Source organism: Equus asinus, chromosome 3 (genome assembly GCF_041296235.1).
Source record: "Equus asinus isolate D_3611 breed Donkey chromosome 3, EquAss-T2T_v2, whole genome shotgun sequence".
Lineage (NCBI taxonomy): Eukaryota > Metazoa > Chordata > Mammalia > Perissodactyla > Equidae > Equus > Equus asinus.
In genome coordinates, this window is record NC_091792.1 from 42,651,450 (window position 1) to 42,795,628 (window position 144,179).

The 144,179-nt window shown below is 37.0% G+C and overlaps 3 protein-coding genes across 4 annotated transcripts; 1 reads left to right on the forward strand and 2 right to left on the reverse strand.

Moving 5' to 3' along the window:
* Positions 1-3,059: 3,059 nt before the first annotated feature.
* ASIC5 (acid sensing ion channel subunit family member 5) lies at positions 3,060-36,517 on the reverse strand. Its single transcript, XM_014844180.3, has 10 exons — positions 36,472-36,517; positions 33,462-33,768; positions 21,851-22,088; positions 20,039-20,164; positions 18,105-18,254; positions 17,045-17,192; positions 14,530-14,586; positions 12,084-12,252; positions 5,268-5,359; positions 3,060-3,768 (listed from the first exon to the last, which is right to left on the reverse strand). The coding sequence occupies exons 1-10, from the start codon at positions 36,515-36,517 to the stop codon at positions 3,578-3,580; spliced, it is 1,524 nt and encodes a 507-aa protein (XP_014699666.3). The 3' UTR covers positions 3,060-3,577.
* Positions 36,518-58,545: 22,028 nt separating this feature from the next.
* Positions 58,546-76,230, forward strand: TDO2 (tryptophan 2,3-dioxygenase). The gene is made up of 12 exons (XM_014844039.3): positions 58,546-58,789; positions 59,003-59,108; positions 60,630-60,720; positions 62,661-62,731; positions 63,838-63,965; positions 65,159-65,345; positions 66,842-66,949; positions 70,376-70,487; positions 71,651-71,708; positions 72,909-72,988; positions 73,685-73,775; positions 75,667-76,230. The coding sequence occupies exons 1-12, from the start codon at positions 58,755-58,757 to the stop codon at positions 75,818-75,820; spliced, it is 1,221 nt and encodes a 406-aa protein (XP_014699525.1). The 5' UTR covers positions 58,546-58,754; the 3' UTR covers positions 75,821-76,230.
* Positions 76,231-76,466: 236 nt separating this feature from the next.
* CTSO (cathepsin O) lies at positions 76,467-104,015 on the reverse strand. 2 transcript variants are annotated; one of them, XM_070504952.1, is made up of 9 exons: positions 103,722-104,015; positions 93,847-93,955; positions 93,109-93,248; positions 90,571-90,738; positions 89,223-89,344; positions 83,907-84,070; positions 83,237-83,329; positions 80,809-80,881; positions 76,467-76,602 (listed from the first exon to the last, which is right to left on the reverse strand). In XM_070504952.1, exons 1-8 carry the CDS (start codon positions 103,998-104,000, stop codon positions 80,847-80,849), a joined length of 1,110 nt encoding a protein of 369 aa, XP_070361053.1. In that variant the 5' UTR covers positions 104,001-104,015; the 3' UTR covers positions 76,467-76,602; positions 80,809-80,846. The 2 variants fall into 2 exon arrangements, with proteins under 2 accessions (XP_070361053.1, XP_070361052.1); XM_070504951.1 differs by lacking the exon at positions 76,467-76,602 and having other exon boundaries at positions 77,228-80,881.
* Between the last annotated feature and the right edge of the window lie 40,164 nt (positions 104,016-144,179).

Genomic DNA, 144,179 nt, shown 5'->3' on the forward strand with positions numbered 1-144,179 from the left:
TATTTGATGTCTCAGTGGCAGGATCTGTCCCCACCAGAGCCCAGTAACAATAGATCGACAATTGACTCCTGAAAGAATTATGTGTAGTTGCTGCATCTAGTGACTTACAATTCTAAAGTTCCAGCATTTTATGCTGAGATGCAATATTAGCAGAAACTCTAATTTGCATACACCCATTTGATGATGCATCCAAAATGATTTTTATTTTAATTAAAGTTGATATATTCACTATGGATGGAAATCTGGCAATTCTGAAGGTTTTCATTTAGCATGACAAATTAAAATTGAGCGAAAGGTGAAACTGACGTATTTAATCTAGAATTCAGTAATGGCAAAGCCCTCTATTTTACATAATAAATGCATTCCGATTATGGGCTCGTGTGTAAGTGATGCCACAAGATGTCTTTTTCTTTCTTTCTCTCCAATCTGCAATTCCTTGGTAACTCTAATGCCTTCCACTGCAGTAGCCCTGGGCCCTCCAAGTTGTGCTTTCAGCTTTTGGACACTGCCCTCAACAGCTTCAGGTTCTTTTATGGCTTTGTCCTTTCATAACAGTGCCCTTATATAAGGGCACTAAACCTTTACTAACATCCACCATTATTTGCTTCAGGGTTATATCACTTGAGGCTGGCTCATTACAGGTTATCATCTCATAAACCTGAAGTTGCTGTATCCGCAATATTTCAAATGTTTCAGAAGGACTGTTCCATTTTGCAGTACGTGACAGAGTTGCAACTTTGACTCTCAACGCACAAACCCTCTGTGTTCCCACCTCCATCAATGCCAAAAGAGGTAACATTTGTGCATTTAAAATTCTGGGGAATTGTTTGGACTGAACATGGCAACCAAACAAAGATTAATACTCATCTAGAACAGTCTCCTCCATTCCGTTGTGTTTACAATCGATTATTTGCCGCTTGATCATTTAAGCAAAGAAATGAAGATAGCAAAGATTCATAGGCAACTGATGGTACTTTTCAGCCAAGTGGCCCAACCCCTGACCTGTCTGTTACCATATGGTATTTAGATAGTGCATTTAGTCACAAAGAGTCATAAGGAAATAGCCTCAGGAGGAAACATTCTATCTTTCCAAGTTCCCGGTAGACCTTTGGGCAAACAATGAGGCACTTTTGTTTGTTTGTTTCATACACCAGTCTCATTTTTTCTTGTTTTGTGTTTTATTATCTTTCCCTTCCCTGTCAGTGATTTCACTTTCATAAGACTGATTAGCAGAAACAGGAGTCTCCTATTTCTAGCATCTCCCCCCTCATTCAGCTTCTTGATTTCAATCCACTTCGCCAATGTTTTAGGGGTCAAAGCTGTATCAGCCAAAGTCTATGGCTAAGATTGGTCCCTGGGAATCTGCTTTAGAGCTTTGGCTACTTTAAACCAAGGGTAGGATGACAATTGTTTGGCATCAAAATCTCATAAAATCCTCAATACTCATTTTTTCCCCCAAATGCTTCTGATACATTGATTTGAGGGTCCAAAAGTCATTCCTTGTATTGCTCTGGACTGGCATTACCAGTCTAGGATCTAGGGTGCAGGGTCTTGGGTCTGGATTAAGGGACGTGAAGCTTAAATTCTAAGAATCTCCATTCTTAATTAGCTAGCTCTTTCATTACATCAATCCTTATTTAATCTCTTTTGAAGAAAATATATATATTTGTAATTTTTAGAGCATAGGAAGATAAATTGAGTCATACGAAATATCTCAAATTTCTTGTAATTTGGGATTCATCAAGTCCAAAAAATAGGAAAGTCATCCCAATTACATTCTGCTACTTGCCCATTTCATGTAGGGCATACAACAAAATTAGAAGAGTCCCTTGTCCATGAATCACTCACAATACAAATTGTTGAAAGAATTTTCAATATGGCAATAAAATAGAAAGAATAGTATCTCCTTGGTTTAGCCTAACATATTTGGATAAGCAGAGGAGAAAAGAATTGCTATATAGGAAACAAGAAGCTTCTTTGCACTAAGCCTGAGAATCAGTCATACTAATATTAGCACAACAAATGATTCTTCTCAACTGTCAAGAGAAACATGGCTTTGCAGCCAAATATTTTATTTCATTTTGGGGCCACAGGGCAGAGAAATGAGTTTTCTCTTCGGAGACATGAATTCTCACATTGCACTATCATCGATAGTCTTATATTTCTAGTTTATTCATTTATTCATTTTATTTGTTCCATTTTATCCTGTTTTCCCACTTCCCATTTCCATTTCCACTATAGGCAATCTTTCTAATGTGTTTGTTACGTAAATGTTTAATATTATATTTATATACCTTTTAAATATATGTTCTTTTAAGATGGATGTACTTGTTCTGTGTGCATGCATATTCAATTTACATAAATTATTGTATTATAGCTGTATTGTGTGTGTGGGGTTTCTTAAAACATTTTTTCTACCTATCACATTATTTTTAAGATTTAGCAATATTTTGGGGGCATGGTTAATCCATAGTGTCTCTCTGCTGCTGGTCTTCCATAGCAGGCACTCACACCGCTGACAGTGACTTCCCCATTGATGAATATGTAGAAGATGAACATCTTAGTATGTCATATCTCTGTGGGAGAATTTCTCTGGACTATTTATCTGCGACTGGGATTTCTGGGTCCTGAGATATACATATTCCTAATGTGAGTAAGTACTCTCAGATTGCACTGGCCTCATTCCCATACCACTGGCACACAATTAAACTTGAAAACAACATATTAAGATTTTCAGAAATTGTTCCTGTGTGGCTGGAAAGAAAATGAGACCCAGCAATACTAGACAAAATGAATTTGGGTTTAGAATTCTATGACTTGATGATGATTTGTTGACAGTGCTTGATAAGGCTTCTGGACAATTCAGCATTGATTGAATATTTTGAGAGTCTGAAAGTTGTTGATTGCCTGAGGGGTAATGAGAAAACTACGACTTTTGAATTTCCTCTCTAGATTAAATAAATACATATAGGTTCTTGGAGAAAATTATAAAACACTGTGTACTTCCAATATACTACAGATTTAACTTTATTTTCAAATAGATTTAAACATCTGCTTGTATAGGAAATAGATATATAGCTTTTCACTCCAAAAATCAATTACACAATAGAACACTCCAGGCAAAAGAATATAAAATTATGTTGAATTTTAGTGAAAGTAAAAATTCTCAGAGATTTTATAAAGTACAGATTGCCTATATCATTTCCTAAATGAAGTATCTCATCTCCTCACATACAGGTTGTTTATCAGATCTGATTTACGTATTTAGTCATAAGGAATGTTTTTTCCATTATTCAAATATTCATTCATTAAAACGATATTTATGAAATGCCTACTACACAATGTCTATTGTTCTAGGTGCTGGGAATTCATGTATGCCTGTTTCTTTTTATAAATAAGGAATATACATCCATAAATGCAGACAAAGATAAAGATATGTATAAAGAGATAGATATCTACAATGGATTGTGTTGAGTCCCCAAAACTATAACATAATGTTACATAACAATGAGTTAGTCAGGAATAAATCTGAAGGTATTGTGGAGAGGAAAGCGAAGACTTTTGTCCTCGGGGAGCATCAGCATTCCTCAACACCATTTTCATCCCTCAGCTGATTCTGTGGTGGAGGAGCCCCATGAGTCATTTCAGGTATCTTGAGCAAGAACAAAATGCATATCCAGTAGAAACTGGTGAATAAATAATCAATAATTTCTATAATTGTAATCACACTGGCCCCACAAAAGAGGCCCAGTTGACCACCAACATCTGCTGTAATAAAGCCAATAAAAGAAATTGAATAAATCACGTTTTTTCACAAAAGCAAATTAAACACGACTAGAATTTAAATTATTTGAAGTTAATAAGTTAATCATAAATGTTATTATATAAAGATCAGTTAATTGTATTATTTTCAGTTGGGTTTAAACAAAGGAATAGCAATTAATAATAGCTTGAAATAATATTCATATAAATCATCTCAAAAAGGAGAGAGAAAAAGCAAACATAAAATCTGTTTTCAAAAGTATAACTCAAAGTCTTTGGAGGCTATTAAATCTAGGAAAATTTATTAAACATCCTTAATAACTACAAATTCATTTTCATGTGTTGAATGAAGAACAGAAATGCAGGATTCACACGGCATTATTGGGCGATGATGTTTCCCAGAAACATAAATTTCCAAGCAGTTTGGGCCTTCAAGTGTCCAAACTATTTCTTTTTAAACACTTGTAACATTTCACTAAACTCAAATATATTAACACAGTACTGCCTTCTTCTGAAGAAAATTTTAAAATCGACATATGTCTTTATTGTTTGTGCTTTTTTTATTGTGGTAAAATGTATACAACATAAAATTTACTTAACCATTTGTAAGTGTACAATTCTGTGGCATTAAACACATTTGCATTGTTGTACAATCATCACCACCATCCATCTCGGGAACTTTCTCATATTCCCCAACTGAAACTCTGTGCCCATTAAGCAATAATTCCCCACCGCCCCCTCCCCTTAGCCCCTGGCGTCACCATCCCACTTTTTGACTGTACGAATTTGACTACTCTAGCACTGCCTTGTGAAATAGATTACATTATTAATCTTTTTCTCATTGCCCCGGGCCATTCTTCGGATCACGCTATTTTTGTAAAGTGTGGTAATCAAGCATAGCTTTCCCAAGAACTTTGAGGAATTGGTATATTTCCTCCCTATTCAAGAACTCAGCTGCCAGCGTCTGACTGCTGTCTTTTTGCCTGAAACTGATACCCTCTTCTGTCTCCTACGTGTCTTCCTCTACGTGCAGTAAGATACAGAAAATGAGCAATTAAGTTTATTAAGGACTATAGGATGACAGAGTGTGAGCATACAGTGGTTATACCTTAAATGCCAAATTTTGCTTGCTCAGGATCTTCTCTGCAGCCCACTCTGGGTGCAGTTGTGTGTGAAAGTCTGAGGTGGCTGACATTCCACCCAGATGTGGCATTGCCGAAACACCACACAACAATCACTTGCTGACGGGGGATGTCTGAGGGGAAAGCAAGATGCTGAGTGTGAGTATGGGATGATGAACACCAGCCTTTTCTTTGTGAAAGCCCGTGTGAGGTTCCCTGGAGATGTGCCTTGGGAGTGAAAAAGTGTTAGATTTAAATGGCAGTCTAATGGCAGGCCCTGTTGATTTTTTTTTCTCCGTCGATAAGCTAAATCTTACACATGAAAGGAAAAATAACCTGATAGGCAATTTTTTTAATATTGAGGAACAGAGAAAGAACACTTACCAAGTAATTCAGACACACTCACTGCTTTTTGCTGCTGGGTTATCTTATAGTTTAAGTCACTATAGTTTATTTCAATGTTCACAAGATTCTCCCTGGGGATAAAAACAGAGTTAAGCTAGCTTAAGATTGTCAGCACTATTTTTAATTCCTATTTGACAAAGGACAGTGATATCCTTTTTTGGTTCAGGTGTTTTTTAATGTTGAATTAGATACACCATTGGATTCAATACTAACCACAATAGCTTCATTTGGAGGGCACTGTTGTCATGTTGGTATTTAGAGAAAAGAATGTTTTCTCTGACCCAATAATTTTTTATATCTCATTCCTAAGAAACTGGAGAAAGATGTTAAATGTAAATATCTACAGAGTAGATGCAAACATTTAAGTGTGTGTCTAGTTTTAATTCAAATCTTGGTCTTGTCCTTTGTTACGTATATGAGCCTGGAGAAACCACGCGGTTTTCCTGAATCTTGGTTTCCTCCTCTGTAATCAGCATTTTAGAGTTGGGATTTAAAAGTTGTGAGGAGGAGAAATTAAATAATGTATACAAAGGATTGCCGCAGAACCTGGCATATATTGGGTGTTCAATAAATGGCAGTCATTAACTTTACATCATTAATATATTAGAACAGAGACTCTGTTTTCTTAATGTCTTCTAGAAATCTTTATATGTGACCTGAGCGGCCAAACAGTATTTTAAAATGATAGCTCTTTATATAGTCTTGGACACCCTCACACTCTCTATCTCCAGCCCAGATCTCTACCGTGAACTCCAATAATACATCCAATCGCCTCTTTGTATTTCTACTTGGATATTCAATAGGTATTTCAAACTGATATATTCTAATTCTAACTCTTGATATTTCTCCATTTTTAGTTTTATAACACTGCACAGCCAACCTATCAGGAAATATTTGTTATACCTTCAAAACATATCCAGAATCCAACCTCTCACCCCATTCACTGCTGCCACCTGTGCCTAAGATTCCACCATCTCTCACCTGGATTTTCCCAATGGCTTCCTGACTGGTCTTTCTGCTTCCTACTAAGGTACTTCACTTCAACAGATACACACTCTCTGTTCTTCACACAATCACTAAAATAATACTTCTGCCACTTGCAAATCATATCACTCTTCTGCTAAAACCCCCGCGGTATACTCTAAGTAAAACTCCTCCATGGCCCTATAAGATTTCTGCCACCCACCTCTTCATTTCGACCTTCCTCAACTCGTGACCTGCCATTCTTGGCCATTGATTACTCTTCTTCCTGACACACCAGCCTCCATTCTAGTCTATCCATACACGAGGCACGCTGTTGGCTTAGAATCTTCCTCTGCATTTGATTTTCCCTCCTTCTGGAATGTTCTTCCTACATATACTATGGAGGCTAGTTCTTATATCTCTTTTAGGAAAGCAGTTTACAAAGTGTGGTGATAGACCCCTAGGGGTTCCCCAATATCTTTTTTGGAGGTTCATGAGGTCTAAATTATTTTCATAATAGACTAACATATTATTTGACATTTTCACTATGATTGTTATTTCAAGAAAAGCTGCACCAGCCACTTTTTACATGGAACATGACTTTTACTTGAAAGAATGATTGACAAACTATGATAGTGATATTAATGGTATTTAATTAAAAATTGATACCAAAATGAAATGTATATTGTATAACAAAATATATCAGTATTTGGCGAATCTGCATAATGCAGCAAATTTTTCTAATGACCATCAAATGATGTTCAAAATCATGCATGGGTAAACTATCCACTCAAAGTGCAAGATCAATGGATATTAATATAATTGAGTATAAAAAATTCATTGACATGTTTTTGATATTTCATTGCTGACAGCTTTCAAATGCCACCCTTCCCTCTTCTTGCCCCAAAGAGGTAAACTGATAAGAATGCCTACACACTTCCTCCTTTACACCGGGGAAGTTTAAACCACACAACCTCTGGCCCATATTTGAGATCTCTCATCCAAGTCCCACCGCATAACCACAATGAAAGGCAAAGCTGATTGCCTCTCCTTGTACTCACAAGTCAAGAGGGTATCTGCTCAAGAGCCTGCCCTACTCTCCCCAGACAGTCTCATCATATGAGGAGTAAATTTTCATCGTGCCCTCTTGATGCATCTGTGGCATCTTATATCTCAACATCCAAATCAAATTTGGAGTGAGGAGTTGACCACACTCCCTGCAGGGCAACCACAAGATACATATTACAATCAACATTTCAGGAACTACCACTTGTTGAGATTTGATATGTTATCGAAGAAAAATTCCACAATTATCTATAAAGCCTATTAAAATATGCCTCCCTTTCCAACTGCATATCTGTTTGATGTAAGATTTTCTTTACAGTTTTCAACCAAAAACACATAAAGCAACAGACTAAATGTAAAAATGAGAATCTGTCTTCTTTTAACTCAGACACAAAAGAAAATTTACAAAACTCTAAGACAATATCACTCTTGGTCCTAAATTTTTTTGTTTTGGAAAATAGTTACTGTTTGTAAAAAGCTCTTATTTATGATACCATACAATAAATTTATTATTGCTGTTTTAATTGAATTAACGAATAAAAATTTTCACAGTTTAAATTTCTAATATGGCAAACATTGATACTTACAACTCACAAAAAGAAAAGCTCAATGGACTCCTCAGTAATTTTTAAGAGTGCAAAGGGAACTTGAGACCAAAAAGCTTGAGAAACTCTGCTTTAGGTCTCTACTCAGTTGTTACCTTCTCAGGAATATCTAACCTGGTCACTATCCACAACCCTGAGAACACCTTCCTTGACTCTGGCTTCCCCAGGCCATTTTTCTGCTTTCTTCCCCTCCACAGCACTTCACACCATCTGACATGATGATATGTATTTATTGTCCATCTCCACATCAAGGGAAATAAGTGCAGGAGGCAGGGTTTTTGTTTCTTGCACACTGGGCTCCCTACTGCTTAGTAGCCCCAAATCTTGACTCAGAATAGGTGCTCACTGTATATCTGTAAAATGGACAAATAAGGGAACAAATTAAGATGAAACCAATGAATGAATGATAAATGTTAACCTTTCTGTCTTATAAGCCTAGGTGCAAACCAACCACCTGATGATTTGCAGATGGCAATAATAATTGTCTTTAAGAATGGATTCTTCAAAAAGAGAAGAAAAAACAAGTGTTGGCAGGGATGTGGAGAAAAGGAAACCTCTGTGCATTGTTGGTGGGAAGGTAAACTGGTGACGCCACTACAGAAAATAGTATGGCTTTCCTCAAAAAATTAAAAATAGACCATATGATCCAGCAATTCCACTTTTAGGTACTTATCTGAAGAAAATGAATACACTGACTCAAAAAGATACATGTACCCTCATATCCATTCCAGCATTATTTACAATAGCGAAGATATGGGAACAATCTATGTGTCCATCAACAGATGAATGGATAAAGAAAATACAGTTTATAGATGCACACACACACACACAATGGAATACTACTCAGCCATAAAAAAGAAAAAAAATTCTTTCCATTTGCAACAACATGGATGGACATTGAGGGCATTATGCTAAGTGAAATAAGTCAGACAGAGAAAGATAAACACCACATGATTTCACTTATATGTGGAATCTACAAAACAAAACCAAGCTCACAAATACAGAGAACAGGTTGGTGGTTTGAAATGGGTGAAGAGGTGGGCAAAATGGGTGAAGGGAGTCAAAAGGGACAAACTTCTGGTTATAAAATAAGTCATGGAGATGTAATGTACAGCATAACAATTATAGTTAATAATACTGTATCACAGATTTGAAAGTTGTTAAAATAGTAGATCTTAAAATTTCTCATCACTAGAAAAAAAATTCTGTAACTATGCATGGTGATGGATGTTAACTAGACTTATTGTGGTGATTGTTTCACAATATATACAAATATCAAACCATTATGCTGTATACCTGAAATTAATATAATGTCGTATATCAATTATACATCAATTAGGAAAAAAAAGAATGGCTTCTATTAGCAAAGTTTCTTGGAATTATGTGGTGTTCTTTAATATATCTAAGGAACATGGCTGTAAATCGCTTTCTTTATTTGTTTACAGTTTTAGAAATCAATATTCCCAAATATACTTAATTCAAAATATATCATTAATATATTTACTTAATTTTCATTGGTTTAACCCTGGGTAACAGGAGAATGTATTGTGTTTAAGTAAATAATCAGGGAATAGAGCAATATTTACAAATAATAAAACAGTTGCCAAAGTGAAGGAAATACTAAAGTTGTCTTGGAAGTCCAGAAATTTTAATAATATTGCAATCATTTTATCCTCCATTGTGCATTTAATTTACATGTATGCTGATAATACTGTTTAACTTCCAAAGTACAAAACTCATAACCATTTCCAAGCATTATCCATCTGTTTTTGAGAGAAGATAAATTCATCCTTCACAAAAATACTGTCATATTTACTCAACTTCTCTGAGGCAGGTGACTTGCCCAGTAATTTGAGTCTCACTGAATCTGTGCCTCAGGCTAATAGTGGCCATTGTTTAGGATTTAGGGCCAAGAATATTTGTTTGTATCAGGAGAGGCACGATTATTAAATAAAATCTAGATTTTAATAAGGATAAGGAGATCAAAGAAAAATTGTGTTTATTACATGTACAAAAGACTAAAGAAATGCTTCCAGGTGCTTGAGTATGAGTACTGCATTAGGGGAATGAATTGGTTTTGCCGAAAGCCAATAATTTATCCAACTTTTACTTGAACATTTATTAAATTAAAACAACAATTTAAAAAATTTATTTGTGGGGCTGGCCCCATGGCCAAGTGGTTCAGTTCATGCGCTCCACTTTGGTGGCCTAGGGTTGGCCAGTTCGGATCCTGGGCGTGGACCTACACACTGCTCATCAAGCCATGCTGTGGCAGTGTCCCACACAGAGAAACCAGAAGGACTTACAACTAGAAGATACAACTATGCACTGGGACTTTGGGGAGGGAAAAAAAAAAGAAGGCTGGCAGCAGATGATAGCTCAGGGCCAATCTTCTTCACCAAAAAGCATACCTTAAAAAAAAAATCCACTTGTTTTACTAGTGAAATTGACCTCAATTCAACCACAATTGACCCCTATCTTCACCTCCACACTGCCTGCTTCTAGCAAGCTAAGCTTCTTATCATCTTCATCAGGGGATTCAGCAGCTGCCACATGAGGCCCTGCATTGGTCATAGTCTGGGGTTGGTTTGCACCCCAGGAAGAAACAAATACAAGCTTGATAATTAAGTTAGGGGTTTCTTTGTTTTAAATCTGACTGCTGGCAGGTTTTCACATCTGCTCTCCTGACAAACTGCGTTTGTGTTTTCTGATTGACTTCTCTTTGATTTCTGGCACATGTGCACAAACCAGTTGCTTAATTGTATGTGCGCCTTCTAACCCTCGGCTCTAGCCAGGATTTGGACACCCCTGAGCCCAGCGGCATTCATTCAGCTATTCGCCTTAGTCCTTCTGGTAACGGCCTCTATGATTTACAACCATGTAAAGTCCCTACAAATCGATTACGTGATAAGATTAATTGGAGAGCTATTTATAAAAATATAAGCTTTACCAAAAAACCCAATGTTCTCCACAGTCATCTTATTTTATACATGGGTTTCTTTTCTCATTTGCCAATATGTCTCCAAAATCATGCCTACATTCTCTGCATACTAAATAATTATAAAACTCAGGAGTTCCCTTTTAGTCAAAGTCACACAGAGTGTTCTTCTCAGGCATATTTAAGTATAACAGGAATAATACTATGTTAATCAGCTTCGCATATTAAAATGGAATCCAAATTGATGTCTGCACTGGAGACAGAAGTGTTAACAAAGCTATGATTGCAAATTTTCTAGCTTTCCATTTTTTTATCTGCTAAGTGTTTGAAATCATACCCTAGCAACCCTTTCTGGATGAAAATCCTTTTTCTTCTTGATTTGTAAAGATCATTTTATTATCTAGGCATTTATATGCGGAGAGCATTTTTTTACTTCATTAAAATAAACACCAAGCTAACCCTGGAATCAAAACCTGCTTTCAAAGTTACCTACTTGGTTGTTCCAAAGTAAAACAACTTTTAATTAGTCAAGATATTTATATTATGTACTGCTGTTTCAGATCCTTGGCTTGAAAACATGAATCAAAAACAAAGAGAAATGCTAAGGTTGCTCCCTGATTTCAAAAGAGAGAACTCTTTAGAAGTTTGATTTGTGCAGTATGGTGAAGCAGAAAGAGACCTAATCTAACCCTCAGTCAATCAGAATTGGAATTGTATGTCTCCCTGGTTAACACATGGAGACCAGAGTCATGGGTCTTGGGCATGAGTTCTCTCTGTGCCTCTGACTATGTTCATAGGACAGTTACTTGAAATACAGTGTGCTTCAGTTCCCTCATCTGTAAAATAAGAATAATAACTTGTGCTCGATCTACCTTCTACAGTTGTTAGGACACTCAAACTATATACTGTGCGAGTAAGGAATTGTCATATTTTAAAGCATTAACAGATATTAGTCAGCATTATTGTTCTCCCCAGTTAGGCCAATAAAGGTAAGATCGTGAGCAAATTGTCAAGCAGGCCTCATTCTACTTTTCACACAATTCAATTAAGGGATCGAAAGAGGTGATTTTATCTACTTTTTAAACTCTAGGCTTTCATTGTTAATTCAGTGACGTAAGCCCTTGCTTCCTTTGATCAGAATTTTATTTCCTGAGTCTTCAAAAGTTTTGAGTAAAGACAATATTCACGTTAATTACAAAGAATTTACACGACTAAAAAGATTACCTGATATATTTCGGGCTTCGATTTAGCTTCTTGGAAAGATATTTCAAAGCTTTTAGACTTGGAAAAGTGGAATAGGAAATAGTAGCAGGGTATCCTGTCTCTTCACAGGGAACAGGGCAGCTAGAATTATGTGTCCCCATTGTACACAGTCCCTGAACTTCAATGTGGTCTGGAACGAAAAGCAGGACAGGAGACTCAGACAAGAGGACTATTTCACAGTGGGAAGGATAGAGCTCTTTAAAATTTTATCATTTTGCTTTCAGGGCTAAAAAAAGTGGTTAACAAGTTCTATCACTACTTTCTTAACAAGTGGTGATTATATTTTATTTCTATTTTAGTATAAGTACAGCAAAGGAGACAGAATATAAAACATAGTTGCTATGCTGCATTCATTGAGTCACTGGATTCAGATCTTTGTTGGAAATAAGAAATTCTTTCCAGAGAGTCTCTGGGCCTATTTCGAAAAACTATCAGACATTTGGGCAGAAGAAAGATGCAAAGTTGTTCGTGTGACCTTGTGTCACTTTGAGAGGAACTTTTAAATGTAATCCTGAAAGCCAATGACTCAAGTTTAAACTAAACGTATCCTTGGGGTTATCTCAGTTTATAAAGGTGTGAAACATGCTCCTGGAAGTTTAGAGCGTTTTATTTCCCTGGACCCCAGGGACTTCTAAATCAGCCTCCTAGGTCCTGTCCCCTGTTCTCTCTTGGCCCCTGTAGAGCAACCGGGCTCTCCATGCAAATGCGTCCTGGAGAAGTCCCTGCAGGAGGTGACATGTGCTTCCAGCTTTCCTTTGGACCATCTCCCAGTGTCTGATCTCAGCGCTCCTCACTCTGGGTAGATATTCTGGTTCTTACTTTCCCCACGATTTTGTTCCTGAAACTCTTTGCTCTTGCGACCCTTTGTTCACCAAGACCCACTAATAATGACTAACTTTGGGCTTGTTTTCCAGACTAACTTTGCTACTTCTCAGGGCGTGACTTCAGCACACATCCCTTAGTTCTTTAAGACTACTGGCAATAAACACCACGCTTGCCTTATACTCACACATACGCGTACACCCACAACAAACACCCTTCTGACCCCTTATCCCACAACAGTCCTTGAAGAACTGCATGCATGATTCACTTCCCCAAGCTTCCCCCCCAGCCCCCATCAAGGATAGAAAACCACAAGAAATTCGGCAACATAACTTCAACTCCAATGGTCAGTAATGAGACCTCTGCACAAGGCATACCTCAGAGATATTGTGGGTTTGGTTCCAGACCACTGCAATAAAGAGAGTATCGCAATAAAGCGATTTACGTGAATTTTTTTGGTTTCTCAGTGCACACACGTTTGTTTACAGTATACTGGATGTCTATTAAGTGTGCAATAGCATTATGTCTAAAAAAAACGATGTACATATCTTCATTTAAAAATACTTTACTGCTAAAAAATGCAAACGTTGTTGGAAAGATGGCACTGATAGTCTTGCTTGACTCAAGGTTGCCACAAACCTTCAATTTGTAAAAAATGCAATTTCTGTGAAATGCAATAAAGTGAAGCACAATAAAACAAGGTATGCCTGTATTCAGCTTGTAAGCTATGAAAAAAATATAAGATCTCTTCTACCCATGCCCAGACCATGAAATATTTTACAACCATTATAAAGAAACTGTTAAATCTACTCCTGCTGTCCTGGAGATAGTTCCAGAATGGGTTAGAAAAGCAAGTTTCATAGAAGGGTATATAATGTGATGCCATTTTAATAACAATAGGTGACTTAAAGTCATGACTATGAAGCTATATATGTGGAGAAAATGATTGTAGAATATACTAGATTGCTAACGTTGGTTGGGGGTTAAGACAAGAGATACATAAGCAAAAATAATGCTGTTTAAGAAGTGTCCCCAGTAAATATAGCATGTATGACTGTGATTCTATTTATGTAAAAATTTTATATCTGTATTTATATATAGTATACGTATAATGAAACGAATGAATGAAAGGATGGCCACCTAAATCATGACAGTAACTCTCAAAGTGATGCAACTTCTGCTGACTTTCCAATGATTCTTTTCTATTCTGTGATGTTTGAACTAATCACAAGCATGCTTTATGTATACGAAAAAAACAACAAAGCTATTTTGATTGTAAAAAATGTATAAAAGTTTTTTTTTAAAAACATAAAAATTTCGAAATAAAACCCAGACCTTTCTTGCTGTTACTTTGTCACTGCATATGTTTAATTCAGATGCATCTTGAAATTAAAGGAGTTTTTGTTTTACTGTCTATGTCTATGTAAGCTACTGTTCTTAATTTTAAAAACATTGAAAAACTTCCTCTTATAGTCTCTATTCTGTTTCATTTCTGGACTCTCTATAATATGGTTTAATGTCTTGTATTACTCTGAGCAACTTTCACATAAATCCTGAAAATAAGGAAATAAATTAAGGCACTTACCAAGTGTAGGAGAAACACAGTTGTAAAACTTTTGCAGGTTACACTCTGTCCCATTTCCTTAAAAATAATAAGTGCAGGGGCTGGCCCCGTGGCCGAGTGGTTAAGTTCGCGCGCTCCGCTGCAGGCGGCCCACTGTTTCGTTGGTTCGAATCCTGGGTGCGGACATGGCACTGCTCATCAGACCACGCTGAGGCAGCGTCCCACATGCCACAACTAGAAGGACCCACAACGAAGAATACACAACTATGCACCGGGGGGCTTTGGGGAGAAAAAGGAAAAAATAAAATCTTTAAAAAAAAAAAATAATAATAAGTGCAAATATAGAGATTTTACATGAATGAAATGTGACACACTCACAAAAATACCTTTATTACAATCATCCATCTGCCTGTACATTTATTCTTTTGCAAAAACCGTATGAAAACATGCTATTACCCAATGAAAATATACGTTAGGAGGAAGAATAATAATGTTTTTGTTTATTTATATCTGTCTATATCATTCTAAAATCTTTTAAGTGGTAATAACAATTTTAAAATGTTGATATCTTTTGAAATTTAAAATTACTTTCATATTTATCACCTCATTTGTTCCTACCCTAATCCTGTGATGTGGGAATCATCATTTTACAAATGAAGAAATTGAGGCTCAGAAAGTGGCTTGCTGGAGCAGTTTGGGAGACCTCGGCTCATTCTGTTCACTTTCTATCCTCCTCTCTCTATCCATTGCTTTAAACACATAGATATATTCACACCCTCACACACCTGGTGGGCTGCCCTTTCTAACAGTAGGATGGGGCAGGTAAGCACCAAGATTTGTTAAGCACTCGCTATGGACCTTCAGACAAATTTAGGATCAATATTTAACAGAGCTGGGGTTAATCCCAGGCTGATTCGAAAGCATTAGCCTCTGCACCTTAATACAGTATTGGTCTGTTGCTATAACCCATGGGATCCTGGGATTTGCCTCAATGTTTAGTCAATGGTCCTGAAAATAACCAAAAGAGAATGTCCCTTTACAATTTGTGGAAAAGTTTGGCTAACTAGGAGGGAATGCTCTTTGTGAAGCGACGGAATGAAGCAAAGAAAGAAAAAAAATCCTCCTCCAACGTTAAATGAACAAAAAGCCTCTCTTTTCTAAAGCGTGCCTTACTTGGTGCAATGATATTTTTCCCATTACAAAGAACAATAAAATTTTGGAAAGAGTTCCTATCTGCAAAGCTGATTTGGGGGATTGCCTCTGCAAAATTGTTAGTGGAGGCACTTTAGCTCCTTCCCTTAGTGTCTCCAGATCTCACTTTCCTCACCTCTGAGCAGACTAAGAGGGATATGTGAGTATCAAACCAAATAAGACATGATCCTGAAGGCACTTCCACCCTGAAATTCATGCACGTGTCATGGTTTGTCTTTTATGTTTCATCTTACCTGGTTTCTGGTCCATATTACTTATTCAGTTGTAAGAAGTAATACATTTTTAAATTATAAACATTATTTCCCATCTATCAATTCAGACTTTTTTCCAGCAACTTTGGAAAGATAATGAGGAAGGACAAATCAGAGCCAGAGATAGTAGCTTTACAGAATGGCAGCTTTGGAGGGGCCAGAGACCAATAATCAGAATTCTAGAAAGAAAAAAGTGATGATTCTCAAAATTCCTGAGACGTAGTTTGCCAAGTAGAGAGAGTTGTTCTAAAGGCAGAGGTAGCATTAGTATATCTATGTGTGAAAGTTAGTGTAGTGTTGTGTGCGAGGGACCATAGTGGCAAATTTACACAGCCAAACTGGTTTGCCTTTAATATGCTCTACATTTCTTTATAAATATGCTGGAGAAGAGGGAATGAAGGAAACCTGAATAAAAATATCCAACACTTAGAAAGTATTTTATATATTTTGCCCCAGGTACTTTTTAAACTACTTGCTCCTTTCATCCTGGTGACAACCCCATAAGGTAGTACACTATTCTCCCCGTTCCACAGGAGGTACGGAGAGGTTAAGTCCAAGGCCACATAGACAAGAAATTGTGGAGCTGAGACGAGCAGCCTGGGTCAGCGTCCAGCTTTTACCCACCCTGCTGTGCTGCCTCCTTTCATTTTTGTCTCAGCTACCCCCGGCTCTGGAAATGATTCGAGTTGTGTGGAAAGGGAGCCTGGAGTCTCATTTCTAGCCACAAAGCAAAGAATTTCCCAATAATGAAATCTTCATAGTCAGATTTGTATAGATGGTCTAATTTTTGTTTCAAATTAGAAAACCACGATAAACAGCTTTAGATATTTTACATTTTGAAAATAAGAATTGGGGACTAGCCCTGAGAACACAGTTTTATTTTCCTTTCCAGAAATCTCTGACATGATTCCATGATTTAATATCTATCAGTCGAGGTTGTGTTTGTCAAGTGGTTGACTTTCCTACCGGGAATTTGATAAGAATGGAAAACAATTTTATGATACGCTAATTTCCTATGTTTCAAATTAAGTAAATATAACTAAATGAGGGGAAAGTTGTCATTCTTTATTTACCAGGAAGAAGAAAAGGTAAACATCCACATTGCTTTTCTATGTGCTGTGCTTTGCATTCCTTCAAGCAACCAGACGTGCTGTAGGTACTAAAATTCTGCAGCTTCATGTTGGGGTTGCATTCTCCCCAAGGGTACTCTTGATGAACTGTCTTAAGATAAAATAAACACTGGGTTCAGGAGATTTATCTGAGTCAATCTACCCCCAAAAGAGAGGCTGGTAGATGATTTTACTTTTCTCTGAGAGCTCTTGGATTCTTTTTTTTTTTTTTTTAGTTGACTACACTTGCTTATTTTGCCTACTCTATTGACCTGAAAATCTCTGAAAATCTCTATTATAGTGGTCCTTTAATATATGTCCCAATGCTCTGTACCTGTAGTGAATCAATAAAATCAGACAAATTGCTCTGAAAATTAACTGATCTGAGGAAAAATAATATGATTTATGGAAACGTGTTAGCATATCAATCAGCCCACTCACAAAACAGCAACCAAAATCACCAAAAAAGACTCTTTATTGAGCAACGATTATGTGCCAGGCAATATGATAAGTGCTTTCTTTATATTATTTCACTTAAACGTCATAATAACTGTGAAAAAGAAATATTATCCCTCTCCCTCAGTGCAGAGAGGAGATGGGAATTTAGCAAGCTAACTAAGAAAATTGCAGAGCAAGTGGCTGGCAAATGGAAGTCTGCCAGACACGTCTAATTCCAAGATTCGTACTCTCCCCACTTATTTTTCCCCTTTCTGCAACATCCCGTAGAGAAAACATACAATTGTGTCTCCTCATACTTGTTGACACTTCCCAACTCTAAGGCACTTAAAGTTACCTTGGATTTGCTAGGCTTGCCAACTTTCAGTTACATTGTATGTGTGAATTCACTGTTTTTACTAAATATATGCATCCTAGTAAAGGAGAAGAATCTGAAATGAAACTGCAGAATGCCCGGGATGTTCTAAGGGCATGGGAGAAAGAAGTTTCTAGTGAAAAGTATTATTTACGTATAAATGCATTCACTACCCCACCGAATTCCCTCACTCTACATTTTGCCAATATTTACCTTCACTTGGCGGATTGTTACCCGTGCATGCATTCCCACAGGGGACAACAAGCCTAAACCATCAAACTGTGGCACCTTCTTTGGTGAATGGATGACAAAGATGACCCCAGCATCAACAAAACCAAGGGCTGGGTCATCAGTGAATTTCGCCTGTAACAAAAATCCAATTTTTACCAAAGTACAAATAGATAATTCTGCACGTTTAAGATTTCATTTCATCTCATGACAGCACTTGACTTACTTAAAGTCAAATATTTCATATCAGTATTCAATCCCTTTTTATATAAATGCTGTGAAAATTAAACACCTAAGGCATACTTGCCGCGGTTGAATCACATTTGAAGGCCTTGGCAGTTTTCTGGAGATCACTGCGCCTTACACGAAGGCCGTAGTACGTGTTATGACTGTTAATCAGCCGATTTCCTCTGGCTCTCTCCTTACCTTCTAGTTGCTTCCTCCTTGGCTGTTCTCTTTGCTTCACTTGTTTTAGAAAATCGTTTGGCCCTTTTCTCCTCTTTGCAATTAAAATCTCCAGCCTTATTTAAAATTCAAATTCATTTTCCCAGAACAGTAAAGACTTAAGCACTATTTATTTAACACCAGCGCTCTTCTTCCATAAATCTATGTCAGATGAAGACAGTTAAGACTAAACTTCTGGTGATTTCGTTATTAGTTGTCATTTCAGGCTATAAGGAGAAGGAATGGACTCAGAATATGATGAATTTTCCCGTGAATGGGTCCACTGCATATGTAATTACATTTAATAAACATCCTTAATATTCCACTTGTAACTCAAGACCCTATTTCTCCTGGATTTATTATGACTCTAAGAAATACTTAACTGGTTAGTCTGGAGAAATATTTAAGTGCCATTTACTTATGAAATGTTGCATTGAATTTGAAGGTGTTAATTGTATTCTAAAAATATTTGGGAAATTCTAGGTTGTAAAATTCATAATATAATATTTGAGCTGACCATATGGCTAATACTTGAATGATTTGAAAATATTTATAGAATACATATGCAAGCATGGGGACAAGCAGTGCACTGTGCAGTGCTATATTGGAACACATCTGAAGAGAAATTCTTCGAAATATCCGATGGCCTCAGTCAGCTGGATTGGGAGGTGGAATAGTTTGATAGACTTTGGGGAGAGTAGGTTTATTTCTCAATTTTGCCATTGATTGTGTGGTTTTGGATACTTAATTCATCAGCATTTCAGAATCTTCATTTATAAAACGACAATAATTGAGACGAATCTCTCCAAATGTGTAATATTAGAAACAGTTGTGCAAGACAGACATGAGAATTAACCTCGGGTGGGAGCTATACCAGATACCCTTGAAGGTACAACCCTTGCACTTCTTAGGTGTCTCAACATCTTCCTCCCAGACGTAAATACAGACTTTTTGGACTAGTTACAAATTTACAAAAGCTAGTCTTAGGCAAAGTCTTTTTACACAATGTTCTTTACATAGCACTTATTTTTTTAATCACCTTTTCAGACTATAGAGTCTATGGTTTATCAAATGTGTATGTATGGCTTCTTTCTAAAACATATTGCCTTATTTACATGAAAATCTATCTAAAAATTATTTTTAAAATACATAAAGTCATCTTAAATTAACTATATACATTGTGATTTAGAAACCTCCAGTTTCCTCATTTTGTGGCATGAACATTTCCAAAGTCACAATAATGTTAGTCAGTAGGATAGCTAAAAATATCCAGGTTATGCCTCTAAATTTTGTCTTTTTAATCTCTAAGTCAGTAGTTGCATCCATGAGATTCTAGGCTAAATTGACAAAAACCGAAATAATATCCAATTTGTGGGAACAATTTGACAGGACAAAATATTTTAATCCAATCTTTTGAAAACCCTGCCCATTCTGGTTTGTCTTGAATCCTGTCTAAATTTAAGAAAATTCAATACCTGATTGACATTGAAGAGCAAGTTTAATCCTCTTCCAGAGACACTCACTTTGTTCTTTGCTTGTATATTTTCACCATGATTAAAAGTGAAACAATTTCCATATTCAGTGAAGATATGTGCAAAATCCTCCAGTATGAAAAGGAACCAAATAAAACACAATCAGTTGGGTGTTTTAATCACTTTTGAAGTTCAAATTGCTATAACTTTTTTGTTTTAATCACAGATGTCTAAATGAGAATGCATAAATAGCAGAAAGAATAGAAAATCTGGTGGTTCTGGTTTGTATTCAATGATAGTTTTCATTTTTTTGTAATAAGCATTTGTCAATTTGTATGTGATCATCTAACTGAGACATTTTAAGGTATAAATAAGCATGTTTTTAAAGTATTTTAAAAGTAATTTATTTTATACTTACTAAGGCTTCATGGAAACATATATTTTTACGTATGGGGAACTCTCTCAGCATCCTCTCTTTGAGCAGCCACTCCTTTCCCACCCTGCATGGTCACCGTTGGGCAGCCAGTCACATTACTTTGCTCCTTTATCCCTTCTCTTCCAACCACCCACACTACGGAGGTGCATGTGACATAAACTGGGCCAATCTTAATACCCTACTCCCTCTCCTCAGTGATTGGTTCAGAAATTGATGTGTGTCCCAAGTAGAGCTAATCAGAGTCTTCCATGGGATTTTTAAGTGAATACTGGAGTATTAACCAGTGATAATGAGAGGCTAGGGTTCTCAGCAGCCCTGTTGGCTCCATGTAGGGAAAACTCATACAGAAAGAAGCCAACCTGAGTCATGAGATGGAAAGAGAAACAGAAAATTAATAATGGTATCAGAGTTCCTTGGTTGAGCTTTGGCTCAGGTTGAGCTACTGGCTTCAGAGCCAGTCCTACTCTTAGAGTTCCCCGTTAATTGAACGAATTCATTTCTTTTACTCTTTAGCTTACCAAAGTTGAGTGTCTGTAATTTGCAACTGAAAAATTCATATCTAATACAGAATTTCTTGGTGATGAGTTTAAATATATAGGTCAATAAAAAGTGACATAAAAAATCTTTTCTAAATTAAGAGTTTAGAGTAGGGCTTCGTCTCTGTCACATGTCTCTCAGGCTTTTCTTTTCTGTTTACTGTGCACTAAGAGAGGCTACCAAAATGTTAAGGAATTGTATCCCAGATCTATGAATTTGTGAAGTTTACTTGGAATCCCTAACCACATATGCTCAAAAACTCCTCAGACAAGAAATAGCAGGTCAAGGTGAATACATATTCCTTTACCAATAGATTCAGATATATCCAACACTTTATTTTAAATGTAGATTAATTTTATAAACAATGAAAGCAGGATGTTATGAGTGATGAGAGAAATATATATAATTTTAGTAGTCAAATACTGGGCCCCCTCTTATCCTCTGTAGCCTCTAATGTGATACCACAAGCAAAGAACTAGAATTTTGGCTGCTTAATGATAATAAAAATGCTATCTTGGGATATACTGTTTATTGATGAATGGAAAACATCAAAAAATACACAAAATATCCTGTTGTGTTAAAATAGCTTTTCTTTTGGAAGGATTATCCTGCAAGAAAGATATTCAAAGATTTGTATTTTCTGTCTTTTCTTATATAACTACTTGAAAAGGAAAAATGCCTCATTTCACACCTCTGATATTATAAGGCTGAGCTAATGAAATATAATCTTTGAGCAAATTTAGATTGATTCCTCATGAGAGTAAATTTTATCTCAGTGTGAAACAGTACAATGAAGCAGCTTATTATATTGATGATATTTGAAGAAATATCAAAATCATTACCTGTGGGCCACATGGCTTTCCAAAAAAGTCACAGTCCAACAAAGTGCTGTTGTTGAGATAAAAACCATGTTTCTTGATGAACTCTGTAATGCTAAAGTTTTGGTGACTTGCAAGAAAATCAATAGCCTCTTTAGAACCCGTGGAATTGGCATTGATTTCCTGAAGATGGAGGACTTTGGATACAACATTCCATAAGAAAAAAATAACACCAAATTTGGCTGCAGCCTCTGTTTGGAACCTATTAGTAGGAATAAAAGTAGTTGTAGAATAATAAAAACTTGTCGTTATCCAGAGGTCAGAGACCAAACATCTGGACCCTCTCAGCTTTTCCAGCTCATCTCGTATACTCTCCCTCATTCATAATACATTAAAGCAAAATTGGATTCCTAAGAGGTCTTTGTCACTTCCTGCAATTTACCTTGTAATTATACATAAGTTTCATATATCTAGAATAGCCCCCAGACCTTGCTCTGGATACATCTTAATGGATCTTTAAGACCAAACATAGAGGTGGGAATGCATAGTTATTAAGAATATAGACTTAGGAGCCAGATTTCCTGGGTTCAAATCCCAGCTGTGCCATTGTTGTGGCTTTGTACTGCATCTGCCTGGTTATGCTGGAACTATAATTCCCAACATCTCCTTCCTTGTATGTATCTGATTACAATCCGAAGTTCATTGTAAGGCAAGAGCTATGGTCACTCACATACACTGTGCTTGATTTCTTGACTCAACTTTGTATGGGGCAATAGCCAGGACTATAGCTCCTCCAGCTCCTGTCTAATGTCTTCCTTCATCTCCTTCAAACACTGGGTCAAGTGAGACTGCGACGTGGAGAAGGTCCAACTTACCCTGCAGGTCACCAGCACCATCAAGATTGGTGGAAGTGAAAAAGAGAAACACACATTTCCACTTGTATTTGCTTCCTTCACTTCAAATCCATCTTCCTTTCTGATTGCTGATTTCAGGCCCAGAACCAGAAATAGAGGCAACAGACTTACGAAGACTACTTAAGCAGCCCCTGTAATTTAGTGAGGCTCAATCTTTATAATAAATCCCTTATTCTCTGTCGCTCACAGTGGTTCCATTTCTCCAGTCGAGCCCTGAATGTCATGGCCACTTAATGGTGCCACTTAGCAAACTTCTTCATCTCCCTGTGACTAAAGTTTCCTCACTTGCGAAATTGGTAATGTTAATATAACCTACCTCAAAATGTTATTTTGATGATTAAGTTATTTTTTCTAAAACATTTAGAAGGTTGCCTGGAATATAGTGAGTGTTAGGTAAATATTCATTAAATAAATGCCTCCTTATTGTCAGAATATTTTCCTGGCAATCAAAGCAGGAGTAATCTATTTGCCCTAACTACTGTGAGTACTTTGTAATTCTTGTGTTTTGCTGAGCAATTTCTGCCTTGCATTATGTATGGCTTTTTATGTGCATACCTTACGTTTCTTTCAAAATGTGATTAGTATTTTCATATTTTGGACATTACAAACCTTAAGACTGAACAAACTTTCTCTCTTCAAATGGAATGCTATGAAGCATAGAATGAAATGTGTATCCACTCTTGGTAAGTGTCCAGGGCCATGTGGTACATGGTTTGTACATAACGTCTCTCCTGGACTTCCTTTATGTCCCAGATTTTGTATTTTATTTTCACTTTCCTTTATATTATCATTCATGTACATTTTCTTTCTCATACAAGCCACATTAAACCCATTCTGGGTCAAGGTAGAGCATACACACAACAAAAAATGAGAAAAAAAAAACGAAACCAGCATCATATCCTCTTTCAGAGGTGAGAAACTGTTTTCACGATCAGCTCCTAATATAATACCTTACTTAACCAGTTCTGAGCCTTGCAAGGCCTGTCATCAAACCATTAGCCCAGGTTTTAGAAACATATAAATATCCTCCTTCAACTGCTCCTTTCTTTAGAGACACTATTAAGCTTTTATCATGGTGTATTCTACTAACTATAGCATATCTAACGACCTTCATTTTCTTCGTCAAAAGTGTTTCTAGTGATCTTTAGAGGAGTTAATAGTCTACATTAGCAGCAGATTTGGGGGAGAAGAATGATGCTAGCCTTAAATTGAAGGATGGATCTTTAACTTTCTTCAGCTTCCTAACTCCCTGAATGACTGACAGGGTACCAAGGATCTGCTCCAACACTCTGCAGCTTTGGGACCCCACATAGACTCAGAGTCAGTGCTGCCTCACACCATGCTCGCTCGATTCTTTTCAAAATGATTATGCAGAGAAATGGAAAAATTATCACATGTGTAGGAGGTCTGAATACAATAGATAAAAAGGTTAAAGGGAAGGGCATTTTAAAATATTCTTTTAAAACTTTTATTATTATAAGAATAATAGTTGAGACCATGAAGGTAATTAAGGTAGATAAATTAAATTTAATGAATAGAGTCTAACAATATTTGGAACAAAGGAAGTGACAAATTTTGTGAGACGTATTGTTCAGTATAAAACCAAAGTGTTTTGCTCTGGGTTTATTTTCAACTTTAATTCAAACTTCAAAACGCTTCCAATAACCCTTATTTTTTTTTTCAGAAACTTGCTTGATTAAAGCTTGCCCTACTCTTTTATTTAACATATACTGGTAAGAGACAAGTAAAAGAAGATAATAAAAATATATTGATTTGTTTAAAAAATTTAATAACCAATAACCAGTTATTAAATCTGTCCTCCTTAAGTAGATTAATGGCTCTAACTACACTTTCCCAAATTATATGACCCAAATGAGCAAGTTTCATTTGGTGCCGAAGTTGACACCTGACTCAGCTCTTCATTGAATCCCATCCAAACAGATCTAAGTCTACCATGTATTTACAAGAAAGGTATATTTTACAGACCATTTTATGGAGATGGAAAATGGCACAGAATGTCTGCTCTTTGGATTTTCCTATGAACCAATTTTAATGTCTTACAATTCATTAATTAATAAAATCCTTGACAAATGTTTGTTTTATATTTCTATGAGTCATGATTTTATCTTTTATTTAAAATCCTTTAACATTTCTTTTTTGCATTTAAACAGTAGATTTTGAAAAAACAAAGAAGCACAGTAATTACTTTAAAGATGAAGAAACAGAACTTGAGTTAGTTGCCATAGAACAATGGATCAAATAATATCAGTACTCACTATATCCAGCCGTTATCTCTGATTTTAGTAGAAAAAAACAAATTTCAGAAGTTTTTACCAAATATAATGGAAATTTATGATGAATTTTATGGTTAAGATATTTTAGTGGAAATTTTTGACAGAGATATTTGAAAGTCACTAGGATTGATCCCAAAGAAACAAAGTTATGAAGAGTCCTGCAATTCTCAGAATTTCTTGTGAGACATGATTCTTATAAATCTCTGTCAAGTGTACCCTTATGAGTTTGTCTTCCTTTGAATAGCCATTTCTTCATGTGAAAGAAACTTGTCAAAATTAAAATTAATAAGTATTCTTCAATCAACTGTGAGCGATGCCATCTAGCTGTGCTATGAAACACAAATACATAAAAATTAATTTTGACAAAACCATTGACAAATTTACAAAAGGCTGAAAAATGGAAATGACAGTGCTATTATTCATCATCATAACAGATCCAAATTAAAGTCTTTCCTTTTCATTTCAAAAATACATTAATGTTGAAAAGTATTAATGCATTACTTCTTTCCTATTTTCATTAATATTTATTTTACATTTTAGTGGAACCAAATACTTATAGGGCATTATTATAATTTGTCTAATTTCATACTTGTAACCAGAAATAATTTTGGCCTAAGGAGGAGGGGAATGTTAAAAAATGATCTACTCTACTGTCGTATACACTGGGTAGGTCCTGATACCCACAATACAAAGTAAACCTTTCCTAATAAGCTGAGGTCCCTCAGCAAAGTTCCCTCATCTCGGGTATCCACTCCTGCTGACAAAGTAGTCTAGCAGAAGGAGTATAGGAATTGGGATCTAACAGCAGACCTCTGTTCCAGTTCCTAACTGTATGATTCCAACTACAGGACATTCTGGGAAAGGCAAAACAAGGAAAACAGTAAAAAGATCAGTGGTTGCCGTGGATTAAGGGAGACGGTGGGATGAATAGGCAGTGCACAGAGGACTTTTAAAGGCAGTGAAAATACTCTGATGACACTATCATGATGGATACAAGTCATTACACATTTGCTGAAACCCATAGAATGTACACCACCAAGAGTGAATCCTAATGTAAACTATAGACTTTGGATGATGATGTGTCAATTCAGGTTCATTAATTATAATGAATGTACCACTCTGGTGGGAGACGCTGATGATGGGCGATGCTAAGCACATGTGGGAGCAGGGAGTGTATGGGAAATCTTTGTAACTTCTGCTCAAATTGCTGTAAAATCTAAAACTTTTCTAAAAACAGTGAAGCCTATAAAAAATAGTTGAACCAGCAATTAGTGGAGCCAAACACTTGGATGTGATACCAACAGAAGTAGATGGTCTAACAGGGAGATTAGGAAAGAGACATTCAGATAGACCTGCTAAAACAACTACCATCAAAAGATGACTGTACTTGTGCCCAAGATTCTGCCTTCTGGGTGTGACATCAGAGAATTCACACCACATGGAGTGGGTGGAGGAGACGAACAGAGTTTGCCAGAATAGTCCATCCAAGTCATTAAGAAAATTTAAAAAATCAAAAAACAACAACATTCCAGAGGAGGGGATTAGTATAGTGGTGGAATAGTGTCTCCCCAAATTTCATATCTACTCAGAAACTCAGAGTGACCTTATTTGAAAACAAAGTCATTGCAGATGTAAGTAGTTAAAATGAGATTATACTGCATTAGAGTGAGTCCTAAATCCAATGACTAGTGTCCCTATAAGGAGAGGAGAGGACACACAGAGATACAGAAGGAGAAAGCAGAATTTGGCATTATTCTGCCACAAACTGAGTAATATCTGAGGTTGCTAGAATCTAGGAAAAGCAAGGAAGGCTTCTCCAGAGACTTTGGATGGAGCATAGGCCTGCTGACACCTTGATTTCAGACATCTGGCCTACTGAACTGTGAATGAACAAATTTCTGTTGTTTTAAGACAGTAAGTTTGTGGAAATTTTTTTATGGTAGCCCTAGTAAACTAAAACAATTGGTATCCAGACTTGCTACTGTATATTACATAAAATATGAAATTTTCAACAAAAAAATTAGGATACATAAAGTAAAAAGAAATTATGACTCCAACACAGAAAAAAATAAAGCAGGCAACAGAAACTGCCTAGCACAGATATCAAACTTATCAGACAAAGACACCAAAGCAGCTATTATAAATATGTTCAAGGAACTATGAGAAACCATGTTTAAAGACGTAAAGGAAGCTATGATGACAATGTCCCATCAAATAAAGAACATCAATAAGGACATAAAAATGATAAAAAAAGAACCAAACGGAAATTCTTGTGCTGAAAATACAACAACTAAAATTAAAATTTCACTAGGTCCACTAGAGGTGTTCAACAATAGATTTGAACTGGCTGAAGAAAGAATCAGCAACTTGAAGATAGACTGATAGAGTATGTGATCTGAAGAACCAGACAGTAGATAGCTTGAGTTCTTTCAGGATCTGTCAATAACTTGCTGAACATTGTTGGGTAAGATACTCATGACCTGATATGGAAAGAATCCAGCTGTAAAATTAAACATTGGTAGTTGAAGATGTCTCTAACCCCTACGGTACTAATGATGCCTTAGTTCTTTGTCACCTAAGGAAGAATAATGCTCTTATAATTAAGAATTTCTCTAGCCTACAATTATAGTTTCTAGAATATTGAATCCCCTTTTTCATCTGAGTATTTACTGTATCTAACTGAGCTAGGATACACTATCAGTTGTTCACAATGATACCATCTAGCACAAAAGCCATTGATTTGAGATTTGAGCTATGTAAAAGGAACAAAATTTTCATACTAAAAATTATGAAAGTACTTAAATTATAGAGTATTAAATATTTTCTTTGAGAGCTTTTTTCATTTTTAATACAGGTGTTTACAGCTATAAATTTCCTATAAGCCTTGCTTCAGCTGCATCCCATAAGTTTTGGTATGTTGTGTCTTTATTTTCATTCAGCTCAGAGTATTGTCTAATATCATTTGTGATTTCTTCTTTGACTTGTTGGTTATTTAGGTGAGTGTTGTTTAATAGCCACATATTTGTGAATATCCTGAATTTCTTTCTATTATTAATTTCTAATTTCATTCTATTGTGATTGATGAAAATACCCTGAATGATTTCAAATCTTTTAAATTTATTTAAGCTTATTTTATGGTCTTGCATATGAGCTGTACTCGAAAATGTTCCATGTGCACATGAGAAGAGTGTGCATTCCCCTGTTGTTGGGTAGAGTGGCCTATAGATATATTTTAAGTCTAATTGGTTTATATGGAAGTTCAAGTTTTCTAAATTCAAGTCTACATCTTTGTTTATTCTCTACCCAGTTGTTCTACTGATTTCCAAATGTGGAGTACTGGAGTATCCAACTATAGATGTTGCATTATACCTTCCTGATAGACCACCACTTTTATCATTATAAAATAACCCTCTTTATCTCTAGTGATATATTTTGTTTTAATTTTTTTCTAATATTAGGATATCTACTCCAGCTTAATGATAATTGTTCATTGCATGATATATCTTTTTCCATCCTTTTCCTTTTACCCTGTCTGCATTTTTCAATCTAATATGCGTATTTTTTAAATCCAATCTGGTAACCTCTGCCTTTTTATTTTATTGTTTAATCTACTCAAATTTAATTTTCTTACTAACATGGTTAGATTTACATCTACTATTTCTACTGTTTGTTCTATATATCTCATGTCTTTTGTTCCTATATTCTTTATTTACTGATATTTTTGCATTGTCTTTATTTTCTAGTGTAAAATTTGAATTCCTTTAATAATTTTTCAATATACCATTTTTAAATTATTTTCTTAGTAGTTGTTCTGGAACTTACCATTAACTTAGAATTAATTTCAGATTTATACTAACTCGATTCCAGTGAGATATAGAGACATTATTCCTATACAGTTTTTTCTTCTTCTCACTATTTTTTGCTATTTATGTTATATACATTACATAGATGTGTTAAGTACTATATTTTATCACTATTTTGTATAATTTTTTTTTTTTTTGAGGAAGATTAGCCCTGAACTAACATCTGCTGCCAAGCCTCCTCTTTTTGCTGAGGAAGACTGGCCCTGAGCTAACATCTGTGCCCATCTTCCTCTACTTTATATGTGGGACACCTACCACAGCATGGCTTGCCAAGCAGTGCCATGTCTGCACCCAGGATCCAAACCGGTGAACCCTGGGCCACTGAAGTGGAATGTAGAAACTTAACCACTGCCCCACCGGGCCAGCCCCATGTTTTGTATAATTTTATGTCTTTTAAAGAAGTTGAGAGATGAAAACAAATCAAGTATATATTTATAGACAATGTTATATTAACCTTTTTATTTATCTGGTTCTCTTCATTTGTTCCTGTGGATTTAAGTTACCATCTGGTGTCATTTCATTACTCGAATGCAGCTTTGCTTCCATCTTTTTTGCTGTTTTTAAGTATATTACATTTCTATGCATTTTAAGCCTAAGTAGTATACAATTGCCTTTTAAATCAGGTAAGAGAAGAATAGTAAGAAATATGCATCTATAATGTCTTTTATAATTACAAAATTGTCTTTAGTCACACTCTTTGATTTTTCATGTGGATTTGAATTACTCTCTGAGTTCACTTGCTTTCAGCCTGAAGAACTTCCTTTTAGTATTTCTTGTATGATGGGTCTGCTGGCAATGAATTCTCTCAGTTTTTGTTTCTCTCTGGATGTCTTTATTTTGCTTTCACATTTAAAAGCTTTTGTCAGTAGAGTTAAGATATTTGGTTGGCAGTTATTTTTCTTTCATTGCTTTGAATATGTCATCCCACAGCTTTGTGGCCTCTATTGTTTATAATGAGAAGTTAGATCTTAGTCTTATTGGATTTCTTTATATGTGATGAGTTGATTTTCTTTTGCTACTTTCAAGATTTCTTTTCTTTTTCTTTGGCTCTCAATGTCTTCACTATGATATGTCCAGCTGTTAATTTCTTTGCATTTGTCCTATTTAAAGTTTATTGAAATTTTGAATGTGTAGATTAATGCTTTTCTGCATATTTAGGGAGTTTGGGGCCATTATATTTTTAAAATATTTTTTCTATTTCTTTCTCTCTTCTTTGGGTACTCCCGTTTTCCGTATGTTTTTATGTTTAATAGTATCCCTCATTCCTCTAAGGCTCTGTTCATTTTTCTTCATTCATTTCTCACTGGAAAACTAGCTGACCTACAGTCTAGCTTGTTGTTCTCATGGACCTACTAACCTCTTAATTGCTTACCACAAAATCTATGTTGTTTTGGAGAGCATCCTTAGGCTTGAACTTTACCATACCCTGATACGAGCAAAATTGAAGTTCACCACACTGTTACAAGCAGAGTTACATTTAGGAGAGCTTCAGAATTGTTTGTGCCTATGGCCTGCCTCTCCCAATGGGCAAAATCTTTACGAGCAGAATTCTGGGAAGGGCAGTGGTTTCTGTTCTTCTGATCTTTCTTCTCTCAATATGAAACCTCCATCTTTGAGCAGGCTCGCGTGAGGGCAATTGAGTATCTCAGCTTACCATGCCTGAGGTAGAGCTTCCAGAGGGGGTCACACGGAGGAAGGGAACTGCCAACCTCTTAACTGTTCTCATCTGAAATTTGGTCTCTGCAACATGGAGCTGGATTGGATGAGAAATGTTGGCAGCATGCATCTCCTGGAGTATGCTCTAGCCCTTGACTGGAAACTGCGAGGAGAAGGAGCCTGGTCTTCTTGGTCAAACCCACATAGAGTATAGTTTCTGTCATGCTGAGACAGAAAGGGAGACAGAGAGAGTAGTTTTTGGCTCAAGTTCTACATATTCTTGCTGTTTCTACTAAAACAGTGGATTTTCTTGAATAAATACTTGAATAAGCACTACATTCCCTAGGACAATTTCCAGATACTTTAAATGGTTGCTTTTTAAAATATATTTAAGTACATTTTCTTACACAGTCATGCACTTCGCAATGATATTTTGGTCAATGATGGATGGCATATAAGATGGTGGTCCCATTAGATTAGTACCATATAGCCTAGGTGGGTAGTAGGCTATACCATCTAGGTTTGTGTAAGTACATTCTGTGATGGTCACACAATGACAAAATCACCTAATGATAATTTCTCAGAATATATCTCTATCATTAAGTGGCACATGGCTGTATTCTATTTATTATAGTAGATACAATGATTTTCTGCTAATTTTTAAAAAATATTTTTTATATGGTAAGAAAATATAACATGAGATCTATTCTCTTAACAAATTTAAGTGTACAATACAGTATTGTTGACTGTAGGTACTATGCTATGCAGCAGATCTGTAGAACTTATTCATCTTGCAAAGCTGAAACTTTGTGCCTGTTGATTAGTAACTCCTCATTCCCATTTCTCCCTCCCCGAGCCCCTGGCAACTACCATTCCACTCTTTGATTCTGTAAATTTGACTTTTCAGATACTTCATATAAGTGGAAACATGCAATGGTTGCCTTTCTGTGACTGATTTATTTCACTTAGCATAATATCCTCAAGGTTCATTCACGTTCCTTTATGTTGCAGAATTTGCTTATTTTTTAAGGCTGAGTAATATTCCACTGTAGATTTATAGCACATTTTCTTTATTCATTTGTCTACCCATGGGCATTTATCTTGTTTCCACAGCTAAGCTATTGTGAAGAGTGCTGCAATGAACATGGGAGTGCTAATATCTCTTCAAGATCCTGATTTAAATTCTTTTGGACAAATATTAGGAGTAAGCTTGCTAGATGATATGATAGATCTATTTTTAATTTTTTGAGGAACCTCCATACTGTTTTCCACAGCAGAAGCACCATTTTGCATTCCCATTAACAGTGTACAAGGGTTTCAATTTCTTCACATCCTTACCAATACTTGTTGCCTTTGTTTTGTTTTGTGTTGTTTTGATAATAGCCATCCTGACAGGTGTGAGGTGATATCTAATTGTAGTGTTGATTTACACTTCCCTGATGCTTAGTGACACAGCTTTTTTTTTATATACCTTGACCATTTGTATGTCTTCTTTAAAGAAATGTCTACTCAAGTCCTTAGTATATTTTTTAATTGAGTTATTAGGTTTTTTTGCTATTGAGTGGTAGGAGTTCCATACATATTTTGGAGATTAACCCCTAAATGGGTGAATTCTTAAAATAAATTTTTAGCTGTTATAGTTATTTCTCTGGGGAAAGGGTCTTTGGATCTCCTTATACAGCCATTCTGGAAATGAGATATACGTTTTCTTTTAACAAAGAATGTCTTTAACCAATTTTTGCTTTTGTTAGAACATATACCATTTAAAGTAGTACGAGGCAATAGTATTGAAAATCTTTTGGGAGGGTTATTTGTTTTTATTTTTTTGGACCTTGATGCATATCTAACAGTTGCAGAAACATGCTATAATATATGCTGTATTGTGAGCACCGTCCAAGGAACGCCCCAGGAATGAGACAAATGGTGTATATATTACTTCATCTAATGTAACAGCAAATGTGCGAAGTAGATGATATCTCATCATCTTATACATATAAAAATTGAAGCTACGAATGTTAAGGGGGTTGTCTATGGTCAAATGGCTGATAAGTGGTGGATCGTAAGGAAACCATCCCCAATACTCCCATCCAGGGTGAAAATCCTTTGTGCAATCTTTCACACTTGACAATAGGCAATTACAAGGCTTTGCCTGGAAGGCCTCCTGAGAGAAAGGTGCCATTCCTGTAGTCAACTTGGTGCACAGCCAGTGAATTGCAGTTTTCTGGAGGGATTGGTAGTCAAAGACTCAAGACTGTGACAACAGAGCATTAAACCAAGTGTGAGGCTCTTTTAAGCACAGGGCCCTGTTTGACTGCACACATCATGCATCCACGAAGCTGGCCCTGCCTCTATTACTTTAAATATCTCGTCAGGTACACACCAGGGCATTTCATCTCTCCACACTTTTGCACAGTAGCTTCCTCTTCAAGTTCTTCCATGTCTCCACCTAGAAACTGCCTGGGCATCCTTAATACTCAGATTTCCATGACAACCTTACAGAGACTGTCACTGTGTCTTTTGTGCTTTCAGAGCCTTTGCATATATCTTTGTTGTACTGCACAATCACCATACACATTACATTGTGATTTTTTATGTTTCTCTCTTTTTTGCTAATTAACAAATGTTTTAAGTAAAGAGATCAGGACTTTTACATCCATTTAACCACAGGAATTGACGTGTTGCCTAGCATATGATTGTGGAAGGAAGGAAAAGCAGAAGGAAAACAAATGAAAGAAGAAATCAATGTGCTTCTTTGCTTCCCCAAATTTGTGTTTTTAAGTACAATTTAAGAACTTCGATAGTGTCACATATGTTAACTATCACACAGTAGGACTCTATTTCAGTCATCTGAGGAAGGTTATATGAGCAAAGTTATAAAGACTTATTATTATTAAAGGGTAATTCTTACCTGTTCAGATTACAAAATGTCACAGCCGGGAACTCTATCTTTTCCACATACTGAACTTCTATAGATGTCGTGGTTGGCCACGTGAAGTAGTTGACCAAGCGACTGTAGATCTGCCACACCACGAGTAAGACCGAGCCCAGGACCACCAGCAACCAGATCACCTTGCGAATTTTGCTCCGGTTCCGTACAACATTATGCACCCCATGAAAGGAAGTAGAGATGGCAAAATCCTGGTGAAACTTCTTTTGGTCAGTGGGAGATGGCAGCGGTTTCTTTGAAAGGCAAAGCTTTATCTTTTCCAAAAGTCCTTAAGGTTTTGCCCATAATATAATTAAACCAAAAAAGGTAATGAGTTAGGAAATCCATGCTGTCTGTAAACAACACAACTAACATAAGTATAAACAGGTTTCCCTTTCTATGTGTCATGCGTAAGGACTCAGTATTCACCTTGAATTGCATGGTTTATCCAGGAATCAAGAAATAGAACTGTTGACTAAATGCATCTAAGGAGAATATGCTAATGCTATGTAGAGAGTGCCTCTTGTTAGTGCAAATGTATTAGTGTAATCACATTAATATGTTGTTACTTCCAATTTTGAAAGGAACCCACTTTGAATAAGTTGCTTACAACAACTCACAGTCTTTTAAAAATTAACTCTAATGTTTAAAATACTCTTTTTCCCTGAAGAATCATGAATTTCCGTAGCTGTCATAAGCAAAATCAGGCTGATTCTTCTGAAAGTCATAAGTGGGGCTAAAAAGAACTCTGTTCTTGAATTAATCTTAGTCTTGTGGTAGGATATTGTATGGCTGAATGTAACTTTCATAGCTTCATATGCTTTGATAAACAACTATTTTACTACAGTTGGTTTTTAGTCAGAATGTTTAAAGTTACATTATTAGTTAAGTAATCTATTGTCTGCCTCTTTTGAAAGTAAATTTACCCTTTTAAGATCATCAATAATCAATCAAATCATGTTTATTGATATTGATTGATAAGGACCAGTAGGGGTGGCCTTAAAATTTTTATGGCAATCTATAACATATTCAGAATTCTCTTTGGGTTTAATTTGTTTTCTTTTTTTTTGTAGAAGAAGACATGGAAAATTCCTTTGCCAAGCGAAGGCTACAATACAGTTCAGAGAATGAGATGGCCTTTGAAATGAAAAGATATTGCTTCTCGTTCAGCCCTTGCATCTTGTAACCTGTGTGACTTTTAGGTAAGTTTCTTAATCTTTCTAATACTTTGTTCCTCTTTTGTCAAATGGGAGCAATAGTCTCTGCCTCCTCAGTTTGTTGTGAGTGTTAAATAAGATAATACCTGGGGACAGATTGGCACATTACCTGGACCTTGATAAGAACTCAATTAATATTAGCTACTTTTGTTGCTTTTCTACAATTTAGTAGTGATGTGGTAAATGGTAAAATATTCAGCGACTTTTGAACACTGTCTAAACTTCTTATGTCAGAAATGAATTCTCACTGGCCTCGTAAATGTTCGTAATTAGATGAATCCACTTTTATTGCTTCAATTCAAGAAGTATTCAAGAAGTAAGGATATCTGTGGGGATTGAGGGGGGGAAACTAGATGTGTGGGAGGCTATGGGAACGTGATAAAGCTGAGAAATCAATGGAGATCAAGCGGCCATATGGTTAGACACACTTGCATGGGGAACGGTGAAAAAATGTTTGCGTTAGAAAAAATATGTACATACATATATTTTATTCATGATCCTTAACGTACTTTTATCTCACTATTACAAAAAAGTATTATTTTTGTCAACTAACAGTATTAATTTACCTCTAAAAGGTTTCAAGTGTAACTTATCATTAAATCATTATTTAATACTTCATAAATCTTCAATCATTGAGCTACGCTGAAGTCATGGGGTATATAATAATAGATAGAAGGCACCTACGAACGTTTTCTAAGGGAGTCAATTTCATTTGCAAAATGTTAAGACCCAGTTACAAATTATATTGTGATTATTTTACAGAGACTGTATGCTAAACGGGAAAGTTTGTGTTAATCTAGTTAGCTTATTTTTTTAATAAACTTGACAAAAGCACCACATACTGTTGTTTTTAATATCAAATTAGGTTATTTATACATATGTACATATGTATAAACTAACTGGCATAGTCATAAGGCAAAATCAGAAGTAGAAGACAAGCTATTGCTGTTATTTATCAGCAAAATAAATTTAATAATGCTCTATCTCATATTATTTAGTCATTAGTTACAAACACATATGAAGAAGCAACTCTGACAGAAGGACAGCTCGTCTCTGGGCACTGGGCCCTTGCCTTGCTATAGGGACCAAAGCTTTCAGAAGGGAAGAATAATCTGGTAGTCAGTCACTGACCTAGCAAGTAGTGCTGGTTGTGAGCATTACCCTGAAAAATATGTTTCAAGTTTATCTGTCAAAAATAAGCCCATTTAATATAAATTTATTCCTTGACAATTGCTTTGGCCTTACCGGAGTAATCATCCACCTGCTAGAGTTTCAAAATAGTTTTTTCCTAAAATATTATTTTAGATGAATAGTGAGAAATGAGGTGGTGTATTACTGTCAGGAAGATGACAATGGGCTTCATAAATGGCCCACCAGCCATAAGGAAACGGGACTGAAGTACATGCTATGGACTTACGGCAAGTGGCCCTTCAATACTCATCTTTATAGAAGCATTTTGAGGAACAGCAAACCAATTTTGCTGTATTTTAGAAGTAAAACGTTAGGCACATGATAAACAGAAACCAAAAAAACAAAACAAAATAAAACCAAAGACCAGTTCCTAGCATATAGTAATATTTTAAAACTATTTTCAATTCTCTCATACAAATTGGTCTTTTCCTAAGTAAGAAAAACTGTATTACTTACATTATATACAAATAATATTAGAAATCAACTTTCCCAAATGAAAAAAAAAATCCCCTTTTCTGTTTGCTAATTTCTAGCCTTTAGAAATGAAAATTGTAACTATTCTGAGGCTTTTACTCCTTACCCACCTTTCTCAGCATGTGCTTTTGATGTCTCAACCTTCTCCATTCGCATTATTCAGTAAGAAAGAGTCCTTGTGGTATAATTCAATTTTCACCAATAAAACCTTATTCATTTTGTGGCCTTTATATAAAATACAGCAGTTGAGGTTGTAAAACACGGGGCAATTTAAATGTTTATGTTGCCATGTTTTGCCTGATAAAGCACGTAATCTCCAAACCAAAGATGCTGATAGAACCAGTGATGGGCATTTATGGACTGTTGAGAAGCTAGTGTAAAGTGAAATCAAAAAATATCATTAGGAAATCATTTTTTCAGAATTAAAGGGACAATTCCTACAAATTTCTGTGGTTTTAGAGTTAGCCCTGACCAGGCAAGTTGACACTCTGGGGACCTACCAGGTAAAGTCTCCTTAGCTTTTATTTCTACCTATTCTTATAAAGTTTTGATCAAAATGTAGAAATTTGCAGGGTAAAGATGTCTTTTCCCAATGAAGTTTCTTTGTAGCAGATAAAGCTGTTTTAAACAGAAATGGTAATCAATGAAAATGACAAAACAAAACACCACAAAATATCTCCTCAAGAAGAAATGATTACTGAAAGCATGCAAATTCAATAAAGCACAAAATCCAATTATTTGTTCATATTAACACTTTTGAAAAATTATTAGAATTTATTATATTAAATAATAAAAAGGAGAATATGCATTATTGTGTATAAATGGCACCATCTCTTGACACAACTGAGGAATTGCATATATCTCTACTTAGAGCCTCTTAGAATTGCCATGGTAACAGTTTACAAGTAAATAACCACTAACCATTAACATTGTCATGTAGATTTTACATAGATTTTCTTGGAAACTCCTAAACTCGGTACTCTAAGTTGAAACTAGTCTTATACGGAGGCAAACTGAGAAATATCAAGCAACGTAAACAAAAGTCCTGAGAATAATTTCCCAATCACCAAATTAAAAATTTCAAGAAGAGGGTCAGTCTCAAGATGTGTGAATCTCTCCAACAAACATCTTTTCTTCCGGGTGAAACTGCAACTTCAGTTAATTCACAATTTCAGTTAGTTTAAAATTCTTCTGAGAGAAATACCAGCCAACATACCTATTCACCCTTCCGTCTCTTGCTAGTCTTCCTTCCTTCTTTCCTTGTACCATCTTTCCACAGCTTTGTGGAGCCCTGATGAGGAACAAGTTTACCTTTCAGTGGGCTAAGTAGGCCTAGTTATCAGTTCTCCGCTGGGAGAGCTTCTAAGGACAGAGTCAGTTGTTAGCTGATTTGTCTGGGGACAGACTGGTAGGGCTAGTGCAGAAGGATCCAGGCCAGGCTGGGGGAACAGGACAAGATAAAGACAGTGAGGTGAGGGGTCTCCTGTCGGGGGAAGTTCAGGAAGAAGAATCAAGAGGAAAAACAGGCAAAGAACCTTCCAAAGCCATTGTTTCTCTGCTTCATAATTTAACCAAGGCTCAGGCATAACTAGAAATTTTCTTTAAGTTCATTTGACGTTTTCACTTCCTCTTTCCCCTTGTCCACACCCTTTAGTGACTTCCCCACAGTGCCTTTGTGCGTGCCTTAGAGAAAAAAAGAGCAAAACAGATAGAAAGGCACGCAGGCAAGATCTTGCTCTGTCTTATCTATCCTTTACTTGATAAAGGATAAAAGAAAAGAAGACATCTTATTTTCAGCTGCCCAAGCTTGTTCCTCTCCTCTGCGGTATTTTAAAGTGCTGAATATGTTTACTCTTGTTGAACTGATCTCATAACTCCTCACCTCTCTTCTGCTTTAAAATGAACTTTCCAATGGTGTTTTCTTTTCTTCCTCGCTCTTCAGTTTTACAAATATTTCACTCTCATCTCCATTCTGTTAGCGACGTTTAGTAAATTTGAATTTCATCTTCTCTGTCTAGTGAGGAAATCTCCCTCCCATTTGCCCTTATCTTCCCTGTTTGAAATCAAAGCCTGGCATCCTTGTCCCAGTCATCTCTTCTTTCCCCTTTGTGACCTCAACTTTCTTAACTCTCTAAGGTATCTCTTTAAAACTAAATGCGGAAGCTCTCACTTTCCTTCCTTCTTTCCCCCAGCTCATTGCAGTTGGTGCACACAGCAAGTGCGTTTGGCAAAACATAGATTTACAAATCCCTTCCATCACCAATCCCAACATGCACACAAACATAAAAATGGGTAATTAAGTGACAAAACCAAATCCAAGGAGAATCAAGAGCGTTCTGAATTATTGTTATCTGAAACCCTTGCGCACGTAGCATCAGTGGCAGAAAAATCACTCATTACTGCTGATAAATGCAAAAGATGAAATAAAAGATTGGGTAGGAAAAAAAAAAAACCCTGTTATCTGACCTTACATTTGAATTCAGAGCATAAGCAACATTAAGAATTTTATGCAGTGTCTAGAGAAGTATATTCTGGCTCAGTACCAGTTAGGCAGGCACATAAATGTGTCTTATTTAAGTATTTCCTATTTGTTGTATTTTTCAAAAAGTCTTATGTGTTTTTAATAAAAATTTTGATTCTATTGTAATGGCATATATGTAAAGGTATGAAAAAAGGTCATCTACGGGTACTATTTTTAAATTTAGCTTTGAATTAAAACTTGGTATTTTACTTTCTGTTTGGGGCAATGTATAACCATTAGTAGTGACGCAATTTCTCTTTTTGATTTAGACAGATTTGATAAAGACTACAGGGTCTGTAAAAGAAGACAATGTAAAGAATACTTTTTCTTTTATTGAAAGTAGATTTTTTTCCTTAATAATCTTGGAAAGAAAAGCCAAAGCAAACACACAACTTAGCATGTTTTAAATAAATACGTCAATGGTGTCTTGCTTTGGGTTTGTAATAATATAAAAAGCAGAACTAATACTGCTATTTTCTGTTATGCCCTGTGTGTAAGCATTGTTGGTTAGTGTCTTTGTATCCATTACAATATGTTCTTTTTATAAAACACTAAGTGGAAGAAATTAGCCACTGTACCATATCTATTCAAGGCAAAGAAATTCACGCATCTAAAATGATAGCATTTCATGTAGAAAGAGACCTTACAATATCACAAACCCCAACTCTTATTGCTATCCACCGCCCTCACCCCTTTAATAGAGGAGGAAGCACAGACCTGAGGAGAGAGAATGTAAATTCCACGAGGCAGGGCTCTTCGCCTGATTCATTTGCTGATCCATCCGACTGGGTAGGAAAATGTTTAGCAGATAGGAGGCAGTGAGTAAATATTTGTTGAATGAATAAAAAGTTTGTGCTAGCCTTGTACTTTTTCATTATGCACACTCTTATGATATTTAAAGAAAATGCATTTTTTCCAGCTTTGTATTTTGAAAAGTGCAAACTTACAATAAAGTTGCAAAAATTTTGCAATGAAATACCTATATACTCTTTACTGTAGTTCACTGACTCTTAATGTTTTCCTTCATTTGCTTTATCTTCACCTCTAAAGGCACCATCCTCTTATGCTTAAAAAAAAGAATATCCTGCTGCATAAATACAATATAAAAATCTCATTCTAGAAACTTAACTTTGGGGACAGGTCTGGTTGGCGCAGCGGTTAAGTTGGCATGCTGCGCTTCTGCGGCCCAGGGTTCGGATCCTGGGCACGGACATGGCACTGCTCATTAGGCCATGTTGAGGTTGTGTCCGACATGCCACAACTAGAAGGACCCACAACTAAAATATGCAATTATGTATTCGGGGGATTTGGGGATAAAAAAAAAAGCAGGGAAAAAAAAGAAGATTGGCAACAGTTGTTAGCTCAGGTGCCAATCTTTAAAAAAAAAAAAGAAACAACTTTGATACAGCACTATTATTTATTATACATTCCAAATTCAAAATTTCCAAATTCTTCCTAAAAGGAGCCCTATAATGATTTATTTGCCCAACCCAGAATCCCATCAAAGATCATAGACTGTGTTCAGTTGTCATGTCCTTTTAGTCTCCTTTAATCAAGAACATTTCCCTAGCCATTAATTTAGTTCTTGTTTTTTTATCTTCTCGTTGCGTTACTATTTTTGAAGAAGCCACATCACATGTTTTGAAGAATGCCTCTTAATTCAGGGTTGTGCAGTTTCTTCTTCATGATTAGGTTCAGGTCAAATATTTAAAGTTATTGGAGTATCACATAGGTGATGCATGTTCTTCACAAAGCATCAAAAGATTTTTGTGATCTTAGTTCTCTTATTACTAGTGACAGTAAATTTGATCTCTTGGTTAAAGCAGTGTCTGTCATATTTCTCCTTTGTAAATGGACCTTTTCCCTTTTGTAATTAACTACAGGGATACATTCTGAGAAATGCATCACTAGGCAATTTTGTTGCTGTGTGAACATCATAGAGTGTACTTACACAAACCTAGATAGTATAGCCTACTACACACATAGGCTATATGGTGCTAATCTTAGGGGACCACTGTTGTATATGCACTCTTTCATTGACAACAACATTGTTAGGCAGCACATGACTATAATAAGCAATCTGTGGGAACAATTCTTTGTGATCGAAATATCTTATACCCAACCTTTCATGCAATGAGTTTAGCATAAATCAATTAATCTTGCCTGAGTTAATTATTGCACGGTGTTTACAAAATGATGATATTCCCTTTCTATCATTTTTCTCATTTTTTTGTTGGCATTCTTCTGTAAAGAAGAGCTGTAACTTCTGATCTCCCTGTTTTTTAAAAAAAAAAATTAATGAATTACTTTAAGTAAATACAGTAAAACATTCCCATGGTTACTCATTTAGGGAATTCTTGAAATTGGCACCTTTTCTGGAATGACTAATTAAAATAAGTTTACTGTGCTTACTGCTATCTCATTTTCCATAATTATCTGTTAGAAGTTAGTGACTCAAAATATATTTTAGTAGAAAAACATTGCTAATTTGAGAATAAAAACTCGTGATGCTTTAGACTTAGATTAATCAATTTAAAGCACCAAAATACTTAGCTGTAGAAGAGGAGATAGGGCTCTTGATCACTTTGGTTCTCAGTTATTCGGGTGGTTATGAAAAGAATGCTAAGGCGATACGTAGAATTGCTAACTTCTGCAGGTTCCTTTTAAATAACTCAAAAATTCACTTGTGCTGTATTTATTTTATACTTTTATAGCAGCTATACTAGACACCCAAACTTCTTGTATCAAAACAAAAGTGAGTCACATATTTTCTATTTCTTTAATCTATTTCTCATTACCTGACAATATCTAATAACTTGTTGAACTTATGATCCAAATAGAATTCTTCCAATTTGTGTTCTCATGTACTGATTGAATGAAATGCTCATCCTTACATCTTTAAATTTAGAAAGTAACTGTTTTGTAATACACATAGGAGTAATATACACAGTTCGCTGCTGTGATCTGCTATTGGCTCAGTGTGTGGGAGGTTACTGTTTGTCACTCAGCTGCAGCCACATCATCATCAGAACAGCCTCTGTTTAAACACCTCTGTGGTTTTCCTCATAGTAGTGAAAGTGTTCTTGTTATTGCTCAAGGCAAGGGGAAGGACTCCACTAATGCTTAACTTGCAGGGCCCAGCAGGTTGCAAAATTACATGTCCATACCGTACATGACATTGAGGGTCAAGGTCACCTGGACAGGGTCAAATTATCCAAACATTCTACTTGCGATTCTATGTTCCTGTTTTCTCAACTCTGATCTTTTATCTCTTTGTGCAATAGGACATTTGGGAGAAACTTACGTGCCTCCAACTACTTAGAACACAAATATTGATTTGTCATTATTTCCATACCTTTGGGAACTATTCCAAAGGAGGGTTATAAGTCATGTGCTTATTGTGTCTTACAAAAAAGAAAGCAAAACAAACAACTCAAAGATGGCAAAATTTAAAAACTGAACATTCAAGAGGCACAAATCATGAGGGATAATTAATATAAATGATTTAAAAAGTTTTAAATTTTTACACACTACAGTGGAATAAATATTGTGCCCAAAATTCGTGTCCACCCAGAACTTCAATGTGACTTTATTGGGAAAGAAAGTCTTTGTAGATGTGATTAGTTAAGGATCTCAAGATAAAATCATCCTGGATTTAGGGTGGGCTCCAAATCCAATGACTGTTGTCTTTATAGAGAAGAGAAGGAGATTTGGAGATGGAGACATACAGAGAGGAAGGCCGTGTGAAGACAGAGGCAGAGATTGGAGTTAGGAAGCTATAAACCAAGGAACTCCAGGAGTCTCCAGAAGGTGGAAGAGGCAAGCAAGAATTCTCCCCTAGAGCCTTTGGTGGGAGTATGGTCCTGGAAGCACCTTGATTTAGGACTTCTGGAGAACTGTGAGAGAATAAATTTTTGTTGTTCTAAGCCACAAAGCTTTTGGTAATTTGTTATAGCAATCCTAGGAAACCAATATACACACTGAAGAGCAATCAGATTTTAACTGAGGATTCATAAAAAGTTGTGAGATTCTCTTGCACCTACAAGAATTTTAAGACTGATGATTTAGGCTAGTTTTGCTGTGTCTTTCGAAGGTGACCACTGAGGTTATATGTAAGAGGGAACTCTTGCAGCTCTATGGCAAAACAAATGGAACAATCTAGATGAATGCCAGGATAGACGTAGCAGATTTTATATAAACATTATTCCAATAGTAAAAAATAATTCATGAATATCTACATCACAATCTAAGGCCAAAATCTTTGGAATGTTTTCAGTAAATGAAGAACGATGAGAAATATTTTTACACTCTACTTGGGTTTAGCACTAAATTCCCAGAGATAATTATCTTCATTCAACAAAGATAGAATGTGGTCCAGGTGCTACTTCTAGCTGTGCAGGATGCATCAATGAACAAAGCAAAGATCCATATTTTCATGGAGCTTCTAGTTTAAAAGGAGATGACAATAAAGCTAATCAGTAAGTAAGTTACCCGAGAGTTAGAAGATGAAATGTGCTAGAGAAGAAAAAGAAGGAAAACATGACAAGAAAGATCAAGAGTCTTCAGTTTGAAGAGATGGGGTGGATTATGGTAAGAAATGGGGTAGTCAGTGTAGGCATACTTTCACCATTTTCATAGGTGGAATTTGAATAGTTTTGAAAGTGGTGAAGGAATTACTTAAAAGGAGAAGAACATTCTAGGCACTCTGCATAGCTAGAGACAAGGTCATAGGTAGAAGCTACTTGCTTTTGAGGAGGAGCAAAGAAGCCAGTATAGCTGGACTGTAGTAAGGGAAAGAGAGTAGAGATCAGAAGGTAATGGAGGACGTATAATACTGGGTTTGTAGACTCCTGTAAGGATTTTGTCTTTTATTTTAATAAAATTGAGAATTCTTGAAAGTTTGTTTAAAGAGGAGTGATATAATCCAATTTACATTTACTCTTGCTTAAAATATTGAGAATAGTGTGTTGGGGGGAGGTGAGTGGGTGGTGGAAAGGTTGAAAGAAGTTGTTGGATTCTTCATACATTTTTAAAGATAAAGCCAAAAGGATTTTCCAGTGGATTATATGTAGCTTGTAGTTAAGGATGACTGTAGGATTTTGATCTCACTAACCAGAAAGATGGAATTGCTATTAAATGAAATAAGGAAGGTTTTCTGTAGAGTAGATTTTGTGGAAGGGAAAAGATTAGCTCAGTTCTAGATTTTTTTGAGTTTGCAATGTTTATTAGCCATCCAAATAGAGATGTCGAGTAGGCACTTGGAGATAAAAGTCTGGAGTTAAGAAAGGAGGTGTGAACTGGAGATAGACATTTTGGAATCAGTAGCAAGTGGATTTAAGATTATTAGAATGAGTCACCAAGACAGGGAGTATAGCTAGAGAAGAGAAGATGATCAAGGACTGACCTCTGAAGCTTCAATTTTAAAAGCTACAGGAAAAGGGAAGACTCTATGGAATGACCAGTGAGAGTGAGAAAGGAGAAAAATCAAGAGAGTGAGATATCCTTGTACAAGTGAAGAAAGTCAATTAGAGAAGAAGAGTAATTAATTGTGTCAAATGCCGCTGATGGTTCAAGCAGGATGAAGCCTGAAAATTGACCATTGGATTTAGCAATGTGGCAGCATTAGAGGAGTGGTGGGGGAAAATATTCAAGTGGTTTAAGAAAGAATTCAAGAAAGGAAGTTTGAGATAGTGTATATAAACAGCTCTTGAGGATTTTTGCTATTAAGTGGAACAATAAAATAGTGCTGGCACACAAAATGTGAGTAATAAAAATTTTCACAAGTTTCAGAAATAATAGTATGTTTGTATCCATATAAATGCAGTGCATTTAAGAGTGAAAATGTGAATCTGTAGGAGGAAGAGGGCATAACCATTGAAGCAAACCTCTTGAGGAGTCAAGATGGATTATGATGCAATGTACAAATGGAGAGTTTGGTATGGATAGTTCATTTTTGCTAACGAACAGAAACACAGAGCACATGGGAGTACATGTACTCATGCCGAGAGGTGATGGAAGTCAAAATGCAAATACTCTTCTGATGGTTTCAAATTTCTCCATGAGAATCAAATCAAAATCAGCAGCTGAGTGTAGGGATAGAGGAGAAAGGAGAAGGTGCGAAAAGTGGTAAAATGAATGGTCTAGGAATGTTTCATGCAGCTTCCTGGCAATGTGAAAAGCCCCCTAGAGGTTCATGGTTAAGATTTTAAAGTGAATCTACGGTGTGGCACAAGTACAAGACACACTTGTAATTTTCAATTTTCTTGCAGATGCAAAAAAGTAGAAATAGGTGAAATTAATTTTAGTAGCAGATTTTATTTAAACAAATAAATAAAAGTATTATTTTGACTTATAGTCAATATAAGAATTGTTAAGGAGATATTTTCCATTCTTCTTTTAGTGCTTGGTTTTTGAAATCTGATGTATATTCTGCGCTCACATCTCTATTTGGACCAAGCACATTTCAGGTGCTCGATAGTCGTATGTGGCTAATGGCCACTGCACTCGTAGTGCAGGACTACGTGGTGATTGCAGGAGTGACTGGCTGAAGGAGAGCGGAGTTCAAGATCCTCAGAGGACGAGGAGCGTTCAGGGAACTGAATGGCCAGGCTGTTGGTAGGACCGTCTACACATCTGTTGACAATTCAAAGAACTAACAGAGGAGAACTTTTGAAGAGAATGACAGTAAGCAGGTAGGTAAAATCATTGAGAAACATGGGAGGATGATGCAAGAGTCAGTAAATAATAGCGAATGTGAGAAGTAATGAAGTTTCTAGAGAGAAAGGAAGGAGAATAGTATGAAAACAACAAAAATTGAGTGGAATTTCTATCCTTCTCCGTGACACAGAGGTTGAGGGAGAAAAACAGCCATCATTGGAAAAGTCTCCTTCTACTGAAAAAAAATCAATACCTTTAGAGGAGGTTTTCAGTAGAGTAAAAATAACAGGTTCATTAAGAGATACTTGTTTGCTTATAGCTCTTACGATATCTTTGCTGAAGTTGAAGAATTGCACAATAGGAATTGTCAAATATATACATATTGACATTTTCAACGGAAGTAAAGAAAGCTTTGCCTAGACCTACATTAAAAACAATTGTTTTTCTGGACATGGGAAAATTCCAGGAACATATGATTCAAGTTAATGATTGGTTATTTCTGGGAAGTGGAACTCTGGTAACTTTCATTTTTGACTTGGCACATTTTTGTACTGATATTTTGTTACGATATGTATATTTTTGTTCAAATAAAGAAAAATTCAAAGGCCTATTCTTTCCTTGAGGACTTTTAATTTGATATAACTTCTCTCCTGAAGAAAGCATGGGGTTTTCAAAAGAACTGTTAAATGAATGAGATTGTTCTGTGTGTGCCTGTGCGTGCGTGCGTGCGTGCGTTTGTGTGTGTGTGTGTTAAATACTTAGGTCATAAATACAAGGGACAACCAAAATGACCAAGCAGTCAATAATGAAGGAAACCAGAATATGTCACCCCAAAATATGTTTCTTTGACGTAAAAATTATTTCGAGTTGAAGGCAATTAAGAGCAGTAAATGAAGAAAAAGCTTCCCCTTTTCTTCCTAAAGGCAGGAAATGAATTCTCCTTTTACTGGCCCATTCTCTTATCAGCCCAGAGAAAGCAGCAGAGAAATCTGTAAATAACTCTTGTTAATCAACTATCTATCTTCCTGGTTACTTCTTCACCATTTACTACTCCTAACCCAAACCTCTTTGTCTTGTCAATTCTTCATAAATATGGTGTTTCTTTGTCTAAAATGTATAATAGCTTCCTACTGTGGTCACTTTGGGTCTTCATTTTCTTGTGAAGTCTCCCATGTGCATATGCAAATTCAATAAAATTTGTATAATATTCTTCTGTTAATCTGTCTTTGTCAGTTTAATTTTCAGACTCAGTCAGGGACCCAAAGAGGGTCGAGGAAAATTTCTTCCTCCCCTACCGTAACAATTCTGAGTGTTCAATGTCCACAAAGTGAGCACCAGCCTTCACCAGGACAGGCATGTTTCTCAGACGAGACACTAAGGCAGGTGGCTAAAAGGAAGCTGGGATCTATTGGTATTAAGCGTATTTGCAGAGCTGCTGAGAAATTGCTTCTGATGTTTGAAATGGATTTAGCCATCAATGAGAGAGCAGTGGTTCTTTCCCTTCTGTAAAATGCAATCTGCCCTTGGTTGGTGGCAGCAGGTATGGATGGCAGGGCCTATGGTTCTTTTATGACGGCCTTTTTAGCCTGAGGTGACTGAAAGATTTTACTTAAAACAAGCCACAACTCCCTCAAATCAGAATGATAATTTGACTTTAAAAAAAAGTCTAGAGTTGCCATTATTTTTCTCTTTGTTTTTATAGAATTTCTTTCTCTAATATTTTTTGGTTGTACTATTTGCCGTTATTACAGCTTAACAGGTTGGTTATACTTTGTCAACCAGTTTGAACAAATATCAGGATAATAAACTGATTTAGGAGACAAAGTTACTTTATTATTGCAAGGCAGCATATCAGCATAGAAAGCATAGTATCTGCCATGGACCGAGTCCCCCCAGATTCTTAGGTTGAAATCCTAACCCACAAGGTGATGGTATTAGGAGTTGGGATTTGGGAAGTGATCAGGTCATGAGCACAGAGCTCTCATGAATGGGATTAGTCTCTGTTATGAAGGCCCAACAAAGCTCCCAACCCTTCTACCATGTGAGGATCCACTAGGAAGCAGGCTCTCAAAAGACATGGAATCTGCCAGCGCCATGATCTTGAACTTCCCAGCCTCCAGAACTCTGAGAAATAAATTTTATTGTTTAGAACCCACCCAATTTGTGACATTTTTGTTATAGCAGCCTGAATGGACTAGGACAGTATTTGAAATCAGACTTGGGATTGGAATCCTGACTCTACCATTTACTGATGGTGTAACCATGTGAGGTCATTCAAATTCTCCAAGGTACCGTTTCTCCTTCTGTATAATCAGTACAATGGCATCTCATAAAGTTCCTGCAAAAATTAAAATACATATGCCTGCTACAGGGTAAGTTCAACACATCTTGCCAATTGTTGTTATAGATTAGCCCCTCTTGTCAGTTAGGAATGATTTGAACAATTTTTTTGGTTAAAAGATTGATAATAATTGTAATTACAAGCATGTGTTTCTAATTTTTAGAAAGACAGATATCATAACTATTTCAATCATTAAAGTCACATGCAGTCTATAGTCATTTATCTTTTAGTATTATTCAATGAAATCTTTTATGTAATCACAAAACTTTACAGAGTCTACCATGAGTAAGACAAGATATTGTGTCTCTGGAGGATATAAAGGTTGCACTCTAGGTGAACAGACAAAGCTGAGATTTGTCAGATGAGATTTATAAATAATAAACCCTCTGAAATCATAGGGATTTGATTTCACTGTGGGCTGATGGTACTACAAGAAGATGTCAGGATAAGGAAGGATTTTAACCAAATCTTGAAGAATTAGGGAAAGCGTTGGGAGATTATCCAAGTAATTTTGCCCCACATGAAAACATCGTATTAAGTTGTGTTTTATTACTTGCTGCAGTAAAAGAGACTGCACACAATGAGTTTAAATTCCACTTTTTGCTAACATCAGAGACTCCTACTTCTCTACTTTTTCCTCCTGTCTCCTGCATAGAAATTACAATACCCAAACACCAGTCAATAATTGTTGTATTATCACAGTGATTTTCTTTGTATTTCATTTATTTCACCATGTTTGACACAAGAAAACATAAATTCACCAGAAGAGAGGTCGTTTCTGATGAGAGGGAAGCAGTATTTAGGATTTTCAGTATAGGAGTTCCAAAATTTTGTTCTACATAATAGTAGTTCTTTGTTAAATTTCTGTGGATTTTTAAACTTGAGTCAACTAAATTGGTGATTTACCATGCACTTCGGCAATTTTAAAGGTTTTAAGAAGCCTTGCAGAATCTAAACCTGCCTATGTAAAGCTATCTTTGATTACAGAAACCTTTATTTCTATTACTTCTATGAAATCAATGAAGGAAATCCTATTCCAGACCACTCCCTAAAGTGATGAGTTAAACCTACAGTGTGTTATTAGATCTTCTTAAGTTATTCAGCACATCATAATCATCAATAAGATAATTATTGATTGAAATTAGTGCCTGACTCATCCATCCATCTATCACCATCCATCCATCAATCCATCCATCCATCCATCCATCCATCCATCCATCGATGCATCCATCCATCCATCCACCCATGCATCCATGCATCCATCCATCCATCCATCCATCATCATCATCCGTATTCTAGGTAATCTTGCTATATTAGAACAAAGGAAATTTCTCTTTATCTTGTTACCAGGACTTTTTGTAGATTTCCTGAATAATTGATTTATCTTTATGTTAATGGGACTATAAATCACATACTTATCTAATTTCCTTCTTTGTATTGGCTGCTAGAAAACTTAGAGCCAAATTTTGGCCCACCTCTAAAAACTGTCTAGATTGTTGCAGTTTACATTGCCATAATCTCATTCCTGGCTTAATCATACTTTCCTATATTCATTTTCCTTTTGCCCTGTCTCTTTATTTGCCTAGTTTTAGCTGCATTTTCTTTCATGCTTATTGAGTATATATTGTAAATTGCCTTAAAAGTTGTTTTTTTTTTTTTTTTTTGTAGAACAGGAGGGGTATAAACAAATAACAAATAACTATATTTTACCAAACTGTCTGCAGGCATTTTGGTTAATCAACTCAGTCTCCTTTTAGGGAAGGAGTATAACATAGGAAAATCATCCTTACATTCTTGGAACCAGAAGATTTTTAAATGGCTTTGTCCCAATTCTATCTCTAACTAGCTGTTGTATTTAGGCAATACTGTGAAATTCTCTGAGCTTTCATTTCCTCATCTGTGAAGTCAGGTGATTAGAAACAAATAGCCTAGGTTCAAGATTGCAGGCCAGGCAGTTTTGGCTGGGAGGCATAATTGAACTTGTACTGCCAGCTGGAGAAAAAAGTAGAATGAGATAGTGTTAGCTTCTGCCAGATGTAGAAACAGGGCTGGTCTAAAGATACGTGGGCAACTAGAATTAGCTAATTTGGTGGCAATTTCAATGGGTGTCTTTTTCAGATCTGTTTTGGTTTTTGGTTTTTCCTCATTTGCTTGTTAGATGGGAGCAGGGAAGAACAAATTTTTATTAAACCAGAATTGTTGTTAAAAACAGATTCACACAATAACTTACTTCCAGTATCTGAAGTGGAATGGGTAGTTTGAAAAAAATTCAAAAAATGGATCTTTCTTCTCCTTCTTTTTTCAAAATTATTCTGAAAATAGCATGTCAGAGGGTTGAGAAATTGTATATTTAAAATAAGTTGTTTATTCCCATTAAATGGCAATATTTTTGCACTAGTTTCAGAATTTTAGCTGACTGCAGTGCACGTACTCATGGCAAGAATGTTCAATGGGTCAGGGCTAATGAAGAGTCTTCCTGCCACCCTCCCACTCTTGGGGATGCTTTCTATGTAGGCAGAGGAAATCTCTGATTATATTTCACCAGTGATATAAGGAGCTATGCATTTGCATTTATATTCATGTCATCACCCATCACCGAATACTTCGGTATCTGTCCTAGGCAAGTGAGAATATATAACTATATGACTGTTCACACCAAGCAAAGCCAGGGTGTTATCACTGTGTTTCGTTGGAACGATTGTCTATGTAGACAGAAGTGCTGGCAGAATCAAGGCATCACATGACCCTGTCGCTTTAGGTGGGCAAAATTCAGAAAGACCTGTGTTAAATCTAGTGTAGACAGTCACACTGTGGGTGATCACACAATTTCAACAAAATATTGTTAGCTTTGTGAATTTAAATTTATTGGATATGTAATTTTTCATATGTTTTTATAAATTTGCTTTGGAGTTAAAATTCTATACAAGAGATAAACATCCTTATATTTGATTTTATATTTACCTAGGTTGGACCTGGCTGACTCCTTCTTAGCATTTGGATTCAGTTAGCGTCACCCTCTTAAAGGAGCCTTTCCTTATCAATCAAGCCTTCCCATTCCCTGCTATTTCCTGTCTCATTACCCTGTTTTATTTTACTCATCCATCGCCCTTAGCGTGATCTAAAATCATCATCTTATTTTTTAATGTCTTAATTTTTATTGTCATTTTCCTCTCATTATGAGTATTAGCTACATAGAAGAATGCATATTTTGAACCTATTTATCATTTTGACCCTAGGGTTTAGAACACTGCTCTTAACATAGTCATCATGCTCAATATTCTGAGTGAGAATGTTTTCAGTTCAAATTTTTAAAAACTTATAATAAGTAAAATTTAAATCAACACTTAAGATCATTTATATTTTGGTGCATTATTTTACAAGATTCTTCATTATTGGATAGATATAAGGGTCAGATTCTGGATATTGCAATTTTGTTACACAATAAAATAAAAGCTAAAATCAAAGTCAAATCGACAAATCATTATTGTAAAAACCGATTTTTTTATTGCATAAGATAATTAAGGGTATTCCTACACTTACAGCAGTACAAAACATGAGACTTAATCCTCGATAAAGAGAAGAATCAGTAAAGGTAAAAAGTTAAGAACAAAAAACTAAGTTTTCCACAACTTGGGTATCTTTTACTTTTACATGGAACACTTCACTTCTGGCCATCAAATGTGTGGTGACTTTTCCCCCACACCGAACTATTCTCTGTTTTTTTTTTTTTTTCAGGAATTACTAACAGTTATTACAACCAATGCGGACTTTAAAATCCTACCTGGACATCGAGTCAGAACCAGAAAAAGGGTAGACAGCAAATTAACCATGGATTAAGCAGACAGGAGGCCAATAAATCCATGGTCACTTGTGTTTCCACCAGACAATGCCTACTGGGAGGGTAAGAAGTGGTCCTCACAGGCAGGGTCTCTGCCTCAGAGCAACAGGATACAGAGGCTGCCAAGAGCTCCCAACCAAAAACATGAAAGGAGGAAAGAACAAAAAGCATCCAAAAGGAAAGAAAAGGAAATCTGAACACCAGCTGGCTGTCCTACAATTTAACTCAACTCTAACACTATCTATCTGGAACTAGTGTCAAATCCAACAGGTTAAAGACTCAGTCCCACAAGACTGCTTCTCCCTCACTTCAGCCAAGCTGTGGTTACCCACAACTTCTGTCCAATTTGGCTGCAAATTGGAGCTTCCCACGACTCCTTCCTCAGATTCAGTTAATTTGCTAGAGTGGCTCATGGAATTCAGGAAAACACTGACATATGTGTACCAGTTTATTAAAGGTTGTGATAAAGGATATAGACGAACAGCCAGATGAAGAGGTACATAGGGCAAGGTATGTGGGTAGGGGTGCAGAGCTTCCATGCCCCCTCTGAGGGTGCCACTCTCCCCGCACCTCCACTGGTTTGTCAACCTGGAACCTCTCTGAACCTCACACTATTGGACTTTTTATGGAGGCTTCATCATGTAGGTATGACCAATCATTAACTCCATGTTCATTCTTTCCCGCTTCTCAGGAGAATGGGGAGGAGTGCTGAAAATTCCAAGCTACCAATCATGGTTTGTTCTTTCTGGTGACCATCGTCATCCAGGAGCACACCCAGAGTCACTTCATTAGGACAAAAGACACTCCTGTCAACCAGGAAATTACAAGGGTTTCAGGAGCTTTGTCAGGAACTGGGATCAAAGACCAAATGTAAGAACAAAAGACATTCCTAGTGTTCTTATCACTTAGGAAATTAGGGTTTCAGGAGCTCTGTACCAGGAAGCAAGGCCAGAGACCAATATGTATTTTCTATTACCTCACAGTAGGTTATTGAAGTCTAACAGTTGGGAATTACAAGACAGCCTATGTAGGATAAAGGGCAAGGACTAGTGAGAGAGTCCTCTGTTTATATTCTGGATCTGTCAATCACCATCATATGTAGCGTCAGTTCTCAGAGGACTAATTGTATGAACCTATGGAACAACTCCAGCATAATGTCTGGTATTTTGTAGGCATTACAAAATTATAGTTCTTTTCTCCTTCTTTTTATTGAATTTTCTCCATCTATTTGTGCAAATAATTTCACAAATATTGGCCAATTATTTGGGAGTGATCGATTTAATCTTGGCCTCATGAGAATTCAAAATTCTCAGAAAATAGGTAGCTACACCTGAACAACTTTTACTGAGAAGGTGCTCAGGAAGGTGTTGACTTACTGACCTGACTGTATGCAAAGATTAGGTGTAAAAATACAATCCATAGTACCAGAAGTTTCATAATTTTAAAACAAAGCTTATTGACTTTCTTCATAGGTTATCCATGTTTATTCCTTCTCATGGTTATAAGTACTATCAATAGGCTACTTCTCTGCTAAATACCTAGACTTTTAAATTCATCTTTGACTCTGTTTAACAAAGAGTGATCAAACAATGAGATTCACCTCTGTTGAGAAATGTTTGTTGTGTTCTTATTTACCTGGTTCCATGCTAGGTACAGAAGATTCCAGGGGAAGAACTCAGGTACTTCCCCAGAGGACATACAGCCTAGTGAGCAAGTCAGGTACAAAACCAAATGGTAATTAAATGGTAAATACTAAGAATTTAAATACAAAAAAGTTTTGTTGAACCACTGAGGAGGAAGAAATTACTCCACCTGGGGACATCATAGAAAGCATGCCAGAGGAATCATTATTTGAAATGTATGCTTTTTTAATTATTATTTTTTAATTGAGGTAACACCAGTTTATAATATTATATAAATTTTAGGTGTACATGATTATATTTCAATTTCTGTGAAGACTACGTGATGTTCACCACCCAAAGACTAATTACCATCCATCACTGTCCACATTGAAGTGTGTTTTAGAGAATGAGTAAGAGTTCAGTAGGTACAAGGGCAAGGAGACAACTTTCAGCATGGAGAATTAAGAGATTCCAGAACTTGGTCCTTATACTCTGCATTTATTACAAGATGTTTGCATGGGAAGTGATGGGAAGTGAAATCTTAAAATTACACAGTCTGTTGTAAAGGTGTGAACTCGAGTTCTCTGCTAATAAGTTTAGCATTGTGCAGGCTTTGCTGAATATGTAAAGATATAAGTTCATCTTGGTAGCATCAGAATTTGCTGTCCTCTTCCTTTTCAAAGAACAGATTTGTCTATTTGAGCATTTTTACAAATTTTCCCTGACTTGAAAGCTCCCTTTAACAGTATTTTTTCTTCCTTTTTTGAAGGAACTTAGCCCTGAGCTAACATCCACCACCCGTTCTCCCCTATTTGCTGAGGCCATGAGCTAACATCCATGCCCATCTTCCTCTGCTTTATATGTGGGATGCCGGCCCCATCATGGCTTGACAGCAGTGTGTAGGTCTGCACCTGGGATCTGAACTGGTGAATCCTGGGCTGCTAAAGTGGAACCTGTGAACTTCACCACTGTGCCACCAGGCTGGCCTCCCCTTTAATAGTATTTTCATGTTTAGTTTTAAGTAATAAGACGAACCACATGAAATTGTTGATTTCAACCATTCTGACCTGCAAAACTAACAATTTCATATGGTTCAAACTGTATATTATGGTTACAGTACCTAAGCTTTTTCATCATTTTATTGATCTTATGTGATTGAATGTAAAATGTGTTCTTAGTACTTTTTAAAATTATGTAATGCATGGAGATTGTATCATAAACTTTGTTTTTATACAAGTCGCACTATATAAATTTTCAACCACTTCACATTTACAAATAGTACATTAATTTGAAAAACTGTGTGAAAGTGCATAAAGAAAAACATGATTTTTTGACAAATTCTAAATGGCATTGTATCATGTTTGACCTGCAGGAAGAACAAATATTAAAATGTTATTTGTGTTTCACTACAAATTATACCATCAATGGTGGACCAAAACAGTTTTTATAACCTTGGGTTTAAAATCACTACAACTTACACTTAAAGTCTCAGCAGAATTATTTTCTATAACGTTCACGGTTTTAATAAATTAGGAAATAATAAGCGAGTTGATCTGTAAGCATTTCTCTACAAATACCACATGTCACAGCCCAGGGTAAGAAAAGATCTCCTGGTTCCCTGCTCCTTTGGGATGCTTTGGGTGCAAGGCACAGCAGTTTCTTTACCTCCAAGGTGGCTCAGAGTTTTGGTGAGATAAACAAGGAGATAAACACACTTCCTAAGAATTGTTTGTCTTTTCCCCTTGGAAACTAGTCATCCTGAAGCCACACAGAGGAAAGACATAATCCCTTAATTGATCCATGATTAGCAACATGAGTAGCCCTTCCCTTGAAATTGGCGTCCTTATATTTTCTTTTCTGCTTTTTCTTGGGTCGGTCACAATAATTACAACTGTTCAATGACTGTTCCTGAGTTTTATCAAAGAGGCTTTGAAAAGCTCCTACTTATATAACTAAGTTTAAATCCTAGCTAAGGGGTTTTAATTCTCTTCAGACTCCCATCTATGGGAATGAAACAAAACATCAACAACAACAACAAAACGACAATAATTGCTACTTCATACAACAAATGGTAATTCACCATATCAACTATGAATGACTTATTGAATGGGTGCTATGTTTCCAGAAACTTCTTTGCTTAGAAAGGAAAGATACTTTGAAAAACAGAAAGTAACTATTCAGTTTACTAAATGTATTAGATCTCATGATGAATAAGAGATCTTTAAGAGATGTATATATGAGTCTGGCTTTCTACAAAACAGAGCCTGAGACAAGGAATTGAGTGGAGAGAACTTATTTAGGAGGTGTTCCCAGGAAGAAGTAGTGAAGGAATAGGGAATGGGAGACAAGAAGAGAAGGAGGAAACGCCAAAAGAAAGATTCATCATTGGGGTCAACACTGTGGACAACTGGGGATTCCTCTAGGATATTTGGAGAAAGATTCATTGCCTTCAGAATTATCTCCTGAAAAATAGGATGCTGGAGCATTTATCCGTGAGAACTCCTCTCTTGGTTTAGTGTTTTTGTGTCTGCTACAATCTTTAACTCTTGAGTAAGAAAAATGTGAACAATTGGGTTGCTAAGTAGAAGTGGGGGAGCTGCAACAGTTCTAAGCTTTGAGGGTTATGGGAAAGAGGAGAATATAACATTCCAGATTAGATGACACTTGGCCTTTTGTTAGAAACCAATGCTGTGATGGTTGAAAGAATAAAGTAAATTCCTACTCACTTTCTAAATTTAGCCCAATACCAGTTCTTCTAGTTATTCTGTTTGTTCTATCTCACAGGCTCACTTCTTCTCTATATCCTAACCTTAGAAATCACAAAGAAAGAATTAGAGACATGAGTTTTGGTTTTAAAAGTCTTAATTTATTCTTAATATTCTTTTATGACATACCTAAGGAAAAAAGGTTATTTTTATCACTCAGATTTTCAGTATTTTTACTTCTAAAACAGATTAAATGGTTTCTAGGGGCTTTTTTTAGACCCAGAATTTGTCACGATTTGTATCTTGTAAGCAAGCTCATTAGTCAGTCTTGCCTCTACCATATTCCTTCCTTCTGTAACTCATATGTACACAGAGTTGTGTACATATGGACATACAATGAATTTAAAAGCTTACCATAAATCATTGCTCGTATCCATATATTCTCCTCTTTTTACCTGATACACTGACTGAGGTTCTCACCTTTAGATTTGATTCCTTGAGTTAAAGTATATTTCTAGAAGGTTTATGCAAAATATCCAGTACATAAAATATATCGGGAGCAGTAAATACAATATTGGTTATAGAAGTTTTAAATCTGATCATGAAGAAAAATAGTTTCCAAGTGGCAAAAATTAAGTATTGGCAAGATGCCAAGCAGAATATAACCCGCCATGAATTTCATACTTTCTATTGCAAAAAATAATGGGGATATGTGTGTTTGGGGGGGTTGTCATTATACTGTCCTGGCTGAGAGAACAAGCTTTCCTTAGATTAGCTTATAATCTGTCTGATGCACTGAATTCAAATCTTTGAATAATCAGTTCCCGTGTTGCTAAGGCAAACCACTGAATTAGCATTACTTAAAAGGCCCAAGCAGAATGCTATTTAAAAAAGAAAGAAAATGATTTTTGCTCTAGAATATCTAATTTTTCTAATTTATAGTGAAAAAACTTTTCCTTATTTCTTTCATTAGTGTGTTGACCAATAAGTGAAGAGCACTTCTCAACCCAAAAGGCTTAAAGAGAGTAGAATACATTATTTAGCTATATTCTTTGTAAATACATACCTGGTTGAACAATCAAATGGAGAAATGGGGGCTATTAAACATTCTCTGCTTCTAAACACTCTGGGCCAGGGCACTAGAAACAGTGATTCCTCTCTCTTGCAGGGAAATCGTCATCCAGTGTGTAGACAAGTGCCAGAGTCATCTGTCAAAACCCAAAGAGAAGCCAGCCCTGATGGCCTAGTGGTTAAAGTTCAGCACTTTCATTGCTTCAGTGGCCCAGGTTCGGTTCCCTGTTGTGGAACCACAACACTCATCTGTCAGTAGCCATGCTGTGGTGGCAGCTCACATAGAAGAAGCAGAAGGACTTACAACTACAATATACAACCATGCACTGGGGCTTTGGAGAAAAAAAGAAGAAAAAAGAGGAAGATTGACAACAGATGTTAGCTCAGGGTGAATCTTCCCCTGCAGGAAAAACTAAACAAAATAAGGAGAAGATGAGGGGTTTAGGATGTGGTTTTGATGATTTCCCAGTTCTTTTATAACATAGCATTTTCATGTGGCTTATCCTTCTGTAAAACTGCTTTAAACATTATAATTTATTACAGAGTCATAAAATCAGGATTTTAGGGTGGATCAGCATCTTTGAAATTGCAATCAATGGTATGCACCTTCATTTCTTTTGGTGAGGAAGTTGATATGAACAGAAGTTAAAGCAATTTTTCCCATATCACACAATTAGTCAGTGGTAGAGCCAAGACTAGAAACGGTTTCTGATTTCTAGTTACTTTGGTAAATTAGACATAATTGACCATTTTAGAGGGTTGAATAAATGGGACATGTTGTCTACGTGTAGTTCTGAGTGAGTAGCAGTTGTGTCCTAAGGACAGGGTGATGGAGTTTCTGCCCTGGATCGACAGTCCTCATAGCAACTGTTTAGAACTTAGGCCAATGAATCATGTTTTCTAGGAAGAATAGTTTATCACTGACATTGTTTGGAATTGTGGGCACATTATTATTATTTTTAAATTCTCCACAGATGAAGTACCCCAATATAGATGACTCCCACTGCCCTGTAATTGGTATGCCACAGGTCAACAGTGAATTACTAATGTCCATTTAAGTTCCAATATGATACAGCAGCCTAACTGATGCAAATTATCAGATGAGATTTAGGCCAGAAGAACTGTGAGGATGGCATGGAAATGGGGTTTGAATATGTACCTTGCCTCTGTTATGTAATGAATTTCTTTCCCCAGAGACACTCAAGTTCTGTTTTTGGCTTAAGCATCATAAGAATACCCAAATTTAAGACTGAGAGACAAATGTTTGCTTTTACAATATCATCATCATATATGCCCTAATACTATGCCAGATGTGTTTTTGGAATAGAATAGTTAAATATCTTTTTTTAAAACTTGTCCTCTATTGATTTAGTTAATGTTTGCTGCTTTGGATACAAAAGTGAAACTTGGCAAGTCACATAATTCAGTTTGGCTGAATACTCACTTTTCTGGCAAACAGACTGTCCCCAACATAAATCCACCCTAAAGTTTACAGAGGTTCAGCTTCCGTCCCAATTGAAATGGGAGCCTAGCTAAGAGTACACGGAGAGAGCTGATTGGCTGGTGCAGGGTGGGCAGGATGTATAAAAGCCAGCTGTAGATCAAACCTTGGTGCTTCTCAACCAGTGCATTTTCACCATGAGTGGGTGCCCATTTTTAGGAAACCGCTTTGGGTGAGTATTTACCTCTATTCTAAGTACGGTTAGGCTCTTAGAAACGGCAAGTATAAACGCTTTAATTTCTGAATTTTCAGAGCGTTGAAAACCGTCACCTTTAAAATCATCTACTTGAAAAAAATTAGCAATAAGAATTTCAATCACTCATATTATTAGTTACTGTGCTTTCTCAAGATCTATTTTTTTTCTCCTCACTTATTTAATCTGCAGGTATACTTTTAAAAACTTATCTGTAGAAGGCAGTGAAGAAGACAAATCACAAACGGGTGTGAATAGAGCCAGCAAAGGAGGACTGATCTATGGGAACTACCTCCACGTAAGTGGCAGAGTCGTCACACTGTTCCACTTCCATTAGTCGGCACTACATTTTCCCAAGCTACATTTTCATGTTTTCGTCTTTTTGGTTTTTTCTCAGTTACCAAATAGTTTTCTGGACCGAAAGCTATCGCTATTCATACAAATATGTGCTGTTTCAACTTGTGTTAGAACAATTCTAGAGTCTTCTACGTGAAAAGTCACCTGTTGGGCAGAGACACAGTAAAAGCAGAGAATGTGGAATCTGACTGAAGACCCTAAACGATAAGATAACGCGCAGATAACTGACAGGCATTGCATAACTTGTATAAATAAGACATGGTCAATAAATCCCAGCCTGGACAATTGCAAACACATCCAGAGAAAATGTTCTTTTAAATCCCTTATAATAAAGTAGAAATGTTGAGGGTACATATTTTCTTGAAATCGTTAGTAAGTAAAAGAGGGATATTAACAAATGAGGTATTTGGAGATTATTCCAAGGTAAGTTTCAGCCTGTTTGCCTTCTGTATTTTTTAAGAAGTGAAATGATTATAGCCGTTGATGCCTTCATTGATGGGTTTCTAAGGATGAGCAGATAAAAAAATGTTAAGATCTTCCCAGAATAGGCTCTTTGGGGGAATAAAAGAGAGGAAGATACACAGTCAGCTAAGCAAGTTATCGAGCTCTTATCATAGTCATTTCAAGAGAGAGAAGGGATATGATTTTCTCAATGAGTCATAATAGCATTTGTTATGGTAGAATCTTACCAAATATAATTACTTCTGAAAAGAATAAAAATCATAAATTCAACTCACTCTTTATGACAGGACTCATTAGTTGTTTAGAAGAAAATAGTTTGGTTTCTGATAATTTGGGAATTTAGGGGACTTTTTTTCAGTATTGTATTCTACTTCTTATTAAAGTTAATTTAAAAAACATTCCACGGCCTGCCAGGTGGCGCAGCAGTTAAATGCACACTTTCCGCTTCGGTGGCCTGGGATCCGGGGTTCAAGGGTTCAGATCCCGGGTGCAGACATGGCACCGCTTGGCACACCGTGCTGTAGTAGGCGTCCCACATATAAAGTAGAGGAAGATGGGCATGGATGTTAGCTCAGGGCCAGGCTTCCTCAGTGAAAAGAGGAGGATTGGCAGCAGTTCGCTCAGGGCTAATCTTCCTCAAAAAAAAAAAAATCTGCAACTTAAAAATCAGTCTTTCTTTTGTCTTTTTTTTAGCTTTTTAAAGAGATAATTAACATCTAACATTGTGCAAATTTAAGGCACACAACACATTGACTTGATACACCTTATACTGCAAAATGATTACTAACATAGCATTAGCTGACGCCTCCATCACATCACATAATTACCATTTCTTTCCTGTGACGAGAACACTTAAGATCTGCTCTCTTAGCACATTTCAAGTGTATAATATAGTGTTATTAACTATAATCACTATGCTATACATCAGATCCCCATAATTTATTCATCCTATAACTGGAAGTTTGTACAAAATCAGTCTTTCTATTTCTTTTGTTTAAAGTTGGAAAAAGTTTTGAGTGCACAGGAACTTCAAAGTGAAGTAAAAGGAAATAAAATCCATGATGAACATCTTTTTATCATAACTCACCAAGGTAAGTTGCACAGAAGGTTGACCAATAACTATCCCACAGGCATTTCGTATCAAGAATGAGGAAAGCTGCAATTCTTTTAACCATAAGATGGTGAAAGATTAAGAAATCACCTTTGTTAGAAATGCTTGAGAATACTTTGCTGCCAGACAAATTCTCCTAGCACCTCCCTCTTGGATTTATAACAGTTTTCTTTACGTTACTTCTCTGCTAATTGGATCCAGTAGGACTTAAGCTTTGTCATAAATCCAAGGAAACTTTCTATCTTTTGAAATTCACAAAGAATTTGAAAGCTAAGATGTTACTATTTGCAACTTGGGACTTTAAAAAAAACTACTTTTAAGAAATAGATCACATATTTATTGTGACTTTACATAACTGTACATCAATCTGTTACTAAACAGAAATGTAAATTTTATCTGAAATGTGTGTTTATCCTCCCCAGACTTCTAACCTCTGGGCAGTGATTTTTAGTGTAGGAGTGCATGACTTTTGGGGTTTAGAAAGTCTCTGAACTCTCTGGAATTGTGAGCAAAATTTCAGGAATACATGTCTTAAAAAGGTCTATGACGCCTAAACATTAAGATTTACCCCAAGACTGTTGGTGTCATGATACTGTCCTCTGGCTGATGAGGGCACAATGGCTCGTGCTAGTCAGTGCCCAATTTCTAGACGTGTTACCTTTCCCTACCAGTCTTTGTGTCATTTCCTCAAATGTTTGTTTGCTTCACTGACTGGCAAAAAGGGTCAACCCTGAGTAAAATATTAAAGATGGACAACAATTGGCTTAATGTGTTACTTCTCCTGTTTTTATGTTTACATTTTTATTGGTAGCTCATTTCAAAACAGAATCAATAGGGGAGAAATCATAGCAGAGTGGCACCAATTCGGAATTAGCAAATTGTTTAGAATCCCATGTCTACCATTATAAATTGTGTGAGCTTGCTCAAGTTTCTTCACCAATAATGCTCTCCATTTCCTCATCTGTTTAATGGAAAGAATAACTGTATCTTCACATTCATAGAGTTCTCATGAAGATGAAATGAGATAATGTGCATTAAGATCCTAGCCCAAGGTATAGCACATAATATGCATACAACAAATGGTAGCCAGCATTATTTGATAAGGAGATTTTTCTCCCATCCTTCAATGGGTCATGGGACTAGCCACACAAAGTTAAACTTGAAAAATAGAAACATAAACTGATCAAGAAATATTTGATTTGCTCTTTGTCCAAATATGAAAATCAAATCCCCGAAACTCTCCTTAAATGTTAAAGTTGTAATTTATTTCCCTAATTAGTACAGAAATATAGCCTTTACCCATACAACAGCACCAAATGGAGTACACGAGAGAAGTCTGAGGTTATTGATTTTCTACACTGAAGTAATGACTACACTGGCTATTTAATTCGTTTATTCATAACATAATCACTCAGTGTTTCTCTTATGCCAAACACTGTGCTAGATACTGAGGGAAATAGATGGATGTGACAAAGTTTTAAACTATTCATAAGCTTGTCCTCCTCATAATATTCTAAGACCCTAGACACCAAATACTAGTTCCTCAGTTTATGGATGAAGTTGAGTATTACTTCTGCTTCTCCACATCCCTCCAGCTTCCATACGGGAAGTTAGAAATTGGTTATGTGCTATACTCTAAAGGATCTAAAGAAGAGATTTGTTGAGGGAAATCAATGTAATAATAACAAATATAAAACATGGAGATAACATGCCTGGCATGTTAAAACATTCAATAAAAGGAAGCTATGATAACTTGATTATTAGTATTTGTTTATAACACAAAATAGGGTTATGTCAGCCTTTATTGATTTTTAAGTTACGTTTTTATTCCTCTTTCAATGTGTTTCCCGTGTCTTTCATATCATTATGGTCAAAGAGGCTCCCATAACTTTCCGAATGACAATGGTTTTCTGATTGCAGCTTATGAACTCTGGTTTAAGCAAATCCTGTGGGAATTAGACTCTGTTCGAGAGATCTTTCAGAATGGCCATGTGAGTTATGATGTCACAATATTAGTTTCATTTTTTTTTGGAGAATGTAGAAAATATTATTAGTGAGAACATTTTAACATCAAATGTTAGAATTATTACTTACTGAAAATAAATACCTTTCTGAGTGGACAAGATTTTAGTCATATTTTCCAGTGCCATTGCTACACTGGAACTACACATTGCTTTCAGGTTCCCATCAAATTTCAGTTTCAGGCCCCTTGTTTAGAACTCCCCCCCCCCCAATTTTTTCTTTTGCCCTAACAAAATGTTGTTATAAATGATGGTAGATTGCCAGGAGAGCTAAGAGAGATCCTTTAATTAATAGGTGCCAGAATTGTCTTTCCGATGAATATTTGCTGTGGGAAGATAGCAACAATAATGAGGAAAATAAAACAGGAAGAGAAGGAGAAGGTAGGAAAAGAGTAGCAGGAGGAAGAAAAAGAGAAAAGAGGCAAAGAGGAGGGGACTAAGGGAGAAAAGGACAAGGGGGATCAAGAGCAGAGCAGAGCTTCAGGTGACTGCAGAAATCTAAACTGCACCTTCCCACCTCCCAGCCTGCTTCCTGCTCCCACACACCTTCCCGACACGCCCTTGGGTCCCCTACCTCTGGGCCTCTGCTCCAAGAGGGGCTGGAAAAGATAGAACATCCAAACACAGACAGTTCTCTTCTTACATAAGTGCATACAATTCCCACTGATGTCAATGGCAACTTTGACCCTCAGTGAAGAGCAGATTTGTCCAGGTGTTGCTTAATCCTCACCCAGAAGCTTCTGTGATACCTTGAACTTTATTCTTTAAAGCAAAACTAGAGAGAAATTTGTTTTGAAATCAGTGGAACCTGTGTTCCAGAATTGCTTCTAACTTGTTTCCATATAATTTTCTATTTTAAAAGAAAGAAAAATGATTTGATTCTGATTTTGCAGATATTCCTTGCACACAATTCAGAGTTGCTATTAATTCAACATATACTTATGGTAAATTTTAGTTCTAATGTTCTTCTTTAAAATAGGGATAAAATGATTAGGAATGCATTGCTATTTATAGTCTATTTTGTGTCTTCTAATAAGTAGAATTGATTACTCAGTGTTTCATTTCCTAACCATCAGGTCAGGGATGAAAGGAATATGCTTAAGGTTGTTACCCGGATGCACCGAGTGGTCGTGATCCTTAAGCTGCTGGTACAGCAGTTTTCTGTTCTGGAAACGATGACAGCCTTGGACTTCAATGACTTCAGGTGTGCACTTGTGGTGTAATAACGCAGTGGGATTTACCTTCTCATTCTGGTGGGGGAAAAGGAGAACATGTGTGTTGTGTGACGTGAGAAACCTCTTCTACTGACACTTCATCACTATAAGCACTTGAGAGTCTTAATCACAAAGACTTTGAGAAGTTATCGAAAACATTTCATCGCTCACTTTTACATACAAACATAATATGGTCAATTAGTTTCAATTCATTGTTGTGTGCCATGTTTTTATCCAAGAAGGATTTCAGACAACTAACCAAAATGGCTAAAATGGATAATATAATACACATAACTAAATTAAAATAATTAAAAACTAAAAAGAGAAATAGGAGTAATATACAGAAAAGCCTGTCACCAAAAGTGTCAGTACAATTTATAGGTTGAACATAAATTTCAGTTCTGCATTTCCAGGCAGCCAAAGCCATATATATATCAAAAAAAAAAAAAGGATTTTCCATACCAAAATTTGAGAACAAATGTTCTTATCAGGTGCATTCAATGATGTAATAGGCAGTGTCTCCAACATGTTTGACAACCAAAGGAAAAGTAGTAGAATTCCTTTGTGGTGGATTTAAAAAATTGAAGTCTTAGTACAAATTAGGTGAAGGAAATTTACAAGAGTACAAGAATTTGAGTGGTTGTGTGAGGTGGGAGTAATAACATTTTTTGATGGCCTAGGCAATCAAAAGGATGTTTTTGTGCTAGGCAATATCCCATTTGTTTTACTTGCAGTATTTCGCTGGTGCTCATAATAATACTAGGCAGTGAAATTAACAGTAATATCCAAGAACATAACTTTTAGGAGGGACTGAATAATATTTATAAAGAGTTTTTTAGCACCATTGAATAGAAAATATTGCTCAATAACCACTTGTCTTTATCTTAGGAAAAAATTTAGTACACAGCACACCCGAATGTGACATTTCACAAACTAAAAATGCACTCCAACTTTAAACTGATTGACTGACAGCGACAATGATGTTTAAGTAGTTCATTTTCCTTATTTCAGAAAGGTCCAAATCGAGGTCCAACTCTAAGTAGTTGTGGGTCTGTGTTCTTGGTGATATCTAGGAGAGTGAAACTAACAACCTTTTGCAATAGAAGAAATCATTGCAGGAATTCACGATGTCAACTCTTCTCTTCTTCTGTCTTCTCTCACCCTCCCCTGTTTATTCTCCAAGAGAGTACTTATCTCCAGCATCAGGCTTCCAGAGTCTGCAGTTCCGACTACTAGAGAACAAGATCGGTGTTCTTCAGAGTTTGCGAGTCCCTTACAACAGAAGACATTACCGCGATAACTTCCAAGGAGAAGATAATGAACTGCTACTGAAGTCCGAGCAGGAAAAAACACTTCTGCAACTGTTGGAGGCACGTGCTCAAATACTATTTCTAAAGTCTAATTCAATACATCTTGTTAATTTAGCTTTTACTAGATCAGAATTTTAAAACTCATCTTCAAAGTTGGGTTGCAGTCATTGGAAATAAAAACAGAAAGAATTTGTAAAAATACTTAAACTCATAAATTCAACTAATTAATATATTTAAAATATTAAGAATTCTTGAGAACTTCAGAAATATTTGCATAATAAATGATGTTAATATTTAATAACTATCTTCTTAAAACAAACTTTTTAAGCATTCTTATTAAGCAACATTTAATTAGCTTATTTTTAAATGGACTATGGTTATTCAATGAGCTTTATTTCCTTTTTATTTGTATTTCTTTCTTTTTTTTTTTTGAGGAAGATTAGTCCTGAGCTAACACCCACTGCCAATCCTCCTCTTTTTGCTGAGGAAGATTGGCCCTGAGCTAACATGTGTGCGCATCTTCCTCTACTTTTTATGTGGGACGCCTGCAACAGCATGGCTTCATAAGCAGTGCTGGGTCTGCACCCAGGATCTGAACCAGTGAACCTTGGATCGCTGAAGCAGAGCATGCGAACTTTGCCACTATGCCACCGGGCCGGCCCTGAGTTTATTTCTTTGCAATGTTCCGTAATTGAAAGTTGTGTATTTTTCTCAATTAAACTCAGCTACTAAGAGTATACTCTTCAGAATTTTTCCTTCATGTTTTAATTTCCCATCGGTCTATAAATAGTCTTGAGGAATTATTAATTTGTTTCTTCACACATAAATTACTGAATAAGGATTGTATAGTCTTGATTTCCTTCTGAAAGCCTTTCCTTTGCAAATAAAACTTTCCTTTTAGTGAATTATACCCTGCTCACTAATCCCGTGGGTATTGTAAATGTAGATTTAGGTTAATATATTGCATATAATGCCATAAAAATGTTTATAAAGATAGAGAGAGAAAGAACTACAAAGCTAATTTCAAAACCAAAAATAGGTTAAATGAGAACCCACAGATATGCATGAATTCAGTTTTATTTCTGGATTAAAAAGTCTTGGGGAATCTTAAAATAGTTGAGTTGTTAGTTGATTTCAAAGTGACTAAGTTCACCATGCATTTAGAAGAGATCCTATCTTTTACATGCCATAATTCCTTCTGTTCCCAAGACGTAAGGTATTTTGAGGATAAAGCAGAAGACTTCATTGAAACAATGTTTAGATATGTGCGTAGATTTACAGAACAAAATAGAGATTTCTATAGTAACGTCTTAATAAAGAGTAAACATTATTAATATGACTGCCTTACAGATGAAGAAAATAAAATATAATAAGTTGCTATTTTGTAAATGAAGAAATTGAAAGGAAAGAGAAAATATTTACAAATAGAAAACTTATGACGTATGTTTCTCAAAACCGTGAAGATTTCCTGTTTCAAGTTCTAAATGTTAGTTACAATTTATTTTACATATATTAACTTTTACAATGTATTCACTTAAAAATAATATTTTCTTAAGGCATGGCTGGAACGAACACCAGGTTTAGAGCCACATGGATTTAACTTCTGGGAAAAGTTAGAAACAAATATTGTCCAAGGGCTGCAAGAAGAATTCACAAAACTTCAGGTATTTACGATGCTTTAAGTAAATTTAAGTTTACTACAGAAAAAGTATTGGGAATTTTATTTTAACAATTCTCCACTTTTCTCTTAACCTTTCATTTTTCCAATATTTTTCCTTCCAAGTGCCTTTGCTTGAAATATGTTACAAGATTTATTTCATTTTATTTATGTGCAATAAAAATCATATTAAGTTAAGGAGTTCATTGTAGACAAGATTTTGTCTGTGCTAAAGAAATGAGATTACTAGACTTTTTTCTTTCGTTTCTTTTGACAGAAGTAGGCACACAAAAGACCAGTTAACCAAATATATTTAGCCATTTAATTTTCCCTTCACTTTTATATATATTTGCTGGGTCCTTCCCGTTGGCTCTCAGACAATGTCAAGTTTCTCTCACTTAAAAAAAATACTGTTGATTCCTCAATTGCCCTCAAGTTACAAGCCCCTCATTCTGGCTTCATGACTAAATGGCTTGAAAGAGTTGTTTCAATTCTCTCTCTTGAGAGGCTGTGCCAGGTAGTCCTTGTGTGCAGGGCCTTGGAAGTCACACTCCATGTATTCAAATCTCCCCTCCACCTCTTAACAACTGTGAGACATCGAACTTCTTCTGTTAGCTATCCTCTCTTTGCCTCACTTTCATCATTGGTAAAATAGAAAATAAGAGGATCTATCTCAAAGAATTATGATGAGCACTAAGTTAGCTTAATATCTGTAAAGTATTTAGAATAGTTTGTTGTTGTTAGTGTCATCCAGTGGATTCCAACTCTTAGAGACCCTGTGTACAACAGAGCGGAACCCTGCCTGGCTTTTGTGCACCATCCTCTCATCTTCTGGCCCTAGATCAGATAATGCTCCACTGTTGTTCACAGGGTTTTCACGGCCAATTTTTTTGGAAGTGGATGGCTAGGTCCTTCTTCCTACTCTGTCTAGTCTGGAAGCTCGCTTGAAACCTGTCCACTATGGGTGATTCTGTGGGTATTTGAAATACTGGTGGCATAGCTTTCAGCATCACAGCAATCCACAGCTGCCACAGTATGACAACCAGCAGACAGGTGTGGTTCCCTGACGGGAAACGAACCTGGGCAGTGGTGGTGAGAATGACAAATCCTAACCACAAGACCACCAGGGATATAGAGTAGTTAACGTAATTATTTCTTTATCCCCCATCTAATCCTGAACCCAATCCAATCCGTCTTCTTGCCCCGTGATTCACAAATGGCCTCCCTATATATAAATCCAATGGCCATTTATTATCTTCATTTTACTTGACCTCCCAGTGACATTCAATACTCATGATTATTTACTCCTTTTTGAACCCATTTTCCCCCTTGGATTTGGCACACAACATTCTATCTTCGTCTAATTCTCGGGCCCTTATTTCTCTATTTCCTTTATTGGCTCATTTTCCTCTCTCAGAACAATAAATGGTGGGGTCTTGCAATGCATTGTCTTAGATGCATTGTATTCTCTCTCTGTGCTCTTTCACTAGATGAACTCATTGGTACCCACTGCTTCAGTAGCTATTTACACACCAATAATTCTCAAAAGTTATCTCTAGCTTAGATAGCTAGATTATATATTTAACACCCTAGTTTACATTTCCTCCTGGTTCTTTCAAAAACACTCTGATAAAGCCAAACTTAAAAAAATTTCCCCTTCCTTCTACTCTTCTTCAACTTGGTCTTTCCAAGTTGAAGTTTGTTTTTGTTTTTTTTTTTTATTTTCTCTCTTCCCCCCTCCTCCCCGCCAGGAAGATTAGCGCTGAGCTAACATCTGCCAATCCTCCTCTTTTTGCTGAGGAAGACTAGCCCTGGTCTAACATCCGTGCCCATCTTCCTCTACTTTATATGTGGGATGCCTACCACAGCTTGGCTTGCCAAGCAGTGCCATGTCTGCACCGGGGATCCGAACCGGTGAACCCCGGGCCGCTGAAGCGGAAGGTGCGCACTTAACTGCTGCGCCACTGGGCCAGCCCCCAAGTTGAAGTTTTTCTCCTATAGGCCATCTAGTTTGTCAAGTCAGACATGTACCATTGATACTTGGCACCTCCCTCTTCCTCAACCACTTCTTTAAGCTATCACCAAATCCTACCAATTTTACCACCTAAATAGCTCTGAAATATCTGCCTTTAATCTACCACCATCAATCAAGTACAAACTGCCGTTGTTTTCAACTGAGACTAAAGTAATATTCTCTCAATTATTCTGTGTCTCTCACTTTTATATATATATATAGCTCCATTCCAATTTATTCTCCAAACAGCAATTTGAGCAATTTTTTCAAAATGCAAATCTGATTACATTTTCCTTTTGCACAAAACCCTTTGATGTCTCCACATTGTTTTCAGGATAAAGACAAAAATTCCCAACATGGTTTGCAAGGTGTTTCATGATCTCATGTGGTCCAATCATCCTGGATTTCCTTTATGCTGAATTTAGTTCTTTGAATTTCCTACCATAGAATCTTTTATATGTTCTCTCTGGCTTGGAATGTTCTTTCCCAGGTAACTCCTTCCTATTCTTCAGGTCTTGGCTCAAGGAAAACTCCTTTAGGAAGGTCTTTCCTGACCTCCCTACTACTGTCAGTGATTACAGCACTATCCTGCTCTTGGATACCACCGTCCCTGGTAGCAATTTAACGCTGTGGTGACTGTTCGTTCAATGTCTTATTCTCACCAGATAATAAACTGCATGAGATCAGAGAACTCAATTTTTGCTCGCAATTTTATCTCTATCACCTTAGCCTGAAATTTACTGAGTACATGAGTAATTAATTGACAATAACGTGCATACAAGTTCTTACCACACAGTGTGGTTGTTCTGCAGAATTGAAGATAATTGGGTTAACTAATTTTTGCTCCATCTCAAGGAATTGAGTTATAAGAAGAGCATGTGTTGTAGGCAAAAAAAAAAAAAATAATAAATAAATAAGAATTTCCTTAAACAAATCAATAGATATCAAAAGAGTAAAAATATTGAGTAAAAAATATTAAAGAAATTATATTTACAGAATACAATAGTAAATATAGAATTTCAATAGAGTTAATAGCTTTTCTGACTAGGAATTCCTGACTTTTCCTAAGTAGAATTACTTTACTTCCTATGTTAAATGATTGCTATCTAAAATTAGATCATTATTGACCACTTGTAGTTACCTCCAGTTTCACCCATCTGAGTTCTTTTCTCACTATATTTATGAAGAAAATATTTAAGATTGACAAATCATTTAAACTTAAATAAAAAAACAGAATCATTAAGTGTGAAGAATATCCCTCTCATAAGCCATAATTTCCAAGTTGTACCGTCAGATGATATGGCAAATATTCCAAGTGCATCCTTTCTGCAATAGGCAAGGCTATTTCTCACAAACAGTGTTTTCTAAAATAAGAATCTATTCTCTCTCGGGAATATTAATGCAGTATTTTCCCCAAAGGCTAAGGAAGAGTCGGAGGAAAAGGAGGAACAAATGGCTGAATTTCAAAAGCAAAGAGAGGTGTTACTCTCCTTATTTGATGAGAAACGTCATGAACATCTCCTTAGTAAAGGTATTTTTATTCTGTGGATTGTTACCCTGCAATCTGAGCAGATCAAAGTATCAGGCCCGACTTGGGAGAAATAAAATGAAAATCAATAATCCATTCAGAAACAAGAAATGGGTTAATATTATGAATGATAGCCCTGTGTTAACAGGTTTAAATGCCTAAAGACATTAGGGGAAACCTTCCCAATCTGTGTCAGCCATGAGGGATACCAAGATAAATCGAATATGGTTTTTCAAGTAGTTCACAGATTAATAGGAACAGAAGTGAAGACAAGCAGTGTAGTTGTAAATACTACAGTAGCAGTAGAAGAGGAAAGGATTAACTCTATTATGAGGCTGGGGTGGCTTGGCAGAGGAAATAAGTTTCCCACAGATCAGGAAAAGCACACATTTAGACTTCTGGCATAATTAATATTGAGCTATTATTTTCTGAAACTAGTTGATAAGTGTAATTAATATTTTCATCATTTAACTCTTTAATCTGTTTGAAAATTTTGTGCTCATTTTTATTTTGAACTTTTATTATAAAGTACCTATAAATCTTTTGGCAACAGAATAGAAGTAAAAATTAATTTTGGTAATACAAGTACAAGGCAGAGCAGTATATGAGATTAGTGTTGAATTCTATAATCTTAAAGGTTGTTAGCCTCAGTTTTCTATAAAACCTCAGTAAAGAATAGCAAACCTTGTTTTCCTGCAGACAGAGCAAAGTCTTTCCTTAAAACGCATATATGAGATTTTGTATGATGGTTGTGCTCCTTGAAGCCAGGAGATTTTAAGTAATTTTAAGTGAATTAGAGAAAACTACTTTCAAATGAAACTTGGAAAGAATCTGGTTTAACTTTTTGAAAAGTAAGTCATCGTATTATTTTACTTGAAAAATATGTTCTATCATGGAAGTTAAGTATTTTCTGTATGATGTTTTCCTAACATGACATAAAAGTGAAATTTTAAAGATTACATATACTTTTAATTTGCCTTTTAACATTCAATATTAAAATAATATTTTAAATGCTAGTTTTCCAAATTCAAGCTAAAGAATAAGAAAGTTAAACTAACACATCATTTTCAAAAAACATATAACAATTATTTAAGATAATGATGCCAAAGTAAGACAAGACTGCCTTAAATCACCCATTCAATAAACACTTACGGTGTATCTTGCAGGTGACAGACGATTATCATATAGAGCGCTTCAGGGGGCCTTGATGATATATTTTTACAGGTAAAAGCAAATCAGAAGAGAAGTAGAAGTTAAAATCGAGGAGTGGATATAGAAAGCACATCAAGTATGAAGCTTATAAACTGTAATTACAGTTTTAAAAAGTAATTTAGTTTGGGGGCAAATTTACAAAATAATTAATTGTGAAGTTTCATGGTTTTTTTTTTAATCTAAATAGTAAGAGAATAACTTCATCTCTGTAGTAGATTAAAAAACACACACATATATATATATACACAAATTAATCAAATATTCTTTTTATTAAATTCTAGCAAGTATTATGTGGCATTAAGTGTCCTAAAGTGCCAAAATTTAATCTATCTCAGAAACTCAGTCATGAAATGTGTTGTCATTAAATAATGTTGTAGAGTTATTTTTGTTCTATAAAATGAAAAGCAAAACTGGATAAAGTAAAAACACCTTCTAAACCGCTGTTCTATTTATTCAGCAGTTTCAAGTAAAATTGTCTTGATGTCTAAATCATTTGAAGTGTCCTTAAATGTCCGTGTACTCCTACTCCATCTTACAAAAGTTCCATCTTCATGTTCCATGAATTAAATAAATGTGTCAGAACAATGGATAGCACACAAGCAAAAAGCAAACATAAAATATCTATGTTTATTGGAGGTCTTGCTTACCTGTATTTATTTAATTTTGTAATCCTCTCGAACTTGTTTCTTCAGAATGGCAACACAAGCAAAATCCTTTGACTCTTTTCCTAAACTCTTACTAAATGTATGCCACTCAAGTTTGTGAATCCTAAGCAGAAAATGCACTGAGACAGTTGAAAGATTAGATGAAAAAGGGGGTAAAATATATTAGAGGAAATAAAAAGCTGTCTTTGTTTTTTTGTTTTAACATCTCAGCCTAGAAGTTATTGACTATAATTAGCTGGGAAATCTGAGATTATATATATGTCTGCCTTTTAATGAGGATTGATGTTAGGTGTGAGTCTGACTGGTTACTTCATGTATATTACATGGAATGTTCTAGACTTTTTAAACAAATGCTGCAAGCTGAGTGGTAGTATCCCTATTTTTGAAATGAAGAAACTAAGACTGAGAGAGTAATCCAAAGCAGCCACAGCTCTTAAGAGGCAAAGTTGACATTTGTTTCCAGAGCCAACAGATTATAATAAACTCAAGCTCTTCCTAATACACTGGATTTACTTGAATAGATCTCTTCTTCTCATTTTTCCTTTAGGGAAGAGCCTAGATTCCAGGTCCCTTTTCAGTTACTGACGTCTCTTATGGACATAGACACACTCATGACCAAATGGAGATGTAAGGCCTCCCCTTGACCCTCAGACTCCTTCTCCCCTATCCCGTCCCTTTACCCACCATTTCTTCTTCTGTCTGCCCTCCTTCCCTCTCTCTCTTTTCTTCTCTCCTTTGTATGTGAGAAGATTGTTTTTTCTTTTTTTAAATCAGCTTGACAGTTATTCTCTCCCAGGGCCATCTTGCCCAGAATACGCAGCAGGCACAATGCCTAGGCCTGCAGTAGCTTTGGGGGCCCATGAAAACGTTCTATTTGATAATCAGAAGGAAAAAAATGAACTTTAGGGCAAAGAAAATGTTTTAATATATAATAATTACTCATCTTTATGCCAATACAACTTTAAAATATAATTTTGATAGTTGTTTTTTTTTTAAATAGAGGAAGGAAACTATAAAGACAAAAGTGGTGAGGGCTCATGAAGGTCATAACATGGCCCTGCTCTCCCATATTGTGTTGGCAGGCTAAATGTAATGATGGTTGGAGTCAAATGCATGTAGCCTGAATGAAGTTGGGTGCCAAGTGGGGTGCCAGGCAACCTACTGGTCTCATCTGGCTCCCACACGTGAAACTTCCATATGGCTAAGTGATAAGGTGTGAGCCTTTTCTCAGAAGCAATTATCATTACCAATCTCTTATATTTAGAGCATCGTGTAACTAATGGGAGAAATATATCCATGGAGTTAATTTGTGTGTTTGCCTAGATAACCACGTGTGCATGGTGCACAGAATGCTGGGCAGCAAAGCTGGCACTGGTGGGTCCTCTGGCTATCAGTACCTGCGCTCAACAGTGAGGTAAGATGGGAGAGATTCACCTTTTTATCTTGGTGGAAGTCACGAATGCTTTGTTTCTCCATATATATATATGTGTGTATTATCTAGAAAAAGTCATTTATACTTGCTCCTGTCTGAACTGCTGACAGCACATTTGTAGATAGATTAAGGTATTCCTGTTAGAACCTTTGGAGGACACTGTAAAAAATCCTTAGTTCTGAAAGTTCATCATTTTGATCCTGGGATGAAAAGGGGCAGAGTACGAATGGCTGCGTGACCTGTGAGGATATGAAGGAGTTAATCCAGGTAGAAATGTTCTCAACTCATCCGGCTCAAGTTTGGACTAGACTAAAACAGTTATCACTAATTCCACTAATGTAACTGACACACCTAAAAAAGTGTCTTGTTTCCTGATATGACTCTATTTTATAGTATAAAAACTGTTTCCATCTACTCCAAAAAGTGCCATTTTCATATTGTTTACAAGGAAAAAGGTCAACATTTATTGAGCATTTAAAATGATAGACAGATTTCTACACGTACCCTTATTTTATTTAATATTCACAACATTGTAGATACATGGATATATAAACAGATACACCTGAAAACTGGGAAACTTACAAGGCCCCTGCGGCAGGAGAATAAGCACAAGAATAAATTAGATATTTCACATTCAGTCTCCAGAATTCTTTACAGCACATTGTTTTCCTCACTACTCTTACTACCAGACTAAGTTATAAAATGCACCAAGTTCTGTTTTTCATCATTTTTACACACTTTCACTTTCCCTGGGAATAATCTCTAAACTGAATGATTTATAAAATTTATTGATTCAAATTTTCACAATTGTTACATATTTCCTCTTTCCCTGGGAGCAAATCCTATAGGCATGAAATGATTGGGTGTACAAAACGAACACACACATCAGTGGGTGGTGGGAATAATGAACACAAACAGCATTTCTAGTGTGTCACTGTCTCATTAAGTCTTCACAAAGCCCTGGCCAGAGGAAGAGATTGTAGTTTTTATTTTACAGAGTTAAAAACCAAGACGTTGAGGTTTAGACAACTTGTCCAAGGTCACATGATGTGCAAGTGACAAACAAAATTTGAACCAAAATTTGACTTCAAAGGCAAACACTCTTCTGTTATAAGACTGAAACAGTTAAAATAGTTGACTAACAAACATAAAAGGAATTTTAAATGTCAAAATCCCTCCTATAGACATTTATTATGAATCTAAAATGGCATTTCAATTTATTAATCCATTCATGGTAGTTACTTAGCAGCTACTCTGCAGGTGGGAAATATATTTAAATGAACAACTAAGAACTCTGTATGCTTTAAATTTATTATTTTGCATACTGTCATTTAAAAGTCAGAAACAAGAACACACCCTTATTGGGGCAGCCTGGTGGTGCAGCGGTTAAGTTCCTGCACTCTGCTGCAGTGGCCTGGGGTTCGCTGCTTCGGATCCTGGGTGCGGACCCACACACCACTTATCAAGCCATGCTGTGGCAGGGTCCCACATATAAAGTAGAGGAATATGGGCATGGATGTTAGCTCAGGGCTAATCTTCCTCAAAAACAAACAAAAACATACCCTTATCTTTAAGGAGATAGCATGACAATAGTAAAACTCTAGATTTTAATCTGAACAAGACTGGTCAAGATCAATGAAACACATAATACTGCTTTACAGGCATGAATTCAGATATGGAATAAAAATGAGGCAATCTTAATTCTAATACTATTTAACATATATGATACACACAACATGTAATATATAATAAAATATAATATTGAATACTAATTACAGCAAAATATTTTCTGAGAAATGAAATTTTTTGATGGAAAATTTTAAATATTTCATGTCAATAAATCTAAAACATCTGTATATATGTGTTTTTCCAGTGACAGGTACAAGGTATTTGTAGATTTATTTAATCTTTCAACATATCTGGTTCCTCGACACTGGATACCGAAGATGAACCCGATTATTCATAAATTCCTTTACACGGCTGAATACTGTGACAGCTCTTACTTCAGCAGTGATGAATCAGATTAAAATCATCTGCAAAAATCTTTGAAGAACAGCAATTTATCAGTCTGTTTTTTAAAATTTTCTATGAATTATCATGAATACACAACAAGTCTTATTGTAAGATACGTATATACATAGTTAAGCACTGTGGCACTCTGATTCAAGCTTGGAAACAATTTTATTCCTTCATTTTTGTGATGATATAAGAGTAAGCACTAAAATAAGAAATTAATTCCATTAAATTGGAACATCGTACATAGGGTCCTTTCCTATTAAGAACCTAATGTTCCCTGATACTTACCTTAATGTAACCATTTAACAGATCATCTCATTGTTTAATCCATTATAAGCTGTAAACTTTTGCTATTTCAAATATTTTATGCAATAAAATGTATCATTCTATACAAAAACGATGAATCAAAATTTTTTTAAAATAATAAAAATTAGTCTTTTTGCATATATTGTTTAGGAAACATCACTTGTATTTGTGAGGACGCTTGATGACCAATGACAGAAATCTATCTGAAGCTTTTCCCACAGGGGATTTACTGGACAATTACCCCACCAGCTTGAAGAATTGAAGGGAGTCTAGGGAGCTCTGAGGCCAACGGGATAGATCTAGTTCCTGGAGTACTAGATTCCTGTACACTTTGAGGACTCTCCGTCTCATCTCTTCTTTTCTGTGGGTGTTGGCTTTATTTTTCCCTGTTGTAGATCAGCTCGTTCCTCAGGCTGGGTCCCAGCTTCCAGCACCTCTGGACTCCCAGAAGGACAAAGGTGCTCTTCCCAGCTCCACGGCTTGTGGTCTGGAAGGTAGAGTCAACTCTAATACACAACAGGACTGAGGCAGGAATGAGCAGTAGCTCCCTCAAGTGAAGAAGAGTGTTCTTTCCCGAAGAAAGGAGAAGTAAACAAACTCGGCAATGACCCAGTTTCTAACGAAAAAATATTTAGCTAAGAGCTTAGATCAGACATGAGTTTCATTCTTCTTTTTCTAGCTTATCCTGGATATTAATACTTAGTTAAATTTCTGTTATGAGGAGAGTAGAAATTATCATCAAAAGATCTAAAATGTACATCAACCTTGACCTGGAGTGCTTACAGCAAGCAGCAAGTTCTTGATGGAACTGAACTATACTTTGGTCTTGGTTGCAAAATTTTTTTTTAAAGATTGGCCCTGAGCTAACATCTGTTGCCAATCTTCTTTCTTTTTTTCTTCTCCCCAAAGACCCCCAGTACATAGTTGTATATTCTAACTGTAGGTTCTTCTAGTTGTGCTATGTGGGACGCCACCGCAGCACAGCTTAATAAGCAGTGCTAGGTCCACGCCCAGGATCCAAACCAGTGAAACCCTGGGCTACCAAAGCGGTACGCGCAAACAACCACTTGGCCACTCAGCCGGCCCCTCAACTGCAAGTTTCTTCTGATAAGGTAGCATAACGGCTAAGGGGACTAGCTTTGAAATCAGAAAACTTGGGAGAAAATCGTGGCTTTGCCATTTATTAACCATTTACTTTGGTACAAACACCAGTTTAAACCCAGTTTCCTATCTACATAACGGGGATAAAAATACTTATCTTATAATCTTTGCTTTTTCTCATGAAGTAATAAAAAATATGTTAATAGATGTTCTGTCACCAACATGCCTTGGAATCTTGAAGTAAATGCTATTTGTCAAGGTTTATTCTTTTAATAGACTAAAAGGTTGGATTTAGTTCTTTTTATCCATATTTCTTGGTGTGACCAAGCTATACAATTTTAAGAGCTTTCTTCAAAGGATATATCAGTCATTCTTAATGTAAATGTCAAAACAACTTACAGCGCTAGCTTCTCCCCTTGCCCCTCTTCAAACTCGCTTCTAGTGCTGATGATCCACTTTAAATTATAATTTTTAAGTGGGTCACAAAGTCACTGTAAGTTTGTCTAATTTAGTATCCACTTTGAGAGCCTCATGAAATCATGCCCAGGAACATCTTGATGATTTTCATTATGACTCCTAATTATTATGTGTAGATTTTACTGCTTTCCTCTTAGCCTCGCTGGGTGAGCTTCAAGTAGTTTGCTATGGCTGGAGCACAGCATATGCCTGTGCAGAAGAGCAGCTATTGAGGCTGAGACGGGAGAAAGGGGCTTCTTCTAAGAGTTGGCAGGTTATCTCTTAGGCATTGGGGAGGCCCTAAATGGTTTAAAATGGGGGAATAGCATAACCAGAGGCACTCACAACTAGAATATACAACTATATACAGGGGGGCTTTGGGGTGAAGAAGAAGAAGAAGAAAAAGAAGATTGGCAACAGCTGTTAGCTCAGGTGCCAATCTTAAAAAAAAAAAAAAAACAAGAAAAATCCAAAACAAACAGATAAAAAAATGGGAGAATAACATGATAATGTTGTCTTCTAGAAATGTAAATCCAGGGGATGTATAGTAGATAGATTATAATATAATCATTTGAATCACCTGGAGTGCTTATTAAATCATAGTGTTGCACAAGTCGCCAGGTGGCTTCTAGTTTGGGGACTATACATTGAGAACTCCTGGATTAAGAGACATGGGTTTAGTGGGTAGACTACTCAACAGTGGGGATAAGAGATGCTAAAGAACATGCATCTAGGAAGGAACAGTAGAAATGGCGAGGAGGAAGGTGATTAAGTGATGGATTACTGGGGTATAGCTGACCTGATTAAATATCTAACATTTCCCTCAATTCTATTGATTGTATAATGTTGACTGTACAATTTATAGATTATATAATGTTGATGCTGTTAACCAAATAGAGACTCTAGGAGGTGCAGAAGCTTTTTTTTTTTTTTAGAAGGAGGAGAAAGGAGGATGATGAATGGGGTTTTGGAGACAGTGAGGCTAAGCTGTCCAAGAAGAAAGCCAAAAACTAGCTATACGGATTTGGAGATGAGGAAACTCTGTGTGAATGTAAAGCACACTGACACTGTTGACAAAACGTAAGCCATACATTTATGGACAGATTTTTCTTAATCCAAAGTTAAATATAGGTTGTTTTATTATAAATGTCATCAAAATCCAGAAGAGCCGAGAGGTGTTTATCACTTTGATTTGTAAGAATTCTTTAGCATTTAAAAAAGAGTACCATAAAACCATTTATGTCTTATAGAAATCAGGAAATGAACACAAACTACAACAACGAGGACAAAGCTCCTTTTTGACATACTTGGATAATTAGAATATTGATCGACTAAAACATCAATATTGTCTTCCTGGAAGATTTCTAAACCTGAGTCAACACACATTCTTTTGAGATTGCTTCTGGTTGGTGTGAGAAAAATAAATACAGTTTTTTTTTTTTTATTTTCTTCTTCTAATAAAACGGATAGATAAATAAAGGCCAACAGTGAGAGGAAAAATGGGATGCCCTCAATTTTTTTTAGTGGTTGCTGCTACATTTAAAATTTTGTTTTTGTTAAGATATTCCACATTAGAAAGAAACCCTAAATTTTAGAGAAGAAATATTAATATATGTAGTATTTGATATGATTTTCTTATATGAACTCATTTAATATGGCTGTATTTGTCTTCAAACAGAAGATCAGCTCTTATGCTCTGAGGTTCTCACATTACCACACATCATGATTTATGCAAGAGAGAACACAAGCATTAAGAACCAGAAACCAGGTGAAAGCCAAAGGGATGCACAAAAAGTAGTTAGGATGGGAGTCTAGGAAAAATAAGCAGAAGATTGGGAAAACAGAGAGACTGGGGAACTTGCATTTTGGCTGATACTCCAGATTAATGAGATTGGACTTTGAAAGGGGCGGTGCCTATGAATGATGGGAGGAAGAGAAAGGTGAGATCCTGATGTCGATAAAGGCTTAGAGACCAATGGAGCCATAATAAATGGTTATAAAATAGAAAAGGAAAATAGACAATGAGACAATTCGTTAGCCCGAGAAGCCAACTGCCAGGAAACCTTCGGAGTTTCACAGAAAAGAGTATGAGAAAGAGTGTGAAAATGTGGGAAAACACATTGTTCTCCAATGGAGGGAAGACAAAATAAGAAACAAAATCTACTGGAGTCCTATTGACAATGACAAAGTCCAAATAACAATTTGTCTCTCAGGCAACACTACGCGAGTTTTTCTTATCACATAGCTGCCATATTGGTCATTTAATTTCAATCGCATTAACTGTTTCTCTTAAAAAGTGATTCTGTCCTTTTGTTTCCTTCTACATGATCACTCTACAGTTCAAGAAGTAAGCACCGTTTGTTGAGGTAAAGCAGTTTGTATTTCAAAATCCTTACGATATGCCATCTCAGAGGGTTGCTGATAGAATTGTGAGAGGCACAGATAATTTTAGGTTGGCTATTCTTGCATAAAGGAGTAAGCTAAGGCTGGTGATTATATCCTAGAAAGGAAAAGAATTTCTTATCACCCCTTTAACCCTACCAGAAGTACGTCATTAAAAATAAACAAATGGGGGCCAGCCGGGTGGCGCAGCAGTTAAGTTCACACGTTCCGCTTTGGTGGCTCGGGGTTCGCTGGTTTGGATCCCAGGTGTGAACATGGCACGGCTTGTCAAGCCATGCTGTGGTAGGCATCCCACATACAAAGCAGAGGAAGATGGGCATGGATGTTAGCTCGGGGCCAGTCTTCCTCAGCAAAAAGAGGAGGATTGGCAGCAGATGTTAGCTCAGGGCTAATCTTACTCAAAAAAGAAAAAAAATTAAATTTAAAAAAAAGGGGAAAAAAACAAAAACAACAATCAGACAAAACCAGATAATAGCCTCTTCAAATTGAAGAAACCTAAAATATCTCCTAATCTGACCTTCATCTCAGAGTAGGAAACTTCCAAAGATTTCCTCCCAGGCCAGGTGCTGGTGTTCTTCCTACTGACTTTGGTTGTCTCTCTCTCCAGAAGAAGGGATAATTTTACAACGTAGTTTAAATACTACTAGGCAGCAGAACCTTTTGTGGGTGGTTGCTGAAGCCTAAAGGTAAATGATGGTAAGAAGGAAGGACCACACTACATTTCATGATGAACCTGCATTTTTGTAGCGGTCTCTTGATCTTCCCAACATATCACACAAATACAGCAGAAACAGAATCTGCAATACCTAAGAAAAAAATAAATTATTAATACTAGTCTATTTCCTTTTTATATGCCTTTCAAATAGCAAATTAAAATAATTTTCATTTGGATTCAGAAAGGGTTAATGTCTATTAAAAGAATTTAATGGTTGTAGCTATCTATCAGTATACACATGGCAACCTCAAAAGTAGATATTAGAAGAGATGACTAATATTTTTGTTTCAAGAAACTACAAAAAATCCCAAAACCACTTATTAACTGAATGGATGAATGTATCTGAAATCTTTATTGCACTCATATCTATTGCTTTGTTGCTGTTAGTGCATTCGAGTCAATTCCGAATCCTACAAAAGAGCGGAACCCTGCCCGGTCTTTTTGCACCATCCTCTCACCTTCTGGCGCTCTATCAGACAATACTCCACTGCTATTCATAGGGTTTTCATGGCCAAATTTTTTGGGAAGTGGGTGGCCAGGTCCTTTTTTCTAGTCTGTCTTAGTCTGGAAGCCCTGCTGAAACCAGTGCACCATGGATGACCCTGCTGGTATTTGAAATAACTGGTGGCATAGCTTTCAGCATCATAGCAACACAGAGCCGCCAGAGTATGACAACTGATAGACGTGTGGTGTGGTTCCCTGACTTGGAAATGAACCTGCACCACGGTGGTGAGGGTACCAAGTTTAACAGCTTGACTGCCATATATTGCTTAGAGGCAATAAAATAATTTATGATTATTTTAAATGCAATTTAGAAATGCAGACTCTAAGATTTGAACTTTAACAAAATTTCAATAAATCACAGTGTGCTATGCTTTCTTTGCAAACAAGAACACAAATCTAATACATGGTGAAAGCAATAAGTGGTCCATTTGAAGACTGGATTTCATTGTAATTAGCTATGTCTTTGAAATCTCTTGGGGCTATGGAATGCTATGTGCCTAATACCATTGTTCATAAGAATGAAGTTCTCATCATCAGGTTATGTAACTTTCAGGAAATATTCACTTTAGGAAGGATTTGGATCTCCATTTAATTACTAACCAGGCAGACTCCTGGAGAATCAAACTGGGAAACAGGTAGAGAGGAGAAATTATTCCAACTCACTCCTGATAGTTGGTGGCTGGGGGAAGGTGGTGGTGGGGATACAGAGTCATTATTGAGGCAGTTTTGAGTGAATGTCTGAATAGGTTCTTGCACTCTCCTGGCAGAGCTTTGAAAACAGCCAGCCATCAGCCCAGATCCAGGCACCACCACTTCAACAGAGAGAATTGTGTTTAGTAGCAGAGGCAGAGCGAATGCCAGCAGTAATTTATCTACAGGTTCCAACAATGTAAATGATCCCAAAGATGTGAAAAGGAGGGGCCTGATCGGGATGCTGATGCTCTGGGTGAAAGATTTCCGTGATGTTCACTCTCTTCAATAAAAAATTTATGAAAAATATTTTATAAATATTTTTTAATGACAGAACAGGCCATTTATGAACTCTCATGGATCTACTTGATGGAACAACTGGACAGTGGTCTTGATTAAATCAAAACATAAATGTTCCAACTTATCTATAAGTCTTTTATCAGTCTCACAATCTAGAGGGTTCAACAATTTTTAAAAAGTTGTATATATATTTGAAATAATTGTAATGAGAAATTGAAAGGTTGCTCTCATATGCAACATAGTTTGAGTCTAATTTGATTCAGAAAATATGTTGATATTCTAGATCAAAAGTTTCAGAATATAGATTTGAGTTTAGGTTTTAGAATACTCAGCTATTTTAATTTGGTTTATGGTTAATTAACAAAAAAAAAATTGTTATTCAATAAAAGAGCCTGGTTGGTATTTGCTTAAGCTTCTCAATTCCAGAGAATGTGTTGCTAGAAGTTTGTAGGTGATTTGGAGCACATTAAAGCAGAAACAATCCTAATGCTCAGATTTGCATACATTTTGATACAACGAGAAAGTGATTCTCGATAATCCTTGAGCAGGTACTATAGGACACAAATTAAGGGAAATTCATACAATCATAAAAAGTAAATTTGGAACTAGGAGATGTTTTTGGGGAATTTCACCCTCCTGAGTTGAGCACTTACCTGGTTACTGAAGTAATTAACTTTGGTAAATTATTACTTTATCTTACAATGTTTTGTCGATTATATAGTTTTTTACGTTGTCCTTCTTCCTTTTTAAAATGTGAATATATACAATATTGTCTCTTTTAAAACACTATTTTATTTTTATTGCTTGGTTAAAGGATGAAAATTGTTGCTGTAAAAGTGATTTGAGTACATTGGAAGCATATTACGGACTGAATAGATTTATAATTTTAATATATTCAAAGTATCTGCTTTGACATTTAGCCTGGAGTTTGAAACATAAATTTCTGACTCACCACAAATATTACCTCCCATTTTAACATGGGCATAGCCATCTACTCCCCAGGAACTTCCCCACGAGTTCCGCACAATCCAATATGGAGTACTTCCTGCAAAACATGAGATGGTAAACAACCCTGAAAGTCTCCAATTTGTTGTGAATGCATGTTTATTTAGAGTTTAGGTCTTGGTAAGTATAGTACCTCAGAGAAAAAGATTAAAAATGCAATATAATGCTAATTTAAACTAGTGAAGTAAATTTGAGCTTTACATAGTGTCACACTCCAATTACGGGGAAAATATATGGTTGAATTCATTTGACTTAATACGGGGACTGCATAAAATGAAAACACATGCACATTTTCACAGAATTAGGAAAAGGAAAAAAATAATTGCTAGATATGTATGATTAAATAATAAGCACTTTTCCCAACAATTATCCTAAAGAGTCCAGAGGGACAATACACATTATTTAAATCAAGAATTATTATCATTTTAACAAGGTATCTACCAAAATTGGTAGGGAGAACACGACAGGGCATTTATACATGGAAGTCTACTAGCAAGTTGTAAAGGTCTTAGGAAGACTTAGAGCAGGACCAAATGTCAGCATTTTAAAAGATGGCGATCATTTGTCAGTCAGAGTCCAAGCTGGAAAGTAATCAATCAAGTCTTATTAGCACTTACCTGTTTTATCAAACCCAGTTATGAGGACTGCATGATTCGCTTCTCCACTAGAGCAATGATGCTGTATTACGCCTCCCAGATAATCTTGCCAGCTCACCGCATCTACTACCACTACCAAAGGGCCAAAGGTAAGAAGTGCTTTTGCCATTTGGTCTTCTTGGTAACTACCAAAAGAGGAAATATTTGGTTAAGGAGTTTAGTTTTTAAGGTGAAAATATTTTATAAAAACGATCTATTTAATCTGTATATGGTTAGGAGTAGATTTGGTTGCAAGTTCAGAAGACTTAACTGATGGAGGCTAACAGAAGTCTGAGAGAATGGCGGTGCAGGACTGCTATGGGGATCCAGGATCTCAAGAACCCAGGATCTTTCTATGTTATTGTTCTGCCATGTGAGGTTTCCATTCCCAAGGTCAATTAATGGTCCAAGATGGCTGCTGGAGCTCCAGCCATTTAACACATATTTCAGACAGCAGGAAGTAGGAAGGAGAAATGCTATAGTCCTGTTGAGAAGACTTCCTGGAAGTAACCCATACATTCTGCATGGATCTCATTGGCTAGAACTCAGTCATATGGCTGAGTCTAGCTTCAAGGAGAGAGGAAATGGAGTTTTGTAGCTGACTGGCAAAGTATCCAGTTATAATATAAGGATTCTTTTAATAAGAAAAGTGGGAAGACTGGATGCTAGGAGGTATCTCTGCCACATCATGTGAGAATCAAGAGACTGGCCAACTTATGTTAGTGAATGTCGAATACAGAATTTACATTTGGGAAGGGTTACCCCAAAGTGGCAAATATAATTATATGATGGAAGAAATGTTAAGATGCCAGGAGAACTAGTACTAGATTGTGAAGACTGCAAAAGATACAGTTATTGTTGTCACACACGGACATCTACTGATAAAATCTTATGATACATAACATTTGGCCTTCATCGATCTTAGAAGCATGTGATTAAGGCATTATTTACATTTCTAAAGGTCAAATTTGTGGATAAAGGACACTGAAACCAAGTTACTGATATTTCAGACCATTAAAATAGCCTTTGGTAGTTTATTGCGGCAACAAGGCATGCATGGAGCAGGAATGCGAAGGAGTCAATAAGCCCTCATCACGCCCGGCTGGAGAGCAGGTTCCGTCAAGGGGATATTTTGTCCACAGATATGGAAAAAAATTTAGTGCATAACAGTGCCATTTATTGAAATAGAAACTATACATATATTCTAAACATTTATTCATGTTACCTGTTAACGTGAAGCTCTGTTTTGTGTAGATCTATAAGCAGTCACTTTTAATTTTTGATACTTTAATAATAATTGGTATTCACTGAGACAGGCAAAATTAGAAAATTCTTAAAAGGCATCATGGTAGGCTAACAGGCTTTGAAGGTCCGCATACCTGGGTTCAAATTTCAGCCGTATAGCAGAGTCATTGCATCTACTTTGCAGAATCAGTATAAGGATAAATTATACGTACAAATTTTGTAGTATACCTCACGCATAAATCATACTCTAGGTTTATAATAAAAAATTGTTTCCTTCCCTCATTTCTAAGTTATCTAATAAACTAATTTTGTTCAGCATAGGTTTTAGTGTGCAATGCATATTTTATTGTATTCAAATTTTTTAATATTTTATAATCCAAATATGACAAATTTGATAATCTCTGTATTATCCAGAACACAGCTGTCGCCACCTTTTTAAGATAACAAGAGATAGATTGTAAATACATGACATCAAAGGTCCAGTGACAGGAACAGCATGAAGGAAAGAGAAAGATCAAGACAGAGAAATATTTTTTAGAATGTAAAGGGTAATTCACATTGTAAGATCAAAGAAAAAATTTAGTAGTAATCCCGGCTTTGAGGCAGGGCTAAAGAAAAGATATCAAAGATATTGGAAAATATGAAATAGGACATAGTCAGGACCAGCAGGCAAATGTTCCATGTAGCCCCAGAACTGACAAGCATTGTTTTCACTTGTCTTTCAGAAAAGTACTGGCTTTTAGCAAGTTAAAACACACTCCAAACAGCGTCTTTATTTCCATTATTAGCCCAATATAGAACTACTATCAAAATGTACCTTGATAATGGATATATTGTCAATCAAATATTGTCCCATGAGCTTAATACTCATTTCACAGATCAGCAAGATACAAATTCTACAGTGTTTAAAAAATTCTCTTAAATTTTACTGTCATCAAGATTTGGGGATTAAGGCATGTCTTATCTGTTAGAGGTCCTTGACAAGCATGTAGATTTCCATCTCACCGTCCCTAGAAGTCAGTGTGCTATATTGTGTCCTAGTTTTTCTGTCTATTGTTCTATGAGGTAGGTTCCCTCCCAGTTTGCTTATTTAAATAGTCATTCTCATATTTTATCCTGAGTTCTGAAATGTCTTTTCTGGGTCTAATGAGCAAAAATGCACGAAGACGCCTGCATGTGAATGGTCATTTTCCTATAAGACTATATTACGTTTTTATGATTCAGTGGGTTTTTTGTTTTGTTTTGTTTTTTAAGATATTTTCAGGTTCTGCACAAGATTTATGGAGTTTTTGGCTGGTCGTTGTACCCTGGGCTGATGTTGTCTGAGAATACTAAAAACCTAAGAGCTCATGACCTTAAAAATAGAGGTAGGGAAAAAAGTATGAGCTTCAAGTCGGAAAGAGACAGTTCTAATCTGGCCCTATGATTTACTAGCTGGGTGACCCTCCCTGAGTCTCAGGCACCTTGGAGGGAAGCGGTGATATTTAAGTGCCAGGGGCCTGGTCCAGTGCCTGGTTATCGCAGATGCTGTCAAAGGCCTTCCCACATCCCACCGCAGTGCAATCGGCCAAAAAGGAGCTTCCAACAAGGAGACCCTGCAGCTCTTTGCCTGAGCCCCGCTCTCCTAAAGAGGCAGAAATCAAGCCTGCCCCACCTAGACCCCAGCTGCACCCTCCACTAAGGAATCATGGGAGGTGGGAGCCTCAGCTTGGGTGGGTTCACTCCAAAATGCTCAGTTGACTTTGGCCCCAGAGTTCCCCAGTAGGACTAAGTGCCACGTTACCCTCTGTACTCACCTGCTTAATAAGAAACCTGCTTTCTCTTTTCTGTCTCATTCCCCCATTCCCCTGCCAGCGTTTCCCGGGATCACTTTCTACATGTCACAAATGAACTTGATATTCTCCCCCAAATCTGTTCCTGTCTTAGATTTCACGTCTCAATTAGCAGTAATCCCATTCTTTCAGTCATAAGACTGAAAAGCCTGGAGTCATCTTCAACTCTCTTCTCTCTTATCTTCTATATAAAATCCCTCAATATTCCCTGTGGGGCTTTATTCTCTGTGAGTGGTATTAACTATTATCTCTCACATCTAAGACCTTTCTTCTAACACTCTGCTCTAAGGTTATTACCTGATCAACCTTTATCACCTCATCTCTTACTAGTCTTGTCCTTCTTCTCTCCACTAGTCATATTGGCTTCCTTACTGTTCTTTAAATATGCCAGACACACTTCTGCCTCAGGGCCTTTGCACTGATAGTTCCTTCTGCTTGGAACAGTAGTTCCCCAAATCTCGACATGGTTAAGTTCCCACACTTCTTCACATCTTTAGTCAGATGTCTTTTCATGGAGCCCCTCTGTAGCCACCCTTTCTAAGATGTATGCTCCCCTCTCCTCCCTCTGATGTTGCCTCTTCCTCTCACTGTGTTATTCTGTTCTCTTTAGAAGCTGTTACATCTAACATACCAGGCATATTTTTATTTGTCTTGCTCATTGCTTGTCTCTATCACTAAAATATAATCCCGAGGGTAGGGTTTTTGTCTGTTTTTTTTTTGCTGCACAGTTAGTTTAGCACTGCATCCTCAGAGAGTTTAATAACGTGGAGATTTTTATGGGGATCTCTTCTTTTTTAATCCGAGTTGGATAAATCCTGTTTGAGGCCCAATGCCAATGATCTTTGCATATTCTCTCTCTCACACTCAGTTTCTCTCTAATTCAGACTAATGCCAATTATTCTTTTGTTCATTCTTAGCTTTTTCAATTTGCTACTCATGACACAGGATTCCTGATCCTTTTTAAAGACATTTTGAAAATCTAATTCCTTCGTGCGCACAGGCTTCACTTACATTCTCAAGGCACTGATAGCTTATAGCGGCACACTTTCTCATTTTAGAAAGTGTGGTACCTTTACCCTCAAAGGAGATGCTGACCCATGTACTCAGCGACCCTGCACATTTTATTATAGAATCTATGATCCTGCCAACTGTGGACCTAAGGCTCTCTGGTGTATGCTTCCTAGGGTCGCCCTGAGAGTCCTTGCTACAGACAGGAGCCATGTTGACAATCTGCCAGTCCCTTGACACACTTATGCTTATTTAGAGGGGTTCCATTTTGTTCAAGGATCCAATTTCACCCATGATTTCCCTCAGATCCCATGGGTAGACACCATCTGGACCAAGAGATTTTTTTCAGTAGCAGCAAGTTATAGGGCTGTCTGTCACGTTATTTGAATTTAATTTCTCTCTGTTCTCTGTTTCCAAAGACTGTGCAAAGCTCCATTCATATTTAAAAAAAAAAATGAAGCCAGGAGTTGGTTGAATCTTCCTCTCTCCTTATCACCCCTGAACACCTATTTTGCACAACGTCAAGTGGTCGCGATGGTTCTCTAGCCAGCTTTGAGTTTTTCACGTGATTTTAAGGCATTTTTTAATGACTGTTTTCCCCTGAACTTGTCCAAAGTCATCTTGCCCTTCAAGTTCCAACACAAATGCTCTTCCTCAGCCCATCTTCATCTGTCCCTGCTCTCCCCTCCTGCCACATCATCCATCTCCAGGAACACACTCTTGCCTACTTGTTTCTAATGGGAAAGTTGCAGTTTATGCTTTTCTTATAGCCGATGCCTTGAAAATGCAAGGAACATAGCAGGTGTTCCAAAACTGCTTCTTGGTAAGTAGACTGCTTCATATGAGCTGGTGAGTCTATACAAAGCAATTTTTGATTGACTCAGGAGTAAGATTGAAATATGCTAATAGTATTTATAACACCTAAATTTGGTAAGAGGAAGGTGGTAATATACATCAAACCTTAAACTGGATTTAACTGTATTAATTTGTTCTTTCTATTGGAGTGACACATGGAAAAATAAATAGATCGTATTTGAGAAACAACATCCATAGCACTCCATGGTGCCTGCCACTTAGCCTCTCTTGTAAAAAGTAGGTTTTCAAACAATTAAGAGTAAGCTGTGACGTCTTTAATCAAGTTATTAATTCCCAATAGTCAATAGATCATAAGTTAAGAAATATAGAGAAAAACACAATAGAATGAAACATTTACCTGAAGTCATATGCAGAAAAACCTTTGATTGAAAATCCAGAATGTGAATCAGAAAAGTAATGGCACAGGCCACTCTGTGCTTTAAATGGGTATTCTGAGTCTCTCACCAGTTTTACTTGCGTCTAAAAGAAAATAATCGCCCAAAAGTTGTCTGTCAAGCAGTTGTTTTAAAAATCAAGTAGAACGGACCATAATGTGTCAAAATAAGATTTTACTTGGCCACACCTTCATCTTGTGGATATTCTTTGGGTTATGAAGGTCTCAAATTAAATCTTTAGGTGTTCGTCATGGACATCCTAGGGAATTAAACTCAGAATCTTTCTTTCTCTTTTATTCCTGTTTCTCCTATATCTTCCTTCCCTAGAATCTCTATCGACTTGATAATAAAGTTTTGTCATCTTTCTCCTGCAAGTATAATAGGGCAACTCACTTTCCTTCCAGAGCTTCTGGTTCTGTTAGTAAATCTCTGAGACTCCCTTAGCCCAGTGGTTTATGTACCAGCAATGGGTAGGCCCAGCATTCTTCTATCCACTTCTCTCTGTGCCATTCATCTGGCATATATGTCACATATTTTATGATTTTTTATACAGAATCCCCCCTCCCTGAATTCTGAGCTTACGGAAGCCAGGGGACACACAACGTATGGTTGCACATGATGTGATAGAGGGGGTGTGGCACGCAGTGGCTCAAAATATAGCAAATGAACAAGGGGAGGATATTCACGTTTGGGAAACTCTAGCTTGACATTCTACAAAACGTAATAGGACCTCGTTGGCTGATTTCATGCAATTGATACTGGATCTAGGACAATGTCGGAGAGAGTCCTAAGAGCACTGAGGGACACTGGTAAATTGGATAAGGGCCTCCAGTGGGAGACAGAGGACTTAAGTGCAGTCCTGGCTCAGTTACTGATGTGGGAACATGACCTCACCTCTCAGATATCATTTCTTCATCTACATGAAGAATTACTAAACAGTTGATCTCAAATGTCCCTTTTAATCTAAAATATTCAGAATTCTATGGAAACAAATAATCATCTTTCTGGGTTATTGTGTGACACATACTTGTGAAAAAAGAGCATTTACCTATTAAGAAATGTTAAGAAATAAACATAAATATTTTTCTGAAAACAAATCCCAGGTAATATTACTCACATATTGATTTCTCGATGGTTGACTTGCCTGAACAATCATTTGTAAATTTTCTGATTAATTCAAGCTTTGGTCATCTAAATTTCTAAACTTAGAAACAGTCCTTAGAATGTGAGAGCAAATTGTTTTAATTCTGAACACACGTTAAACAAGCAAAAGAAGAAACAAAGAGTTTAAAAGGCTGAGAAATTGGTCACCTTGTTTAACCAGTTCAAAGCATTGAGAGTAGATCCTCCACTGCAGCCGTAATTATTATATGAACAATCAATGACCTGCTGTACACTCAGGTCTTCCAAGGGCTCCCCTTTTATTGCACATACAGATTCCACTGCACCCACCACGCTGAAGGCCCAGCATCCTCCACACTGTTTAAAAATAGAAACAGAGTAGTAGTTATTATCAAATAACGTGCAAATCAAGTTTAGCAACATTTCTAAATACCACATTACCAAATCAAGTAAACTGAGCAAAATCTGGAGGCCTACAAAATATAAATGCCCGTCCTATAGGTTTCCAAATTGAAAAAAGAAAAGAAAACCAAAATTCTCTTTTAAGCATAAAAATATAATTATCAGTTAAGGTAAATTGGTAGTATCATGATTATAAATTAGCCAATGCAAGTTAAAAGTGAATTTTAGAGATTGGGAAAACATTTGGACCAACTGATGGTCTTTTAAAAGGCTAGTCCGTTCATTGAACATGTGATTTCTGTTTCCATGAAGTGGACCAACTCCCACCCCATTCTTCACTCCCTCTTGTTTCTCTCATGACACTCTGCTTCTACCCACCATCTCCACCGCAAAGGTGAGGGGCAGTGATGAGGTGAGGTGAGGTGAAGATGTACGTCGTATATGTTGTACTCATTATCTGATGGACACGGGAGCTGAAGGAGTTACTTTTTAGGCCATCAAGATGCCAGCAAGGGCATATCATGGATGCCCATGAAATGTCCTAACGATAGAAACCCCTTTTAGTCATTCCTCATTCAAATACTGGCTGACCCAATCTTCTTGATGCTGAATCTATTAACTGGCTTTTATTGGACCAACTAGAACAGAAAAATAAAAGGGCTGGTCTGGGACAAAAGGGAAGACATGGAGGGAATGAAATCAAGAATCATGCACAAAGAAGAAGGATCCATGGAAAAGGCAGAGGTGAGAGTAAGATTTGAAACTGGGCAGAAGTGACTTAATCATAGGACATGTGCTGCAGAGTTGGGCAAAGAAAGGAAGGAAAACAATTGGCTGTCTTTGTGGAGTAAACTTTTGTGCAATTTTATGGCGTAACATAGTCTTATTTATGTCTCTATCTCCAGGGCCAATGGCATAGTAAAATATTCACTAATGGACTCTACTGTAGGATCTCCACCTCTTGAGAAATGTCAATACAGGTTGCTGACACCATACGTACCACTAGCTTTAGTTTGCCTACCTGTAGCTGTCCCAGGATGGCAGTTCCTGCTCAAAAATACCTCTCCAGTATATTCCTTTAATCAAAGATTCCTAACTAAATGTTTCCCATTTATACAATGTAGATACTTTCCGGAAGGATTGGGTTTCTGACTAATTCACACTTCTTTACGAATTCACCACTAAAGCAAATGATTTGGTGGTAAAATTTCATTCACAACAATAGATATAGAATCTGAGAAGTAAAAAGGATCATTGCAACTGGATGGTGACTGAAAAACTGCTGGTCCCAAACACTTGCCGTAGAAGGGGAGGCTGAGTGACCTCTTGAGGTTTCTACTGCAGACACATTGAGACTATACTCCTGAGTTTAAGGGATTGACTTTCCCTGGTCAGCTGACATTCCCTATGTCAACCAAGGGAGTGCAGAGGGGTAGAGAATGTCAGCAAAGCATGTACGCACACTCCTCAAATATCTACCAGCTAGATTGCTCACTATGTATTACGAGCACACTCATTCACATCTGGTGTTACCACTTTCCTTCCGATTTCAGATAACCCTCCTTCCATCACTTCACAATAACTCACAAGCTGCAGACCTTCCATTGATCACTTTCATAGGCCCACTTCAGGTCAATTTCAAGGTAAACTGCTATATTTATTCCAGCACTTACACATTTCTTAATCATTTAACAGTGTAAACCTGTCCTGCCATTTTTAATACTTTGTTTTCTTTACTGTGTCACTAAGTTTTTGAGTGCTGTGCCCTAAGGTCATTTCTCCCATAATCCCATTCGTTTTCATTGCACAATTTTGTACAAGGTAACTTGAGGAATGTATATGTCACATTAGATCAGAACTGACTGCCTTTTCAAGGATCACAGATAAAAAGTGTATGATCCTGTAGGGTGTGGGGATGGAGGTAGGGTTTTCTGATGGAGCTCAAGGGATGATGCCGGACAACCCAAGAGATCAGGCCACACTCTGGGTAAGTATATCTGGTTTCATGTTACTTTTTCATTGTTGTTCTCCTTGAAAACTAATTAAGCACTCAGTAGTCAAGTTGACCTTCATCTGCTATTTTACAGAAGGCTTAGTAACTGTGATACAGCCACTGGGAAGCACCTCCGAGTTACTGTGCTGGTGACAATGGCATTTAGTGAGAGAACACACCAAGGAAGGTTTATCTTCAGAATAAAAGTTGGGCTTTGACATCTGCCTCTCATTTCACCCGAGATTCTCCCTTCATTGTCATTTTTGGATGATTAGGGTGTGATTTTACTCAGAGAAATGATTAAAAAGAACCCCCCAAAACCTAAAACTTACCGCCTGCTGGTTTCTCACTTGTGTTACAACATGCTGGTCCCTCCAGTCAAATCTTAATGGCAAAGACACGTTGGAGAGAGATGTTTGCACTTCTGCTGGGTATCTGGGAAATCTGGAAGGTTTGCTTCTTAAATAAATAGCTGAGTAGAAACATGAAATGAAAAGACAAGACAATCAATATTATATTACAGGAAGGGGCCCTTGGGATTCTTTTTGGAGGAACTTTCAAACAGAAACAGTAGCTTTCTAGCAGAGTCTGCCACTTGTAATTTTCCTTCATGCTTTTCCTTAACATGAAATGCATTCAGCTGAAAGCTACAAAGATAAGAATTCCTACAATAGGCCTGGGACTGCCACAGAAAATAACTTGTTTGATAGAATTAGGTCAATAATAAAAATGAGTATAATTGACATCATTTGTTTTATCATAACTCATGGAACCAGGGGTGTCTTGAATGGAAAATCACACTGGAGTACTGCAGAAGGAAGGAGGTATTGTCCCTTATAGCCACATGGAAATGTCTACAATTATAATATTTAGTTCTTCAGTAATAATTAGAAGAGAATGGCCATGAATTTATTTTTCTATTAGCACCTGGTATATATCTGACACTTAGCATTTAATAAAGGCTAACTATTACTCAATTTACAAGATTCACAATTAAACAATTCCTCAAAAATTAAGGAAACAAATTAAAACCAGGAAACTAATAAACTAATAGGCCCATCACACCATACCTTTAAACTCTTCAGGAAACAAATAAGAAAACTGATTTATCCCATAGACAGCAGTGGAGTTTTCACTAGGAAATAAAGAATTCAAGTATCGATGTCTATTAAGACTTTCCTAAAAGAGAAAAACAAAAAGCTAATTTATATCACCTATGTTAACTTTCCAGAACAATCTGCATACAACTAACTTGGGATATTTTTGAGGTGTAAAAGTCAAAGCTTGATTATTTCCTACAGATCACAAGTGAAAGGGCCCACAGGACATCCAGATCAGATTTACAAACGTTTTGTATAAGAATTACTATCTGATTTCAGGTATATTTTTGAGGCTGGGAAAGGTATGTCTTAGCTTTTGTAATTCCCCTTCACTAACCATGTTGAAAGGACTAATTATGTGCTTGTCTAACATGGTGGAAAAAATAAATTGCAAATAAACACTAGATAACTAGTAGAAATTGTCACCAATAGACACTCACTTGATTAAACCATAATGAATTTGGAAAATGTATCCTCTTTATCTCTGTATTTCCCAGCACAAAGTAACAAAGCATGAAAAAAGAAATGAGTAAATAATGAATAAATAAATCTGATTCTATTAGAGCTTAATAGATAACTCTATCTCATTTAGGGTAAAAGACTGGGAAAGAGATGCAATCCTGGAAATTTACCAGGAAGATAGACTGGCTTGTCTATCTGGAGGGAAAATATGATGATTATATACAGATTCCTCAGCTCTGAATTTCATGATCATTTATCTTAGGCTTGCCTTATATGTGTACATGCCTCTATTTCTTAAAACTAACAAATTGTGTAGGATAAATAAAACGTCAGGAGACTACCATATAGTAACTTTCAGACTCTAGCTCTTCTATATGTGTCTATGCATTTATGTGTTTATTGTGTGTCTGTCTCATAAACCTATTAGCAAACGAAGGTAAGGCCTCACTGACTTATTCATCACCATATACCCCACACCGAGCACATGATTGGCACACAAAAGATGCTTAATTAATATTTGTTGTTGAATAAATACATAACTGACATTTCATATATGTCATATAAAACTTAATGGCTTTAAGCTGTTTATTTTGAAGTAAATTATTACTGGGACTTATAATAATCTTATTTTTTCCTTATTAAGCATGCTTGGAAAGACTGTTAATCAATGAAATAATAAACTGTTGTTGAGTTTTAGGCATTTAAAAATAATCTTGAGGGGCCGGCTCCGTGGTGTAATGGTTAAGTTTATGCGCTCTGCTTCGGCGGCCCAAGGTTCATGGGTTTAGATCCCAGGCATGGACCTACACCCCACTTATCAAGCGATGCTGTGGCAGGTGTCCCACATATAAAATAGAGGAAGATGGGCACACATGTTAACTCAAGGCCAATCTTGCTCAGCGAAAAGAGGAGGACTGGCAGTGGACGTTAGCTCAGGGCTTACCTTCTTCAAAACAACTGAATAAATAAATAATCCCTCATGAAGCAAAGCTTTGAATATAATTTGGAGAATAGATGCATAAATATAAAAATAGAACTGAAATACAAAGCAAGTGTGAACATGGCAAGTGACAAACATGAGCCAGAGAGTGCTAACTGCGAAGGAATTCAGAGGATTCATTTGTTCTGTAAGTATTTATTGACCATCATTGTGAGGTGCAGTAATCAGGGAAGGCATTGAGAACGTAGGACGTTAAGAATGCACAGAGCATGTGGTAGTCATGAGAGTGGGCCTCACAGACCTCCTACAGAGAGTGTAATTGCTGCACGCTGAGTTACCCTGATTACACTAAGGGAGGCCATGGTTCCCACATGCTGCACCTAGCCAATGACTGAGCACTAAGGCTGTCCTATTTGGGGGAACTACGGAACTCTCCCGAAAGCTGGTTCTTGATTAATGAGTTCCCAAAGTCCTCTCCAACCCTTCCTTGGGCTGCATCCAAGTGCAGTCCAGGGCACTTCCTCCAACCTCTCCTTCCTCTCTCCTTCACTCAAAGTCAGACTGCACTGTAATCAGATAGCTCACCATAACCCACTTACCATTTTCTATCAATCATTGCTCCTGTGTCAAATGAAGAAAAAAAGAAAGAGAGGCAAAAATTACCAATATCAAGAATGAAAGACGGGCCATCACTACAGATGCTTCAGGCATTAGAAGAATGATATTTTGACAACTTTCTGCCAATAAGTTTGACAACCTACATGAAATGGACAAACTCCTTGGAAGAGACAAATCACTAAAGCTGAATGTAAAAGAAACAGAAAATCTGAACAGCCCTTTTTCAACGAAAGGCATTAAATTCATAATTGAAAATCATCCCATAAAGAAAACTCCAGCCCCAGACGACTTCATTGGTGAATTCTATGTAATTAAAAAAGAAATAATACCAATCTTACACACATTCTTTGAGAAAATAAGTGAGAAGGGGACACTTTGCAACTCATTTTATAAGGCCAGTATTTTGTTTACAAAACCAGACAAAAACATCTCAAAAAAAAAGAGAACTATAGCTCGATAGCCCCCATGAATATAGAGGCAAAATCCTTAACAAAATATTAGCAAATCAAATCCAACAACATATAAAAAGTATAATACATCATGCCCAAGCAAAGTTTATTAAAAAATGCTACGTTGGTTTAATGTTTTAAAATCAATGTAATATGCCACATTAATGGAACAAAAGAGGCAGGAAAAGCATACAATATTTTCAATAGACGTAGAAAAAGCACTTGAGATAACTCAACACCCTCTCATGATAAAAACTCTCAGCAAACAGTGAATGAAGGGAAACTTCTTCAACTTGTCTGAGACTATCTATGAAATGCCTGTGTCAACCAGAGGCCAATTTCTAAAAGAACCTCACGTGTGAATTTTGTATGTCGTTCCAGTACAGTCACTCCTGTCATTTCATGGCTGCCTACAGCCCGTACCAAGGCTCCTTGATATTTATAATCTCACTTCTTGCCAAGAACAAAATACTCTGAACCCCAACGTGCTCTGCTTTGCCCTCTGCCTGCTACTAATCTCTCTATCCCCTTCTTTTGACTCTGCAAGACCACTAAAAAGATTAAAAGTACTTCCCTGGAGCATTGTGAACAAAGCGTGATTCTCTTCTACATCTATACATACACACATACACACACACGGGCGCACACACACACACACACACACACACACACACACTGGGTTTCTCTAATCTCTTCTCAACTTTGCAACAAACTGAACAACTGAAATGTCCTTACTACGTCAACAGACACCCCATTGCTATGCAGTGTTTGGCTTTATACTCAACCTCTCTGGGCTTTATTTTCTTCATTGACAAACAAGGTAATAGTGACCTGGCAGAATGCGATGATTAAATAAGATAATGTTTGGAAAACACATATTACAGTGCCTAACAGAAAAACACTTGATTAAATATTCTCATGCTGCACCTTTTTTCCCTTTAAACATAGAATACTTGGCTTATAGAAAATGTTATTCAAAGATCGTGTTTTCACGGTTTCTTGGGTTACCGTGGAGTAAATCTTTTGCATGGAATTAGAAATGACCAATTATCTAGTGAAAGCAACAGACTGTTTTCATAGTAAAATAATATTGTTAGTGTATCTAAGAATATTTGTTCTCCTATTTTCTAATAGGACGCATATCAAGTCCACCTAACAGTGGTTCAAAATCATTTAAACTGTAAAAAGCCTTATATTTCATTTCTGGAATTATTGGTTCTTTCAAGTGACTTTTCTGGTCTACTGCAATTCTTGCTGTCAGAGCGGATTTCACAGAAGCATCACAAACTGTGAGTCTGTAGTGAAAGCCTGCTCCTCATCATGTCAACAGCCTCTGTCATAGAATCAAGTGTAGGTAAAGGACCCATTAGCATATGTTCTATTTTCTTTTAAAGATTGGCACCTGAGCTAACATCTGTTGCGAATCTTTTTTTTTCTTCTTCTTCTTCTTCTCCCCAAAGCCCCCCAGGACATAGTTGTTGCATATATAGTTGTAGGTCCTTCTGGCTCTGCTATGTAGGACGCCCCCTCAGCATGGCCTGATGAGTGGTGCTAGGTCAGTGCCCAGGATCCGAAATGGCAAAACCCTGGGCCACCAAAGCAGAGTGCGTGAACTTAACCACTCGGCCACGGGGCTGGCCCCTAGCATGTGTTCTTAACATAAAGCAATACAGGATATAACTGTGATCCACTGTATAGTAAACGTCCCTACAGCCATATGAAATAGTAAAACGAAAGACCTTAATTTCATTTAGGAAAGAAAAGATGTGAAGTTTTGAGCAATATACAGGAAACATCATTAGTAGCTCTGAAAGGTGTAGAAGTTTGAAAACAGATGGATCATATAGGAGAGAAATTAGAGTTGATAAATCAAAATAGCCTTTAAACAGATCTGGTGAAAAATTATGTTTACATATTTTTTTGTTTTGTTTAGTTTGTTTACTTGAAAGTGTTTAATTGAATGAGTTACAATAAGACAAACCAGATTCCTACCTGGGCCAAAGAACTTTAGGAAATTATCCTATGATTATAAAACTAGTGAAAACCTGTTCTTTTCACATTAACAGATATTGTGTAGATATTAATAGATGTCCTAAATTTCTCTAATCACCATCATACCTTAGAGCGTGTCCCTGAAGGTACCTTTACTATGACTTCTAATAGCCAGTCATCCTTCTAAAGGCTGGCATCTCTTGTACTTAAAGTTGCCTCTGTGTGTGCTTGTGTGTGTGTGTGTGCACGCATGTGTGCACATGTTTAGGTAATCACACATTCCAACTAACAATTTCCATGTCATACGTTCCTAAGCAGTCTTTTTTGTATTCAAATTTGCTGCTTTGCCGGTCTAGTCAGGATATCTCATTAACTTTCTACAGCTTTTACCAACCCATAGAGGAAAGGAAGGGCATTGTTTGCTCGAAACAAGAAACAGGATTGTTCAGTCTAATAATAATAAAAGACAACTCTATTGATAAGAGACCTAAGGCAGTCTCATGGGGAGATTAGTCTGGAGTTTTAAAATTCTTCAGAAATCAACATTTTTCTTATAGGATCAGAAAACCCCCCCTTCCATCCCAGGCATTTTAACTCCCCTAACTTTCCAATCGCAGGTAACAACGACCTCAGAAGTTACTCTGTTTAGGGCAAGTTGAGAGGGAAATGGTCATTCTGAAAAAGATCTGAAAGCAGAAACCCATAGGAGTGGGGGGTGGGCAGGGGGTTCTGAGCTCTTTGCGAGGATTTACCCCACCCTCTGGAGAAGAAAAATCAGTAACATCATTTCCTAGACTGCCACTAAGCAAGAGTAAATTAAATCAAGCATTTTCTTCTTGCACATACTCAATGGCTTCTAAGTAAGTGTAAATCCTTTAAGACCAAATTGTTGGGCTCTGAAAAAAATTTCTTAGCTATTGGGTACACTAAATACACAGGGTTGAAGGGATTATCAAATTGAACACAAGTATAAGTATTTTTTCTAGGTGCTTTATTATATGAATTAAATTAGCCCTGTATGAGGTAATTGCTAATATTATTCCACTTTGCAGATGAGAAAACTGAGGTGCAGACAACTAATTTGCCTAAGGTCACATGGCCAGTATTTGGTGGAGGGGTGTGGCTAAGTTCTAGGAGATCCTCAGACGGGAGGTAAACTTTAAGAGACTTCTGGTCTCTTTTATTGGCTGAGAAGGCAGTGAGAATCTGAAATCTTCTCTCACTGGTACCTTGGTTTTCATCTATTAATAGTGATTTATTTTGTACTTATCAATATGGTGTGTATGTTCCTTATCATGAAGCCCACGCATCAATGGGATAAGTTGTATAAGGAAATTACTAGAGAAACAAAGGTTGTTGAACACTCTGAACTCACCGCCTTTCCCTTCTGTTATTTACATTTTTCTCTTAACAGCCCTTGTTTGCAGATTCTGAAGTTTGGTGTAAAATAAATCATAAGTTTGACACACAGATTTAAAATGTTCTCCTTGCTAGTGCTTTAGTTTCTGAAAGTTGCAGTATGCCCAGGGATGAGCAAAAATGGTAAAATATTAGCATACAATGTTGGAGCATCGCTGAGAACTTCTCTCAAGACTTAGGAGTTGTGAACCTGAGATCAGTGGTTCTCACCTGAGGGCAATCTCCGTCCTCCCCGGACTCTCTCCCAAGGACACCGGAAGTGTCTAGAGACATTTTTGATTACCCTGCTGTAGGGGGAGGCTACAAGCATCTAGTGGGCAAAGGCCAAGGATGCTGCTAATCATGCCACATTGCACAGGACAGCTCTCCACAACAAATAATTAGCCATTCCAAACATCAACAGTGCCGCTGTTAAAAAGCCCTGTATTAGAATAATAAAAAATTTTCATAGGATATACTTTTATAAATTACTGCTTTAGAAAAGTTTCTTGGACAAAGCATGTTATATATGTTGTGCTGATGTCCATGTACAAATAATACTTATATATAATTACTACGCAAAATAAAATAAGAAGAAACGTGTAGTCATTTAGTATTTGTGTGTGTGGTTCTGAGCGTAAATACTGAATTAAAAAGACATTCCTCTGTGAATTGGTTGAGGCAATCTATTTTTCTAGTGTACCAGTCTTTATACTCTTCTGTTTGTTCACTGGAAAATGGATTATAGTACAATGTTTAAACATAACAATATTCATTTATTAGAGTATAATTTCTTAGAGGTCAGAACATGTCTTATTATACACTGAATCACTCAGAAAACCTAGAACAGCTTCCTGTACACAGTAAATGCTAAAGTATTGGATAAACGGATGGAGAGATGGACAAATGAATGAGCAAACTCTGGCCCAAGAATTCAAGTTCATGATATATTTCCATTTAGACAATGTACGCTTTAAGCTAGAAACATCAGAAATGGCCATCTGAATATCAGTATCTTACAGCTAATTCACTCTTCATCTTTATGTTAGGTAGAAAATGTGGCTTAAAGCAGTCTTGGATAAAGTTTACTTGCAGGAGATAATCCGGATTTCAGTGGGCTAATTACAGCAAACAAATCTGTGGTTCATGAGTTAGGATCATCCGTTGTAAAATGCTATGATCTTCTATTTACACACAAACAAACATGCCTAAAAGTATACATAATTTTATAAAAATTAGCATGCAGTATGTGTCATTACGGCAAGAATTTTTAAGGTGAAGCTTCTGAAATTTTATGCAAAATCACATTTGTATTGGCATGTAAATATTATTCTGAAGTGAGTAAATACAACTTTTATTAGCTCCATTATTGGATCTGTGGCCCCCAGAGGGATCTCAATACCTACTGCTCTGTGGTAAAATAAAGAGCATCAGTAAATACCAGTGCACCCCTAGGTTTTAGCACAAGGAGGAGTAACCTGACTCCCACAGTTAGGAGCTTCCTGAGCACTGGAAGTTTCTAAAGGAGTGAAAGAGCAGAGACAAGGGCTGCCATCCCTTCTTTCTGCTGTCGGTAATCCTAGATTACAGCATCCCATAATAAACCAACGAGGAGCCAGATCTTCACCCGACAATAATGTAATGATGGTTTGTGGGCAAGTGTCACAGGTCACCTAATTTCCATTTAAGGAATATTCCTGGGGAGCTTATGAAAATACATGCTAAGGGATGAGAAAAACTTTTCACCATTCTCTGAACCCATGACTATGAAAGACATTACTAATCAATCAGGCACTTTCTCCAACTCTGTCTCCAGGTGCAATGCCCTGAATACTTCTCAACACCATGTTCCAGGCAGCCACTATTAATCAATCAGTTTGCAAACATGATGAGACCTATTTGCTGCCCCTAATTAAGATACCAAGATCCAAAGACTGCAGCTGTTGGTCCTTAGTATTTGTCTACTTTTCATGCTACAGTTTATAAATTGTCTCAAGCACAACACAGTATGCTTTATAATTCTATTTTAATTTTTAAACCTTATTTTTTTAATTTTAACTTCATTATGTAGCAAGAAACTTTTCTAGATTCTGAACATAATTTACCTGATAAGTAAACAGTGGGCAGTCTCAACCAATTCACAATCTGACATAATTTTAGAGAGAGAAAGCTTTCTAGAGTTATACCGAGTTTTAGTTACCACGCACTTTAATCCATCCTGCCAAGCCAGAAGAATCCTTCTTAATGCTCATGGGTCCCAAGAAAGCAAGGCCCTTTCTATCTTTGCCTGTGTCCAGCTCTCGACTTCACATGCAAACAGCCACCTAGATTCAGACACTAAGAGGTGTTCACAACTTCCACCTACTACGTCTTGGGGCTTAAATGCTGTCCCTTCTGGGCTTCCAACTCGTGAAGTAACTTCCACTAGAAGCAGTTGCTTTGAAAACTCTTCCAGGCTTTCTCAACTCAAGCTTTTTAAAATGTACCAAGAATCTTCATAACTCTGTCCTCCTCCACTTACAACTTTCCATCTCCCAACCTGGATCCTGGTATTTCTTCCAAGAAGAGTTCTATTTTCTAGACATTCATCTCTTGGGTATGGCCTCTTCACAGGACCAACAGGAATAACCATATAATATATACATAAATTGTATAAATTACAGATGTTAAACATATATTTATTACTCTGGCCCCATTGTGCCTCCAATCTTCAAATACGATATTTTTGAGGATTATAGCAGCCCCTTTATTTATTCAGCCAATGAGCATATTACCAGTATGGGTAAGATTGACTATTTTCTCCCTAAGGGTTTTGGATCACCACTGTATGCAACAAAGCTAAAGACAGGGATAGAATACAAGACAGAAACTTTGTTCTCAACCGACTGTACCCGTGCTTCTGGTTTTCAAAGCTAGAATGGAACTCAAGAGAAAAAAAGGACACACCTTGGTTTGGGCAAAAAATAAGAATGGACAGAATCAGGCAAGGCTGGGTCTTCCTAAACACTGGAGTTTTCCAGGGAAGAGGAGGAGGAGAAAAGCCCACAGCTATAGAATCCCATGACAAATCTCAAGAAAATATCAGGAAAAATAATAAATACAACCCCAATCAGTAGTATTACTAAATTCATACTTATTTTTGATTCAGAATGAATGAATTTTCTTTAAGTCACGACAACATCTTTCATGACTTAAAAAAATTAAGTAGTATTAGATATACAGAACACAGTGCAGCACACTAAATCAGTATCTCTTTCAGTTTCCTTGATTTCAGGAAAAACCTTATTTATACTCAGCTAACTAGTCCCTTCCAGAGTTTTAAGGCTGGGGTAAAATCTAAGCATTATTATCGAGGCTTTTCAAAATAATCTGAAAAGGAAATGAAATGCTTCCCCTTTCTTTAAATCAGTCTCCACCAAGTCAGGAAGAATTTTGAAAGCACCGCACTAATTTAAGGAGCCCCAGTTGAGAAAAATCATAAATGGGCAAGATTCTCTGAGCTTGCTAAATGCAGGCACTTCGTTTATAAAATTATAATTACAGAAGGAGGTTACCAGCGCCCCCCTCTGGAAGAAAAACGGCGGGTTTCTTCCTCCTCCTTCTGGAGGCGAAATGGAACAGCTTTGGAAGGCAGTGAGAACCGTCGCGGGGACTGCAAAAAGGAGGTGCTTCTCTCAATCAAAAATACCTTGGACATATCTACTGATGACTTAGGGCGCGTCATATAAATCTACAGAGACAAACCCTTCCTGGAAAATCAAATCTTGCGGTTAGCAAAGGCATGGGAGAGGGCGACACCTTGGCACGTGGGGAACCGGGGAGAAGATCGCTTGTGTACAGCCGGCTCCGAAACCCCAGACAAGTCAGAGAACTGCGGGCCAAGTGACCACCAGGAGTGGTAGCTCTCGGTGGCCTCTGCCCCAGCCCAGCCCCGGGACAGGAAGGGGCGACAAGGAAACAGAAACAGGGAGGCGCGCGCTTGGTACCCGGAAGGCGGCTGCCTGTCGGTCACCGCTCCGCGGCCGGTTGGAGGTGAAGGTGGCGCTGGAGCCACAGCAGATGCAGCAGCAGCAGCAGCAGCAGCAGCAGAGCAACCAGAGCCGCCACAGCGCCTGCAGCTCCATCCCTGAGCCCAAGGCCGGGGCGCCAGCCTCCGCCACTTTCTCTTTCGATTCCTCTGCTCCGCCCCTCCCAGGGTTTGAGGGGCGGGAGCAGCGGAGCGGGGTGCGGCGTCCTGGAGACTCTGACGCTTCCTTAGTCCCCATCACTCTGTCCCTGGAAGTCTGGTTGGCTGGATACTGTTGGGCTCCTCGCTGTGTTTTTGTGGAAGCATCAGGCGTATGAGCACGTGCTTTCTGGTTTCATCTCCGGTCTTTTAAAGAAAAGCCTGAAAACACAAATAATTGTGTGATCTGCACTTCCAGAATGAAGTCCTTTATTTTTCTTTTTATCTCAGATTGGAAGATTCAGGCGGTGGTTGAATTTAGCTTGACCTTCACCCTGTTCCTCCTGCAGTGGTTCCTAATGTTCAAGACCTAATTCTGAAATAATGCTGCGAGTTGACACACAAACATTTCATTCATTCATTCAGCAGAAGTTTATAAATACGTAACGAAAATTTACAGTTGTGAAAATAATACACAATTTCTTGATATATTATGGCCATTTCAACACTCTCGAAGCCTGTTTTTCCACTTGCAAAGGAAGATAGGCATAGCACCTACTTAAGTTTTCATGAAATTTAAATAAAACCATCCTCGTAAAACATTTTGTAAGATGCCTGGCACATTTTAAGTGCTCCATGTTAGCTATTGATTTTAATTTTTAAGATAGCTTTTCCCGTTATATTATTATTTTTACACTGCTTTCCACCTGCACAGCCTAGTTCATAATAACCATTCTTCATGCTTTCTTCTCCTTGTTATTTTTTCAAAGCATTTCACTTCATGGTAACCCAATATTAGAGAAGATTGCAGAAGGAACAAAGTCATATTCACATGAGTTAACATCCCAACCTGGCAGCATCTCAGGGGAAGGATTTTCTGGGGGAAGGGGAGCAAGTCCCTTTCAGATGTCTGTCATCACAGCAGTGCTGGATGACTCTTGAATCAGCTCAGCTTTGTTTCTCAAATTTAAAGTGCACAGGAAATGCCAATTCTAGTCCAGTAGGTCTGGAGTGGGTCCTGATTCTGCTTTTCTAACAAGCTCCCGGGGGTTGCTGTTGCTGCTGGTGGCACAGGACACGCTTTGAGTAGCAAGCAGTATGCCACCGCCACTGTTTCTCCAGTTCTCCTCATGCAAGGGAAAAATGAGAAGAGGTCTGGGGTATCCACCTCAGAAAATTCTGCATGCTTTTATGGGCATTCCTCCTCTGTTTGTGTCCTTGGACCGAAAGTAGTAGCTGAGTGATGTTGTCTTCTCTGGGCCTCAGGACCAGCTGTGTAATCTGCTGCATCCAGTGTGGAATGAAAATGGAGGCCTCTTATTCATAAATTGTTCAGAATTTCAAGACGGCAGCAGCAGAGCATTAAACCAAGCGATGAGCGCTTCTAAGCACGGGCTCCTCTTCGACTGCACAGGCCACACATCCATGAAGGAATCTCTACTGGGCCTTTTGTTGTAACCGTTTCTTTTTAAGCTTTTTGGTGAGGAAGATTGGGCCTGAGCTAACAGCTGACATCTGTTGCCAATCTTCCTCTTTTTTTCTTTTTCTCCCCAAAGCCCCAGTACATAGTTGTATATCCTAGTTAAGTCTTTCTAGTTCTTCCATGAGGGATGCCACCTCAGCATGGCTTGATGAGTGGTGCCATGTCCGCACCCAGGATCCACTTTGGCAAACCCCAGGCCACCAAAGCAGAGCATGAGAACTTAACTAGTTGGCTAAGGGACAGCTCCTATAATCTTTTCTTACCAAGGCTTCCATAAGCATTCAAAATTGTTGCCATAGCCCTCTTAGCCTTTTTAGAACCACCATCTGATTTATATCTTTAGTTTTTACCTAAAGTGAGTCATACTATTCTCTGATGCAAAATTGGTAATAAAAATAAGTACCTCTATTCTGAATATTATGAGGAAAGATATGGAAGACTTTGTAAATGCATGTGTGATGAGATATATTGCTCTTAGAATGTGTGAGGATAAAGATTTAATTTAGGTACTAAGTTCACAGATCAATGTTCACCTCAACCTGGACAGTTTCTCTTCATCCAGCGTCGTCTTGTAAGTCTCTCAAGCCAACACATTTTATTTTTAAATGCAGGTTTGCTTTTAGATCCTAACTACTGTTTATTGACAACTTACTGAGTCAGAAAATTTAAATACACGCAGCCATCCTTACCCCAGGATAACTGGTGCAGTAAAAGAGCCATTTGAACTAAATTTACTTCCTAAGCCCACATCAGCGAAAGCTTTTTGAGCGCCTATTAAGTGCCAGGCATTGTTCTAGGTAATGAGGATACATTAGCACAGAAGTGAGTAAAGAGACAAAAATCCCTGCCCTCACAGAGCCCATGTCCAGTGGGGAGAGCTACAGGGCAATTAGTGAGTGCTATGGAACGATAAAATGGGCTCAGGAGAGTCGGGAGTGCCAGGGCTGGGGGTTGCAATTTTAAGTAAGGTGTTTGGGGGAGATGTTCCTGAGGAGGAGGCATTTGAACAAAGATTGAAGGAGGGAGGAGTGAGATCTTCAGATGTTTTGGGGAAAAGAAACTAAGAGAGAAGGAATAGTCAGTGCGGAAGCCTTGAGGTAGAAGAATGCCTGGCCTGTGCTAGAAACTTAAAAGAAGTCTGTGTGGATGGAGTAGAGAGAAAGAGGGGGAAAGTAGAAGATGGAAGAAATAAGAAGCACACAGATTGTTTATATCCTTGTAGGTTAGTTAAAAGGGAATCAAAATGATCTATTAAATAGTAAAAAAAAAAAAAAAGTGGCTTGAAAGGCTATTATCTTGAAAAATGAAGGTTAGAAGTATCTGCTAATTTTTAGAATAAACACTATAAATTGCATCTATATGGGAGGTGTAATTGTTTTCATTAAATTTGAGAAATGGTAGATAGGGTTTCCTTCACTCCTGTATTAGTTATCTATAGCTGCATACCAATAACCCCCCAGTTTAGCAGCTTACCAGTACGAACATTTCTGATCTCACACAGGTCCTGTGGGGAGCTGCCTGGCCACGGCTTCGCCTGGTTGTTCTGGCTCAGGCTCTCTCATGAGGTTGCAGACAGGCCGTCAAAAGTGGCTGTAGGCATCTGAAGGTTTTACGCGGTTGGAGGATTTGATTTCAAGCTCACATGGTGGTTGGCAGGAGTCCTTAATTCTTCCCAGGCTTTTGGACAAAAGCCTCAGATTCTTACCACCTGAACTCTCCAGAGGGTAGCTTGTGGCATGCCAACTGTGTTTCTCCAAAGTGAGTGCTTAGAGAGACTGAGAGAATTGGCAAGGGAATGACTAAGATGGAACCTAGTCTTGAAAGTAGCATGCCATCTCTTCTACTCTTGGTTACACAGACCAAGCCTGGTATAGTGTGGAAGGTGGGGCTCAGTGAGTGTCATCTGGAAAGCCAACTACCAGAAGCTCATCTTTGATTTTAGTAGCCCGGTAACAAATGTGGTCATTTTTTGTGTATGATAAAAATCCAGGACTTCATCCATTTTCACAAATGCTTCCCAACCTCTATGATATTCAATACCTTATTTATTGTTGTTTCTATCCTGTCAAGAACCGTCTGATTTTTCTTCAGTTTTTAAGCATTCTACTTCATTTTAAAACGGCTTTGTTATGGAGTTATTTTGTTTGTTTTTATTTTTACTTAGTAAACTCTCAAGTGGTTAGTATGATTTACCACGCATTGTGCTAAGCACTTTGCAAATATTACCTTTATTTAATCCTCATAAGACACCCTTGTAGTATATAGCATTATCATTTCCATTTTATAGATAGGGAAACTGAGGCATAGAAAAGTTGAGGTGCTTGCTCAAGGTTATACAATCTAGTAACTGGTGAATCCAGTATTTGAATCCATGGAGTCTACACTGGCGTATGCTGTGCAGCCTCTCCAGTTCTTTGTCATCACTTTTATATACTTCATGAAATTCTGCATCTTCTCAAGATATGCATCATTAACTCATTAGCAATGATCACTATAATTGGATGAGATACTGTAGCTTCAAATAATCAACTAAAGATTGTCAAATAATTTGAAACACAAGCTGAGAAAGACGTTAGTGTTAAACTAGGAAAAATGATTGAATGGCTATTAATTTTATAAGAGATTAGTTCTTTAGTGACTGTTTTTGTGATGTGAGGGATTTTACCTCCCTGCACAACCTCAGGACTGCAGGGTTCAGATTATGAACACACCGATAAGGAATCTTGTCCGTTACCTCTAATCCTTATAACAACCCTGCAAAGTAGGAAGTATCATCCTCACCTTTCAGAAGAGGAAACTGACTTGTATAGTGATTAAGGAATTTATTCAAGATCCTAAGTAGTAGGTGGTCACGGTGAGGTTTACATTGAGCTGTCAAGCTTCAGAGTCCACGCATGCTTTTCCAGCTACGCCAGGCTGCCCTCACTTATTCCAAGGCATATCTTGCGGTTGCTTCTTCTTTCTTTTTATTTTGTATTAGCATTTCATTAATCATACCTTTTGTAGTCCACTATAAGCTATGTTCTAATATAACTTATAAGAAAGCTTGACACTGGGTAATGCAGTTGAGTCATTGTATTCCCTTTGAGTTGAGGAATTGTTTATTCCTTTTTAATTTTTCTCCATAAACTATGAGAAGGGATCTTATTCTTCTAGGCAATTAATTAGCTAGTGTCTGCATTGAGAGATCTGATTAGCTCCGGCCTAGGATTTTACACTGAAAATTTTCCTAACGCCGTGAAATCTTCTCCCTCACCCCCGTTTGTTATTCTTGCTGTTGATTGAGTTCATAGAGTCATTGCTGCTGTCTTTCACCTCTTGTACTGGCAACACTTCACAGGGACTATATAAATCCTGAAGGAGAAAATGTGTTACATGAATTTCTAGGTACTAGTTTAAATTTCCTTTCTGACCAAAACAGAAGAAATGCTGTCCGAACAGCCACCGCTAATGGGCAGGATTTATCAGACCTTAGAAGTAGATCACTCCAGTTTCTCAGCTGGAGGGGAAAGGCTGCAGCAGAGGCTGCCAAGAATGTGGTAAAACAAAGGCGAATGTGGTAACTTCACGGGCCAGCTTCTAACGAGGAGGGAAAATACCTTTAATGAAAAGCCATAATGGATACCTTCTTTCTCCAAACAGTTCATGGAACAGAATGGCCTGAGAAACACCTGAAACCACGACTGGTTTCTATGGAAACCTCAATCCATTTCTATTCTGCTGACATTTGAATAAACGTGAACAGAGGCATGCTTTAGCTCTGCTGCATTACATGCACTGTGGAGACAGAGCTGATGGGTTTATTTTAGAACCATTATTAACGACTCTAGCAAAATAGTGTCACTGCCATGCTCATAGATGTAGGCTAGCCCGTAGTCTTAAGTACTTTGGAAAAGTCAGAGATTAATAGGTAAAAACAATACATTTTACATGAAAATAACGTTTTACAGGAGCCTAAAACTTTCTCTCTCATGTTATAATTTTAAAGAGCAGAAATTTGTCATTTTCATCACCTAAGAAAATAATTCTGGTATCTTTTATTCTGAGTATGTCATTAGTACTAATGTACATTCCGTTTTAATAGCTCTCCATTTCTGTTAATTTAGATGTAGCCTGCAAGAATAACAAACCTGTGACTTCTATTGCCTGTGCAAAAATCACATTTTCCCAATGATGAGATGTGAGAAGAAAGGAAGGCTCACAGCAGGGGGCAAGCAGAGAAAAACCAGTCTTTAGGTGGAATTTGTATAAATGAGGGTGACTCATCCTGACTGTAAATCTAGCCTTACGCTTAGCAATTACAGAAAACTCTGATGCTCAGGTAGCATGTGAAAAGAGAGCCACTTGCGGCCAAACCACAGAGGAAGTTTGTGGGTTACCATTTTTTTTTAATTAATAAAGTTTATTTTTAGAGCAGTTTTAGGTTTGGAGCAAAGTTGAGCCAAAAGTACAGAGAGTTCCCAAATACTTCTTGTCCCCCAATATGTACAACCCTCCCCACTATCCACATCCCCCACCAGAGTGGTACATTTGTTATGAATGATGACCTGCATTAGCACATCATTATTCCCCAAAGTCTGTAGCTTACATTAGGGCTCACTCTTGGTGTTGAATATTCTATGGGTTTTGACAAATGTGTAGTGACATGTACAGAATATGCCACCGTGATAGAATAGTTCCCCTGCCCTGAAAATCTTCTGTGCTCTTATTCATCCCTAGCTCCTCCTGATCCCTGGCAACCATTAATGTTTTTACTGTCACTACAGTTTTGTCTTTTCCAGAATGTCATATAGTTGGAATCATACACTATGTAGTCTTTTCAAATTGGCTTAAATTTCACTTAGTAATACGCATTCAAGTTTCCTCCATGTCTTTTCATGGTTTGATAACTCATTTTTTTTAGCATTGATTAATATTTCATTGTTTGGATGTTCCACAGTTTATTTATCCATTCACCTACTAAAGGACATCTTGGTTGCTTCCAAGTTTTGGCAATTATGAATAAAGCTTCTATAAACATCTGTTTATAGAATTTGCAATTCTATAGAATGTGCAATTTTTGTGGGAACATAGGTTTTGAATTCCATTTGAGTAAATACTAAGGAGTACATTGCTGTATCATATGGTAAGAGGATATTTAGTTTTGTAAGAAATTGTCAAGCTGCCTTTCAAAGTCGCTGTACCATTTTGCATTCCTACCATTGATGATGAAAGTTCCTGTTGCTCAACATCTTTGACAGCATTTGGCGATGTCAGCGTTTTGGATTTCAGCCATTCTAATAAGTGTATAGTAGTATCTCATTGTTCTTTTAATTTTCAATTCATTAATGATTAATGAATTAATCACTATATGATTAACATGATATTAATATGATATTGAACATTTTATCATATGCTTACTTGCCATCTGTGTATCTTCTTTGGTGAGGTATCTGTTAAGATCTTTTGCCCATTTTTTAATCAAATTGTTCATTTTCTATTTTTTTTTTTTTTCACTGAGGAAGATTGGCCCTGAGCTAACATCCATGCCAACCTTCTTCTGTTTTGTATGTGGGTTGCCAGCACAGTGTGGCTGATGAGTGGTATAGGTCCATGCCTGGGATCCAAACCCAAGAACCCAGACCACCAAAGTAGAGCATGCCAAATTTAACCACTGCACCACAGGGCCTGCTCCAGGTTGTTCATTTTCTTATTGTCGAGTTTTAAGAGTTTTTGTATATTATGAATAATAGTCTTTTATCAGATGTGTTTTTTGCAAATATTCTCTCCCACTCTGTGTCTCGTCTTCTCATTCTCTTGACACTCTTTCAAAGAGCAGAACTTTTTAATTTTAAAGAAATCCAACTTATGATTTATTTCTTTCATATATTGTACCTTTGGTGTTGTATCTAAAAGGTCATTACCATACTCAAGATCGTCTAGGTTTTCTTCTGTGTTGTCTTCTAGGAGTCTTATGGTTTTGCTTTGTACGCTTAGGTCTATGATCTATTTTGAGGTAATGTTTGTGAAAGGGATAAAGTCTGTGTCTAGCTTCATTTTTTTGCATGTGGATGTTCAGTTGTTCCATCACCATTTGTTAAAAAGACTTTCTTCCTCTGTTGTATTGCCTTTGCTTCTTTGTTAAAGATCAATTGATTACATTTATGTTTGTCTATTTCTGGGGGTTGTATTCTGTTCCACTGAGCTATTTGTCTGTCCTTTCACCAACATCCCACTGGCTTGATTACTGGAGCTTTATACTAAGTCTTGAAGTCAGATAGTGTCAGTCCTCTGACTTTGCTCTTCTCCTTCCATATTGTGTAGGCTCTTCTGGTCTTTTGCTTGTCTATATAAACTTTAGAATCAGTTTGTCAATATCAACAAAATAACTTCCTAGGATTTTGACTGGGATTGTGTTGAATTTACAGATCAAATTGGGAAGAACTGACATCTTGATAATATTGAATCTTCCTTTCCATGAACATGGAATCTTGTCATATATTTAGTTCTTTTCTGATATCTTTCATCAGAGTTTTGTAGTTTTCCTCATATAGATGTTGTACATATTTTCTTAAATTTATTCCCAACAATTTCACTTTTGGGGTGCTCATGTGAATGATATTGTATTTTTAGTTTCGAATTCTACTTGTTCATTGCTGGTATATAACAAAGAGATTGACTTTTATATGTTAACTTCATCTTGCAACCTTGCTATGATCACTTAGTTCCATGAGTTTTTTGATGGATTCTTTCAGATTTTCTATACAGATGAATCTGTCATTTGTGAACAAAGGCAGTTTATTTCTCCCCTCTTAATCTGTATAGCTTTTATTTTATTTTCTTGTCGTTGCATTAGCTAGGACTTCAAATACAATGTTGAAAAGCAGTGCTGAAAGGGAACATCTCTGCCTTTTTCCTGATGTTAGCCATTTTTAGTACTCTATTTGTGCATTGCAAAGCTTGGGCTAAGACCCTAGGTAATGCCAAAGTGGATGTGACATAACATAGAGGATAAAACCCAGCGTTGGATTTGGATAAACATGGGTTATTATACTTGTTCGCTTATTGTCTCTGTGACCTTAAGAAATTATTTATCCTTCTTGAACCTCAATTTTATTGTATATAAATTGGAAATAATTTCTAGTTGTGGTGTTGTTATAAGAATTAGAGATAATAAATAAAGAGTGCTTGGGTCATAGAAGTTGATTCTTAATAGTAGCTATAATTGTTTGGCTATAAAGTTTCCTTTGGGGACAAGATTCAGAACCAATATTTTTAGACTTTACTCTCTGCCGTGTTAAATCTTCAGACAAAAATAATTTCATATTTGAAGATTGTAGCCCTTCTCTGTCTTTTCTCCATCTAAGTGATCTTCTTCACTGTCAATGTTACATTAGTAGTAATACAGTATAAGAGCTAGCTATCATCATTATGAGGGAACTAGGTAATTTCCTAATGACTCTAACTTGTTTGAGCTTTATAAATACAGCCATAATTTCCTCCTAGACATTCTCATTGACCCAGCAAATTCAGAGCATTTTTATTTGTTTACATTTTTACAGTTAGAGATATTTAAGGAAGTAAGGTTCTTGGAGTTTGGAATGGAAAGCAGAATAACATGAATGGCAGAGCCAGAAGCATGATTTCTGAATGGAATTTAGGGAGAGAGAATGTTTACATAACAGTGAATCCCCAGCTCTCTGTGACTATATGATGCATTAAAAGGATCTGATGGCACATGTTCTGTCATTGTTATTATGGGCAGAGATAAGACCATTAAGCTCAAGTCTTAGGGAGGTGGTAGAGAACTAGCTAAGTAAATTAAAGAAAGCCTAATCAAACACAAATCCTCCCACCATGGGGCTTTTTGTAACTTAACCCATACAGTCAAGGATGACTGTGACGTCATTAAACAAAGTGAGCAAAATGCAGGTAGATATCTGAACCCAAGACTTTTTAGAATCACTAGGAAAATGAAATGCAGAAGCTAATAGAACATATACAAATCCTAGAGTCTAATCTCTTTAATTTGCATGTGAGAAATTTCCTAATGAGATGAAGAGCAAAGAGCACCTAACATTACATAGCTAGCACTTGGAGAGCCAGAGATTAACATGGTCCCCTGGTCCCTACTATCAAACTTCTGATATCTGACGCTGCCTCTTTGAGTGGATATGTTCTCCCACTTTAAAAACTAGGCATGACTCTATTTTTCTTTTCTGCAACTTGAAACCCAGCGACTGCTGATCAGCTTGATGAAGTCATCGAATAGAGCTATAAAAAAAATCCCCTCTCATTACAAAATTTCTGACAAACCTTTTCTCACTCACTAGTAATAGAGTTTGAACAGTTGACAAAATGGTTACTCATTGGTTAGTGTAAGAAATTTACTCTCTTGGGACCGGCCCTGTAGCCAAATGGTTAAGTTCAGTGTGCTCTGCTTTGACGGTCCACTGTTTGCTGGTTTGGATCCTAGGCATGGACCTAGCACAGCTCATCAGGGCATGCTGTGGCAGCATCCCACGTAGAAGAACTAGAAGGACTTGCAACTAGCATATATAACTGTGTACTGGGGGTTTGGGAGAAAAATAAAAAGAAGAAGGGGAAGATTGGCAACAGATGTTAGCTCAGGGCCAATCTTCCTCACCAAAAAAAGCATTTTAAAAAAACCCAAAGAACAAGTCTTTAAAAAAAAAAGAAATTCACTCTCTTTATTGATTCACACCACGATTGATAGTGAATATTAATTACTAAACAAGCCATATTGTACTATTAGCAATAGGATAAATAATTCAAAAGTAAAGTAACATTCTTTGAGCTTCTATCTTCTTATCAGGTATTGCATTTGTGAAGTTTTCAGATCTATTATCTCATCACATTTTCAAGAATTCTTTGCCATTTCCTTATGAATGTCTCCTGAAACACAGGAATGTTAGAAAATGAGCTCTCGTAAATATGAAATGATTGAGTGAGAGTATAGTGGTGAACGAGTTTGGGCTACGGAGTCAGACAATGTGGATTGATACTGGCCTTCCCATTTATTTATTGTGACGTCCTGGCACATTCCCCACTGTGTTTTAGTTTCCACATCTGAAATATCACATATTGAAAAAACACCTATCTTTGAAGAATCAAGTGAGATAAGATACATAAAAGATTTATAGTGCCTAGGACTTAGATAGTGCTCAGTAATGTTAACTAATATTAGTATTCTTATTATCATTCCTACATAAAAATTTTGCATCACCAAGAATGGGTAAAACTTGACACTTTCAGTGGGTAGGTGATTCAAGTTGATTTTGTTACTGATCATTCATGAATTTTGACTTTTAAAGTACAGAATTTCATTTGCCGTTAATTAAAACCCCCAAAAATGTATTTGGTGGTTCCAGTAACTGTGTGTTATTTCAAGTCTGAGCACATGAGGGCAGCATGGTACCTTTGAAGATAGGGACGCAGCCTGGAGGGAGAGGGGAAAAATCTAGTATTAAAGCTATAGAAATCATACATAGAAAATTAAAACTAGAAGACTCCATAATGATTCTCTAATCCAAACTTTCATTTTACAAGTGAAGGAACTGAGGTCCAAAGAGGCCAATTAGTAAGTCCCGTCATGCAAATACAAATCCTAGCAAACACAAAGGAGAGCAAAGGGCCGGGCCACAGCATTCATAGGAGCAACAGTAATTGCATCATCGGAGCACCCAGGTACTCTAAGAGACTTTTTATTACACGCTAATATTTTGTATGACAATATTTTAGAGGAAATCAAATATTCCTCATAATGAATAGCCACAGGAATGCTCCTTTCTGGAGAAATAGAGAAATAAAAAGATACAGTCTCATTTCTAGAAGACTTAACAGTGTACCTAAAGGCAAAAGATTGAACTCTGTAACTTCTCAAGGTTGTCATTAATATTTTGCTCACAACCACGTGTTTGCTAGCTGCCTTGAAACTGCAGCACTGTCTCCAAGAAGCAGGAGCTGGCAAAGGCAGAGGGCACACCAGTTTTGCCTACTAAATTTCCCCGTTTTTGTGGGGTTTTTTTAACCTCTTTTTTCTCAGCATCCCCCTCCCCAGTCAGGTAGTCATACAAACACATACACATATACAGCCAGAAACATGCAAAAAAAATGCATACTCACCAGTGACAGTACCATAGTGAAAGTATCTAGGGGCCAGAGAAATGCTTTCACTTTGCACCCATAGTCTTCATTGTACATACCCCTTTCCATACTTTATGAATAAACATCAGATATATGGGTAAATAGAATATGTTTGCTGTATAACCCCACTGTCCTGATTTCCCTCTACTTCCCTATCTTTTTTTTTTTTTTTTTTTTTTGCTGAGGAAGATTAGCTCTGAACTAATATCCCTGCCAATCTTCCTCCACTTTATGTGCAGGTCACTGCTACAGTATGGCTGGAAAGTGGTATAAGTCTGCACCTAGGATCCAAACCTGTGAACCCAGGCTGACTCAGTGGAGTGCGCTGAGCTTAATGCTACACCAGAGGGCCAGTCCCCCCTTAATACCTTTTAAATCTTTGCAGTTCTTTCCTTCTCTACTGCCATCATTATTGCTCATCAGGATTACTCCATCAGCCTCAGCAAATCGGACACCTGATAGTTAATTTTATGTGTCTTTTTGCCTGGAACATGAAGGTCCCAGATATTTGGTCAAATGTTATTCTGGGTGTTTCTGTGAGGGTGCTTTTGAATGAGATTAACATTTAAATCAGTAGAATAAGTAAAGAATATTATCCTCCATCATGTGGGTGGGCCTCATCCAATCAGTTGAAAGCTGCAGGAAAAGACTAGAACAAAACAGCTAATCCTCCCAGGTGAGGGAGAATTCCTCCTGCCTGACTGCATGCAAACTGGCACTGGGGCTTTTTTCCAGCCTTAAGACTAGAACTGGAACATCAGCCCTTCCTGGGTCTGGAGCCCGCAGCTCTCAGGCCTGAAACTACAGCATCAGCCTTCCTGGCTCTCAGGCCTTCAGACTTTGGACTGTGGACTGTCCTTGGTGTCCAGCTTGCTGACTCACCCTGCAGATCTTGAGACTTGCCAGCCTCCATAATTGCTCGAGTCAACTCCTTATAATAAATCTCTTTATATATACATACATACATATAATCCTATTGATTCTTTTTCTCCGGAGAACCCTCACTAATGCAGCCACTTTGGCTCTCTTCAATACACTTTCAATGAAAACCACAGTGTCATTTGTATAATAATTAACTAATTAGGATTATTCATTAGTTTAATAAATAATCTATTAAATATGGAACCCCTACCTTATGCTGGGCACTGACCTCCAGTGCTCAGTGATCGTCATGGTGTTTGGCTTTCGGTGGACATTGAACAAATAGGTATTGAATGAATGAATACCTAAATTCTATCTGTTATCTTGTGAAAGGACTTTTGTTTCTATCAGAGCTCCAGCATTTTTCCTTCGATCTATGTGTGAGCAGGTTAAAGTTGCTAGCTTAGTGCAAAGAAAGTGCTTATTTTTGTTGCTAAGATACCACTTTGTCCAGCCACGAAGCTATGCATATTAGAGTTTTAGGCTGAAGGACAAAGCAGATTGCCAAGTATGATTAACATAAGATAAAGAGGCTTAATGTACAGGGTTAGTTGTCAGTCAATGTTAGATCATTGGACTTTTAAAAAATTTTATTTATTAAAATCTATAATGGCACTTGGACAGTATAGACGCCCACAGAAAGATGAGAGGCATTAAGAGTGGTTCGTTTGGCCAAGTTTGTATAGGTGGTGAAGGAGAGTGATTACTTGAAATCATGTCCCCAAATACCCATTTCTTGCTTTTTCTTCCTAGGCAAACTGCTTCTCTTTGTTGGCCTGCATACGCCACCCTTTGGAAACCACCATCATCTATGTCAGAACTCCCTCAGTGACCTGGTTCCTACCTGCCAGGTACACGCTGCCCCTTGCTCACTGAGAATCAGCATCCTGCTTTTTCGCTCCCACGTCCCTTGGACACCACAGGCTCGTTCATGACGAGGAACTTTCCCTTATTTTCCTCTGAGCCTCAGATCTCTTCTCCCAGATCTCATCACGGCTGGAGAGCCACATTGCTCATCCCTTTCCTCCATTAGATTTCAGCTCAGATGTCTTCCCTGACCTTCATAATTCAAGTAGCACAACATACGGGGAGTCATTTTTTATCCTATTTCTCTGTTTATTTTCTTCATAAAACATTAAACTATCCCAAAGTATATTTTCTTTTTAATTCGTTTTGCTCTTTCTTATCTGTATCCCTGGCACATAATATCTATAAATTATAATCTCCAAGATAGACAGATGTCTACACTGTTGCCTCATACTTGGTAGAGCGCCCAATGCCCTTTCCATGCTAGATGATCAGTGAATGTTCCCTGAAATGAGTGACTCTGATTCAAAGAAAAAAAGAATATGAAAATGCAGTTCTTGGCAATGTGACTTCTACATCAGATGCTCATCTGAAAATATGATTCAAGACTAAAGAAGAAAGAAAAACTTCAAATGTTTAAGTGCCATCTAAATCAGAAACTGCGTTATTTAAATTTATTTGTTAAATTTGTATGGAATTTCTAAACTTTCAATTTGAAGGGATAGTGTGAGTATGATTGGGATTAATTTTGAATAAAAGATATGTATGCCTTTAATTAATAAAGATAATCTTGTGATCTTGTCTCAAATAGTATCAGTTGAATAGGATTATATGAAACCTTGGAAGCTCATAATGCCATCATGTGAATGAGGTTACCAAGAGATCAAATACAGAGGTATACATCATGTGAAAAGGACCCATAAGTCTTAATGACAGAGGCAAGGGTAAAAATCTAAGCTATCTTATTCTACCATATTTCATGACTTCTCTGGTATTTAGGAAGTCCAATAGCTTACATTTACTCTTTGTTTAAAATAAAAATATAAAAAATCTAGTCACAATTTTGCTTTAAGTGTTATTGATAAAGTAGTCTAAACTTAAAATTCCACTGATTGATAACTTTCATATTTTGGGAATAAACACTCAATAAGCAGTTGAATAATTTAAAGGTAGAGCACACACAGTCAGGAGTCATGGTTGTCAGGTTCTGAGTGCCAAAGGCCTATGGTGAGAGCTTGTATGCTTGGAGAACCTGATCAAGGTTGAGTAAAAATGAAGGATTTGATAAGAGTGAATATGTGAGCAGCTAGAGCTAAACTGAGAAGAAAAGCTGTTGTGTGGGAAATTATTGCCGAAATACTAAACGAAATGAAGGTGAAGAGGGCGTGCTATCCCACTGAGTCAGGGAAGCATCCACATCAGCGCCTGAAAGAGATGACTGAACAGGCCTGGAGCCGCTCTGAGGCCGGGTATGAGCCTGGGTCATCCTTATGAAGCAGTTTAAATTGCTACATCCTGACTTCTTATGCAATTGTGATTTTCTTAGAGTGGTGTTTGCAGGTTATCACCAGACACTGGGTTTTATTATCTATCTCTTCACTTACATTACTGGGGTGGATTGTATTATGGGTCCATAATTCTTCCTCCGTCCTCCTCTGTGCTATCACTCTCCTGTGGATGGACTATATGGTAGTCCCCCCCACAGCCCTTTATCTGCAGTTTTGCTTTCTGTGTTTTCAGTTACTTGTGGTCAACCGCGGTCCAAAAATATTAATAGAAAATTCCATAAATAAACAATTAATATGTTTTAAATTCCAGTTTCAGGCATCCACTGGGGGGCTTAGAGTATATCTCCCTCATATAAGAGGGGACCACTGTAGTTTCTTGCCCCATTGACTTTGGGTTTGGCAAAGTGGCACCTGCTTTGGCTAATGAAATATTGGGCAGAAATTATCATGTGCTTTTCCAAACTAGTGTCTTAGTGGAAAGTTTCAGTCAATACTCTTGGAACACCTGCCCTTTGCCATAAGAAGAGCAAATCTCATGAAGCGATTTCTTCCTCAGCTTGTATCCTGAAAGGAAGACTCAACCTAATCTGAAACCCATGAGCCAGCCTAGCTCTGGAAAGGTGAGCCAAGCCCAGCTGACATCAGCCAAATGGCAGATATCTTACCAACATGTGCAGAATGAATGCAGAAAAAAATTGTAAGCCACAGAAATTTGGTAGATGTTTGTTATACAGCATGCTTATAGCAGAAACTTGACTAATTCATCAACTGATAAAAATAACAAAATAGTGAATTTACTGAAGAGAATATAAAATGGCTAAATGAAAAATATTTATAGAAATTGAAAAATCGTATCCAATATAGTTGACAAGATCTCTTTAGGATGATTCCAATAATTTACCTACGACAATGTCTAAAAGCAACCCAAGCTGGAGAGGACAACTCTGGCCTTTGAGCTGCTATAGCTCTTTCTTCATGCCAGAAAGCAAGCCTGGGGCAAGATTCTATTTTCAGGAAGGACAGACAGTAAACTCAGACCAGGACATGGGTATCTGCGCATTGGGATTTTCCAAATTGGATTTTCCCAGCGAGCTCTTCAGAGGAACACCGTATTACCAGTTTGACTAAACCATGTACCCCATGTAATGTATGGCCCTACTGATTCCTCTAATGTGGAGAGCCTATGGTTATTCCTCCCTATTATAATAGAATGCTCCTGTATTATCTTGCACCCTACTCTTCTTTCTTAAACTGTCTGTTGCAAACATGTAAAGAGTTGCAGCAATTTTCTCATCTCTGAAAGTATGTGTGCTACAAACAAAAGCTATGTCTGCTGCATTCATGTTTTTAAATTATTAACATATTCATTCATGTGTACAGATACTTTTTAAAAGAATTTTCGTATTTAATTTTAAACACTGTGAAGGTAGAAACTCTCGCTTTCTTTAAAATTATCCACAGGACATGCTAGAAATGTTTGTGAAGAGTGAGTACTCAGAAGTTGTTGCTAATTACCTCTGTTCCCCACTTCACTTTGCTACTACAGACCTGGCCAAAGACTCTTTGTCTGAATGGCCACTACCTTTATTCAGATAATAATCATCCTTTCGGCAGAAGCGAACATTGCTATTTAAAACTAGCAAATACCCATCACTCACTGAAGGAAAGCTCTAGTTAGGGCATGAATTAAAAAGCCACGATCCAATTAAAGGCCAAATTATTTTACTGTTCTGAAAATTCAGAGTTTCTGAGACATTTTTATGTGATTGGCTGAACACAGGTCATCATTTCACACACCAGTAACTATTTTATTTTAAAAACGTAGCAAAACTGACTCAAACCTGGAAAATTTTAGTAACTTTAAAAATAAACCAGTTAAATTAACAGAAGCATATTTTCGAAGATAGTTTGGGACATAAATACTTTTTAAATCTACTCCAGCTGCAGCTTTGAAATATTGGTCCTGAGGCTTTTCAAAGTTAGACACCATAGGGTTTACAGTGCAAAATCAATGAAGAGGCTGGGAAGATAATGGCGCTAGTTTCTTTTTTTTAAATAACCTTTTAAAAAATAATAAAAAGAAAATCTCTTTTATGATATACAATGGAATTTCTTAGAAGAAAAAAATGACCTTCAGCTCAAGTATCTCATTTCTCAGATGTTAAGTATAATTAGATTTTTCCAACTATCAAATTACAGATCATGCATTTGAAAAATCTCAATGATGCTAATGTATCTTTTCCAAAAAGGAGCAAACTTCCAGAAATTATGGAGGAATATTTATTTTCTGTAGTAATTGGGATTATTTTTAAGTGCCACTTTTATTTTCTGTTCCCTAAATTTCTATAAATGTAGAGACCCCACACAAAACAATGGTAACACAATTCCCAGCTTTACGGTTATTGCAAACTTTGTTTTCCACTATTTCTCTGTTTTTAATGAGGGCAATCAAATCATATTATAATACTGTAGGAAGATTCTTATTTATATTAAATTGAAGCAACAAATAATGTAATAAAATGCCTACTAGAAATTACCAAGTAAATAATGATGGCTTCTTTCTTCTATAAACTACTCTTGAGGTGATGACCATCCTGAAGAATCTCAGTCAACTCACTGTTTGACGGCTCAGTCTCTTAGTCTAAAAGTTATTGGAAATTTCTGAGGGAAACTTACAGTTATAGGGAATCAATAGGAAAAGCACAGCATGGTTTTAAAATCATCCCATAGCGGACAGAGGAGCCAGTATCCTCCTTAAGAGAATGGAATGGAATGGCCAGATATACAGGTTCTCAATGGGACCTCTAATCTTACTTGGTTCCCATACGTGATGGATGCTGCCTAGAGGGCTGGCGGGCCTGTCATGGTACCCACCACGGTAGCGGTGAGATGAACTTGCCTCAAAAGCTGGTAGGGCCAGGGGACCTGGTAGAGAATGTGGGGTGTCTAGCTCTGCAGAAGATTGGCAAAGGCTGAGACCACATGGAGACACAGCTGGCCACAAGTGAGCTAAGTACCAGTAGGTCTGCACTTAGCTGCTGATTCAGGCACAGACGTTAGTCAGAACACCCAGAGATGGAACCAGGATATGTGCGCCCCAAGAAATATCAGGCTGACCACTCACTGTATAGTCAAGTCTGGAATGGACCTCAGGGACACTGTACAGATCTGAGAATCCATTCCCCATGCTTCCTCAAGATCCCAGGAGTGTTCTTGCACTCACACATCAAACACTGTGTTGGAGAGGAACGGGAAGGGGAGCTGGAGAGTAGAACTAAGAGGCTGAATTTTTCCTACTATCATGCGTGGGAGCTTGTGAAGAAGACTAGACTAGCTATAAAGCTGTAGTTGGAGAAAGTTTGTGACCACACCACAGAGAGAAAATCAAGCTGTGTACACGCAGAATATTTGTGCTTTCTTCCATTTATTCAATTTCATTGTTTTTCACTTTTTTTTGCCATTCTTTGTATTTGCGATGATATTAAAATCCAACATTGATTAGCACTTTCCTTTTGACCCTAAAATTGGTGGCCTCTATCCATAGCTGAAGACTAACAAGAGCACATTCCCTACATTTTGAAGAGAACTACCAACTGTCACAGGCAGACACCTGCAGAATCAGTTCCTTGAAAATGAGAACCTCCGACCCTCCGAGGTTCTGTGAGAGGATGCTTGAGGAGGCGAAGAAGAAGTCATCAGCCTTCACAGTGTTAGTGGTGAGAACTGGGTCCCTCTACTCCCAACTAAGGAAGAGGCGCTCTGCTCCCAGTCCCTACGCTTATTGATCTCCCCTTATTGGGGAGGATATAAAAGATAGAGGACTTGTCTGTGAAAACAGAAAATAAAGGAAGCCTGGCATTCTGATCCACAATTGGGTGCCTGCTTAGGCAACACGCCTGCTTCTCTGCGTGATGCTCACCTGAGCAGGGGAGAGGGGGTGATTTGGGAGAGAAAAGGTGGGACAGAGAGAGGGAAGAGAAACAGAGCAGACTGCGCCCACCATTTTGGCATGGCAAGAAGGTGTGTTTCTCATGGGTCTAGTGGAAACCTCCAGAGGGAGTTGAGCTGAGCTGATTTTCTAGCATGCTCACTACATAAGGGGACCCTAGTAGCAGTGGGCTTAGGGTGAACTATCGGGTGCTGGAGCTGGAGTGGACTGGAGACTGGAGACTGAACTAGACCCAAATTTCTCATTTCAGGGAACTGTACACTAGGAGGCTCCAAGCGCCCAGCAAGGACCTCACACATGTGCTCAAGGAGGGGGCCAGCACAGTGATGTGTGCCTCATAGAAATCACCGACGGCCTGTCAGCATTAGCTGGAGGGGCGGCAACAACCCACCCCAGGAGGACTGCAGCTGATCTCTGTTAGTCACATCCTCCCTCTCCCCCGAGTCCATCCTCCTGGTCACCATGATCCAGGGCTGAAAGTTTACACGGGCGTGGGGGAGACTGTGAAAGAGCTGACCGTTTCTCTCCTCCAGACCACTTCAGAAGCATAGCCAGAGACGGCAGAAGGGAAAGCATCAAATTAGATATGAGACTGGAATTTTAACTTGGACTGGACTGAATTCTAATAAGGAAAATACTCAGAAATTTACAAAGTCTGCCTGAGATGACATTCAGGGATGGGAAAGGGAATTTAAGCGAGTATTACTGAAAGTAGTGACTGGATAAAAACAAAACCATTTCATGGTTATAGCCTCAATGAACTGCTTTTACAATGAAAGAACAATTATGAACCAAGTGAAAGTAACAGAGACTATTTTACAAGGAAAGCAGTAAGAAAGCTAACATTTATTGAGCACGTATTAACAGGTAGGTAGTTTGCTAAGAGTCCGTATCCATTATCTTATTTATTCTCACAAAAAGTTGCACACAATTCTCCTCATTTAAACAGTGAAACTGAAACTGAGGGAAGTTAAGCAACTTACCCAGGAACACACAGCTAATGGATGATGGATCTGGGAATAAATTTAAGTAAATATGATCTCAAAGCCAGTACTAAATTTATTGCCCTCCACTGCTACCAACTGAGGTGTGGTGTTACACATACTCCATGTGAAAACTTCCTTCACGCCTGCTTTTTTTTGATGTCTAATCTGGTAAGAAAGTCATTCTTGGGGCTGGCCCGGGGGTGCAGCAGTTAAGTTCACACGTTCCACTTCTCAGTGGCCCGGGGTTTGCCGGTTTGGATCCCAGGTTGGGACATGACACTGCTTGGCAAGCCATGCTGTGGTAGGCGTCCCACATATAAAGCAGAGGAAGATGAGCACAGATGTTAGCTCAGGGCCAGTCTTCCTCAGCAAAAAGAGGAGGATTGGCAGATGTTAGCTCAGGGCTAATCTTCCTCAAAAAAAAAAAAAACAAAAAGCAACAACAGAAAGTCATTCTTTGAGGTATGGTATACTTTAATTGGACTTGTCAAATGTATATGATAATTCTTTGTCAGTTCAAATACTAATTCCCTATAAAAAAGTATGGAATCTGGCCTTCACTGTGAATTTCCTCTCTTTGGGCAGTGTGCTTTGGTACCATGGAGATGATATTCACAGACAGATGTTAACGCCTCATTGTAAACACTGCCTGTTCTTGCTCTCTGCTGAAAATGAAGACTCCTGTTAGCATTCCATGGCACATCGCCATCTGGATTTGACTCACACCTTCTCTCTTGACACATTTTCACTTTGAATGACTAGCTTCTTTTTTGTTTGCTTCTGGTTCAGATTTCTGAGGTTCATGTTTCAATTTCCATTTTGAAGAATGCTGGGGGAGGGAGAGGCAAGAAGAAGGGCTGTGCAGAGAAGATGGCATGGTGCTTTTAAGAATTTTTCATGCTGGAGCTCTTAGCAGAACAACTCTGAAGGCAAGCACCAACCAAGTGATTTACTCAGATTTTCCCATCTTTGGAATTCCAACATCCTGAAATCACAGCTTAATTTTTCTGATATTCATCTATTCCCTTAGCTTCCCTGAATTAAATTATTTCCAGGTTTTGAGGATTTGTGTTTGACTCTGCGCTCAGTATTTGATTGAATCTTACTAGTACCTTCATGTTTGGTTAAGTCTACTTAAAGTTACTAGTTTATCATTAGAGCTAAGAGTGAATTACATCGAATGTCTCTTTTTGCTCCTATATTGTAGGATCTTCCTCTTTGGAGCCAATCAGGGACATTTCCTCTTATACTGTGGATATTCAGTAGCTTCATACCTTAAGATCACATCTGCTTTTAGTCTTAACATTTATATCCATTTGGAGTTTATTTTTTCCAATCGCATATCTGTAGCAATTTAAATGACCTGGCATTCATTTCAACCAGTAATTAGCTGGTCTCATTGCGGTAGGCAAAGCATTAGTCTCTCCTCAGTGCACAGAAAGATATCTCTGAGTTGAAGAGGAAAAAAAATAAGAAAACAAAAAAAAAGACCTATATAGACTTTATTAATTATACATCATAAATTGAGAGGTTTAATCAACTTTCTGTACTGAAGACAATAAAAAGGAAAAAAAAGTAAATAAAATCTCTAAGTATACCTGGAACTTTTAAGATATAACCTTTGAAAATGTATTTCCAGAATAGCATATATGTCTTATATTTTGATTTCTACCTTCACAATTGTACTCATGGTTGGCTAACTTAAGGCCGGATGAGTAGGCTAATTGAGACAGATGACCAGTTTAATCTTATCCATCCTTGTGAAGTTTTTGAGACTATACTTCTTATAACAAGCATCAGCACTTAATTTTTGTTTTCACTCTACTTTTATAAAGCATAAGAGTATATGCCCTATAAAAGCCAATGAACAAGAAAAACATTCAAATAATCACATCCACATTCTGTATTGATAAATACAGCAATGTTCGGAGATTAAGTGGTTGGTCAGAGGACCATCCAAAATGAGATAATTCAAAATATTTAACTGCAAGATGCTGTATAAATGTCTAAATTTGGCAAATGAGAAGTGGCTTAGGGTTCCCAACCAACGATATATGCAAGTATAGTTTGGATAAGAGTTCAACTTAAGAAAATTTCAGTTTAAGTTTTATATTTGCATCTCACCACAGTAAGTCTAAGTTTTGCTGTATGCCCAGAGGAAAAAAGTTACAAAGATCCCACCTGGAGTATCTTGAATGCCCCTGCTGTCAACTTTAAGGTCCACTGGTGGTGCTCTTCCTGACCTAATGTCTGTAGAAGGTGGAGTTCAGAAGGTCACAGGCTGTGGCCAACATCTGCTGGGAGGTATTTAGATGGACTGGAAGCCATCAGTTGGTCGATGCAGGGAGTTAGTTGGCTGAATGCTGCTTAAGAGCATCTATTCTAAATTCACTTCTCCAGTTAAGCGACCATGTGAATCAGGTGATTATATTATCTTGAGCATCTATTTACTGTTTTGAGGTCGAAGATCAGAAGCAATTGCTGGATTCACTTTAAAAAATGATGACGAATATCCAGTTCTCTTGGTATTCCCTTTGACTCCTCTCTTCCAAGCACCATATCCATCCTACTGAGTGGTTATTTGAAAGGCTCAGTGGGTAAAAGCTCTTTGAACTGTATTTTTCTTTTTAGCTGAATGAGAACATCTGAAAGTCCATCTCCTATTTTCTTTCATTGACACTAACTCAGTTTGACAGTCTGTACCCAAGAGGACTGTATATCACAATGTGAACTAGAGTTGGCCAGACATTTAAATGCTCTTCCAGCCCTGAACTTACAAGGCCATTTTTAGCCTTATTTTGTTTGTAGACTGCTGTTCAAGGTGAGTTCCACGTAAAACGACTGGCTTTGTTCCACACGGAGTTCACTTCTATTTGTTAGATGGACAATCTAATTTTTTCTTCTTTATTACTTCGCAAAACACTTTAGGAGCTCTAGAAAGTAATTTTGTCTTCTTTCTCCTTCAATATTCATCCATCTGTGAATTTATGACAAACCAGATGTCCATCACAGCCATGAAAATCAGATGATGTTTGGTAAATAAATATAAATTGTACACGTAAAACTAGGTGCAGTTTTATCTGTGAAGTAGAATGCACACCAAGCCTTCAAATAATTCTGTCTTAAATCAGTCTAAATTGAGGAATCCCATTTTTTTTCCATGATTTTTCCTGACACTTTTGAAATTACTCCAATATTGAATTCATCACTCTTTGGTGCCATGATGATACAAAACCTAGAACTTTCATCACGTATATGTTACTTTATTAAACTTGCTGGAGGAAATTACACTTAGATCATGTAGTTTGCATTCTTATTTTGTCCTTCTGTCCCTAATTGCATCTTGTGTTCCCTATTTCAACAAACAGCTGTAACCATCTTTGGTCTCTTCATTTTTCAGTGCTGAAAATTTTGATGTTTGTTGAATGGGCTGATTTGCTAAAGCAATAGGGCCTTTGGTATAACATCAGCCTTTAGTCTAAGCAGTTGTTTCTGAGATAATTCCTTAAATTCACTCATTAAAAATACCTCTTCGTGTCTTAAAGTACAAGACACCATTTGAGGATACATGATTTCTGCTGCTGAAGAATTTAGCTTCTATTGGGGAATGAAAGGCATGTACACAACACAACACAATCTATGAAGCTCATGTTATCAGGAGGTAAAGAAAAAGTGTTGGAGGGCCCAGAGGAAGGAGAGATTGTCATAGGAATCTTCTAATCTAAAAGAATGTGCTATCCTTGAAAGATAAGAATTTGATATGCAGAAATGAGATTGAGGGCAGAGGTAGGCTTGAAACCACAAACATTCCAATGGCTTGACTTTGCTCTTAGAATAAAATTCTATCTATTTTATTCAGTATAGGAAGTCCACAGCAGTCATTTCCCTCTTTGGCTTAACTTCGGTATCTAATGCCTGACTTTCATTCCCAGAGCTTTGGATTTAATTCATCCCTAGGTAATCTTCATGTAGAGCCAGAGTTGAGATTTACTAGTGGAGGGGTCAGGCCCTGCCTCCCTTTCATACCTCATTCTCTACCTTGTTGTCCTATGTTCACTTAACTCCCCACTACCAGCGTCTTGGCATATGCTCCCAAGTAGCATCATTCTCACCAAGGGTAACCTGCTGTTACCTGTACCTGAACTACTATTTCTGAGATAATAACAACAGCTAACATTTACTGAGCACTCACAATGTCCCAGGCACTCCACGGTACATCCATTGTGAAATGTATTAAGTCACTTAATTCTCCCAACAAACTTAGGAGGTGTCCCAGTTTTACAGGTGAGGAACCAGGGGCACAAAGCTGTGATGGACAGGCATGTGTGTGGCAGCCCTGGGATCTGAACTGATGTAGTCACACCTCAGAGCCTTGATGCTGAACACTGTCAAACCCCTTCTCTTTTTCCTCCATGTCATCTAAGACTTTGTCCAAATGTCACCGTCTCTGAAAATACTTGACCATGCTATCTAAATATCTCCCACTACACTCCAATTACTCCCTAGTCCTTACCTTGCAATTATGACCTTCACTTATATATTACATGTTAAATCTTTCCTCTACTGCCTGTAAACTCCAGAGGGCTGAATATATCTGTTTGTTCACCACTGTATCTCTAGCACCAGAAAAATGGCACATAGAAGGTTTTCAACAAATATTTGTCAGAGGAAAGAATGAATGTTTGGTGTAAGAGGTATTGTAGGGGGAATGAATTTGCTCCAGACATTTTTCTTCTTTGGTCTATGTCTGGTATAATGACTTCATGATCTTAAATTCCAAAGGGAAGGCTAAGGCTGGGGACTGTTTGCCTTCACATACTCAATCCATAATTCAACAATGCCAAAACCTAACTTTTGTGGTAGGCACCCATGGCAGACACCATTGGCTGTTGAACCCACATTCATTGTCCCTTGTGTCCTTGCTGGCAGACTATTTGGGTGTCCCAGTTTTCCTTCTCAAGGAGACTTCAGGAGGACCTGGCTGTACCCCATCCCCACAGGGTGAACTGTGAGAACCTGAGCCCATCACGGTGGTCCTGTCCCCCTTGCTGATGATCGTTCAGGTCATGCAAGTGTGACAATTCTGGTAAGAGAGGCCTGAGTGAAAGTCTGCAGGGGGGCCTCTGGCAAAGGGGAGGGCTCTTAAAAATAAAAACAAGAGAGTGAGCTCCTCCTCTGCCCTTAGACGTGATCACATGTGAAGGGAATTTCTACAGCTGCTATTCCATCTTGCAACAATAAAGTTAGACAGCCTAATGGTTAAGAATAGGAGCTTAGGAGTTAGAATTCTGAGTTCAATTTCCAACTCTGCCACTTGCTAGCCATGGCTTCCTGGGCTAACTGGTTAATCTTTCTGTGCCTCATTTCTCTTCTCTGTAAAATGGGTAATAATAGAGCCTATTTCATGGAATATTTTGAGAATAAATGAGTTATTAGTATCTAAACTTCCCTCGCTTGTAAATAAGAACAACCAGAAGTCTACCTCGTAGGACTATTGTGAGCATTACATGAATTTAAACATATCCAAGGCACTCAAACCAAGGCTCGCACATGAATAGTGTTAATAAGGGTTAACTAGAAACAAAACAAAATGGCAGGAAGGCAGAGCCAAGGTCGTCTCATGGAAGCAGAACTGAAGCCCTGATTGTACTGAACTTGGAGCTATCTTAGCCTTGAAATGCTTTTATATTAGGTTTTTAAAAAATTGTGCCATAATTTGAGACATTAGAATGAGGCTTTTCTTTATCTTCCAGTGAAAATCGTCATAACTGACATATTGCCCGGAAGTGCAGACATAGTGGAACTGACGTCCATCACAGCTGAGGTCATCGGAGCCATGAGCTTCTTTCTCCCCCATGCTTTAGTGTGGACCCTGCTTAGGAAGGAAGGAGAAATTCTTACTCATACTGAACACTCTGCTTTCACAAGGGTGAACATTATTATTCTAATTCAATCTTCAACATTTAAATGCTCTCCACTTTCATGACAAATATCGCTGATAACAATTAGAGGGTACAGTTCTGAATGCAGACATTATTAAATGTCCTAGAGTCGTGCAGGGCTTGAATAACCTTCATCTCAGGCTAAAGCAACAGGGAGAGCTTTAAATTTTTGTTTTCCTCCAAATCTAGCTCCCATGGCTAAAATTCTAAAGTCCAGAACATGCACTGTTTAATTATCCAACAACTACTGAATCTCATTTGAGTAAAAACAATTTGATCGATGGGTCCAGCTGTGACCATTGTGTACCATGAATTTTCTGATCGCTTTAAAATGTTGGCTATGCAGCTGTCATCTGGAACTTTAGAATTCACTAGAATTAAAATGCCAAAGCTATTTTGCAGGCCTGTCTGTATCAATGAGAGAGATGGCATTCTTCAGGGAAACTTCAAAATAACAATTTGTTACATACTCTAATCAGTGTTAATGTTTTTATTTCTCTTAAATGTCTGTATTAGTGTAATTGAACAGTTTAGAATGGGGTTATCTCAGGTTAATTTTTGCCCAGTAGAGGACTATTTGCTGACGTTCTATTTTTCTCCTGCCTATACAATACTGCTTTTGATGGCTAACACTGTGGAATGAGATTCTTGGTTCTTCCATTCCCACATTTGTAAATATATTAAGAAGACCCCAAGAAGAAGGGCCAATCCACCTTCTGTCTTATCAAGGCTGTCAGAGTGAGCAGAAGAGACAAAGGAAGAACCATAAGCAGGAAAACCTGGTTCTCTCTGAGTCAGGGAAATGCGGAGACGATGAAGTCGCAGGCTCCAGGCTTGTTCTTGAGTTACCTCTTATTGTACTTACGGCATGTTAATTAAGGTTATTCTCATCTTCTTCCAAAACTAGCTGCCAGGTCTCTCATAGATGTACGAGGGTGGAAATAAAGATGTGATTTCTATGGCAAGTTTAGTGAGCAGACGGATCTGAAGTTTTCACTCGCCAAGTGAGGGATAACAACTTTTTTATATAACGTCATTTTAAATGATTCTTACTTAGATCCTTTCTTTGTTGTGCTACAATGGCATGTCTATTCCCCAAATCTGTAGAAAGAAAGGCAAGCTAAATGTTAGCAGAGTATCTCAATGTTCAACTCTGACAAATGCATCATTTATGTGCTTTCAAGGTCACTTTTCTCAGTGTCAGAAGAAAGGAGAGAAAAATGATTGTTTAGCTGGAAATGTCTGTTTTGACATTATGGAAAGGTGAAGAAATTTTCTTTCAGACTACTTCTCTCTGAAGTCTATAAACATTAATTACATGATCCATTTATAGAAGTGTAGTTTTCTCTTCTTTTTTCTTTAAGTATGTTTCTGCTCTAAATCCACTTAGCATAGGAACAATTTATGACCTTGACCACCATAGTTTCTCAGCAAATGCTGCTTTTTTTGGTAAAATTGAGAAAGATAAGAATTAATTGTGGATATGTGCAAAGCTTGGTAATGTATTTATTATAGTGAGTATTCGGACATTTTTGTTTGGAGACTATTCCACACAAAGTAGAAAATCCTCTACAGCTGTCAGAGTTATTTACCCACATAAAATATCTTGACCTTTGTTTTCTTTTAGCCGAACTGAATTTTCCAAATGTGGCTTCCCTCTGTTCAATTGTATCTCCATCTCTTGCACGTAGCATTAGCCACTAATGATCGCAATTCTTTTGGTTCAGAGAAAAATTTTCTTGTTTTGCTGTTTTTCAGGTCTAAAGGTCAAAGATTTAAAGTTGTTCACATTTTCTATTGGTTAGTAGAAGAGCAATCCTACTGCAATGTAGCTGAGAGTGATCTTGTAAGAGAACTCCTGGTCAAAGAGAAGACGGAGTGAAATGGCATAGGTGTAAACGAAGAGATTCGGTGAGCATGGAGTCAAGTTTGCCTGGCACCTCCAAGTTTGGAATTGTAGTGATTATCGCAGGAATTACTGCAGGGATGAACGAAATGGACTTTCCAGAACTGTTCTTACTGTTATTTCCTTTTTATTTCAGTGTACAATGAGAGGATGGTAAGACGTCACAAATCTAGCTGGAAAATCACAAAGCTTAGAAATATTCATAGATCCTTTCCTTTCTAATTTTTGTAAACCTCCATGTTATGCTTCACCATTACAATGTTAGGATTTTTCTTAACAAAATAATGAAAAACCACACAGAATATATATTTTTAAATAAAAGAGCACTCATTTTCATTTTCAAAGTGATTTATCTTTTACATATGGGAATGTTTATTTTTATATTTTTGCCTAAAAAACTGGCTTCTTTTTTTGTTTTTTGCCATTGAAAGGATTTTTCATAATTTATATGATACAGGAAAGTTTTCCTCGTCTCTGCATATTTAGTGGCCCATTTGTGCTATATTTATTTGCACCTGCTTATAGCATCTTTTAAAATGTCCTGTATACTGTATAAGAATCTATCTCCCTTTCCAGAGCACAGGAAAAAAAAATTCAGAGATTGAAAATACAAAGAGGCTGAGACGTCAAAGGTGGACTAAGACAAAGGCAACATTTATCTAATGTGGGTTCCAAAAAAAGAGACAAATGAAAATAGAGAAGAAGCAAAATTAGAAGAAATAATAGATGATTTTTTCAGACTGATCAATGATCCCTCAGGTTGTAGAAGCAACTTCAGTCCTGATCAGTAAATAGGCACTAAGATATATTACTGATAAACTGCAGAACAATAAAGCTGAAGATAAAAATATTAAAATGAGCAGTGGTAAATCACAAATTATAAACAGTAAATCACAGGAATTACAATTTGACAGCAAATATCACATTAGCAAAAATTGAGGGCAGAAAAAAATATGTTCTTGAAAATACTGAGAGAAAATAATTATCAATTTTAAGCATCTTTCAACAGTGAGGGTAAAATAAAGACAGTTGACACAAAGGTGAATTTTTATCACTCATAGAATTTTACAGTAAGAACCGCTAAGGGACGAAACTTATTTAGAAAGAAACCGGGCCCAGAAAAGAGCTCTAGTAAAAAAAAAAAGAAGAAGCAGAAGGAGAAGAAGAAGCTGGTGCATGTATATACATTATAATATTTAAAATGTGTGTAAACTGTAATAACTATTTAATGATTATAAAAACAAATTTGAGATTTTAGATACAAAGGGGAACTAATATTTTATACAGGAAAAAATACAGTGGAAGATAGATCAAAGCATTTTAAGTCCCTTGTGTTATTTAAGAGGAAAACAAAAATATTAATTAATGTGCACCTTTATGAAGTCCAATATGTACTTTAAAATTTAAGGGTAATCAACAAAAGAAAAGATCTTACATAAAGCTTGAGGGAAAGTGAGTGAAGTAGAAGATATATTTAATGCTATTATTTAGAATGCGATCGAAAGAATAAGCATACCTAAAAATGAAAGAGAGTTTGTTGCAGAGTTTTTAGAAAGTCTAACATACCACTAATTGAAGTTCCAGAGGAAGAGAAGAATGACAAAAAGAGAAAACATTTGAAGATATACTGAGTATATTTTAGAAGTGATAAAAGATTATAATCTGAAGATTCAAGTAGTCAAATAAATAAAAGCAAATCCACATTGTGTGAGACTGTATTATTATTCCTAAATATTTTGGTGGAAAATATTTATCCACTCAATTAATATTGAGTTTGACAATGTAACTTGCTTTAGTTAATGAACTAGAAGTAGATGTGACATGGGTCTCTTCTAAACTGAAGCCTTCTGAGATAGCACATGTTTTGTCAGGCTTGCCTTCTCTTCTGCCATGATTACTGAAGATGCTCTAATAAAATCATCTCTATGAGGCTGGATCCAAAACAAATGAAGACGTGGAGCAAAGCCATAGGCAGGCCACCGTGGACATGTAGCCCAGGTGAGATATAGACATTTGTTGCTATAATCTAGTGATAGATTTTGAAGTTTTTCTATTAGTGCAGTTTAAACTAGTTGAGCAGTTCTCCATGGGAAGTGATTTTGCCTCCCAGGAGGTGTTTGTCCATGTCTGGGTACATTTTTGGTTGGCATAATTGGGGGAGGGAGGTAGTGGTGGTGCTACTGGCATCTATTGAGTAGAGGCCAGGAATTGTTACTGAACATCCTACAAGATAGTGGACAACCTCCGCAACAAAGTATCCAGCCCGAAGTGTCAGTAGTGCCAAGGTTGAGAACCCCTGCGTAGCCTATCCTAATAGTTATATGCACAGAGACACATTATAGTGAAACTGCAGACACCAAACACACAGAGTTCTTAAAAGGAACCACAGAGAACTGACTGATTACAATCAAAGAAATAACAATTGGACTGTCAGCTAGTCTTTCAATAGAAACCAGAAGACAATGGGATAATACTTTAAAATCCCGAGAGAAAATAATCATGAACATAGAATTGTATAATTAACAAAACCATCCTTTAGACATGAGAGCAAACTAACTGCATTTTCATATAAACAAAAACTAAAGCATTTGCTGCAAATAGACCTTAAGTAAAGAGTATATTCCAGCCTCTCTCTATCCCAAAAGCAATCCTAGTTGAAAGGTCTAATATGCAAGAAGCCATGATGAGCAAGCAAAGTAGTAAATATAAGGGCATATTTAAATAAACGTTGAGTATATAAAATACTACCTTCTGGAGTAAAAAAAAAAATGAAAATAAAGCTGAAATACACAATAAGTATACCATAAAAATCAGAGTTAAATTTTCCACGCTCAATGTATCATTTGAAGTTTAGTATGAAAATTAAAATTTCTAAGGTCTCTGAGTCTTAAAATATGAAACCAAACTTGGCAGAAATACACGGGAAATTGACACATCTATGATCAGAGTGGATTTTCACTACCGCGTATGAACTTATGCCACCCTCCACACCCGAGGTACTTACTCAAATGAGATTGTAAATACGCGTCTTGGAAATACTGAAAAGCAAAGATAGGCTTCCTTTCAGTCCTTGATCCAAGCTTTTAACCCAGGAACAAAAATTGAACTAACTCCTAGATGGAAAACTGTCAGTTAAATCAATATACATATGTGGAAATATAAAGAAGAGGACTTTGCAAATTCATGTGTTCATAATATTTCTAAGTCAGACCCTGCCTACTATGTGAGACAAATAAAGCATTTTAACTTATTTTCTATTATGTGACACAATTAATGTAACATTCATTATTTAAAATCACTGGGAACATAATTAGATATGCCAATTACATGCAAAACAAATGGAAATTTTAAAAAAATACTTTTTCTGTTTGTCTACCATACGTCACTCTACACTTTATCGAAAGCGAGCATGAATCAGATAGAGGTAAAGGTTAAACTTATAATTGTGATGTAGAGTTTCCAATTTTAATATCAAGGGCTGTGGAGAAAAGATAGAGAACAAATTAAAATTATAAAGAGAATACTAAACATGTAATTCTGGCAAGACACAAATTGGTTTCACAGAGCACTTTAGTACAGAATTAAATGAGAATTTGTTGGACTAGTTTCATCTGTGAAATTGATAGCCTTCGTATATTTCTTTTAGTCTTGATTTATTTTCCCACAGTACAGGTATTGCACATTTGATGAGTTGGCACATTAGATAAGTAACTATTTATCTCAGCCATAGTCTAAATGTACTTTGTGATCAATAATAGCTGGACAAACTGCTCATCATTTCCATGTTTTAGTGTGAGATAAGAAAACAAAAAAGAAGAGAAAAACTATTTTTCCTCCATAACTTGAAAAAATTGAAGTAGAAAAAAATTTTATTTTGTCTATATTTGAACCTAGCAATCATTTTCTGAAATATCACCCCACATTTTTCTACATTTTATTTTGGATGGTGATCTGCGTGTGACAGACTCACTCAGTATTATAAACTACTATTTCATATTTTACTTTCACACTTAATCTGTCTTTGCCAAAAACCACTAAACTGAATTTTGCCAAGTCTTCGAAGTGACACCTAGATTATCTCTATCGCTCTCTTTGCAAATATGTACACTGCCAATCCTTTATTCAGAGAATTGAACTATGAAAGTTCTTATATAGTCGTCAAAGGAGTAAATGAATTAAGACTGGCTGGAAAAGAAAACATAATCATAATGATAATAAAAGAGAACTTAACATCTTTTAGTGTTTACCTTGAAATACACAACTAATTTACACAGAAATCTCATCTAATCCTTATAAAACTCCATACACAGGTACAGTTTTTGAATTCATTTTATAAATTGGGAAATGCATAATAAAAAACTGACTGATCTCAGTCCAAAGAGAAGTCTGGGTTTTGAACCTAGTTACTAGAAAGTAGCCTCTAAACTCTTAGCTTTTCCAAAGTGATTGGCATGTCCTTGTTAGTCATGGTGGGCCTTTGAGACCACACCTGATACTTTATGCTAATGAGATGGCTTGGTGTGAGCAAGCCATTCCAGAAAGACTGACTATGTGATTAGAGGGTTGGAGCTCTGGGCCAGGTGATATCAGCTCAACCTCCTGGGAGAAAGGAGCTGGGGATTGACTTCAACCACATGGGGATTGATTCAATCAACTGTGACTACATAATGAAACCCCAATAAAAACTCTGAACCCTCAGCTCCAGTGAGTTTCCTGGGTTGGCCATATTCTATGCACATCCTTGAGGACAAGGAAGCTTCACATTTGAAACCTTCCCAGATTCCACTCTGTATCTCTTACTTTGGTTGGTTCTAATTTGTATCCTTTGGCCATAATAAAACTGTGATAGTAAGTATACATAATGTAAGTATATAAATAGTAAGTATATATAACTTTTCTGAGTTCTATGAGTTGTCCTAGCAAATTATTAATCCTGAAGGAAGTTGTGAGGACCCTCAAATTTGCAGCCAACTGCTCTGATATGAGGGCAGTCCTGGGGACCCTCAACCTAACAACTTGTGTATGAAGTGAGGGCAGTTTTGTGGAGACTGTTCCCTCAGACTTTGCAGTTTGACAATCTCACTGCAGGATTTGGGCAGATTTGGCAGTCTGGAAGGCAGTGTCCTTAATCTTGAGTTCGGCTAACCCTGGGTAGGAAACAAAACATTAGATTAGTTAATTTACTCAAAATCCTGGAGCAAATGTGTAGAGAATTTGATATCTGGATCCTGACAGCATAGTCTGGTTCCAGGATCCATTCAGTTCACTTTATGCAGTTTCATAAAGATATGGAATGAAAAGATATGATCTTAGTTTGGGTTCCCCGAGAGGACCTTAGGCAAGGATAAGAGCAAAAGCAGTTGTTTTGGAAGGTGTAAGAAACAACAGCAGGTAAATGGAGAATTGATCCAGGAAAGACCAGGCAGCCAGCATTATTAGGTCAGCTCCTGCTGTAGGTGACTGGAACTTACACCCTCTGGGAAACTCCCGGTAATGGAATAAAGCATGGGCCACCTGGGGATGAGATCGCTGTGACATTTACCCTTCAAGATAGTCCCTGGTTGAGAATGGAGAGCTGGGAAAAGGGGGGCATATTAATTCCCTGGCACTTCTCAGCTGTACAGTGCATAGACATATTGGTCTTCAAGGATTTTGGAGAAAGTTATTCAGCAAGAACATACAGATATGAGCAGCTGGAAATCTGTGGGGGAGTGGGGATGTGTTGAAGTAGCAAGGCCTAATGGACATGAGGATGCACAGGCAGCCATGGCAGATATAATAGCAAACATAATAGCACTGTCTTGAAAAGTGACATGTAAGAAACACAAACTATACTGGACTCAACAAGCCATCACTGTCACAACGCAAAAGAAAAGAGAGGTGAAATATATGGCCATTCACTGCATTGAAACATTCAGCCATACTAGACACTAGAAGACCATAGTAATGAACAGTTATCCGCTATTCAAGCATTTCTCCCTTTAGGAATGAGGGGCTTATTCCCCCAACAGATGGAAGTGTAGCCAGAAGATGCCCCTCAGGTGTCAATCATGTCAGTGCGCATAGCTTCAATTAAAGGTAACTGCCTTGTCCTGGTCACACCTCCTTCCAGGGACATCCTGGATCCAATGACTGATCAACACATGGATCTTTCTCTCAAGACCCTCTCTAGCCCTGAAGCTTCCCTGAGGTCAGCTATGGTCCTTGTTTTGGCTGTGCTTCAGCGCTGCCTAATCCTGCTTTTCCCTCTCTTCCGCGAGCTCAATTTCAAGAGCACTCCCTAAGAAACGTCTTAGTCTTAGCCTGCTTCCCACAAAACCCAACTTGAAACAATCAGAATACTTTAACATTTTCTGCAGTACTAAGTTGTGATGGTACCATTGCCTAAATATGGACAAAAATTAACAAAAACTATTCCTGTAAATATCTTCACATTTTCCAGTTCTGAAATAACATTATGTAAATAACATTATATAAACCCAGTAACTCCTTTCTACTCTTTTAAAAGCAATTTTAGGGAAGTTAACAAGTTAAGGTCCTGGAATGAATAGCCAAAACATATGTCCAGTGTTTAGCTACTTAACAGTTGATCATTTATCTTGTAAATAAAAACATTTTTAATTATGTAAATTGTAAGCTTAAATCCATTTTCAAGAGATTGATGATCACCATTTACTTTTACAATCTGAAAAGATAATTTTGGTCTGAATAAAAATGAATTAAGTATTGACAAATGATTAAAACAGTGTTTCACCATTTGGAAAGTTTGTTTCAAAAGCTACATCATTATCCATGTCTATGTGAATTTCACCACCTTTGAAACACAGTTTTAAAGAGGTCATTTAGTTACTCTTCCCTTAGTCAATTAATCAATTTTACCCCCAGTTACAAACAATTAATTATTATGAAAATTTTAATCACAAAATAACCATGAAGTAAGCCTTTGTTATAGAGTGATTTAAAACAGGTTTCAGGGGCAGCCTGGTGGCAGAGTGGTTAAGTTCATGTGCTCCACTTCAGTGATCTGGGGTTCACCAGTTTGGATCCCAGGTGTGGACCTACACACTGCTTATCAAGCCATGCTGTGGCAGGCGTCCCACAAATAAAGTAGAGGAATATGGGCACAGATGTTAGCTCAGGGCCAGTCCTCCTCAGCCAAAAGAGGAGGATTGGCAGCAGATGTCAGCTCAGGGCTAATCTTCCTCAAAACAACAAGAACAACAACAACAAAAACAGGTTTCAGAACTTGTGTTGAGCACTAGAATGCCTCCAGGTCAGAGGTTCTCACCTGGGAGCATGATGCTTCCTAGGGGCTTTTGGATAAATGAGTGCATGCTTTTCTTGCTGCTTCAACGTCTAAGAAAACTCAAGCAGAACTTACCTAGCAAGCCCAGGAATACTAAACAGCCCGAAGAATGAAGAACAGTCTCATATAACACATCAACCTGTGTGAAATGTGAATAGCTATAACATGCCGAGATGGAGAAAACTGTCAGTTTATAAATGCATAAGGAAGATACACAAGAAACACTGGTCAACTCACTCTTGTTCTCTAATCCCAAATACTAATATCTACTCTGCCATCTTTCCAGAATTTGTAAAGGCACTTTGCAAACATTGTAGTTCTATACAAACACTATTTTTTAGGAATATGTGCATTGCTTGAAAAGTATCAAGGCTCAGAGATTGATTCAAATAAAGATTTTAAACCAAAATGTATTGGTGATTTAGTTAGTTTTATGAAGTTTTTAAAACAATTTCTGTAATATTTAAATTTTGTAAGAATTAAGTGAAATATATTTAATTGTTACTGTAGTAAATAATAGAGATAGTAATTTTGAGTCTTTCTGGAATAATGTTGATATGATTGAAAATAGACTTTAATAAAAATTTATTAGCCCATCTTTAGCAAATTAAACTTCATTCATGGATATAATGCTTACTATTTACTGTATGCATTTAGAAAATTTATTGTATTTACAGTAGAATCCATATTTTCCTCACAATTACTTCAATCCTTAGAGCTTATGTATTTATGGGCTTACTGTGGAACACTCTTTTACTATTTTGTTAGATCATATAGAGGCCCAAAGTGGGCTGTAAAAATGTAAGTCTGACCAAACCATTGAGGAAAAATTAGGTCCTTTGGTACTGAACCAGAGATTCAGAACCATAAATTAATGTCATTTCTTTTGTGTTACCTAAAAGCTAGGAGAGTAGGGAAACTAGTGTTATGATGCCCTGATAGGTATAATAAAGGAAATTCATCACATCACACCATTCTATCCCATTGCTTATAAATAGATGCCAAGTAAGTAAAAATACAGTTAATTTTTATTAGAGAAAAGATGGCTTTATCTCTCAGTTTGCTTCAGTCAATTCCTAAGCATTCAGAAAGACTATGCATGTAGTGAGTGTAACCATGCTCTTAATGAGGTTTCCAAAGATAACAGTGAGAATAAGTCACTGAATAAGCTCACTTAACAATATTTTTCAATTCACCAACTTGACCTTAACTTTATTTTGTACAGTCAGAGGCTTTGCCATACAGAATCAAATTGAAGCGACCAAATTACCCATATTTTGTATGATCCAAGCTCTCTAAGAAATTGCCACTTCCCCCTGGGGCTTTGCTGGGTTAGATTACCAGTGGCTTGCCAAGTCTGTGTTTGTGCTGCAAAAAGTCCTACCAGACCAGATGGCTTCACTGGGGAATTCTAACAAACATTTAAAGAAGAATTGATGCCAACCTTTCTCAAACTCTTCCACAAAATTAAAGAGGAGAGAGCACTTCCTAACTCATTCTATGAGGTCAGCATTACTCTGATACCAAAGCCAGAAAAAGACACTACAAGAAAAGAAAACTGCAGGCCAATATCCCATACTAATATTGATGCAAAAATCTTCAATAAAATCCCAGAAACCAAATTCAGCAGCACACGAAAAGGATTATACCATGACCAAGAGAGATTTATGCCTGGAATGTAAAGATGTTTCAGCAGGAAAAATCAATCAATGTAACACAGCCCATTAATAAAATGAAGGAAAAAAACCACATAATTGATGCATAATTGAAAGAGCATTTGACAAAATACATGATAAAACCACTCACTAATAAAGCTCATATATGAAAAATCCAAAACCAATATCATGGTCAATGGTGAGAGACTGAAAGCTTTTCCTTTAAGATCAGGAAGAAGACAAGGATGCTTGATTTCACCACTTCTGTTCAACATAGTCCTGGAACTCCTAGCCAGAGCAATTAGTCAAGGTGAAGGAATAAAAGGCATCTAAATTGGAAAGGAAGAAATAAAATTATCTCTGTTCACAGTTGACATGGTATGTAGAAAACCCTGAATATTACACACACACACCATTAGAAATATTAAATGAATTCAGCAAAGTTACAGGATACAAAGTCAAAATGCAAAATTCAGTTGCATTTCTATACCCTAACAATGAACAATCCAAAAACAACGTTGCGAAAAAACAATTCCATTTACAATAGCATCAAAAAAAAAAAAATTTTTAAGAAGAAACTTAGCCAAGGAGGGAAAAGACTTAATAACTAAAAACTCCAAAATATTGTTGAAAGAAATTAAAGAAGACACATATCAATGGGAAGACGTTCCATGCTCACAGATTGGAAGACTTAATATTGCTCAATTGACAATACTACCTAAAGTGATCTACAAGTTCAATGTAGTCTCTATCAAAATCCTAATGATGTTTTTTGCAGAAATAAAAATATCCATATTAAACTTCATATAGAACCTCCAGGGACGTCTATATTTTGGTTACCCCAAGTAGCCAAAATAACCTTGATAAAAAAGAACAGATTTGGAGGTCACACATTTCCTGATTTAAAGACTTACTATAAAGCTATACTAATCGAAACAGTGTGGTACTGGCATAAAAAAAGACATATAGACCAATGTGATAAAGTCGAAAGCCCAGAACTAAAACCTTGCATATATGGTCAAAAGATTTTTGACAGAAGTGTCAAGATCATTCAATGGGGAAAGGACTGGCTTTTCAACAAATAGTCCTGGGAAAACTGGATATCTACATGCAAAAGCGTGAAATTGGACCCTTACCTTACACCATACACAAAAGTTAACTCAAAGTGGATCAAAAACCAAAACATAAGAAATAAAGCTATAAAACTTTTAGAAGAAAACATTTAGAAGAAAAGCCTCATGTCATTGGATTTAGTGATGATTTCTTGTATATGACATCAAAAACACAGACAACAAAAGAAAGAAGATAAATAAATTGGATTTCAGTAAAATTGAAAACTTACATGCATCAAAGGATACTATCAACAGAGTGAAAGGGCAAACCACAGAATGGGAAAAAACACTGGAAAATCATATATCTGATAAGGGGTTAATATCCAGAATATATAAAGAACTCCTACAACTTGACAACAATAAAACAAACAACCCACTTAATAAATGGACAAAAGACTTGAATAGATATTTCTCAAAAAAGATATATAAACAGCCAATAAGCACATGAAAAGATGTTCACCAAACTAATCATTAGGGAAATGCAAATTAAAAACACAATGAGAAACCACTTCACATCCAGCAGAATGGATGTGTTGGTGAAGATGTGGAGAAATTGCAACCCTTTTGCATTGCTGGTGGGAATGTAAAATGGTGCAGCCATTGTGGAAAAAAATTATGATGGTTCCTCAAAAAATTAAACATAGAATTACCACATGATCCAATAATTCCACTTCTAGATATATACCAAAAATAATGGAAAGCAGGGACTTGAACAGATATTTGTACACAGATGTTCACAGCAACATTATTCACAATAGCCAAAAAGTGGAAGTAACTCAAACCTTCCATCAGCAGATGAACGGAAAAACAAAATGTGGTAAAGACATACAAGGGAATATTATTCAGCCTTAACAAGGAATGGACTTGGATAAATTTGGATACATGCTATAACATGTATGAAAGTTAAAAACATGCTAAGTGAAATAAGCCAGGCACAAAAGGATAAATATTGTATGATTCCGCTTACACGCGGTACCTAGAATAGTCAAATTCATAGAGACAGGAAGTACAATAGTGGTTACCAGGAGCTGGGGGGAGGGGAGAATCGGGAGTCACTGTTTAATGCACGCGAAGTTTCAGTTTGGGTTGATGAAAAATATCTGGAGATTGATAGTGGTGATGGCTGCACAAGAGTGGGAATATATTACCACTTAATTGTATACTTAAGGTGGTTAATATGGTAAGTTTTATGTTGTATATATTTTACCACACACACAAAAAAGTTAGCATTTATATATCATCATGTCCGCTTCCACCCTAGATGCATAAGTATTACCAGAGTTTACATAGTTTTTAAGTAATTTACAATTTCAAAATATCATAGGGATATTACGTTTGTCCTTAAAATACTTAATTTTCAAATGCAGTTCATTCATTCAATCAACATTTATTTGTATACTCACTATATTCCAGAAACATGCTAAACAACAGATACCATATATAAGGTATGATGTGTTCCTTCAAATGATTCTTTCTTTAGATCGTGGGCAGGTGATTCCTAATCTAACGTGATAATTCAATATTATCTTTATAATATCTTCTATTCATTTTTTTATAAGGCAGAAGTCAGAAGGTAAACAATATTTGTTTTAAAGTATTTTTGTTACAATTCGAGAACTTTTTTGTGCTCTGTCAGTCCAAATCTTCTGAGAAACAAGTAACACGATGGGATTAAACGCACAATTTTATGACATGGAAGTCTTGTGCGAGAGAAAATTGGGAGAGCGTTGGATCAAGCTGGGAGAGCAGTCAGCCCACCCTGCAAGGCTAACCCTGAGTGAAGGAGAGAGGGAAGGAAGGTCAGATGCAAGCTTTCTCTGCTTCCGTGCAGTACGAGAAAGGGTTAGCAAGGCTGCTGGGCATCAAAGAAGGTCTTTCTCTCAGGCTTGTCTGGTATCCCTGCTGGGCTCCCTCACTGAGGGGAGCTGGCTGTTGGAAGCAGGGGCCGGGCACAAACAAGGTGATACATTTCAGAGAGCAGCCGCTGAAGTTCTCAGTCAGTCAGTTACATTCCACATAGTCAGAGGTCTGGGAAGCTCATACTCATGGCTGGGTAAGTATTTAATGCGTGAGTGTAACATGTGGCATACCTAGAGGGAAATGAGCTTCTTTAAGAAACATCTATAAGGGCTCATTGATGAAATTTGTTAATAATGACTGAACCTATTCTCTGGCATAAAAATCACCCATATTTCCTACCACACAGTTCTATAATTAATAGATACATAGAGACAGCTCTGACATCAACCTCTCCTCTAGGGAACCTGTGTTAACCCTTAATGCTTGTTTCTAAGGGTTCCAAGTATATCTTCTTCCACGTGTCCCATGCTTGACTTCAACCAGCTCATCTTTTGTTTCAGGACTTTCATAACCAGATCGTAGGATTCGATACGTGATAATACACACTTATTCAATGCACAGCCTTTAATACTGAGTCTTTACCTCTTGATTACTGAGGAACGATCTGCTTTGCTCTCTTATAAAATACTCGCAACAGTAACAAGATACTACAGCTGTCTCTCCCTGTAACTTCAGCAACCTTCTCTGCATCCCTTTTG

Excerpts from the sequence above, each read along its gene's own strand:
- TDO2 (XM_014844039.3), top strand. The coding sequence starts at position 58,755 with ATGAGTGGGTGCCCATTTTTAGGAAACCGCTTTGG. Across the intron at positions 70,488-71,650 it reads TGAACATCTCCTTAGTAAAG|GTGACAGACGATTATCATAT; the intron begins GTATTTTTATTC and ends TGTATCTTGCAG. Across the intron at positions 71,709-72,908 it reads TTGATGATATATTTTTACAG|GGAAGAGCCTAGATTCCAGG; the intron begins GTAAAAGCAAAT and ends TTTTTCCTTTAG.
- CTSO (XM_070504952.1), bottom strand. The coding sequence starts at position 104,000 with ATGGGGACTAAGGAAGCGTCAGAGTCTCCAGGACGCCGCACCCCGCTC. Across the intron at positions 93,249-93,846 it reads GTTTCCTGAAGAGTTTAAAG|CTATTTATTTAAGAAGCAAA; the intron begins GTATGGTGTGAT and ends GTTTCTACTCAG. Across the intron at positions 84,071-89,222 it reads TTTTCTGCATATGACTTCAG|TTACCAAGAAGACCAAATGG; the intron begins GTAAATGTTTCA and ends CTCTTTTGGTAG.
- ASIC5 (XM_014844180.3), bottom strand. The coding sequence starts at position 36,517 with ATGCGAATGGAGAAGGTTGAGACATCAAAAGCACATGCTGAGAAAG. Across the intron at positions 18,255-20,038 it reads TGCTCTTCAATGTCAATCAG|GCGAAATTCACTGATGACCC; the intron begins GTATTGAATTTT and ends TTTTTGTTACAG. Across the intron at positions 14,587-17,044 it reads TTTACCTTTTCTTCTTCCTG|GAAATGGGACAGAGTGTAAC; the intron begins GTAAATAAAGAA and ends ATTATTTTTAAG.